Below are 122,931 nucleotides of genomic sequence, written 5' to 3'. Positions count from 1 at the left end.
ACTACTCATTTAAATTATAATTTTATTTTGACTTGTAATCAATCATATAATTTTTAAACCATAGCTTTATTACAAAATGTTCCATTTAGTGGACTTGAAATAACATTGTTTCCATCATTTTAACTAATTTTATGTCCTTAAATTTGATATTATGAAAAGCATTAAAAGTTAAAAATCAATTAGTCATTTATGAACGTTTGATTTTTTTCTAAATTTTATTATATTTTAGAATTAAAATAAATAAAAATTGGATAAGTCACTTTCGTGTATGTTCGAATAGATGGTGCATATTTTTTGGCAGTGCAGCGCCGTGCTTAGCAGTTAAACAGGGTAATTCGAATATGCACTCTAAATATGGCTCCAACGTTGATTTGAAATTTTGAATAGCATAGCCGTATGCGATGGTGAGTGTTGTGTTGGGTTTTGATTTGGATGATTAGAGTTAATGTTCGATTTTCAAGAGTCATTACTCACATCTTAAAGCAGCATGTGATTGATATTTGATGATGAGGCGATTCTTTTATTACTACTACTATTAACCCTTTTTTCAAAGTAAAATTTTGTAAAGACATGTTGAGATTCTTAATTTTCGTGTTGCTTGCATTTCAAACCCCTAAACTATGGACAATTTATTCCATAACCCCTTAAATTTCAATGTTTCCAACTTTACTTTGGCTTTTGTTAAAGCAGCATCAACTTTTACAATAATTTGGGTACATATATACTCAAAAAATAGTACTTTAGTGTGTTTGATCTTAATTTTAACTATTTGTAATTATGATTAGTGAGGTAATTTCATATAAATTTTGATATTTCACTTTATAAATGCACATTATGCACCTTTTGTTTAATGCGCTCAAGATTGAAATTTGAAAGTATGTCACTTTGTATGGAAGGCTACTTCATTGTTTGGTTGTAATTGATTTTAGTTCATAGGTGGAATTTGTGCAAACATTAAGTAATATTTATTGATTTTTTTGAGTATCAAATATTTGAATGATTTAATTTCTTAGTGAAACTCGTGAGTCGGATTCTGAAGTGCCAATAAATTAGTAGTACATCTTTTTGAAATCCTGATATATGAGATACTACTTGGTTTCATAAATCACCTCAAAAATCAAGATATATTACTAGTTTCATAACAAAGTATGTAATGCATCAATAACGTCATTTTATTTGTTAAGGAAGCATTTTATTCCTTATTAAAATATAACCTTTTTTATGAACCCACATTGTAGGATTTGAAGATAAAAAAAGAAAATAAAGAAAACTATTGATTAGTATAGTACTCCTATAATTTAAAAAATTGTGGAATTCGTTCACATCGATCACGGAAAGACATACATCCACAATAAAATTGGAATAATATTAATTAAATTTATTATGGGTTACATCCAAAACAGGCGACATATATATTAGACTGAGGAAAACTGTAAAGTGTATATATATAGAAATATATCTCTGTCTTTTACCCAAAAAAGGGAAGAAAAGAAAAAGAATCGAAATGAGAATCTAGAAAAGGCTCATCCATTGCCGCTTTCCCCTCATTTACTTCAAAATTCCTTAATGAGATGTTATGTTTTGGATCTGTCTGAGTGTAAACAAATAAATAATTCATGACCATACTTATTTGATACTAGTAGTACTATAATTTTATGAAAAGGAACCTGTGTCATGCTATCTTAATGAATCAATATCTACAAAACATTTTTTATATAGTGGAAATTAATGACATGATATATTTTGGTTGACTGTAAGCGTCGTCAATGACTTGATAGTGAAACCTTCCAAGTTCTCGGTTTTCCTATAAATTTGACATTGGACAACGAACACAGAACTATCAACATATTCTCTTTCTCATACTCCCTCCATTCCATGTTAATAAAGACATTCCTTTTTAGCACGAAGTTTAAGAATGATGTGTTAAATGGATGGTGAATAAAGTACGAGAGAATAAAGTACGAGAGAATAAAGTAAAGAGAGAGTTATTTTTTGCCAAAAATAGAAATGACTCAATTAACTTGGAACTTCCCAAAATAGAAAAATGACCCAATTAACATGGAACGGAGGGAGTAGTTCGCATCTCGTCTATCATTATTTTAGCATCTTATGAGCATTGTTTGCTCAATCTTGAAACTCTGTTAAATTTTTCGATGACTAGCAAGTTAAGGTGTCTCGAAACAAAATGTAATTTCAAGAGTGTTAATCGAAACGTAATTTATCTGGTAGAAAGATGGGTTTCCTCAATTGGTTCGTTTTACTATGTTCGCTCTATTTTGTTTTGTTTTGTTTTTCTTCTATTATAATAAATGGAATATTATACATGAATTTGGTTATATCAAGTGAAGTTAAGAGTGTCCACAATGGGGGAGTCGTGGCCCCCATTGCAGAGAGCCGAGAGGCGGGGCGCAGGGCCGAGAGCCGAGGGCGAGCCGCGGCCGCGGCCTTCACGCGGCTGAGCCGTGTGAGCCGCGGCTGAGCCGTGTGAGCCGCGGCCCTCCACTGCAGCGGGCCGCCATTGGCGGCTAGGCCGCGGAATTTAAATTTTTTTTTTAAAATTTCGAAAATTATTTATAAAATACTACACTTCCATTCCATTTTTCCAACTCCATTTTACTTCCATTTTCCTCCAATCTTTCCAATATTTCCTTCCAATTTCGATTCAACCTTGCAACTATGGATTCCGACGATGAACCTTCCAGGCTGATATGGTTGAAGAGGTCTGGAACCGTAGAAGGGGCACCGCAGAGTGATATGGGTTTTCGGGTTGTTGTTTTTAAATTAGAAAACTTTCGTTGTATAATTTTCCTATTTTAATATAATACAACGAAGTTCTTGTTACATTTTGGTTTTAGGTTGTGAATTTTTTTATTTACAATCCAAATTATTTTATTTTAATTAAATTTATAAATATCATAAATTTAAAGTCTAATAAAATTTAATATAGTTAAATTAAAAATGACATTAAAAAAAAATTAATTAATTTTTTTTATAGAGGGCCACATTTGGTGGCCCTTATTAATTTTGTTACTTTACCATTACGGAGGGTCACATGAGAGCCACAAATGGTGGCCGGACCACATTTGGTGGTCTTCAAGGGCCACCATTGTGGAAACTCTAAGAAACCAGGACTGAAAAACTGCGCTCTCTTAATGTAGTAGGAGTAAGTAATAAATATAATGCTTTATAGTAGTAGTAGTATTAATTTTTTTATTTTTGTACTAGCGATATTCTTGTTTTGCTCTCAATAGTAACAATATTATTTTTTTCCTAATATAACTATTATTTTTATTATTATTATTATTGTTATTATTATTAATATTCCTTGATGTGTGATTGTGCGGTTGAGATGGGGACCATAGGGGATTATGGTCAATTTTTATCCGTTTAAGATAATAACACTATTGGATGTGAAGTCTTATCTTAAAAATACGTACTCCATAAAACCATGGTCGTAGATACTGTAGTAGTACTATCATTACAATTATAATTTGGGCTTTCCCAAAAATGGGCCTGTAACTTTTGGGCCTCTAGGAATTGATTTGACTGAGTGAAGTCCTAATAATGGTGGCATTCATGGATTAGTAAGGCCACATTCGTTGAGTAACTTGAGTTAATATAGTTCTTTGTTGAATTATTTTCTCATTGGGTAGGATCAGAGTTGATAGTTAAAAAGTATAATTTTTATTTAATTTAAAATTTGTTGTTGATAGTTAAAAGCTATGATGCTATTTAAAATTTTAACTATCTACTTTTTTTATAACTGATCTATAATTGTTAAAATCGAAAATAATATTGTATGATAATAAAATGACATTGTTTTGTACACAATGGTGTTATTCTAGTTTGATTGTTGATTAAACACCATTAATTTATTCGAAACAATATGATTTTATGTCATGGTCTATTGATTTCAATTTTGACAATTTTGGGACAATTGTAGGAAAATTTTACCCCCTCTATATATCCATGAAATAATGTCTCAAATGTCATTTTGAGATATCCATTATTTAATGTTTTACTTACTTTTTCTTATTTAAATCATTACACTAACATTTCACTATAAAATTAATACTATTATTAACATATAAAAATAAGATATGTATTCCACTACTTTTTTTTATTCAATTAATACTATTATTAACATATAAAAATAAGATATGTATTCCACTACTTTTTTTATTCAATTTTCTTCACATTTCTTAAAATCTATGCTTAGACTAGCAAAGGAGGACGAAGAAAATATCATTTAAATGATAATTATCCTGTTAAAAATGCTCAATTAAGTTCATCAAAAACAGGTTATAACAATAATTACAAACAATTTATAAATATCCTCTGTGGATATGATTAATTTAAGCTTATAGGTAGGATTAGAATTGATATAGACGATTAAACACATAATAACACATGATTTGTAACAAAAGTTGCATACATGCATGAAGCTTAGCAACCAAAAAACCCCAAACCCTAATTCTGTGGCGGCGAATCGGGCTCCGAAGGGAAGAAAGGAAACGGCGGCGTAGTCGCAAACGGTATCGGATCACTGACCAGCGGCGGCGGGAAGAACCCCGGCAACTGAGGCAACGTACCCCCACCCTCCACCGGCATTTGCGGCGGCGTCAGAAACAAGTCCGGCGGGAATGAAAACGCGGGAGGATTGTCCGGCACCAGCGGTGGCGGGAAGACAATTCCAGGCAGCGGCGGAGTGTCTGTTCCCGTTGTGGGCGGCGTGAGCCATGGAAACAGCGGCGGCGGATTCTCTGCCGGCGGAGTCAGCCATGGGAAGAGCGGCGGCGGCGAGGAGGAAGGCAGCGGCGGCGGGTATATTATGGGCTCAATTGCTGGCGGCGGCGGTGGTGCGGGCGGCGGGGGAGACGGAACCAGCGGCGGTGGAGGCGATGCCGGCGCCGGCGCTGGTACTGGCGGCGGGGATGGAGATGTCGGCGGCGGCGCGGCGGCGGCGGGTGGGGGGGAGGATGGAGCGACTGGGGGAGGGAGGGGTATTAAGGGAGAGGGTGTTGCTGGTGGCGGATTTACCACTGGTGGAGAGGATGACACCGGCGGCGGCAGGGGGATTAGCGGCGATCGCGGCGGAGAGCGGCGGGGCAGAAAGGGATTGTTGGGGGAGTTGCGGCGGAACGGCCATTGGCCGCAGTTTCCGAATAGGTATGAATACAAAGGGTCACAATTTCTGCCTCTGCTCCGGCCGCCGCTTCTTCTCTGTTTTGCATCTTGGAATTTAGTGTTGTTTTGGGTGTGATTTGGGTTTGTGATGCTTCTTGATTCAGCAATTGCAATGAGGAGTACTATTACTACTACTACACAAGCTTTCATTTTTCCTTATTTTTCATCAATTATTCTTAGATGAGTATACACACCCACCTTAAATAGGGAGGGTGAACATTAATTATTACCGCTCTCTCCGTTCCATAGTAATAGAGACATTTCATTTTGTTCACTCATTTTGAAAAAATAATTATAAATAGTTAAAGTGGAGAAAAAGTAAAGTAAGAGAGAGAATATTATAGATAAGACTTTTCTCTACATTATTTTCTCTTACTTTACTCTCTCTACTTTAACTATTTAATATAAATTTTTCAAAACGAGTGCAGAAGATTAAATGTCTCTATTATTGTGGAACGGAGAGAGTATAACGGAATAAATTTGTGAAATTATATACTCAATAGAGTATATAATGTCTCTACTTAAACGACACATATGGGAGTACTATGGTAGTGACACCACTTTAGAAATGCATGCGACACATATGGGAGTTAATTTGAATGCAATAAAAAGGGTGCGAAAATCAATAGAATTAAATGTTAAGTTGAATTTGCAGAGAAACAGTTGGGAAGATGCATATGCCTAATTATACGTGCCATTTCTTCACCTCTATCCCACTGCATTTAACTCCCATGCTCATCACTTCATACATGAATTAAATTTCATGCAAATTCACTACTAAAATTTACTTTTATAATCTTATCGATCTACTTTACATCATTTATTGTCATATTTGATAGATTGGGTATTTGGTTGATAAGATAGTAAAAAAGCAAGCTCGGTATCGGTATTATATATAATCCATCCGTACTTAATGCTGGTCAATATATTGTTTCTTCATGTTTATGAATCCATTGGAGTGTCCATAAAAGGAGATCTAATGCTCAAGTCAGTAAATAGTTGAGGATAACGTTCATAATAAACATAAACTATTGGCAAAGTAACAAGTAATAGTGGTTAAATCATAGTAAATGAAATATTTATCGATCGAGTTGTTCTAGATCTAAATGGAACAAACACACGATAGATCGCGGTTGCTAGCTAAATTCAATATCTCTCTTGACTTAGTCACTTAGTCGCCGCATAGCCACCTTCTCGCTTGACGTGATGGAACCATGTATACCGTATGGACTGCTCGATCGAGTGGATCGGAAAGGACCCGTTGGACAGTATAATTTTAATTATTAGAAATTATTTGAAATAATAATTCCTCAAACAACAGCGATATTGGGCTCTAAATGTGGGTATGAGAGCATCTCCAATGCTGGCGGACGTCAAATAGCCGTCAAATAGCCTTCACACTGCCACATCATCAGCACTACAATTCTCCTGCCACATCAGCTTGCCACATCAACTGGACATCAAATAGCCATCAAATAGCCTTCACACTACCTATCCACATCACTAATAACAATTATATAATTTAATTTACAATTGTATCAACATACATAATTTAATTTACGAGACAAATACGGAAAATTCGAATAATAATATTAAAATTTAAAAAGTACATTACTTTTAAAAAAAAGTACAACAATTTAAAAAAATTACAAAAAGTAAAAAGTACATTAATTTAAAAAAGTAAAACAAAATCACTCATCGCCGCCGTCCTCGTCTCCGTCGTCGCCCAACGCTTCTTCACTGCCGTCGCCGCCGCCTCCGTCGCCACCTACGCCGCGGCTATTACCGCCGGTGTCCCTCCTCATCGCCTCCAGTTCTTCACGCTGGCTCTGGAGCAATACGCGAAGAAAATCCTTCACCTCGGGGTCCACCGCCGCTTGGAAGTCGGCTAAGGTCTTCACCATTTGAGCGCGCGTTTGTTGGCGCGCGAAGAATTTGAGCTCCTCGGTAGACCTGCCGAGGGGGGATGCCGAATGGACATCCTGGGAACTCGGTGTGCCCCCCCTCGCAACCTGCTGCGCCCGCCTTTGCCCAACCGGGCGAGGTCGGCGACCGAACGACCGAGGAGTCGGGACCTCCTGGGCCGTCTCGGGGAGGTCTGACGAACCACCGCTGCTGCCGCTATAATCTCCGGTATAGTTCAGTCTCTGCCTCTTCGGCCAGCCAGCGTCGACGCCTGCCCGGAATTTCTCCGACTCGTTGAGCACAACGTAGCAGTTCCAGTAGGTGAACTCATAGTACTTCTTATCCGGATCGGGGTAGGCTCTTTCCGCAATCCTCCTGCAGTCTTCCTCTGTTTGGCCACTGGTCTGCATGCGGAGGGCGTTGGCGTACAAACCCGAAAATCGAGAGACGCCAGCCCTGATTCGGTCCCAGCACTTCCGGACCTCCTCCCCGGTGCACGGTCTCCCTTCAGGGCAAAATGCCCTGTAGGCTGCAGCTATCTTCGCCCACAAGTTGACGATCCTCTGGTTGTTTGAAACGAGAGGATCGTCGCAAACACTCACCCACGCCTTGGCAACCGCAACGTTCTCCGCGTCCGTCCACTTCCTCCGGCCCCGGATTTCGGCGCGGGGCTGCGACGACTCGCCGACCTTCTTCGCCTTGCCCTTCTTCTTACCCCGCCCTACTCCCTGGCTTTGAATGAGAGTTTCAGAAACGTCGTTAATATCAAAACCCAAGTCCGCTAAGGAGAAGGTCTCCGAATACTGTGCATCCGTTGGGGTCGATGTGTGCGAAGAACCGGTGGAAAAATCAAAAGTCGGCCGATAGGCGTTGTCCCCCCCCGTGCGTCGCCTGCGACTGTGGAATCATATGTTGCGCCGGTGGCATCATCTGCTGCGCCGGTGGCTGCATGCCGGGTGCCCACCCCGGCATCATCTGCATAGGGGGCTGCATGCCGGGTGCCCACCCCGGAATCATCTGCTGCCACGGGTACACGTTGTAGTACCCGCTCATTGGAGGCCAACCACCTCCCCCAGGAGCCGGGGAAGTATGGGACCCTGCCCCGGGAGTCGGGGGCGTCTGAGACCCTACACCGGGAGCCGGGGGAGTCTGAGACCATCCCCCGGGATTAACTGGAGTACCTTCGTAGTTGTTCTCCATTGCTCGTTATTGATCTTGTACAGAAAGTAAGGTAGAGAGAGAGTACTCGTTAAAACAAGTGGTGCGAATGAAAATGAGGTTCAACGCGCGTATATATTGTGTTTTGCGAAAAAAAAAAAAATATTTAAATCCGACGCCGGTTTGGCGCCGATCCGGGAGCCACAATGGCGCCCGTGAGGATCGGCGTGGGAACCGGCGTCAGCGCGGGAATCGGCATGGCGACGCCGATTTTGACGCCGATTTCGCCCACGCCGGTTCCAATGGTTCGGCGTCAAACCGGCGTGGGCGAAAAATCGGCGCTCCGGTGGTGACGCCGACCATTGGAGATGCTCTGATTGTTGAAATTAGGGGGTTGCTGTAAAGCCCAGTTGATACATTTATTGGGCCTCGCATTTCTGCTCTCTGCTATTATCCTCTCTACTACAATGGTTGGAATCATATTTTAGTTATCAGTTTACACATAGTAAAAGGGTTGACAAAAATTAAATGGTTTTAGTTATGATTGGACTTCAATGACCTAATTAAGCTGAAATAATTGAATGCATAGTTATGATCGAGAAAATAATAAATTAATTAAAAGTTGCATTAAAATGATGATGATAAGTTTGAAATCCTAACATCAGCATTCCCAGCATTTAATATTCACGTCTTGCCCAATAAATTCGCTATTCATCACTTATTATATTCATTTAAAACTAAAATTATTATACTATAATGTTGGCTATGAAGCACATTATCGTTAACTTTTCATCCCTTAATCAATAGATTGAAGGTTCGAGGCATCATCCAACTATTCATCCTTCTCATATGCACAGCCTGGGAATTAATTTCTGTCTCTCTATTTCAAATTGAAGACTTTTAGTGAGGAAAATAAAATTCAATAAAAAGTAAGTGCACATGTATTTAATTTTTATTATATTGTGGTCTAATATTTTTTTTAGTATTTCATGATATATTTATTTACTTTTCCTTCTCGTATTGTGTGTTTATTGTCTCATTGTTTTATCGAATGAGTCAACTTCTACATCCATTTTTAATTATCCTATGTTAAATAGACAGATTAGTCATGATGATTCCATTAGGACAAGTACAGTTATGTTTGTATCATTTGTGATTTTGAAAAATATGAATATTAAAACAACATTTTGTCCATTATATTAAAAGTCAAGGTGGTGGTGTTGTCTTATTCTGACAGTGGGATAACACAAATCTTGTTTCTACGCATTTCACAAGAGAGGAAGATCTCTTCTTTGGCTCTTTTCATTTCTAATATATTTATCAAATTATTTCATCTTTTCCAAGTAAATTTGATTCTTTTAAAGAAAAGTACTAATGCCCCATAATTTGACTGTATGTATGTGTTTAATTATTTATAGGTTTCTCAATCATGCAGAAATTTATATATATGCAATAGCCATTATTACCTATCTTTTCCCATATTCTAATGGATCGACCCATGTTTCCAACTTAAAAAAAGTTTTCTTTTATCAACTTTTGAAGTGTGATAATAACAATCTCTTTTGCTTTTTTTCATATGTGCTTTTCACTTTTCCTAATTCCCTTGCATTCTAAAAAGCATCCATTAACATCACGCAAAAAAAGCTACTGGAGACTATTGATAATTAAAAGAAGTGCGAAGTGTTGATATAAATACTTATTTCCGATGATTAATGTGTTAATATCATGAAAATTGTTATTTATGTGATTAAATTTTGATTTTGCATGTAACATCATGAACGAATTGATGTGTTTGCATTTTGAATAATACTCAAAATTTATATTTTTGGAATAATCTTTGTCCTTTAGTGGAAACCAGTTGGACAATCTTATGGTGCATATTTTAATAATCCTTATGGTCAAAATCAATAATTACACTATGTTGTCGCTCACATTATTGACCTAAATACGTGGATTATACTCCCTCGGTCCCTTAAAAAGAGACCACATTTATCATTTTAGGATGTCCTTTAAAAATAAACCATTTCCATTTATAGAAATTTTTTTTCTTTTAAATGAGGTGGGTCACATTCTCAACTAGCAATACTCCAATCAATTTTCCTTTCTATCTCTCTCTTACTTTACTAATTGTGCATTAAAACTCGTGTCATTTCAAATGTTATCTATTTTTTAGGGACGGAGGGAGTATAAATTACGAGGGCAAGTACGAATATAAATTAGTGAATTATATAGCACAATGAAGTTGTCTATTTGTTGAATTAAAAAAGTAAGGTTTGTACGTAGAAAAACGGGTACCTAATTTATATATAACCAATAAAACATCAAATATGTATTAATTGTTGATTACAGTATTTTTTAGAAGAACTTGACGTATTTATATATATTTATTTCAAATTTTAGTTATTTTCAAAAAAGAATACTTGTATTGAAAAAAAGTAAAGTTAATTTATGGCCATATTCATGTGATTGTACCGTCTAAACAACCTGTATAAGGAAATTTGAGTGCCAAGATGTTTCAGTTTCAACCACTTCACACTTTATAAAAAAAAAGTTAGTACATATCCAGCAAAATCTTATTGTCGAGAGTTCAACCACATGTCCATTTATTTAGACCGTTGAAAACTCATTATTTTTTCAATAATATAGACAATTAATTTTAATCTGATAATAACAATATTTGATTTGAGACTAATCTTTAAATAACCTTGACTTTATTTTATAAAAGAGAAATCTTTGAGCACAAAAATAACGAGCAAGAGTGTGACTATATCAAAACACAAAACACATAAGATTAACAACTCAAAAAACAACATATCGTAACCAAGCAAAACAGATGAGAATAGAATACACAGAAAAATGAAGTACAATCTATAACCACCGAATAACAAGTATAAAAGGAGAAAGTATCCTAAACAGAAGAGAAGAAGGAGATCTCAACATCCAATCCAATCCAATCCAATCCTTGATATCACTCAAGATGGGGAAGTTTAGGTGTTCAAAAGAGAGGGGAATTTCGATCCGGATTCTATACTCTAATCCACATATCCAAACAACTTTCAACAACCATTGATAACACCATCAAACACAATACTCCCATGTGAGAACAAGTTTAAATTGCTCCCACAAATCCAACAAAATGAATCTTATGTGATCCAAGTAGGCATCAACTAATTAGATTTATTGTCACAAATGATATTGAAAATGACAGCATCAAGTGCTTGCCAAACATAAAATTGTTGAATGGCCATAATTTTTAGCCTTCTAATATGCTTAAATAATCTCAACAACTTAGCTTTTTACTCTATGTATGATTTTAACAACTTACCTTTTTATGCCTTTTCCACATATACGTCCAAATCTGCCTTATACTCCATATATGCTCCTAGATTGATATTCTTATAGATATCCAAATCTACCTATTGTAGTGCAAGTTGATTAATGATTTCATTGAAACTATTCAAAAATATATTATTGAAACTTCAGACACTGCACCATCTTTTAAATATAACCTTTGTCGAATCACATTATTTTCAGTCTTAAATAGATACTGTAAATTATTTTGATTGTAGTAATAGATAAATTTTGATAATTAACATTCACAAACATGTCTCTTACTATTTTCGTCTCTGATGTGACTTTTTCGTATCATTAAATGAAAAATATTTCAATTCCTCTGCCACTTTAAATGGTGTCGGTGCAATTAATTATTAATATGATCCATGCAAATTGGGTCGCCATGCCATACAAGTCATGTTATCTTTGTTCACACAAAAGAATAAAGCCCTATTTTTTTCAACTAATTTTGTTGGATAACCTGTCTTATTCCCAACTTGTGTAACGTTTTCTTTTCTTCATGTCATTTCATTATTATTTTTTTGAAGGATGTTTTTTTTTTCCGCAAATTTAACGTTAAAGTATCAATTTTGGTTCACAATATTTCAAAATATCTCTTGAGGTCCTTTAACTTCGATATAATAATGTTTGAGCTACTTTTTTACTATTTCAATCTTTTTTGGACGAAAATACTCTTAAGTCCATGAAGGGCATCTCAGTCTATTTATTCTATTTTTTTATAAAAATATTTAATTTATCTCTTAATTATTTATGCCCTTTTACTTAAAAAAGAAGGAAAAATAGAGAAGAGAAGGTAGATAGGGACAAACAAAAATTAAGAAAGATAAATTAATTATTTAATAAATAAAAGAGATTAAATAGACTGAAATGCCTTTTATGGGCTTGAGGATATTTTCGTCCAAAAAAAGTAGCTCAAACGATATTACATTGAAGTTAATGGACCTTAAAATATATTTTCAAATGTTACGGACCAAATTTGATACATTTGCAAAGTTTGCATACAAAAAAAAATGTTCCCTCTTATACTTTTAAGTTGCATTATAAAGTATATCAGAGATAAAGCTTTTAACCTAATTATTTTTTTATTGTTAAAATTTTAAAAATATAATTTGTCTTCAAAATAAATGTTAAGTATTCTTAAAAAGTGTTAAAACTTTGAAGTATATAACTCATTTTATTTTATTTTATTGTAGAATGTTCTTCTGTCATTTTTTTGAGAAATTTTGGAATATGGGTTTAAATTCGCTGACCTTTCGAGATAAGGGATTCAATTCGCTTACCTTTCGAAATAGGGTCCGAGACATGCAAATTTTTCGGAATAAGGGTTTTACACCTTTTTATATTTATTCTCTTCATTTTTCTTATTATTTCCCTTCCAATAATTATATATTTACTAAACTATCCTTTAACACATCTCTCAAAAATTTCATTTTACCTCCCTCCAAACTAGATTGATGTTAGATCATGTTAGTACTCTAAGATCAGGGACTCGTCAGTTATTGAAGGTTCTCAGTTACCACTTAAGTGGTCTGTTTGCATTACCACTTAAGTTTGCATGCTGCTGTATCATTACCACTTAAGTTTTATGGTAAATGATGAGGCTGATTGAGCTCTACTGCTCCTTTATTTTTTTCGGACGGTTGATATTGCTAAAGTTTGATTTAAAGAAATTTTGTGCTATCTGCTTTGTTAAATATTTCAACTCCGTGACATATGGAAGAAGGAAATGTATCGAGCAGTTTGACTTCTGCTGCAGCTTTTGTGGAAGGGGGAATTCAGGAAGCATGCGATGATGCTTGCAGTATATGTCTTAAAGCCTTTTGTGATAGTGACCCTTCTACGGTTCGTACAAACTACTGTCTATTAACGGTTGAGGATTGAAACTGACCTATACTTAATTGATTATTTTTCTCTGCTTCAGCTGACTACTTGCAAGCACGAGTTTCATCCTCAGTGCATTCTTGAGCTCTACCGTATCATAATGGAGTGGTCTGTTTGCATTCTCGGTTCTTGTCACATGGATTAAAGAACTGAGATTAAAGGATAGTTTAGTAAATCTATAATTATTGGAAGGAAAATAATAAGAAAAATGAAGAGAATAAATATAAAAAGGTGTAAAACCCTTATTCCGAAAAATTCGCATGTCTCAGACCCATATTTCGAAAGGTAGGCGAATTGAATCCCTTATCTCGAAAGGTCAGCGAATTTAAACCCATATTCTGAAATTTCTCATTTTTTTAGTAGCTACAAAAATAAATTTTAATTAAAAAGTAGATTCAATCTTATAAATCTTGATCCACATAGTGATCTCAACTTTTTTTTAATTAGTTAGCTATGAATGAATTTCATAATGTAATCATTGCAGCAAAAAAGATGATTTCGTCGCCTTGGCGGCCCCTTCACTTCGGCCCGACATCATGTGAGGGGGTTAAATCAGGGTACGCAGTGGCCCGTTAAGGGGGAGGCCTTAACCCACTGACTGTCAGAAGCCCATCTCACAAGGCCTCACACTTGTGCCTGAGAGATGGAAGCAACTACACGACAGCAATGGGATTTGAACCCAGGCTCATTGCAGTAAGATCTGTCCCTCCGTTGCCAACTGCGCTACGCCATAATGTAATCATAATTCAAAGTAATCAAGGCATAAAAGTGATCACTCTATGTGATTAGGTGAATTGATGAATGATCTTGTAGTTGAAAATGAAAGTGTAAATCATGTCAAAAAAAAGGTATGTGGAATGAATTATTACACTTTGCATCAATTGGTGGCAAACAAGAAAATAACCACTTTTTGCAACCTTCCTCTCAACAAATACTTAATAATGGAAAATTCGAAGCTGGTGGGTGTGGATTCATCAAACATTGTACTCTGTTTGAGTAATATTTTCATTACCCAATTCAACAATAGTGACAAAAGTTTAGATAATCTATATCCCAAATCAAGGAGGAATAAATAATGCAGGTAGGAATTACCTTAAAAAATTGTAATGCATATAAATTTTAAACTAACATAGATCTAGCTTTGTACTCTAGGTCAAAACTTTGACTAACCCAAACCTTTAATAATTGATATATTTATGTAGAATCTTTTTGTGAATATGGAGAAGCAAATATAGTTATTTATAAAGATAATAGTATTTAAATCACGAAATTTGGTCAAATTCTAGTTTATTCTATAAATTTTGAATATTAAATCATAAAGTTTCAATTTTTCTCAATTGTCTCATTCATGCACAAATCAAGATTCTTTTGTGATGTTAAAAACAATAATATTTCAATAAAATAAGAAGAGAAATAAGAAATAAAGGAATATAAAAGAAAAAATACTACTTATTTTAATTAAATATATTGTTTTAAATATCGTTAAAATATGATATTTGTGCATGGATAGGATAACTGAGAAACAAAGAAACTTTATGATTTAATATTTCAATTATAAAATTTGTAAGAGATACCAGAATTTGACTAAATTTCATGATTTAAATGACTATAACTTTTATGCTTAGTGATAAAAAAAAGTTTAGAACTTCCTCTCTCAACTCTTAACTTTATTTATGAAATTGAACTCTTCTTTTTTTCATAACTTTTTATTCAACTGCCCTCTCTTTACCTAAATAAAGTCATGTTTGAAACAATTAAACAAGAGGGAAAATAAATCTGGACCCCACTAACCCCTCTCTTTCTCTCTCACACACAAACACACACATCTTGCCTCCATTTTCTTTTCTTCGACACCCCAACGTGACCACCTTTAACTAGAGAGAGAGGAAGGGGAGGGGTTCACATCTTTAATTAACTGCCACATGATTTGTAGTGCAATTGGTTCTCTTTTCTGGGCAGCAAAAAAAAGGAACCTCATTGCTTTTTCCTGACTAATCTTGTTCCATCGTTTGTCCCTTCTCACATTTAAAGAATGCACTCTCAAACCATTTAAACACTTCCACCTTTAAAGCATTTCAAATTTGAATCCCCCTTTTTCTCTATCATTTCTTGCAAGAACAAGCCCAAAAAAGTAAAAAGAATGAATCTTTTGTTTCTGCTGCTGATACCAATTTGGGTTTTGAGTTCTCCTGCGCTTTCTGTTCCACTCGATGTGAAGCCCGACCCGCCTGCCTCCGACCCGGTTATTCCCACTGAAAAAGATCCGTTTTTTAAGAACTCTTCTGATCTGGGAGGACATTCTCCAGGTAGTCCTTTCCCCTGCTTTTTTGGAGTGTTTTTCTTTCTTTTGTTTGAGGAATTGTGCAGCTGAGTTTATGTTTGGAAGTTTGGAAAGCTAGAATAGGTAATCATGTTTACATCTGAAGACTATTTTTATGGTAATTTTGTGGCATTGTGCAGCTTTCCAAAAAGTTGTTATAAAGCTTAATTGCGGAGTAATTGGGATTTAATTTGATTAGTTTCCCCCTTTTTTTCTTTTTTCTTTTTTAAATAAAGCCTAATTTTTGGGCATATTTGGAGCTAGAGGGTGGTAGTGGTGGTTTTATATGATGTGTTTTTTGTTGTTGCTATTGTTATATATTTCTTGTTTGGTTCTATAATTCCTCTTTTCATGGGATCAGAAGTTGCAGAAATGAATCTAGTTCACCACCAGGATTTAAACAAGAAGATACTTGTTGCCCTTGTTGTCTCTTCATCTCTTCTTGGTGTGATTTTGCTACTGTTATCTTGTTTCTGGATCTTCAGACTAAGGAAGAAAGCCAATGCAAAAAGCCACAAAAAAGCAGGTTTGTTATCACTAGAATTGAAGTCCCATTAAGTTTATGTGAAGCTTTTATCATACAAGTTTTCTAACTATGCATTGACAGATGCTGCGAATGGCGTCTCATTTGGTCCGATTCTGGACAAGTTCCCTTCTATGAGAATCGGGGGCAAGAAGGGCTCCATTGCTGCAATAGAGTACCCGTTGTTAGTGACTGCTACTAACAACTTCGATGAAGCCAATATTCTAGGCGAAGGCGGGTTAGGCCGTGTGTACAAAGCTCATTTCAATGACCACTTCCATGCAGCTATCAAGAAAATATATGCTGGTGGGCTCGAAGCTGAAAGAGAATTTGAGGTAAACTTGTATCCTAGTGCTGTGCTGATAGACTTTTACGGAGTTTTGATATGATTGGAAGGTGTTTGTTGTGACTCATATATTGCCTTTTTATTACAGAATGAGGTTGAGTCACTGAGTAAAATTCAGCATCAGAACATAGTGTCTCTTTTAGGATATTGTATACATGGCGAAGCGCGTTTTTTGGTTTATGAAATGATGGAGAATGGATCTCTGGAACTCCACTTGCATGGTAATCTTTGTTTTCCAAAGTATGCTTTTAATGTGAAGCATCAGTTTGGTTTATATCCCGATTCACTTAATTGAAATGATCTTGAATATTGCCTCAGGACCTAATAAATCAAGATTGACTTGGCATCTGAGGATGAAAATTGCTTTGGATGTTGCTAGGTATTCATTTTGATTTTGCAAAATATTTGCTTTTCCTCTTCTGTCTTCTAATTCTAGCAAACTTTGTTATTTATCTAGAGGATTAGAGTACCTCCATGAGCGATGCAACCCTCCCGTGATCCACCGAGATCTCAAATCCTCTAATATTCTTCTGGATTCTAACTTCCATGCCAAGGTAACTTGATTTATGTAATGTGGTTTGGTTGTATGCTTACTCATACAGTGGAAGCTTATAATTCGTTAACTGATTCCCATTTTGGTCCAGCTTTCTGATTTTGGCCTTGCTGTTACGGGAGGGAATTCGAACAAGGCCAACATCAAGCTTTCTGGAACTTTGGGTTATGTAGCTCCTGAATACCTGCTGGATGGTAAGGACCATTTTCCGATTCTCTCAATCTGTATGGCTTAATATTAGTAAGGTTTGGTGTTCGTGTACCGTTTTAGTGCTGCTGTGATGTCCCCTACAAGACCATTGGAGCAACACTTAGTTGGAATGTTACTCCTACAACTGTTTCCCTTTCAATGTCAATATACCTTAAAAAGCATACTGCATACCAATAACTGCTGCGTTCTTATGCTTTAAATGAAAGGAAGAGAAAACACTCCTTTAGAAGAAGTCTCTAATGATGAGAGATGAAATTGGTTCAACCCTGAATAACATTTTGTTATGAACTGGTTATGTCGGGGTAGATTTCCATGTCGAAATAGTTTCTGCAAAGTTTGAATCTGTCGTATCGTTGTAAAATGTAAATGCATGAACAAGAAGTATGATATTTGATCATACATTATACCTAAAACTGACCTCTGCTTCGATTTCAAACTTCATGTTGCAATACTTAAAAAGCCTATACATTGTAAGCTTTTCTGGCACAATTTTTCCGTGAATGAAGTTTGAAATTTTGATGCTACAAAGTTCTTGCAACAATCTCTCAGGCAAGCTTACGGACAAGAGTGATGTGTACGCATTTGGTGTGGTTCTATTGGAGCTTTTGATAGGAAGAAGGCCGGTCGAGAGAATTGCTGAAGCTCAATGTCAATCAATAGTCACCTGGGTAAGTGTCTTCGTTAAATTTGCTACATATATGTTCATGACTCACTATTCTTATATATTCCACCTTGTTAAACGAGCAGGCGATGCCTCAGCTTACCGACAGACTGAAGCTCCCAAATATTGTTGATCCGGCCATAGTAAACACTATGGACTTGAAGCATTTATATCAAGTAAAGTAGTTACTAAGAATCAATCAATACCTCAAACTTTTTTGCCATCAATCCTAATTCTGGCTGTATACGCGTTGTTTTATCATTGCACGAGCAGGTGGCTGCCATAGCTGTGCTATGTGTGCAACCAGAACCGAGTTATAGACCACTGATAACGGACGTCCTGCATTCATTCATACCCCTCGTGCCTGTTGATCTCGGTGGATCACTGAGACTGACGGATTCTGCTGTCCCGACCTGTGCTTAGCTACATTTTTTTGTTCCACAGAGTTAAGTGAAGAAGCCTTGCTTCTCCAGAGTCAGGATCCGTGTCAGCAGGAAGGAGTTTTGGTTCGGCTTGTACAGCATGTAAAGACTGAAGAATTTCATTGCTCTATATATCACATCTCAAACGAGCAGCTCTGCAAGCTGAGCCGTGTAAGTTAATTGGCCTTTGTGTTTGTGTACGTATAGGGATTCTATTCATGGAGGCTCTAAAAACTGAGTTGCAGTTATCTTTTTTTGGGATCTTTCTATTATAGGTAAAGCTTCAAATTTGATTGTTGCAACATATATATTCTAAATTTGATTCAAGAGATTATGAAATTGGAGTTACAAATTTTGCATATTACCAACAAAGGTTGAACTTTGCATCTTGAACGGTTTGCGATTCTAATTTTTGGAATTGTAAACGGGCCATCTAGTTTTCACTTCTGGTTATGGCTCGACCGAAACTGCAGTAACAGTCTCGAACCGAAACTGCAGTAACAGTCTCGAACCGGCTGTCAACGGGCAATTCGCGGAACTATATTTGTTGAAGTAGGATATCTACCAGCAAAATGTACCTACCCTCCATATTTTGCGCGTCTCTAACTTCACATCAAAACTTAAAATAAAAATTGTTTACATTGAGCCACATAAAATGTTACCTAAATCAAACTCTACCTAAAAATCCATGAATTCCTGCCAAAACTTTGATGTTACCCCAATTTTCAAATTTATTAGCTGCACTATGAATATTACACCAAACAAAGGAACAATTTGCCGTTCCTTCCAAACATTAAAACACAAAATGTGATATTACCAAAGTCAATAAAAATAAGACCACCTGAATCTCAGCAATATAGCTAAATCCACAGCCACTAATCACTATAAAAACACTCCTACTTTGGAAGATGTAGATTTCACAAGCATCAAACTATGTACTATTTTATTTCTGGCTGGATTTGCACCAAAAGCAGCAAGAATATGTTCGTGAAGATAGTTCATCATGGCGGTCGTGTGGAGATACACGACCGGCCTATCCTAGCAGCGGAGCTCCTCAGCCGCAACCCCAAGTGCTGTGTGGCCCACCAGCCGTATGCTGTGGTTTCGCCTTCCACCACCCTTGCCCTCGGCAAGAAGTACTATGTCGTCCCGGTTCACACGATCACCAGGCTCCAGCTCAAGTCAAATGATCTGAAACAGAATGGACGGACGACACGATTGTCCCTTGCACATGTTGATCATTGGCAGCCTGGTTTGGAGAGCATTAAGGAGTAGAATTTGGAAATTTGTAGAGTGGTTGATCAACTTGTTTTCTAAAGAATTCTTGGTTAGAAAAACAATCACTCAACTTGAATCCTTACGCTTTTCTATTTGTCGAGACTTGAGATGGTCGCGTGTGTGGCGTGATGGTTCAGGGTTTGGGGCTTATGGTTTTATGCTTTTCCCAACTCGATGTGCTATCATGCCAAGTCTGGCTCATCCAACACGGCCTGTCCTAGTCGCGCTACACGGACATTGGGACGTTCTAATATTGTGGATGTTCTAATATTTATACCATGTTTTGTAAGAGTTACAAATTGAAATGTAGGAAGGTCGCAACTAAATGAGTAAATTTTTAACCCAATTACTTGATTGACGAATGCGTAGATACAAAATTTACAATATCGATCTCCAATTCAAACAATTAAACATCGAATAACTGTTTTCTTACATCACTTAAATATAAATATTTTATTACATATTCCCATTCGAGAAATTTCAGAATATGAGTTTAAATTTGCTGACCTTTCGAGATAAGAGATTCAATTCGCTTACTTTTCGAAATATGGGTCCAAGACATGCAAATTTTTCAGAATAAGGGTTTTACACCTTTTTATATTTATTCTCTTCATTTTTCTTATTATTTACCTTTCAATAATTATAGATTTACTAAACTATCCTTTAACTCATCTCTCAAAAATTTCATTTTACCTCCCTCCAAATTATTTGCACTCCACTCTTAAAAGTCAATCTTCTCTCTCAAATTCTCACGAGAGAATGATGATTCACTACACATAATTAAGAAGCATGAATTCCTATCAATATCCAGTAAATGGTCATAAAATATATTGACTTTAAGTTGCATTAACATTAACATTAACATTAGAGTCATATGGTATTTCATCACATTGTCAATACTATGTAACATTGTAAACTGATTTTTAAGTTGATTGAGAAAAGAAAGGGTTGTGATGGAATATAAAATACAACTTGTTCACATTAAGCAATACCATTTGGAATTTGAACAATCTATTCCTTTCTTCATTTAGACTAGTGAACTTGATTAATCCGGGCTAGTTTCCAGAAAATCTAGTAACACATAGAGATAAAATGAAATTTTTGAGAGATGGGTTAAAGGATAGCTTAGTAAATCTATAATTATTGGAAGGGAAATAATAAGAAAAATGAAGAGAATAAATATAAAAAGGTGTAAAACCCTTATTCCGAAAAATTCGCATGTCTTGGACCCATATTTCGAAAGGTACGCGAATTGAATCCCTTATCTCGAAAGGTAAGCGAATTTAAACTCATATTCCGAAATTTCTCCATTCATTGAGCTTATGGAAAATTGGTTATTTTGAACGAATCTACTATACTAGATTAATTTATTAATGTAATTAATTCCCACTCTAATAAACACCCCATGTATAAACAATAAAATTAGCTCTGATAATTTCTGACCAGAAAATTATTATCCCATTTTCTCAAAACTAGAATGCAGAGCCAAGAGTGCAGAAACCCTGGTCCCAATTTCTCCAATCCAACACCCATTTCTACTGTTTCGGCTAACTCAATCAATCAACCAGGTAAAGAATCATCATTTCCCCCTATTTATTTAATAATCAATTCGCTCTTCTTCACATTTAATCAACCGATGCCTGATTTAGGAGTGTGAAAAATACTGCTCTATTTTACTTGAATTCGCAAGTTCGTTTCAACTAGAGTGAGGAATTACTTATCCTGGGTTTAAATTGGAAGGATTTTGTGTTGAATTTTGCCAGATTTTGTAAAAGGGTCGGCCAAGGCGTATCTGCATCTCCTGTGTACTGCGAAACACTGGAAACAACCTCTCTTTGAATGCTGCAATGAGGAAGGTCCTCCTCACATCAAACAGTGAGTCAACAGTCAAGTATATTTATTTTTATTTTGTGACAGGTTGATTAATTTGAATAAATATATATAGCTGTAGTGTTGCTGGATATATTTTTTATTTGTAAATATTGAGTGTTTATTTTTGGTTATGATGTAAAGGTGTGAAAAGGTAGCCCTCCCTCGCTAATTGAAAAATAAAATTGAAATCTATTATGATTATTGATTGGTTTGTAGATACTACTATGATATGGAGTACCAGTACAAAATTATAAAAGGAATAGGAAAGAATTGTAAATAAAATGCTTAAACAAGTAGAATCCTTCAAATTATATATGAGTGAGGTTTGAAAATAATGAATTAAGGAATGAAATCATGAAGTCTAGGCATATTTTAGTGTGTGTTGGGAGTATTTGATCAAATTTTGATGTATAAATGCTTTGCAAATAGGTTCACCTTCAAGGTCAGTATTCTGTCTGAAGAAGGGTTTGTGATCCTTGAGAGTTATAGCCATGCTCTGATGACCAAGAAAGCCGCGGCAGAGGATGCGGCCGAGGGGGCGCTCTGGTGCTTGAAACATATGAGCATCTGATGAAGCAATCAATGTATGATTGTGGGATCCAAATCTTTAAAATCAACTACTCCATTGTGGTTTTAGTTAGAAATCCTATGCTATAACTGTAGTGTGTGATTGTAGGATCCCAAAAACTTGAATAATGGGCACATGTTCTTTGGATCATGTCTGAAACTGAGGTCCTTTTTAAGGGATTGAGCTGATTTTCATGCTAATTGTGTTTACTGTTGTTAGAAAATTAATTGTCTTATGCTACTTCTCTCCAGTCTCTTTATGATGTTTTGCAATTTTGCACAACTTGGTCTATATATGTTAGCATTCAAATGATATTGGTACAATGTTAATAATCTGTCTTTTTATCGATGTTATTTACACTTTAAAGTCCGTGGCATTTTTAGTAGTAGTACTCCACTAGCAAATGATTTTAGCATTTTTAGTACTACACAATTTAAATATAGGTACTATCTAAACAACAAATCTATTAGCTACACCAATGGAATTGTGTCGTTTGTCCAAGGCAGATTGGCAGAGATTGGTTTGAATGAATGCAATTTAATGGGATATTAGTTGGTTATAAGCTAATTCTTGAGATCAATTTTTTACTCAATTCCTTCTCCATAATAAAATAATAACTCAGCACGACAACACTTTTCTTTTAAGTTTTGCTAGTTCACTGTGGTTTGATAGAATTCATAAAAAGTGTAGTACATTTTCTTCTTATCAAATGAAATTAAAAAATTATTAGAGCATCTCCAATAAGCACGGACGTCAAATAGCCATCAAATAGCCTTCACACTGCCACATCATCAGCACTACAATTCTCCTGCCACATCAGCTTGCCACATCAACTGGACATCAAATAGCCCTCACATAGCCTTCACACTACCTATCCACATCACTAATAACAATTATATAATTTAATTTACACTTGTATCAACATACGGAATTTAATTTACGAGACAAATACGGAAAATTCGAATAATAATATTAAAATTTAAAAAGTACAATAATATAAAAAAAAGTACAAAAATTAAAAAGTACATTAATTTTAAAAAGTAAAACAAAATCACTCATCGCCGCCGTCCTCGTCTCCGTCGTCGCCCAGCGCTTCTTCACCGTCGTCGCCGCCGCCTCCGCCGCCGCCTCCATCGCCACCTACGCCGCGGCTATTCCCGCCGGTGTCCCTCTTCATCGCCTCCAATTCTTCACGCTGGCTCTGGAGCAATATACGAAGAAAATCCTTCACCTCGGGGTCCACCGCCGCTTGGAAGTCGGCTAAGGTCTTCACCATTTGAGCGCGCGTTTGTTGGCGCGCGAAGAATTTGAGCTCCTCGGTAGACCTGCCGAGGGGGGATGCCGAATGGACGTCCTGGGAACTCGGGGTGCCCCCCCTCGCAACCTGCTGCGCCCGCCTTTGCCCAACCGGGCGAGGTCGGCGACCGAACGACCGAGGAGTCGGGACCTCCTGGGCCGTCTCAGGGAGGTCTGACGAACCACCGCTGCTGCCGCTATAATCTCCGGTATAGTTCAGTCTCTGCCTCTTCGGCCAGCCAGCGTCGACGCCTGCCCGGAATTTCTCCGACTCGTTGAGCACAACGTAGCAGTTCCAGTAGGTGAACTCATAGTACTTCTTATCCGGATCGGGGTAGGCTCTCTCCGCAATCCTCCTGCAGTCTTCCTCTGTTTGGCCACTGGTCTGCATGCGGAGGGCGTTGGCGTACAAACCCGAAAATCGAGAGACGCCAGCCCTGATTCGGTCCCAGCACTTCCGGACCTCCTCCCCGGTGCACGGTCTCCCTTCAGGGCAAAATGCCCTTTAGGCTGCGGCTATCTTGGCCCACAAGTTGACGATCCTCTGGTTGTTCGAAACCAGAGGATCGTCGCAGACACTCACCCACGCCTTGGCAACCGCAACGTTCTCCGCGTCTGTCCACTTCCTCCGGCCCCGGATTTCGGCTTGGGGCTGCGACGACTCGCCGACCTTCTTCGCCTTGCCCTTCTTCTTACCCCGCCCTACTCCCTGGCTTTGAATGAGAGTTTCCGAAACCTCGTTAATATCAAAACCCAAGTCCGCTAAGGAGAAGGTCTCCGTATACTGTGCATCCGTTGGGGTCGATGTGTGCGAAGAACCGGTGGAAAAATCAAAAGTCGGCCGATAGGCGTTATCCCCCCCGTGCGTCCCCTGCGCCGGGGGAATCATCTGTTGCGCCGGTGGCATCATCTGCTGCGCCGGTGGCTGCATGCCGGGTGCCCACCCCGGCATCATCTGCATAGGGGGCTGCATGCCGGGTGCCCACCCCGGAATCATATGCTGCCACGGGTACATGTTTTAGTACCCGCTCATCGGAGGCCAACCACCTCCCCCAGGAGCCGGGGAAGTATGGGACCCTGCCCCGGGAGTCGGGGGCGTCTGAGACCCTACACCGGGAGGCGGGGGAGTCTGAGACCATCCCTCGGGATTAACTGGAGTACCTTCGTAGTTGTTCTCCATTGCTCGTTATTGATCTTGTACAGAAAGTAAGGTAGAGAGAGAGTACTCGTTAAAACAAGTGGTGCGAATGAAAATGAGGTTCAACGCGCGTATATATAGTGTTTTCGGAAAAAAAAAAATTTTAATCCGACGCCGGTTTGGCGCCGATCCGGGACGCACAATGGCGCCCGTGAGGATCGGCGTCGGAACCGGCGTCAGCGCGGGAATCGGCATGGCGACGCCGATTTTGACGCCGATTCCGCCCACGCCGGTTCCAATGGTTCGGCGTCAAACCGGCGTGGGCGAAAAATCGGCGTCGCGGTGGTGACGCCGGTTATTGGAGATGCTCTTAGTCTCCAAACAGAAGCCCATTTATAAAATAAACAGAAGCCCATTTATAAAATAATTGAACTGATACTTGTAATCTATTGTATGCTAAAAAGTTCTTTTTGGAATATTGTTTTAGTATAATTAGTTCATGCCATCCAAAATATGTCTCGACTTGGGCGATTGGGCCTTTTTGCTATCTAAATTTATCACATTTCTGATTATAGCCCCAAACAATAAATAATAATACTACTACCACACTCCCGCAAATGCATTGGTTAATGCATGATAGTGATTGATTTAATTTCAAATACATTAATCCATTGGTTGAAGACTCATTACCACAGCTTAATTTTCTGGTCAAAATATTGAATACTATAATCCAACATACAAGTAACTAATGACAGATTAGTGTCCAAATTAATTCTAGATTTTAAACAAATGATGAAGGGGAAATATGTGAAGATACTGCAAATTAGAATATCACAAGCTTGCTCACTAAAACATGATAGTACTACTTAATTGGGAGCTTGGAAGAACTTTGAGGTAGCTATTTTTTTATTACTAAAAGTGCCTAAATTTAAAGTTTTCGTATAAAATTCATGGTTTGTACTTCCTATTTTACAAAAGATTCTTATATACTATATCTATAAATTTATATGGGAATTACATATCATTATGTAACCTTATAGACATAGTATTTCTTATTGATTATTCTAATTCCATATCTACCATGATACCATCACAATAGTTGGTCCTACAAATTTTTTACGATCAATGAATTTCTTCATCCGGACATCTTGGGCCCTATATTTTTCTACAAGGATTCCCAAATCTCTTCACTTGTCTTCACCTCATAATAAACATGAGAACCATTTTCTAACTCGATGGGGACAGTTCTTGCACAAGAAGTTGCCTCGGACCCATCACCCCTACACGATAAGTTGCTTTGTTCGGTGAAACCGTCTAACATGTTAAAATTCATACTAATATAGATCGATAATCGACCCAAACACGGTATATCACGAACAAAATTATAGATATACCATTAATAAAAGTTCGAATATATACGAATATTCGACCCAAATTTATATGACGATCAGTGTGACGCCCCGTAATTTTGTTCCTTTCTTTCGAGATAAACCGGGTTTATTAGCTTAATTTAATTGTCGTTTAGAAGGCGTGTGGACGTAGAACTTCCATTGTAATTTCCGAGTTTGGAATAAATTAAACATTTAAGTTGGGAGAATTAAAGTGCAAAGAAATTATTTTTGAAAGGATAAAAGTGAATGAAATACTTTTATTAGAGAAATGTGGGATATACATGTGTATAGTAAAGTACAAAACGAGCTATACAAATTGGATGCATGGAGCTACACGTAAGATTCCCATCAAGCATGGGAGACCCTTCTCAAAAGAGGAATGAAGTGGTAGCTAGTTCTACTCTATGGAATTGTAGTAGCTAGAATTGAGATAAAAGTTGAGATTTCTTTAGCCAAGGAAGTTGCAGTAGAAGATCTCCTATCCTTCCTCTTCTCCCCTTCATCTTTCTCGAAATTGGCACCATAAGACTCCAATTTTTTTTGGCAGCTAAGTACCTGCAAGAAAGGTTCAAAGACAAGGAAAAAGGTACTAGAAGTAGGCTTCACAAAGACTCAAGGTGGGAGGCTTCTTCAAAATAGTAAGTATGTAAATCTATACAATACATCATCAATCTTCCAAGAAAAAAAAAAGAACAAGAATGAGCAAGGAGTGAGCTCATCCCTAAGGCCTTTTTAGAGGCAACGACATATTCTCCTTCCCCATCAACCGAGGCTAAGATAACAGCCAAGAGAGGCAGCCCCAAAACTTACACCAATTTAGTATGATCAACATAATTATAAAGCTCAAAACGGAGCTAAGCTTGTAGCCAAAAATAGGAACCCCAAAATTCTGCCACAAGAAGCCAAGGAATTGGCCTATAAATACAGCCATCACCCCCTTCCCTCCACATACTCATTCAGCCCCAAGATTCTCAGGCGTGGAGTGCGACGGAGGGAGGAACGGGCAGCGCGAGGCAGTGGCAGCAAGGAGGGCAGCCACAAACCGAGAGGGTTCACCGAACTGAGGTAATCCCCTCAACACCCTCTCCATCGCATCATATAGAACAACCACATGAACAAGAACTTAGAATCATAGGAATAACATCAACAACCAAAGGCATGATCTTTAGAACATATAGCTAGCACGAGAACATAGAGTTAAGTGCCACGGCTACTGACAAAGTTTCACAATAGGAAGCTTCTACCATAAACCCCAAAGAGCAAGATACAATAACCAAGTTATCACAAGATTAAGAATTCGATCACAACCATAGTCAATGCTTTTAAATCACATGGTTGCTGCCAGAAATCAAAAGAAATTGAGTGGAAGGGGAAAGGGGAGAAGACTTAGCTTAGGGAATGGGCTGTCCGACGGAGTAGCGACAGGGATCTCGACGAAGGCAGCCGACGCGGGTCACCGGCGTCGGTGTGACTGCCTCGCGGAGGGAACGACAGCGGTGCTCCGGCAGCAATGCTGAACCGCCGTGGAAGGGAGCGAGAAAGCCGAAGACGTCGCGTGCAGCAGCGCTTCCCGCCGGCGATGTTCACATCGTCGCAGAGAGAGCGAGAGAGGCGATGCCTCCTCCATAGCGGTCACTCCGTCGGAGATTGCAGGAGCACCACCGGGAAAGGAGAGGACCGGCGGTGAGCTCGGTGGCGAGTGAATTTCAGAAAGAGAAACCGCCGGAAGAAGGAGGGAGGCGCTGCCTCTAGGCCTCCTCGATCTGGGAGTTGGCGAAATTGAAACATAGAAGGGAGCCGGCGAGCTCCAGCGACACGGAGCAGGGTCGAATTCGCCGGAGAGAGGAAGTAGACGCCGCTGTTTCATTCTTAATTTAGGGATTTTAATTTTGAGAAGAAAGAGGGGTTGAGAGAGAAATCAAATTGGGAATGTGAAATTAGGGCGTGTTCAATATTTTAGAAATAGGGAGAAATGGGCCCATTTCCAGCGAATTATGGGCATTCAGTGTTTTTGGGTTATTTCAATTGAGCCCGACCAGAAAGAGACGGCCCGCACTGTTCATCTCAGTTTTTGCCAAAAATCATTTCTTACAAAGACGGTAAGATTTGATCTTGCATCGGGAAGCACTCCCAGAATTGAGCAAACTTTTACTGAATCGCCCCTCTCATTTTTTTCACTTCCCCCCTTTTTCTCTCTCTCTTTCGATCGCATTTTTCACTTCCCCCCTTTCCGCTGCGGGAACCCTAGAGGGAATACTCTCCCATTTTTGGAGTAGATCGTCAGCACCTGCTCCGATTTGGTGGTAAAATTTGGGGGTGTCGATGATGAATTATTTCCTATGTGTGCAGGGTTGAAAGCAATGAAAACGTTGTTGCGTGTGAATTATTTCTACCCATAAAGATTATTTCTACCCATAAAAAGATATGGATTGCATCTGCGTTGGTTTGAGTAGAACTCTGTTGAATCACTTCAATTCAGTAAAAATGCTATTACTACTACTGACATTTATTATTAAACAGAAAGAAAAAAAAGGGTGGCGTATCTTTGAACTATCATTTTATCCTCTCAAACTATCATTTTATGATGCAAAAGTATCATTTTATTATCCAAAAAATCTAAAACTATCATTTTAAAACAAAAGTATCATTTTATCATTTGAAACTATCATTTTATCCCCTCAAACTATCATTTTATGATGCAAAAGTATCATTTTATCATCCAAAAAATCTAAAACTATCATTATTAAACAAAAGTATCATTTTATCATTTGAAACTATCATTTTATCCCCTCAAACTATCATTTTATCTGGCAAAAAATCTAAAACTATCATTATTAAACAAAAGTATCATTTTATCCCCTCAAACTATCATTTTATGATACAAAAGTATCATTTTATCATCCAAAAAATCTAAAACTATCACTATTAAACAAAAGTATCATTTTATCATTTGAAACTATCATTTTATCCCCTCAAACTATCATTTTATCATCCAACAGTATCATTTTATCTGGCAAAAAATCTAAAACTATCATTATTAAACAAAAGTATCATTTTATCCCCTCAAACTATCATTTTATGATACAAAAGTATCATTTTATCATCCAAAAAATCTAAAACTATCACTATTAAACAAAAGTATCATTTTATCATTTGAAACTATCATTTTATCTCCTCAAACTATCATTTTATGATACAAAAGTATCATTGTATCATCCAAAAAATCTAAAACTATCACTATTAAACAAAAGTATCATTTTATCCCCGCAAACTATCATTTTATGATATAAAAGTATCATTGTATCATCCAAAAAATCTAAAACTATCACTATTAAACAAAAGTATCATTTTATCATTTGAAACTATCATTTTAAGAACATCTATGTGAAGATACCCACTCTGCCGCGCTAATTTTGATTCAGCCGCGTAAATTCAATTTTTTCACACTTTTAGGGGGCAGATCCGTCTTTATCTAATTACATTTTAAAAAATGCCAAATTTGTGATGGTAAATGTCGGCCCATATCTAAAACACTGAATTACAGCATATGTCCACCAATTTGGTGGGTCCTACAATATCAATTCTAAAGCAGATTTATGTAGGACATCCCATTTAAAATACACTGAACAAGTCCTTAGGGAGAAAGTCACGATGGAGGAGGTGAGTAAATGGGTCACTGCTTTGGGCCTAAGGCAAATAAAGTTGCTGGACCAGTTTTATTATTGGGCTAAGTCCCCATTTGAATTAATTAAGAGTATATTTTATGATGGGCTACTTTAAATTGGGCCAAGTAATTAAATTGAAAGTTTGGGCCAGTGAGCTAATGAAGAATTTGGGGCGAAAATTATTTAGCATGACGGACGGACTTGATTAATTAAGATGGCCTACAAATTAATAGTTGGGCCGAGAATTTTCTGTTGGACCAAGATTTATTTTATGCTTGGTTTGGAATTAAATAGTGGACTAAGTTTGGGCCTACTAATTAAATTACTTTGAGCTAGAATGAGCTTGGAGCTCGAAGGTTGATGAATAAGTTACTAAGTTCCGAAGATGGAAAATATTGAAGTTGGGGAAGAGAATGGGCCAACCGGCGTCGCCCCGCGACGCCATGGGCGACCTTAAGAAAAATCCAAAGAAAAGGAGTTTAAGAAGGGATTTTCCAAGAATCCATATTTTATTAAATAAGTGCCAAAATATTTATTTTAGAGAGAATAGAATTTCTCCAAAGTAGTAAAGTGAATAATTAAACTCTGCAGAGCAGTGAAGCCCGAGGTAGGATTTTGAAAAAAAATCCTATAAGCCGAGACTAAGATGTATGTACTATCATGTAGGATGCATGCATTCTTTTATTAGGAAAAATAGTCCAAGTACTAATTAGCGTGCTACGCTATTTTTAAAGGATAAATTATTCAAGGGCAAGTGAGGCCAGATGAGAGTTGTTATTTGGAGATAAGCGTATAAGGTGGGCTTTCTATTAATATCCAGCACATTAGTGCGGATATAAATCAAATACTTGCGAAAGTATGAAGTATCATATTTTCTCAAAATGAAGCTGTGATTATTTTCAAGTTGTTGTCATGCATAAAATGTTTGTTTTTTAGGCCTATCTGTTGGGGCTATATGCCAAGGGTTTTGGCGACGCCAAAGCTATGTAACGAATTCGGTTCCCAATAGGACCGCAAATCCTATTCGGAATATTGTGCACAAGGGCCGTGAGCCATCCAATAGGGTTGGCCGGCAATGGTGTCCGTGAAGGTGGCCACCTTCACGGTACACGATTCTCAGATATGGTATGAATTTGAAGAACTTAGACTGCAGTCGGACCTTTAAGATCACAAAAGAATTTAGTAAGCTCTAACCTTTTAAGAAAAACTCCGTGTGATACTGTTGATGGATGACAACTATATAATGTATGTTTTGTTTTTGGAACGTGCCCACTGAGTACTCATGTACTCAGCCCTGCATGTATTTATAAATGTGCAGGTTGAACGTCAAGAGAAAGGAGCAATGATCGGAGTCGATGTTAGTAATTATTCAAGTGGATCTCTCGACGGTTCGTGTCGTCATACACGAAGTCGTTTAGTAAGGACTTATTCCGTTGTGCTTTTGTTAAAGTGAGAATTTCAAGTCTCACCATCGAACTCTGATTTAGTTGATGAAATGATTATTTTGAGACCATGTAATTGAATACTTGGCTTCTATCTTATGGTATTAATCGATTTGGCCTTTTCGGCAAGTTTCTTGAGTTCTACCCTCTTTTCTTTCCCCACTTCGTTAATCCCTCTTATTAGTCGCGGATTACCCGTTTTCGCTATCTTTAGTAAAATAGGGTCATGACAATCAGTATATTGTTTGCTTCTAGAATGTTCTAGTAGATTTAGTAATTTGTTTCGAAAGTGTTGTCTATTTGTCTATAAACCACTAAAAATATTCGAGAACCTAAATAAATAAAAAAGGTTGAGTAAAAGAGAGATAAAATCTAAAGAAAGAAGAAATATTTTTAATTATTTTGGATGATCTTAGCAATATACGTCCAAGATAGAACAAGTCGAAGGTCTTAAATAGTGTTACTGCCGAAATCAAGCAAACTCACATGCGTTCATGTTACTTCACCGACCTTTATATCAATAGCCCACACATTCTTTTATGTGTTTGTTTTTTTATATTTTGGATAATGTCATAACTACTTCAACTGGTCACTTTCTCATATTCATTTCTTATTTTGTGATTACTGGTTTTAAGACAACAAAAAAATGCAATGATCGAGTAGGAGTTTGGCTAAGTTTAGTTTGGACATTTATCAACTCCAATCAATGTTTTATAAGATGCATGTTTTAACTTTTAAGAGACAGAGGGTTAGATTATAAGTAGTCAAAATATTTGGATATTTGTGTGTACAAATTAGGAAGAGAAAGGTGAGCTAGAGAAGAAGAGAAAATTGAGAAGAGATTAAATAAATATCAAAACTCAATATATTATTTTGATTCATAATTAACCTATAATATCATGAGCGTGTACATTGATCATGCTTTGTGTGGTGATCTAGGTTGATTTAGAAACAAATCAAATTTTGAACCTCTTGCAGTACCAAGTGGTTCGGGGACAAACCAAGTTGAAGTTGGTAGGTATGTAGTAATGTTCGGGGGCAAAAGTAAGGAGTGATCGTCAGTGTATACATATGGACAATGAGCGACTCATACTTCTACAGCGGAGGAAGACATAAAATGAACAGAAACACACCAGAGAGAATGGATTTTCGAGAGTATGCATGCATGGCACTGTATGGTCCAGGACAACTTCTCATATTTGATAGATCTTACTGGTAAGTTGCATCTTCTTTTATGTCGTCCTTATAAGAAAAACTCCAAGAGAAGCGTGCATAGCAGCATGTGAGTCTGTGACACTTCTAAGAAGGTGACCCCTGCGAAGTATCTCTTGGAACGCGTAAATGAGAACAAAACACACTGAAAATATTTGTATTGGTATGTGGGGACAATCGTCAAGTTGAAATCCGGGTCGTTATGTATACAATCCAATTCCGCGTAAAGAGCAAAAATCAAACTAAATTAAATAACATGATCATCTCATTATGAAGATGTGAGAGTTGGAAGTGTCTACATGATTTCAATCGCATGTGGTAATATAACTAGAAATCCGAAAGACCGTTGGTTAGTTGAGAGCTATAAGTAGGGAGATATAGTTGTTCAAGTATCTTTGTCTATTGGCCTTTTAATTTATTGTAATAAATTTAAAATAAAAGATTAGATCCATGTGCATGCAATCGTGCACAAAATGGAGCCCCATTTCATGGCCAATAAAATCCAAAACTGTGTGGGAAAGTCTACGAGTAACATGGTTTTGCACCCTCAAATATATGCTATCACATGTCATACACAAAGGACGAAGCAATGGGTATTTTGCTTGAAAATAACATAAACATGCCTTATGCAATGAATTTTTCGATTTCGTAGGGGTTTACTGATTTTGAATTGAGTCTTGATTTTTCTTTATGTCTTGCATAAAGACAAAATAAGACATAATCCATTTACTACATGTAACTCAAATTTTCGACCGTTGATTAGAATGAAGCGTCTAAGCGTCTTACTAAGTAAATTGCATTTTATCACCTTCATTAATTATAGTATAACTTTGTTACTCTATTTATGTACTCAATAAGTATTTTAAATAGTAGACATGAGTAATATGTTAAGTACACCATACACTTTGGATGATAGAAAGGTAGTGATAAAATGTAAACTCTAAATATTGTACAAATTCCAAACTATGATCCGGACCTTCAGAAAATGTCAACCGATGATAAAATAACAACAACAAAAAATGTCTACATAGTTTCAACACAATGTCAACACAACATCAACTGTTGACACAGTGTTGACATTTTTTGTTGCTATTATTTTATCATCTGTTGACATTTTCTAACGGTCAAGATCATAGTTTGGAGTTCGTACAATATTTTAGAGTTTGCATTTGATTACACCCATCGGAGGTTATATATATTTTGTATATGTAACTTGATGAAATAAAGGATCTCGAATTTTGTTGAATCATATATTTAATCTTTCAAATATTTAATTTATATACTGCAAATATATATATATATATATAAGTTATAATTCAAAACTCCCCCAAATCATAGGATGGCCTCACTAGTAACATGCATAAATCATAGGAGTAAAAATAATATACACTATAGGGTTCTAAAGTAAACTGTCACCTACTCCAAGTAAACACATAAATATACTATTTATTTTAATGAGTAATAATACTTCATTAATTAATTAGTTTTAAATTTTTTATACAGGTGACCAAGGATCCCTTTCCAATTTAGGACATAGTATTTTTTTGCAATCCAAGTGGTATTGGCATGTCTCTGGTGAGGACAATATTAAATTATTAATAAAGCGCCCACCAATAAATAAATACATTGTAGTAGTAGTACCTAGTAATTGCTTCATGTTCAATTTGGACGTATTGTACACTTTAAATTTAAAATGTAGTCCATTTATTATGTACTCACGATTTTAAATTCAACTTAGTCCAATCAAGTTGGCAATATGCTTCTGGGGGAGAATATTACTTTTTATAAAATTAAAATTATTATTATATATTGTATATAATAATAAATATATATATTTATATACTACTCATTACGAAAATTTGACAGTTGAAAACATAGTATAACAATAAGTCGTATTGTACACCATGCTTAACTAATGAATAGTAGCACTAATTAAAACCAGCTAAAACTAAAACCAGTAAAAAATCCTAAAATTGCGGCTATATATCATCTTTAGTCAAAATCATTGTTGTAAAAGTCAAGCTCCCTGTATCTATTTTGGTGAAAATTTCAAGGTGGTAAGCTGGAGTTGTGATATATATTGATGGGAAGAATAAAAAAGTCTACGTGAAGTCCCAATTTATATTACAGAAAATAGCGTGTGAGAAATAAATCATTGAAAATAGTGCTATCATGTGAAAAGATATCGAGGTTTGAATTAGTAATTATGGTATAATAACAGTTGTAGATTTGATGAATGTTTCTCTAGAGGCTTTTGTTTATTTATTATCGTAGATCTTCTGATCTTGTTATTTATGATTATCCTACTTTTCTTCGGTTGCTTGGGTTTAGATGATTGTTTTGTTTATTGTGTGAACATTGTTTGGATTTTGAATATTTATGTACAAGTAAAGTAATTAAGTTAGTCAGTTGCAGGAGCAAATGGAAGCCTCAAGGGTCTCAGCCTTTATATTTTATAAAATTATCGTGCAAAAAATCCTGTTACCGAAATAAAATAATAAATCATGAAAATTCTTCTTTGGACATTTTAAATACTACTACCAAATTATAAAAAAAAAAACTCTGTGGTGTTGAGAGAATTAGGGATCATTGATGAGACATAAACTTGAAATTAATGGTGAGGTAAAGCAAAAACGAAGTTATATGGATTAAAAATAGTCAAAATGAATTATGAATGCGCGTGATTAAGGTTCCACCTTATTTGGCTTTTGCGACAATATCAAACCTAGATATAATATATTGTCTCATTTTGGAAAAACACAAAGGTTTAGATCCATAATAATATTGCCGTCTCGTCTCTGTGTAAGAGTCAAAAAGTGAGAAAAATAAACTAGTAAAGCATTGATAGTGAGGAGCAGCTGTTTTCAGGTGTTATTACACATGCATTCAGTCATAAGTAGGACTTCACAAAGTGTATATCATAACATATATAATTAATTTATAATTGCTGTTTAATTATTATCATAACAATATCATTAAATTTGGAATGTCATCGATTAGTAGTCAACCCAAAGAGGAGAAAATGACATTAATTTCTTGCTCCGTTTTAACTTGACATGACATTTTCTAGTGTCATTCACGTGAAAGAAAACTACCACTATAGTTGGATGTTTTTTTTATTTAGATGGTCATTGTAGTATTACTATTATGTAGAGGGCAATGTTGAGTATTAAAAACACAGCACTCACCTATTTTGAATAGTACTAACAATTCTTGAGTATACTAAAGTTGAATGTGTATATGATTAAAGAATTTGTAAAGTGAGAGAAAAATTGAATGAAAAAAATGGTTTGAAGTTTATTAGAGCAGATTGTGGCTCGCTTTAATATAAATCGGAACTTACGAAATAGAAAGGTAATAATTTTTCTGAACGACTAAATTGGAAAATAAGATTGAAATAAAAAATATAGTTAGTATTATTAAAAAACGAAAGAAATAAAATAATGTAAAACTGAGGACTCTGATTGGGTAAAGGAGTGTCATGCTCTTACTCACTGTGTTGGGTTACAAACCCATCCCACATCGGATGAGAGAGGGAAGTTGGAAGGTGTATATAATTCCTGTCCAACCCCAATTAGTTTGAGGCCTTTTGGGAGTGACCCAAAAATAAATCCGTGCGGGCTTGACCCAAAGCGGACATTATCAAACTAATGTTGCAGTCGACGATCCTAACACACTGCAGGATGAGAGCTCAACAACCCGCAACGCCATGCTTCAGTCATCGAGCATGCATGTCGGTAAGTGCTCAAGAGAGTGCTTAGATAAAATAATTTTATTGCTAACATTTTGGGGCCCATCTAATTACATAGAGCCATGTCGGCTTGAACAACAACAAGTGACAGCCAAGAAATATGTGGAAGTAAATAACATAGAAAAAAAAGAAAAACTAAAATTACAATTAATGTAACGCAATTAGCTGTCCATAACAGAGGATAACTCAATCGAGCTATAATCAAGCAGCTCTTGAATCATCTGCTCAATCTGATCATCTTCAACGGTCTTGATCATCATCTGCTGCCGTCCATTCTCATCTAACCCATTCTGCGCCGTCCGATTGTGGGGCTGCTGCTGATGTTGCTCTGTTTTGCTGCTAACCGCTTTGTTGCTAGACATCTTGAGTGACGTCAGGTGGCACTTCTGCAGCTTCGCCATCAGCGTCGCCGACAGCAGCTTCGAGTACGGCTCGCTAGGGCCATACTCGAAGTTCGTGCGGGCCCGCGGCCCGCACATCATCCTGGCTGCGGCGTCGTACGCCCTCGCCGCGTCCTCCGCCGTCTCGAACGTGCCTAGCCATATTCTAGTCTTTCTGAAATAAATATTTTATTTTTTGCATGGTCAGTGACGTCGTAAATGGAAGGATGCATATTGACCAGAAGTTGACGAAAAGTTGATTTAAATGACAATTTGTCCTTCTGTATATGTATATTTAATAAATGTTGCATGCATTTCTAACTCTGTCCACACTCAATAGTTCTGTTTTACACTATATTTGAGTTTTTCTTATTATTTTAATTTTATATTAAAACCCGTACCGTTAATCAAAATTATTAGAAGTGGACTGAGGTAGTAAGGAAATGGGGAGAAATGAGAGCTTACAGCAATGGGTGGCGGATTTCGGAGACCCAAGATCCCCAGTGGCGCTGCCGGACGCCGCGGAAGCGCTGCTGCGGTCGAGCCATGGCGGCGGCGGGCTTAGTTGAGCAAGAGGTGGTGGAGTGTTGGGAGAGAGAGAGGAGCAGAGGTGAAGGGGAGGCAAGGGGAAGAGTGTGTATGGTGTGGTTTTGTAGGGAAACTTTGCGGCCTTCAGAGAGAAATAAATAGGGGAATGGGGCCTACAAGACTTTCCACACTCTTCAATCTTCATCTTTCATTTTTCCAATGGAATATAGCTACACAATTATTCTGAATCTTTAATTTGTTTTAGTATACTTCATGTTGTGGAAATCCCACGTCTTTCTCGGATATAGAGGATTCTAGTTAAATAATGTTTGCTAGTCTGGTGTCTAGTAAAACCTAATTTTTGCGTATCATATGTTGAATGACACGAGATGATATGTTGAATCACACGAGATTTTGGGAAGTTGCTTTAATATTTAGTGTGTTCAAACTTAAATAGAAAGTGAAAATATAGTTGAACCGTCAATCTTTTATAGAAGTGTCAATTTTTTCGAAAATGACGACATGACCAGTGTTGAGGAGGCAAATTGGAGTGTGTAACATTGAATATACTCCATAATTAGGAAGATAATTCATTTAGTAGGTGACATGCATATCACAATGATTTTCAATGAAGATTAGATGAAATGTATTTTTTCCTAACTAACATTAACATGGGGGGAATGGCCTTTCCATTTGTATATGGAACAAAATAGTTAAATAAGTGAGATATTTAGTGTATATAGAAAAAAGTGAAGACAATCCATATGTGATAGATCACATCAAAAATGCTAAACATAGGAAAGGGCTTGCCCATGTGCCTCTCTCTCTCTAGAAATCACAGAATGGTGTCCTCATGGGTTTGTTGGGTTATGGCTGCTATTTTTGACCGTTATTTCGATGTTAGATTGCACAAAATCCAAGAGTGCTACAAAATATACATATACATATATATATTGATTCTTCGCCCACCCTTCATTCACTCCTAAGATTATGTCACCCTAACATGTTTCCTATATATATCTAATTCAAAATATTGAATTTCGTAGATAATTTGTATCTAGTCATATATGATCACAGATTCATAAACATAACTCGTAATATTGGACACAATTGAAGAAGAATGTCACTGGCCTGAAGTCTAAAGTGGTGCGACAACAGTCTATGATAATGGATAATAGATGAAGAATGAAACTGAATCCTAATCCGAAACTGGCTAATTATGGAGTATTATATGTGCAATCATTAGGGTTAATATTTCTTCCTATATGTCTATCAATACATATAGTATCATTCAAAATGCATGTGAGTATATATAGTTTGCTTTTGGGTTAGGTTTTTATAGGTACCGATCGAGTTGGGATCATCGAGAGTGACACATGCCTAGATGAGTCTAAGTCCACCACAAGTTACGACGGGCTCAGTGCAAGTTTACGATCGAGCACCAGACCAAATTGGGACAAGGTACTTCGTATTATATCTATATTAAAAGGACTAAAATTACGACAAGGCTAACAACTTTCTTGACGAACTAAGGTGATGGTCGGTGTAATACATTTGATAAGATTGAATGTTATGAATGTTGTTCGATCAAATAAATATGACCCTAAAATTAATCTCGGGGCCATGTATTGTAAAATTGGTCATCCTTTAATAAAATTCATTTCCTGGCTTTTTTTTCTAAAATTATGTATTTCTTATAATTCATTTTAAAATCGGTAAACCGGTTGTTTTCACTAATTAACTGGCCATACTTGCGAATAATTATAAGTTAATTTATTCTATTGCGCGGTTTATTTTCAAAAAAGGGCTAGCAATCGTGTATCTTTAATGTAGATCATGTAATTAATTGTTTTTCGTTCTATGTAAATGATTGTTCATCAGTAAATACGTGACGAGATTCGTGCAAAATAATTTGTTCATTTATTTTTTCGTGTTATAATTATTAAAGCACCAGAATACCCCACCACAACGAAATTATTTGTTACTTAATTATTAATAAATGTTGTACTATTATATACGTTACTCTAGATTAGTATAACATAATGCAAATAACCATATTAGTAAATAGTAATGCTACAACAAATAATTTGACTGGTGTGTGAATTGTGATATATTGTTATATTTTTACAAGTATTTTTTAATAATTACTGACCCATGTCAAATACAGCTGAACTGACTCTTGTGAATAAAACTGATTCCTTTTATGAATAAAAATCATGATCGATTTGTCTTTAACACTTACTGTGATTACAAGTACTTGTTGCAAAATGATTATTGTTCTTAATAAAAGTCAATATTTTAAAAAAACAGAATCAAGATAGAACCCGATCAGACCGGATCCGATTCAACCGTGCACACTGTGCGTGAGCTCGCACGGGAGCACGGCTCAAGAAATTATATGCATGCGACATAAAACGATGATTGCGCGTGCGAGGCAAATTACAAAGATAAGATGAATAAATAAATGTGTTCCCTTATTCCATATTTACTCAATTTGAAGAGGGCCTATTGATATCATTAGATCTTCAACATCTTTATTTTTGTTCGAACAGATGGAAATCCAATATTTTCCAAATATGGCTTTCATCATTTACTGAACTTCACCATATAATAAAAAATTGCGATATTGGCCCATAATATCATGGAACTTTTAAAAAGTTTGATTTGTCCCACGAACTTTCAATTTGCCAAATAATATTACGAACTTTATCTGAGTTTGTTATTTTCCACCTACGAAAAAATTCCGGCAAATAATATCATGATACAGATTTTTTTCCGTAATTTCTCGACAACTACTTTGAGAGTTTCAAGTTCTTCAATCTTTGTGTATAGTTTTTCTCTAAGCACACTCTCCAAAGTTGTTCTTCAACCCATTAATATAGCTGAATTCTTTCGCTGGTGAGAAATAACAAATTCGGATAAATATTATTTTTCCAAGTTAAAAGTTTGTGGGAAAAATACAACCTTTTGAAAGTTCCATAATATTAGGGGCCAATAACCCTAAAAAATTCGACCCGACCAAATTGATATCCATTAAAATAATTTAAATTGCATTAATAATATATTATAGGAATATTATATTCAATTATTTAATCTTTCTTCCTTCTTTTACTAGTTTTTTATTTTTCCTTAAGCTTTCTTCTATCTTCATTATTTCACCATTCCTAAGCATGTAGCCTCCCTCCGTTCACAAGCATGAGTCATCTTTTCTTGATATAGATTAAAAAATGCGAAAAAATATGAACTGAACGCGTTAATAGAATATGAGTATTATTTTGATGTATTAATTTTATAATGAATGTGGTAATTAGTTAGTAAATTGTGAGATGTACTTCCAATTTATAACAAAAAATGAAATGAGATTCATTTGGCGGATGAACTGAAATGACAAAAATGAGTGGGAGTAATATTTATATGTTATTCAGGATTAAGAATTGAAGTTGTAATATTTTCATTATAAATTCTATGTTTGAGTCTATATTTTAAGAGGTAAAATTTGCTCATGCTACTATTAATTACGTATAATAATTTCCAATATCTATAGTTTAGGGCCATTTTCCTTAAAAGGCCCAAGGCCCATAAATCCTCTGCTAGGTGGCCCAATATTTTGAAGGCCGTTAGAATTAAATAAATTATCAAATAGAAGTACTTCAAAAAGAGTAAGAAATAAAGTCCAATCAAATTATATTTGGAAAGAGAGAAAGAAAAAGACAGAAAAAAATTGGGTAAAAACGTTTCCATGGAATCTGCAGGAGAAATTCACAACCTAAACCGCGCCTTTACTGTCAAAAAACTCCAAAACTAAAACCCTCTTTTCCCATTTCCGCTCCCGCCCAGTGAGATAGTTGCTCACTGCTATTTTTCTGCACTTTGCTTAATCACATCTCCAGTTCAAATCGGTAGGTTCTCTTCAATTTCAACTCTTAGACACAGCTCCGGTATTTTATGCTGATTTTTCTTCTTTTCATTTTGTTATTGCTGGCAATGTGTGTTGTGAATTTATAAAAGCATGAATGCTATTGTTGGTGATCTAATTTTAGGGTTTTCCGGAAAAGGTCTCCGATTTCTTAATTGGGGTTTGTAGATTGACTTCTTGATTTGAATATGTTGTTGTGTGATGAATTATTCTTGAATCGAAAGTTCGTATCAATAGATTTTCAAGTTGTTTCTGTCAATTGAACTTCTTTGTTCTATATTAGCTTGTGTGGAGTATAGGCGTTTCTTTACTATGTTGATCGTATGTTCATCTTGCTAACTTGACTAGTATGTGCTGTAACCAGTGGCTTGGAGCACAGTTTCAAGGATTGCAGCTCCGCTGCTGAATTTCTTTTGAGCTTAAATATGGAAGTTAATTTAGCTGTGCTAAAGCCTACTTCGATTCATGAGTCTCAGTACAAAAGAAGAAGAGTTTCTTTGAATGGTGTAGATACTTCTCTTTCCTGTCAGGTCTTACATGATGCTGAAAATTCTTTACCAACCCTCCGTTGTTCTGATTACTACACAAAACCGTGCTTAAGTGAGTTGGCTATTCGTGAGCTCTCAAACCCTGGTTATTGTAGTAGAGTTGAAGATTTTGTCATTGGAAGGATTGGCTGTGGATGTGTTAAGTTTATCGGGGAAACAGATGTTAGACGCTTGGATTTGGACTCCATTGTCAAATTCAGAAACTGCGAGATTGTTATATATGAAGATGACAGTTCTAAGCCGTTGGTTGGGCATGGTCTTAACAAGCCAGCTGAAGTAACTCTACTACTTCAAACAAAACCATTGAGTAATCTAAATGAGGCGCAGTTAGCAAAAATTGTGGAAAAATTGAAGTGCAAGACAGAAAGTCAAGGGGCACAATTCATTTCATTTAATCCAGATAACTGTGAATGGAAATTTTTGGTACAACATTTTAGCAGATTTGGCCTGGTTGAGGAAGATGAAGATGAAGATGATGTTCCAATGGATGATGTGTCCCCTGGAGCTCAAGATCCCGAAGGTATGAATGGTAATGAGGTATCAGATGATGAGGACAATGCTTCACCAGACATGAGTCTTCTTTCACATTCTCTTCCTGCTCATCTTGGTCTTGATCCTGTCAGGATGCAAGACATGAGGATGTTGTGGTTTCCTGCCAAGGAAGATGAGGTAGAGGCTCTTACTAGCAAACATCCATATGATAATCCACCTTTTGCTAAAGATTCCTCAAGATCTCCTTTGCATCATTCATCTAGGAAGACAGTTCACAATTCAAATACCCCTTCCATTCGCAAGACTCCATTAGCTTTAAAAGAGTTTAACCCTGGTGGTTTTAGCTCTGCCTCCTCCGGAGCCATTTTATTGTCCCAACAAAATAAAGGTTTGCACCTAACCACGAGAAAATCTGAAGGCTTCGAGCTCGAGCTTACAAAGAAAACACCAGTAACTGGCAGTTATTCTTGTAATATAGTTGATGCAGCACTATTTATGGGAAGATCCTTTCGAGTAGGTTGGGGCCCAAATGGCATACTTGTGCATTCTGGTATGCCTGTTGGTAGTGATAATTCCCGAGCTGTATTATCCTCTGTAATAAATATTGAAAAGGTTGCACTTGACAAAGTGACAAGAAATGACAGCAACAAAGTTAAGGAGGAACTTGCTGACTTTTGTTTCAGCTCCCCCCTCAATATTCACAAGGAATTGAGTCGTGAAACAAAAAAAGTTGAACTAGGAACCTATAATCTCAAACTTCAAAAGCTTATTTGCGACCGCTTGACTCTTCCAGATATTTGTAGGAGTTACATAGACATCATAGAGAAGCAACTAGAGGTGCCAAGCTTATCGTCTGACACTCGCGTCCTACTGATGCACCAAGTGTTGGTTTGGGAATTAATTAAAGTGCTCTTTTCAACAAGGAAAATGGGTGGGCAATTGAAGCTCATTGAAGAGGAGGAGGAGGATATGATTTCAGATGCAAGGGAAAGTTATCCAGATGTTGACCAGGAAGCACTTCCACTTATTAGACGAGCTGCTTTCAGCTATTGGCTGCAAGAGAGTGTTCACCACCGTGTACAAGAAGATATCAGTTCGCTAAATGAGTTGAGTGGTCTAGAACACATATTTTTGCTTCTTTCTGGCAGACAGATGGACGCTGCCGTAGAGCTTGCTGCTTCTAGAGGGGATGTACGACTATCTTGTCTCTTAAGCCAGGCTGGTGGGTCCACAACCAATCGTGCTGATATTGCTCATCAGCTTGATCTTTGGAGGAAGAATGGACTGGATTTTAGTTTTATCGAGGATGATAGGGTGAGGCTTCTTGAATTGCTCGCTGGCAACATTCATCGGGCCTTACATGGTGTAAAAATTGACTGGAAAAGGTTCCTAGGACTGTTGATGTGGTATAAACTTCCACCCGACATTTCGTTACCTGTTGTTTTTAACACTTACCAGAAGCTTCTGAATGAGGGAGATGCTCCATACCCTGTTCCAGTTTACATAGATGAAGGACCTATAGAAGATGTGAGCAAATGGGTTTTGAATAATCGTTTTGACCTTGCTTATTATCTTATGCTTCTTCACGCCCGGGAAGAAAATGATTTTGGTGCTTTAAAGACCATGTTCAGTGCCTCCGCTTCAACATATGACCCTCTTGACTATCACATGATTTGGCATCAGCGTGCTGTTTTAGAGGCCATTGGCACTTTCAGTTCAAATGATCTACATGTCCTTGACATGGCATATGTTTCTCAGTTGCTCTGCCTTGGGCAATGTCATTGGGCCATCTATGTGGTACTTCATATGCCTCACCGTGAAGATTATCCTTATCTTCAAGCTACAGTTATAAGAGAAATCCTCTTTCAATATTGTGAAGTTTGGAGTACTAGTGACTCACAATGGGAATTCATTGAAAGTCTAGGCATTCCTTTAGCATGGTTGCATGAAGCTTTGGTGAGTTTTCCCTCCATTAAACCTGTTATTTTTGCACATATTGATCATTCATGTTTGGCCTTTGCCTTATCTCTCTATGATCCTGTTCTGGAATTTTTATCTCACATGTTTTCTAGTACCTTATGAGACTGTATGTCTCCATTAGATCATGGTTTCTGTAGGCTGTGGGAAGTTAATTGTGAGAAAAACTGCAGTAGCTCTATATAGCTTCTCTTGATGTTATAGCAACTCTGAGTTTCTTTCTTTCTCACTGCTCATATCCTCTTCACTTCTCTTCATACAGGCAATATTTCACAGTTACACTGGGGACCTTCCAAAGGCTCTAGGTCACTTTCTTGCATGTGCAAGCTGGCAGAAAGCACACTCTATTTTCTTAACTTCAGTTGCTCCGTCTTTGTTTTTGTCAGGTAAGATTGTTTTTGGGTGTATTAATCTGATTGAATCCATTTAAATTTGGTTTAATTAATATGTATGTTTTCTGCGTGAGACTCTCTTTCTGGGCTTGTTTGTTTAGGAGAATTTGAGATTGCAGCTCTGCAATTGTCTTCCAGAATTTCTAGCTTCAAACATGTATTTGACCAAAAATCACCTGCACCCTTGGATCAAGCATCCTGTTGTTTACACAAACAATGAAACAACTATCCTGACTCCTGAGCATTGCTTTTGTTAACAAAGTGATTCTTCCATTCTTCCTTTTGCCATAAGTAGTAAATTTTATTATTTTGATGCAGCAAAGCATACAGAAATATGGGAGCTAGCAACATCCATGGAGGACTACAAGTCGGAGATTGAAGATTGGGACCTCGGGGCAGGAATTTATATTTCATTCTATATATTGAAGAATTCCATGCAGGAAGACAATAGCACCATGACTGAACTGGTAATGTCCATGTCTATGACTGCAGGGCTGCATGCATTGTTTTCAAAAATCGAATTGACCTAGTATTAAAACGTGAACTGGTTAAACTGGGCATCCCAGTTTAACAAGACTGATCAATTATTTAGATCTGGTTTGACCAGTATTTACTCTACTTCTCATTTCATTTCTTCCATTTTGTTTAATGGAAGTTTAAAATGACATTTTATTATATTTAACTTTGTGTTAGAGTTGGACTTTATTTGGTTTATTACTTTTCTTTTTCTCCGACATTCAAGATCTAGGTTATAGTAAGTGGCCAGTTAGTAGCTACATATCACTTAAGATGATAAGAGATATAAACAGTTTTTTGCTGCACTAGTTGAATGACTATTAGAAAGACTGGCTTGATCACTGGTCCAGTTATGGAACTGCGCAATAATTGTTATACTTAATCTGCCTGATTAATTTGTCGTAATACTGATTGAGCTTGGAATGGATGTTCCTTAGTTCTGCATTGTTCAAAGAGCACTTGCATTATTCAAAGAGCTGGTTGACTTTCCTGCAATTGTTAGCTGCACTTCCCAAACATGCTCAAAGTGCTAGTTTTTACTACTCTTTGTTTGTGATATCAGCGAACAGCATGTAGAAGGTGACTAATAGGTGTTATGTGAAGTTTCTTGAAATTATATACGAGGCGCTGTTGTGGTGTGGCCAGACTTGGAGGGCACTCCTTGATGCATAAAATGGATTCTTATGCTTCTTAAACTATTGAAAAATGTAAACGGGCTTTCTTTGTTCTCTTTTTCTATTTTCTTCGTCTTGTTCCTTTTGTTTTTCCAATTTGTGGCTCCCAACAAAATGACATTTCTTTGTTTGAGAAACTGTATAGGTGACCAAAGAATGAAGGGTCACATATATCTATTCCGATATTCAGTAGACATTGTTTCTATTACAATCATATTGATGGATCATTTGGCAGGACACTCTTAAGAACAAGAATGATGCATGTGCTGACTTTATTAGCCGTTTGAACAAGTCTCTGGCAGTTCGGGGCAACAGATTATCAGTCGAAGCAAGGTACTGTTGTCTTCTTAACTTTTCTGTTTTTTATTTCTACATCTGAATTTCACCATTAGCATGAACTTTTGGTTTTGACTTTTGAGTTTGTTCTACATATATCAATATAAGTTGTTATGCTCAACAGTGTTTCTTATTTTAGCTTACTACACCGACCATTGTTTCTTTGTTGTAGCATATGTGATTATTTTACTGTTTAGATTATGAGAACCATATTAGTAAAGTCTTGCTGTATTTTCAAATTCTAGCATACATGTTTCCTAAGGCCTGAATTTTCCTATGGTTTTATCTTGCAGAGTCGTATTCTCAAAGATGGCGGAAGAGATCTCCAGTCTGCTTCTTTCTGATAGCAACGAGGGTTCCACAGGCGAGGATCAGCTGATCTGCTTCGAAACTGTTTTTCGGGCACCCATGCCGGAAGACCTCCGCTCATATCATTTACAGGATGCTGTTTCACTTTTCACTTGTCATCTCTCTGAACTGGCACAATAATTTCCCCCCAATGGAAGCATAACTTCTGCAACTCGACGATTTTAAGTTCTTCAAGCTTCAGCGTATGTTCTTGCTTTTACTCTGGCCATCTGTGTTGTTTTCTTTGTTTTCCAGAATCCTTGGTTTATAGCTTTGACATGACAATTGAAGTATCCTGTTTGTAGATTAGCCTCTTCAGTTTTATTTTTTTGAACTTTTCTGACAGAATTCATGTTTGAAATTATTGAAAACTTCAAATTTGAAATTATATAGTGGTGTAATAAACTGGTTATGTGTTATGTGTCTTTCTTGGAAATGAAATCAACCATTTTTCATCATAAAAAGAAAAAAGTTGTTGCTTTTGAATAGGGGTTATAATAAGTTGTATCTTAGCAAGAAGAGGAATGATGGGCAATGTTACAAAGCTGCAAGAAAGGTAAAAGGTGACTTTATAAATTTTCCCTTTAACAATGAGTACCATTTCGTTTTTTATGGACTGTTTCAGAATAAAACTTTTTTTTTATCTTTTGCTTTGTGAATAGAGGGGGAAGTTATTAGTACATCAAATTAGTAGTTATTTAACTAAAATAGATAGATAATATAGGTGGTGCAGACCGCCGCACAAAAAGGCTACATCATTATTTTATGGGTGGAGTTTAATCATTAAACACTAATTACAAATTCTTAGTCGAATTCAAATACAATGACAGACGACATAAATAAATCAAAATTTCGGAAAGTGTTTAAGTTGTTGAAAGTGAAAGGAGAATGACAAACTGAAATAATTAATCATACAAATTATAAAATCATATAGACAACTTTCTCAATATAAAAACAAAATCAACGTTTGTAATTGGTATTTATCATATTGTGAAAAACCTTATTGTCACTACATGAATAGATAGATGTGCAAGAAGGCGTATATAATCCAAGAATATATCTTTATTGATGGTAATTGGACAACTAAATTTATATTCAAATCCGACACTTGAAATACACATCTCTGAATGTCGCTTGATCTAAGACAAGTTTGTTGATTGGATAAGATCTAAGCAGAGTTGAAGGCACTCCCACTTGCCACGTTCTTCTTATTTTTGTTTTCTTCAAAATAGTCAGTCGTGTACTTGATTTGTAATATCCGAGATTTTATAAAGTATTGTTTGTGAATTATGTGATAGTGTTTTCATTTTACTAAAACACTTCTATTTAAACGGGACGTTCTTCAAAGGAAGAATAAAAAAGATGAATGTGAAATGAAATATTTTTTCATTGAAAATTTAGTATGTTTAACAATAAATTCTACTCTCCTTTTCAAAGAATTCCTAACTTACTATATTACTCCCCCGTCTCACTTTAGAAGTCGCATTTGAGTTTGACACGAGTTATAAGAAAACTAAAAGAAAGTTGGTAAAAAAAATATAGTGGAATGTGAGTCCTACTATATTAGTTTTATGATAAAATCTGAGTGGAAAAATGTTAGTGGAATGTGGACCTATTACCATTTATAAAATATTTCAACCGAGACTCCTAAAATGAGACACCCAAAAAAGATAAACTGAAACTTTTAAAGTGGGACGGAGGGAGTAATAGGTACTATGAGAGAATAAAGCTACGCAACCATATTGTTGCTAGGTGTTTTTATAAATTTTAATGCAAAAAATAATATAACAAATTAATGATTTTATTCAATAGTTAAAATTTCTTTATATTTATGACCATTTCAATTTATTCTAAACCATCAACAAATAAATCAAATTTTGATTAAGATCAAATCATAGCAAACCACGTTATAATCTAATAACATTACTCAACTGAATAATCCTACTCTTTCTACATATAAAAAATTAATGAGTTAGCATTGAATATTTGGGTGATTGTGTAGCTACTGTAGCAGCAATAATTATCCCCACAATTTTCCCAATATATGTTGATTTCACCACAAGCAAAGTTAAATTTTACAGAGATCTGGTGAAAGTGGTGGATGGGCTATAATTGTCGAGTGGGCCCGATTGCAGGTATTTCTTGGACTTTAATGTTGTAAAGAATAATACTTTGCTAAATAAATAATAATCCGATAAATAAAGCCATTCTGGTTGGTAAAAGCTATAAAGTTGCTCAGCACAACATGCTTTAAAGAACATATTCTCTAATCATGATTCTTCTGCCTACATTTTTAATCTACAAATATATTATTAAACCTATAGATTTTGTAATTCACTTCATATGTTCTTATTCAGATCAACTAGATTCTTGAATATAGCATTGTTTCAGGTGTTTAAATTAAGTGTAAACCAAAAATTAAATTTAAAAAGAAATTAAGGAATATAGTAGCTAATTAATGTCACTATCACTTTGATGGGTTCGTTAGTTGTTACTTCAATTTGTATAGATTGTCTTCAACTAAAAAAGTCTTGACTCCACTTTCTAATGTTTGATTCCGAACAATATCAGGATTTGTTCATTTAAACAATAGAAGGATTATTATTTGGGGAAAATTAATAATTTAGCCGCATTTCACGGGATTAATATAGACTAGAAATTGGAAAACATTCTTATACCATCTACTCCCTGTCCTATAAAAATAGAAACTTTGGAAGAGTTATATATTTTAATATAAAATTTGATAAAATAAAAGAAAGATAGAGAAAAATGTGTTAATGGATGAGTCACACTTCAATATGAAAAAAGAAATTTCCTAAAATTAAAAGTTAGTTAGTATTTAATTGAGGAATAGAAATGATTGACATTTTGACATGACATGACCGTCGGTTCCCACTTTCATCTACCATTGATTTTTGTCACAGCTATCTCAAGACTATCCCCCATAATTATGTTAATGCTTATTCCCTAATTTTTGCAATCAAATTTAAATAAAAAATTAATCTATAATAGGTATTGGACATCATAAAAAAGGGAAGTGAAAAAAGAAGTCACATGTTATCTGTGCGAATGTTCATGTGCATGTTCTCACACCAAGGCTATATTAACGTTTATAAGATTACACAAGAAAATCAAAAGAAATAAATTGAAGAAATTTCAAATGTCAAAAATAAGATATTTTAAAACATCTAGTTTGGAAATGAATGAATAATCGACGGCCCAGGCAAAGAGCTTCTGCCCCGGCCTCCAATGGTCGTCGCTAGGGGAGGGGAAGACGAAGACGAAGACGAAGAATTCGAGGAGGAGTTAGAGAAGCAATTCGACCGGCTCCTTAGCTTCTTCTTCTCCATATCACACGCTTTATCTTCAACTTTATGGTGTCCCACTTTAGTCGTGTTGAAGTTACTTGGAATAATACAATGACAAAGCGAACCTAAATAAAATAATTAGTAGTAGTAGTAGTACATAGTATTTGTTTGGGATTACGTGGAAATCAGAAATGATACCTAGGCGGGCGAGGCGATTGACCCAGCTGGGGATGGGGGAGCCGGTGAGGCGAAGACAAGCGTCGTTGCAAAAATGGTTGCAATTCATGGAGATGAGATTGTAAGCATTGCCTTTGTATTTGGAAGAGAAATCTTCCATGAGTGATCTCACCTCCCCATTACTCATCTTAGTGTAACCTATCAAAATAGATTTCCTAAATGTGAAGCCTTCACATTGCTTTGGCTCTCCTTCAAATATCCCAGTTGTTGGATATTCATGAGCTCCAAATGCATACTCCACTCCATCAACTGCCACAATTTTATACTACTACTACTACTATCAAAATGCTTAATTAATTAACTAACTAATTTTATGTAAATTTATAGTAATAAATGAACTGACCTTGAACACCAGAATGGTACACCCCAAGTCCAAGCCAATAGGCATAGCCATTCATTGAGGTTAGATCATATACATTTAGATTCACAGCCACCGATCCACTCCTACTTTTCACTGAACTTTTCCGGCATAACATTGCCAGACACACAGAGAGATGATGGAATTAATTCAAATTTGAAAGAGTTGAAAATGGAGAAAGAGAGAGAGAATCAAAATTTGGTGGATCAAGGGAGCATATAAATCAAATGTGTGGGGGAAAATATGTGAAAAGCTAAGTGAGGTTTCATACACAATTAATAGTCTTGTTTTTCGACTTTATATCGTCTTAGTTATTAAGTGTTTTTTTTTATATCTGATCCTTCATTAACAAAATCATCGATCACTTTTTTTACATATATCTTTCTTTTTTATTGTCAATTTTTGTATTAGAAGGCATGCCGTTCATTATTAAGATTATTGGCAGCGGATGGACGGAGTATTTTATTTTGATTTTTTGGCAAAGAATTGGGAGAGAATTTGTATTATGGGAGAAAGGAATAATAGTAAAAGCTCATGATGAGGTGAAGTGGGTGTGTTTATTGGTATAATAGAATGCATTTTTTTAATATATGGTACAATTATATTGCTTCTTTTGTGCATAGCATAACTTTATGGTATAGTGTGTTGGAGCCTGTGATTCTGATGGACCACTTTAATTATTAAGTTGATTAAAATAGTGTCTCATGGAATAATGATCTGTGATTAGGTTGAAAAAGAGGGATGAATATTGCTAGGGCATTGTTATTTGGTGGACCTAATCTCTCTATTTATCTTAATTTTCATATTTTAAAAATTATTAACCTAAAAATAAATTTAACGAATTGCTACTATATAAGCATGTGACATAGTTTTCTTAATCATAAGTATTTGTTTTGGTTTTGAAGGAAAGAGTAACTATTACCCTTTTCTTAATTATCTGGCCCACGAGAATTTATGCTGGCCCACGAGAATTTATGAAGTGGGCCTCAACCGAGAAGTTATTATAATAAAAAATTCATTGAAATATAACAAATTTTTAACATGCAAATAATTTACATTTTCTAATAAACTTGATTCGTAATTAAGCATCATTCTAATATTATTAGTAATTTTATTTATTTATTTAATTTAATTTTGATATTTTAAAATTAATTTTCATGTTATAAATTTTATAAATTAATCGATTTATTTTAAAATAACACGAACTTTCATTTTTACATTCATGCTATCTTGTCCTAATAACTAATTATAGAAACAATATTTAGTATTCCATATTCAAGTGGTTGTTGAACACAAATCAATACACAAGTATTTAGGTTATCATAAAAATATTGTTAACTGTCAGAAAACAATGTTAAAAATAGCAGTTTAGATCGAACTCAGAAGAAGAAAATTTGAATAAATAGTATAGTACCTAAACTATATGTAGTAAAAGCAGAGTATAAAACTAAATAAACTAAAACAATTAATGGGAAATTCATATTTTTATTGTTAACTGTCAGAAAACAATGTTAAAAATAGCAGTTTAGATCGAACTCAGAAGAATAAAATTTGAATAAATAGCATAGTACCTAAACTATATATGTAGTAAAAGCAGAGTATAAAACTAAATAAACTAAAACAATTAATGAGAAATTCTAATGCGACAAAAATAAGTACAGTACTAAGGCCATCCGCAACGCATCCCTTAGCCGTCTCTTATCTCGTCCCGGAGAGGAGAGACGAGACGGATATGAGACGGCGTTGCAGCCTTCCGTCTCCATCCCGTCTCGGAGGGACAGCTCGCGAGACGTCTCGCCACGTGCGTTGGCGACGTGGCGAGCTCCGGTTCGTCCGAGACGCCCACTCGCCGGCCCGCGAGTGGGCGTCGTTTTTATCCGAAAAACTATTTTTTTTTGTTTTTTTTAAAAATTCAGGAAAAATTCAAAAATTTAAGAAAAATCCCAAAAAATATACTAGCCGTTTATAGGCTTTTTTTTTGCAAATTTTTAATTTTTTTAAGCCTCCAATCACTTCTATAAATATCAAATCATTCCCACAAATTAATCCACCATAAAAAATATGTTATTTATTTAAATTATGTATTTTTATTTTTTTAGGATTTTATTAATGAGGTCTTTAATTTTTTTAGAATTTTAAGTTGTAATTTTATTTTATTTAATGAAGTGTGTTTTTATTAATTGAATTTGTTGGAAATAAAAATAAAAAATGAAATTGAATGAATAGTTAAGGGATGAGATGGTTAAGAGACGGATAAAAGATGGAGGGTTGCAAGTGCTGTCTCTTAGTTAAGAGATGGAGTAAAAAGTACAGTGGAGTCCATAAATAGTTAAGAGATGAGACGATTAAGAGACGGATAAGAGATAGCGTTGCGGATGGCTTAATAATTTTTGAAAGATGTGAATACACGTGATTTAACTAAACCCGAGGCTACACTAGAATTAGCAAAAAAATATTGCTAAGCTTGCTTTTTTATACATATGCATGTTTTTATTGAGTAATCGAATGTTATTTTTCAAGCATATTGTTTACAAATCTTTAAAGCTAGAGATATTTAATCTCATTCTATCATAATATGTTGTCAAATATAGTATATAACGCTCCATTGACTATCATAAAAAACATAATCTTGATCATGTGGTCTCAGGAACGGATCCAGGAAATTATAGTAGGAGGGGCAAAAATATTAATATACAAATAAATAAATATAAAAATATAATAAAATATAGTATATTATAATAACAAGGACAAAAGTTTATCGACCGTTAACTAAGGTTACCTAACAGTTACTGTCACGCCCGCCCACCCCAGGGGTGTTACAAACGAGGCGATCGTGACCAAGGGACAAACATTAAGAATAGCATTTAAGGATAACAGTTCATAAGAAAGGCTCAATTAGCTTAAAAGAATAATATATATCAGAGTGTATGATACACAGAGTGCAAACTCGACTTTAGCTCCAAACAAATGGGAAAAGCTCGAATAAAATCAGAGTGTCTTTTCAACAATCAGCAACTCGAGATAAAATTATCTCAACAATACTTGGCGGAAGCATTCGAGAGTAGAATACTATTATGTATGTAGACATAATATATTCAGAAAGTTTTATTTACAATCTTCTTCACTTTCATGCTCAACACCCACCGCGCTGGTCACCGCTCAACCTGCACATAGAGAAAACATATGCAGGGCTGAGTACTTGGTGTACTCAGTGGACACGTGCCAAAATATATTTTATAAAAACAGATTTTGTCAAGCCACTCATTGAATGAACTTGGGATTTTAGGAAAAGTCCGAGAACACTAAACATTTTTCTTTTCCTTTTTCAAAAGCGATCTTTCGATCTATTTTCCTGGAACATATGCCGTATCTGACAAACCCGATTTCACTATCTCTTGTTCATTCATCATTCCATTCATCATTCATCGTTCCTTTCATCATTCCTTTCATCATTCATCATATCTTAACATTCAAGTGCCGGGGAAGTGGTTACCTCCCACGGTCTCCCATCAATCCATTCCATTCATCGTTGCAGTCAGATAGGCATAGTTCTAAAACAAAATATGGCTTGACATAATCTTTTCAACTTTATTTTCCTCAAAACGTTTTTGAAACATAAATCATTTTTCTCCGTCAAGATCGAGCATCATCTCATATCACATCAACAAGTCGAGCAAATCACAAATCACTCGATAAATCAACACATATATCACATAACATCCGCAACAAAAATTGGCAATCATACTTAGAAAGCAATTCATCACTTAACGAGATGCTCAATCCGGATATAATAAATCGTAAGCTCTTGAAAACACTTTAGTTCGAAAGCCCACAAAAATCACATAGATAGAAAGCCCACGTAAAATACTTTTCGTAAAAACTGTAACCTTAACAGAAAGCCCACGAAATACTTTTCGTAAAAACTGTAACTTAAACAGAAAGCCTACGAAAAACTTAGTTAGAAAGCCCTACCTCGTTCGTTTAAAGCCTTCACGCCGTGCTCCTCTCGGTCGAAGGTAAGGCTGCACTTCCCTCGATCAAAACGCAGCGCCGCCACCGCTGCAGGTCCGCCGTCGTCGCGGATCCGCCTCAGCCATCGTCGCCGAGGATCTCCCCCAGCCGCCGACGCCGTTCCCGACAGGTAGGTGGTCGGAAATTCGTTCCTCCTTCCCCTCTCTCTTCTCTCTCTCGGATTTCTCAATTCTTTGGTAGTGAAGTAAAGGATTTGAAGTGGAGGGAGGTTGTATTTATAGAAAAAATTTTCATTAAAGACAAAAATTCACGTCTTTTCATTTTGATGCGACGAGTAATTAATGCGGCCGTCGTTGGAAAACGTGCCTGATGCGACGTGATTCTTATCCAACTTTTCGTCTTGATGTGACGCGGTTCTTATCCAACTTTTCGTCTTGATTTGTTGTCGAAAGTGTATTTGATACGTGGTCTATTCTTTCGTGTAAGTATCATTTTGGGCTCGTAACAATTGGGTTTCAAATTGGGCTAGGAAAGAATAATTGTTTGGCCCCAAAAGTAAAATACTTCTCTCGATAAAAGAAACAAGGTCGAAATTTTTTTTCAAGTGCACAAACGACGGTCATTTCAAGAACTCAATAAAAAGGTAGAAAAATTCGGGGTGTTACAGTTACAACTGTTCTTGACGGGGTCTCATAACCTGAAAACTATTCAAAATTCTTTCATGATCAATCTTACAAAATATGTCTTTCTCAATGTAGGTAATCAAACAATCATTCATCAAAGAGTCTCCCATCTTATTGCGAAGGCGAGTTTTCACAATTTCATAGCTAAAAAAATTCTCTCCACTGATGCCGTTGCGACCGGTAATACCAACGCCAACTTCACGAGCAAATAAACAAATGGATATACAATATGTTTTCTTGTAGCAACCAACTTCTGAGAAAATTCTCCGATACTTTTGAGACTTGAGAACTCTTTATGTGAACTTAAATCACGAATGTAAGTCTCAAGTTGTTTACCAAGCAACCGAAGATCAATCTCTGTGAACTCCGATGGATAACAACGGGCAAGCTCTATCAATTTGGACTTATCAAAAGCAGCAAAAGAATCTGTTGGGCTTAAACAAGCCACACATAGAAGCAAATGTGTATTTACCTCGTTGAAGCGATTGTTGAGCTCTTGAAGTTGTCAATTGATAATGCTATTGAAAAGCTCAAACCGGAAGTAATTCAAATTTGTCAAAACTTCACCTTTCCTTTGAGGTCGTACCAGAGTCACATATATGTCATCCATATTTATGATATCAATATCATTTTTCATGGAAAATGCAGATACTTCGCTCAAGAGAGACTCCCATCCTTCATCCTGCATATCTTGTAAATGTTGTTTTGCCACCCTAACTAAATCCATGGCATTCACAATATCTTGATCTTTCCTTTGCAATGCTAAAGATAACTAATTAGTGATTCCCAAGATAGTCATCATCAAGTGCAAAATGAATGCAAATTAATAAGTAGGTATAACACTTAATATGGAAAATGCTTCACCTCTCTGTCTAGGATTAACACCATCTTCTTGAATAATTTGGAGAACCTCAATAACCAAAGAGAACATAATCGACAAATTTGTCAATGACCTATAATGAGAACCCCATCATGTATCACCTGCTCTTTGAAGACTTTTCTCTTGATTGAAACCCTTTCCAACTAAGAGTTCACCACTTTCAAGTGCTTCTTGAAGTTTGTTAAGTTGTTTCTCTTGGAGTAGATCTCTGCGTTTGCACGAAGCTCCAACCACAATAGTAATATTATTCACTATGTTAAAAAAAAGCAGCAACTTGTGGTTTTTTCTTAGCCACGGCAACGAGAGCTAATTGGAGCCGGTGAGCAAAACAATGAACATAATAAGCAGAAGAGTTCTCTTGCAATATTAGTGTCTTCAGTCCATTAAACTCACCTCGCATGTTACTTGCCCCATCATAGCCTTGCCCTCGTACTTTAGACAAACTCAAATTATGCTTCAAGAATAAACCTTCTAAAGCCACTTTTAATAAGGAAGCCGTGGTGTCTCTCACATGAACAATACCAATAAATCTTTCTACAACGCATCCTTGGGAATTGACAAATCTAAGAGCAACTGCCATCTGTTCCTTCACTGAAATATCCTGAGATTCATCAAGCAATATCACAAAGAATCCATCACCTACCTCACGAAGAATAGCATTAGTAGTCTCCATAGCACAAGCACGAACAAAGATCTTTCTGGATACTAGGAGCTATCATTTTATGGTTTCCCAGTGCATTACTCAAGATAACCTTCTTTATATACTCATTGTGATCGCCAAGAAAGTATAGAAGCTCAAGAAAGTTTCCATGATTTTCAGACTCTTCAGATTCATCATCGCCACGGAATGCTAGACCTTGACATAAAAGAAATCGGATGCAATCAAGTGAAGCAGTCAAGCGAGTGCGATAATCATTTCGTGCTTGTGTTGATTGCTTCATAAAAATAGATCGGATATGTTGTTGTTGATTCATCAAATCCTTACAATTTCTCCATGCTTTGTTATGTGCACTATCTGAACCTCCAACATGCTCTTTGAGCTTCTCTTTTTTCTTCCAATTAGTATAACCCTCTGATACAAATACATCACCACCCGCTTGTGCTCCAATATCATGACTATAAAGATAGCAACACAAACAAAATGCAACATCGTTCTCAATGCTACACTCCAACCAATTTCCATGCTCCTCAAACCATTTTGGAACAAATCATCGATATATGTTGCTAATTTTTTTCTGAGGAAAATCATGTCCCTTCTATTGACATGGACCTTGTTGCAAATAGTGTCTTCTAATTCTATCACGATCATTAGGATGATAACTGAAAATTCTCCCTCTGAGCCCAGGATCAGAAGGTAGAGCATCCAAATTGATTTCCACATGTTGTCTTTTTGAAAGATCATCACTTGCTCTATTTCCAACTGAAGATGTTCCTTCTACCGTTAATTTTCTTTTTAGAAATTTCTCCATCTTCTACTAACAATTCAAAATATTTAATTTATTTAGTGAGTCAGTTATTCAATCAAACAAATAAAAAAATTTAGATGAGTGCAATAAATAAGACTATAACTATAGTCTATAAGAATTAACAGAGTTACAGAGAACAACCGAACAAACATATTCCATATAAGAACAATTGAACAAGAATGAACAATTAATACCATTATACCAATTACCAAATACATCAAATTTTGGTAATAAGAGTTACCTTTACAGTTTGGACTACTCTTTCTCTATTTTTTTAAGTTCCAGTTCCAGTAATCCTCCAACTCCAAAGTTACCTTCAACCAATGGCGGCTGTTGACAAACACAGGTTTTGCATGTTTTTAAGGACTAGATTTGACTTGTTTTAAATGTCAATCATGCAAATTATGTTCTTAAATTTCATATGTTATACATTTGGTATTTTTGACGTGTTTGTTGATAAATGATAGAAAAAGATAGAAAAAGGTGAAAAAAGGCCAAAGTGCAGCAGCCTCTGTTCGAGCCCATTCTGCCAGCGATTTTGAAGTTCAGTCAGTGCTTACTATATGCCATTCTCTTCATCTTCGAAAGAGCTTCGCGTGGATATCTTGCATGTTTCAATCGGAGTTCTGTGGAGAAAGTTATGACAATTCTACGAACATTGCGTAGTGCAGTCAAAGCTGACGGGAATTTATGCGGAAATTAACGAAAGAAAAGAAATTATTATAGTGTGAAGCCAAATCTCTCATATTTCTAGTAGGGCACGAAATTTATCAAAAATAAACATTTTTCCAGCCTATAAATACCTCTGAACCTAATTCATAATCTTTATCTCAGAGCCTTCAATCCTTCTCCCTCTCTACCCTTCTTCCATTCCATATTCCACCCTTAAATTCATCCATCTTCCATTGGAGCGGAGTTCTGCAGATCCAGGCAAAAGAAGACTGAAGATTGAAGATTCAACCTTGGGTTTTATCAATTTCTTTCATGTCTCGTACTTTATTTGTAGTTTTTACTTGTCTATGAGTTAAACATCAATTGTGGAATTTTTGGTGAAGATATTCGATTGATTTTCCTTGTTAGCTCTTGTAGTTATTTGATTTATCCTTGCGCTTTCTATATTCAATTGATTAGCTACCTCTTGAATACATGTTTGAGTTGATTAGAGTACTCGGGAGACGAAATAGTTGACTTGGAAAATGGATAATTCACACTTTAATTCAATAGAACTCGGGAGAGTTGAGGTTTCACGTGAGGTCATTGGTCTTAACGATCTTTTAGGAGTTAGATGTTAGAGATTGAAATGGGACTTTGATTTCAACACCTAATCTACGGATTTCTCTCCCCGGGAGAGGGTTTAATCCAGTTAAGTGACCGACTTAATAACTCTAGAGACCGTAATTCAAGAAAGTCGATTGTGTTTTGGATCATAATATTCTACATTCCTATGTCTGCTTTGTATCATTGTTTATATGCTTTCTTTTTATTTGTTTATTTATTTTTCAGTCTAGTTTAATAAAATCAAACAAAAAAAAATATCTGTGTCTTTAAATAGTATATGACGCTTAGTATATGATAGCCAGTTGCAATCTTATTCCCTGTGTTCGATATCCCGGTACTGACCTTTAGCTATACTAGATCTACCCTGTAAACTTGCATGTATTTTTAGTGCTAATAAATAGTGCATCCGTTGTCTTCAAAAAGTTCAAATAAAGACAAATTAGGTCTTTTTCTAATTTATAAGGCTTTGTGTAAAATGTTTGTGTATTTTAATTTAGGGAAATGGAAAAGAAATATTTTATTGTAGTAAGAAAGTGGCGTGACTTTTTGGGAGAAGGGGCAAATGACTTTTTTTAATAAAGGGGGGCAAATTAATGTAAAAATATATATTATAATAATATTATATATATATATATAGGGGTGCATTATTCTCCTTTTCATCCCTAAGATCCTTTCTTCTTCTTAATATGAGTCGTTAGATTATCTTAATAAACGGTCCAGATTGACGCCTCATTTTAATCTCCGCGTTGCATTATAGTGGTTATCTTAATGCATTATGAGGGTATTATGGACAAAGACCAAAAAATGAACCGCAATAATTTTGGTAGTTCCGAAATTTGGGAGATTTGGAGATTTCAAATCAGGAGACGGTTCATTCTCACACATTCAATACTCTGTATTTCCTCTCCACTCTCTCCACTCGCTACCTTATCGAAACCCTAGTGTAGGCCGCCGTTTTGCTCTCATAGTGAGACCGCGAAAATCTTGACATCAATCGTCCAAGATCCCGTCTCCCACCTCCACCGGTGCTAAAGTCGAAGCCAAACCGCCACGAACTCTCCTTTTGTATCCATCAAATCGCCCAGGTATGTTCAGAAAGGGCTTTTTGGAATTCGCATTCAAGATTTTGTAGATACGAAAAGTAAAAATTTGAACTTCCACTATGTCGCGGCTTTTGAAATTCAGAATAATAACTTGAAAAATCCGTGTGTTATCTGTATCCGTAGAGTATTCTGTTTAAAATCGTGGATTCTGCTATCTTATATCTGTTTGTTTTGACAGATTTAAAATGCGTAAACGAGGTCGTCCGCGCTCCCAACCTTCACAAGCTGCAGGTATATTTGTGTCGCTACTTGTGCAATTCAAAATCATATGTGTTGAGTGTGTGGAAGGGTAATTGCATGTCTGTTTAGTGCGCATTAGGCCATATTAACACCGCATTGCAGATGCAATGGGTGCATTATTGGAAAAAAATTTGATTAATGTACAAGGATTTGTTGTTGTTGTGCGAAAAAGTGGTTCCTGAATGAATTTTATATGCAGTATTTTGATTTGTAAGTGCATTATTTTGTTTATGAAGTGCATTATGAACATGTTTTTTGTCATAATCTGCAGTATATCATGCATTTTAGGGGTATTGTGTGTATTGTTTACGTAACTCAGTCAAGAGTACATGTATATATTATTTGGTTTGAGTAGTGCATTATGTATATATTAAAATTGTCATTATGTCCAGTAAATTATGCAATATGTAGGGTATTGTGTGTTTTAGTGACTAATCACATGAAAGATTATATATGTGCATTACTTAGTTTAGACTGTGCATTATATACAATGATTTATGCATTATGTTGAGTATATTATGCATTAATAAGGGTACTGGCTGTGTTGGTTAAGCAACTCAGTCAAGATTGAATATGTTTATTATTTGGTGTGGGCAGTGCGGTATGGATCTGTAATTATGCATTTGTTGGAGTATATTGTACATTTCGAGTGATATTCTTTATATGGGTTAATAACCTTTGTATGTAATACATTTGAATTTTTGGGTTTAGACATTGCATTATGTACCATGATATTTACATTAACAAAGTAAATTAAACATTAACAAAGATAATTTGTATCTGTAATTACATTGTGAAGCAGGTAGTGTATATATCAAATGTGCATTACTTGCCTTGTCGGATGCATTATGAGTCATTTTTAATTCATAATTTTGTATGATTTACGCATTATTTGATATGATATATGCATTAATCCTTAAAAAGCTAATAGCATTATGTATTCTGATTAATTGATAATTTTCTGATGTATTATTTTGTTTGTTCCATATCAGAGAAACAGCTTAGATTATACATATACGATGCTGTGGACGACGTTATTCCCGTTGCGCTGGCAAAAAAGTTTAGGTATAGGTTGGCAGTGGGAGGCCCTAGTACGTCTGGAGATGATGGTGAGCAGACACAGACTAAAGGACGAAAGGGTGATCGACGGTACTGTCGACGGACCCCGTCGGAGTAGTTTATGGATAGTTTTGGTACTTTTGCACTTCAGAGATTAGCCATGACTTTGCAATATTTATGTTCTGTGATACATTGTTTGTCAAAATTGGATGTAGCTAAGGGATATGGAAATGTGCATTATTTGAATTAAACCTTTCATTATTCTTCGAGAAATTATCATTATTCAGCAATATACATTGTGCATTACGTTTTTTTAGCTCTGCATTATGTGTAATTAAATTGTCATTATTTGCAATATATTATGCATTATAGGAAGTATGGTATATATGGGTGAATTGGTTTAATATTAATTATCATGCGTGTGTTTTTGTATTGTTTCTTAAGTACTTTTGGTAATTGGGATATTAAAGTAGTTAACTACCATTGTGGGCATCAGTCAAACAAACGTGTACATTATTTATGTTCAGGGATGCATGGTATATTAAAAGTGGATGTAAATTCATCAGTAGACAGATAAGTGCATTATTTGACTAAAACGTTGCATTATATACCGAAAAATTATCATTATTTAAATTGTTGCTTACACTATACTACACCCTAGCCCCCGGAATTGGGCAACCCTACGGGAATGAATGAACCCTAAACCCCACATTATCAAAAACTACAATCATGTTTCAATACATTAAAGTTAACATATCATGCATTATATATTCAATAACATGCAGTATCTATTAATAATTGGTGCATTATGTGTATCGGCTTAAACTACTACCATAGCCACGCCAAAATCTAAGCCCTTAACGACGGACTAATACGCGCTGTCTTTCGTAGAGTTTGTGTTGCTGATAATAGACTACACCCTAGCCCTGGAATTGGGCAACCCTAGGGGAATGAATGAACCATAAACCTCAAATAATCAAAACCAGACAAAACGACTAAGAAGATCAATACATTGCAGTTAACATATCATGCATTATATATTCAATAACATGCATTATCTAGTAACTGTTGGTGCATTATGTGTATCGGCTAAAACTACTACCCTAGCCACGCCAAAATCTAAACCCTTAAGGACGGACTAATACTCGCGGTCTTTCGTAGAGGTTGTGTTGCTTACACTATACTACACCCTAGCCCCCGGAATTGGGCAACCCTACGGGAATGAATGAACCCTAAACCCCACATTATCAAAAACTGACAATCATGTTTCAATACATTGCAGTTAACATATCATGCATTATATATTCAATAACATGCATTATCTATTCATAATTGGTACATTATGTGTATCGGCTTAAACTACTACCCCAGCTACGCCAAAATCTAAGCCCTTAACGACGGACTAATACGCGCTGTCTTTCGTAGAGGTTGTGTTGCTTACAATATACTACACCCTAGCCCCTGGAATTGGGCACCCTAGGGAAATGAATGAACCATAAACCTCAAATAATCAAAACCAGACAAAAACGACTAAGAAGATCAATACATTGCAGTTAACATATCATGCATTATATATTCAGTAACATGCATTATACATTAACAGTTGGTGCATTACGTGTATCGGCTAAAACTACTACCCTAGCCACGCCAAAATATAAACCCTTAAGGACGGACTAATACTCGCGGTCTTTCGTAGAGGTTGTGTTGCTTACACTATACTACACCCTAGCCCCCGGAATTGGGCAACCCTAGGGGAATGAATGAACCCTAAACCCCACATTATCAAAAACTGGCAATCATGTTTCAATACATTGCAGTCAACATATCATGCATTATATATTCAATAACATGCATTATCTATTAATAATTGGTACATTATGTGTATCGGCTTAAACTACTACCCTAGCCACGCCAAAATCTAAGCCCTTAACGACGGACTAATACGCGCGGTCTTTCGTAGAGGTTGTGTTGCTTACAATATACTACACCCTAGACCCTGGAATTGGGCAACCCTAGGAGAATGAATGAACCATAAACCTTAAATAATTAAAACCAGACAAAAACGACTAAGAAGATCAATACATTGCAGTTAACATATTGTGCATTATATATTCAGTAACATGCATTATATATTAACAGTTGGTGCATTATGTGTATCGGCATGGGGTAATGGGTGATCGAAACAGGGCATAAGTTAAATTAAACGGGTTAAGATAAATGTTCATTACATACCACATATAATGCATTATAGAAACAAAAATAAGCATTATACTATACAATATGTGGATTATGTATATCAGTTAAACAAACTCCAACGAATTAAACTCCAACGCGATTGACGATCTCCACAAACTCGTTCATAATTACTCATCGTCGATTGGCCACTACAATCCGGCGATCACGCCGAATCTGGTGGCAGATTATACGTTGCCCAGGTTGTTTGGAATGCCCGCGGCAGCGAGCGTAGCAGTGGCAGCAGCAGCGCAGCGCGATTGGGCAGCCATGAAAGCCATGGTGATTCCCGCAGTGGCGTATTCGGATCAATTGTGGGAGTGTGGTGCGATATCAGAATCGGAGGCGGGGAAGGAATTGAGCAATCTGTTCAATCTGTGAAAAGCAAATAAATCGCACGATGGAATACTGCAAAAAATTGCGTCTGGAAGGCGTGAAGAAGATGAAAAAAATGGAAGATTTCATGGGAGGATTTCATGGAACTTTCCATAACCACCAACATCTTGATTCCCTATTAAGCCCTTCGTCTAATTAAATTTGATTAAAAAGTAATATTTAAGTGCAATATTTTCGGCCTTTAGATGATGAAAATAAACGGTTAAGATTAAGAAGGAAAAAGGAGGAAATATGAGAAAAGGAAATGAATACATCTATATATATATATATATATCAATAAAAAATTGAGTTGGGCATATTGCCCCTTCTCACTCTACATTACATCCGTGGTCTTCAATTTATAAACAATGCTGAATTTTTTTTATATGTTTCGTTTTGGAGTAGTTTGATTGGATAGATTCAAACTATTATAGTAATAGCTTTTATAGTGCAAAGACAAAGGTTACATAAAAATTTTGCTTTCAATATTATCAGCTGAAACCAATATCTGCATTAAATATGGTGAGTTATTAAGATAAACTATCAAAGAAATATATGATTTAAATGGATTTGGAAGCATTAAATGAAATATAACACTAACATATGGCTAATGGCTAATGCGATGGATTTTATACGAATCATTACTAACGAGTATATAACAAGATAATAACTTAATCTTTAAATAAACGAGTAAGTCAATGCATATAAAGCATGGGATATTTAGTAATTTTTGTCAAGTTCAGGTTCTTCATACCTGCAGCTCTAATATGGCTTAATATAAACATAATTCAACAAATAAAATTATATAATTTAGTACTCCATGGTGCTACGTAAGTAAGTTATCCCTCTGCGTTAGTGTTGAAATCTTGATTGGTGGCAAAATCAGAATAAAGCAATAATTTCATAATGCATTGACGGATTTTAAAGCTGGTATGCGAAAATCCAAATTTGACAAAAAATTTAGATTTTAGAGGTGAATTATACGCATAAAACATTTATTTCTTAGATGGTTTGTTCTAGTAAGAAATCATATTTAATGCATGCATAAGTTTCAATTCAATTTATAATATTGAATGCAATATTCTCATGTAACCTTCATCTATGTACTATAAAACTTCCAATAGTTTGTTGTATCTATCTCAACAAACAATTCCAGAAAAAAGTATGATTTCAAAATCCAAGAGACCATGATTTTCTAAAATTATATTTTTTTGTGGTAGTCAATGCAATATTATTTCTCAATTCGAGTGGAGAAGGACAAATGTTATAGAAATGTGACAAAAGAGTGTCAAAACGAAGCTTTCGAAGCTCTATGTGAGGATATATGTGCTCCAATTAGGGAGGGCTAGCAACGATTGTTGTGATCAACTCTTCTTTGAAGCTGAAAGGTTTTGTTTGGGTGGAAAAGGAACTGTGAATGATGAAGCTGTGAGTCAGTATTAAATATTATTACTTTTTTTACATTTCTGTCTTGAGCTTGAGAGTGTTAAATAAATCCAAGTTGAAAGTCACACTTATTTATACGAGTATACAAATTTGTTTATACGAATATGAAATTATTAAGAGAGTAAATATTTAACAAAGTAAATTAATAAAAATACTCCCTCCGCTGTGATTAAATGTCCCATATTTGATCGGCACCGATTTTAAGAAATTGTTTAACTTTGTGTAATGTAGGTAGAAAAGTTAGTGAAATGTGAAGCTTATTTTTATATATTAGTTTTATAATAAAATGTGAGTGTAATAAATTAGTGGAATGTAGAGTCTACCTACTAAATATAATAAAAATGAAATGAAACATTTATTGACGGACGGATGAAAAAGGAAAAATGGGTCGCGGAGACCGAGGGAGTATTTGTTTGCTTTGATTTTGTTGGCGAGATGGATAGAGTTAGGCATGCACAAGGGTCGTAAACCGCCGGTTCCGGGCCCGAACCGGCGGTTCAAGGGTCGAGAAAATGCCGAACCTGAACCGGCCCGCCTAGCTCCCGGCGGTTCCGGTTCAGGTTAAAAAAACCGGCGGGTTACGCGGCGGTTCAAAACCGCCGGTTTTTGGCTTGAACCGCCGGTTCCGGGCCGGTTCGGCGGTTCGACGAATTTTTTTTTTAATTTTTTTTTTTGCATTTTTCAACTTTTCAATTTTAATCAAATTAATTTACACTTTTCAAGTTTGTTTTTGTATGCAATGTGAGTAAATAAAATTGAAAAAAATACGGCTAAAGTTGCAATTTTATTGAAATTGCATGTTTACAAATTACACGTGACAAGTTACAACAATTACAAATTGAAAACATATGGCGGTCTTGAAGTCTTAAACAAAATTTAAATACAAATGAGACTACTAGTGAAGAACTAATTACAAATGACAAGAAATGACGTTGAAGTTCTTAAACGTATAAGTGTATTATATATATACTCTTAACCGGCGAAGAAGATCTTTCTACATAACTAAATTAAGGACACCTTTAGCAATTCAACTTTAAATGTTGAGTTTCGTCTAACAATCAACAATTATAGTAGAATTGTCAAAAGTTTCCCTCATTTAGCCGTATAGAGAAATATACTTCATCGACTAGAGTATATACAAATACAATTATGTAATTGTATTTGCATATTTTTAAAGTAGGAATTAATGGGAAAAAAAAGAAATAAAAGAAAAAGGACTTGAGCTCAACTTAAATAAAAAAATTTAAGTTGAGGTGCCTACGTATCCCAATTGCTCATTTGCATTAGGGAATCAAAGTCCACGTAGTTCTCTTACCTTACTTACCTATTTGGCTTGGCCGGCGGCGGTTGACGGTTGGCCTAATCTTCATCCCCGGTGAATTCATCTTGTGATCCCTCTTGACGATCATTCCAATGATTTTCTTGTTCTCGGACGTCAGCTTTGGCCCAATCATCAAGTAACATCACGGCTTCCATATTTTTCGCCGAGAGCTTACTTCGTGATTCATCCAAAACGCGCGAGCCAACACTAAAAGCGGACTCGACGGCGACGGTGGAAGCCGGAACAGAAAAAATCTCCTTGGCCATTGAAGCAAGGATGGGAAAATCTTTGTCGTGGGTTCCCCACCAATCGAGGACGTCGATTTGGGCGGGAGGAGTAGGACCTTCATCACCAAAGGAAAAGAGTGATTCAAAATATAAATCTAATTCACTGACCATACCTGAGGACCTTCCGCCGGTGCTGTAGTTGTATAGGTCGGCTAGTTGGGATTGCGCGTCGGGGTCATCATAATCGGCTTGAAATGCAAAGCCATAGTTATGTTGTGGAGGAGGTGGTCTTCTGACTTGGTGAGTGGTGTTATACTTGGTTTCAACCACAAAACCGGCGGTTTTTCCACAAAACCGGCGGGTTGGTCCACGGTTTTCCGACACAAACCGCCGGTTTCTGACCTCACCTAGCCCCTACGCCTGAAAAGCTTCCGGAACCGGCGGAAACCAGTCGGAACCGCCGGTTCAAACCGGCAGTTTTCGCCAAAAACCGGCGAACCGCCGGTTCATACCAATCCCTACTTTGAACCCCTACGAACCCCTACGAACCCTATGCCGTTCGACCCTTTGAACCGGCGGTTCGAACCGCCGAACCGCCGGTTTTGAACCGCCGGTTTTGAACCGCCGGTTCAGGTTCAATATATTGCCGAACCTGAACCGGCCCTTCCGACCCTGCGACCCTTCTGCCGGTTCAACCCGCCGGTTCCGGACCCGGTTCCGGTTCATGAACCGGCGATTCCGAACCGCCGGTTAACCGCCGGGCTGGGTCGGTTTGTGCATGCCTAGATAGAGTCATATTTTGGGATGGACAGTTTGATTTTTCAAATTTTGATAAAAAAAATGTAGTAGAAATATGGGAGAAAAATAAGAGATGAAAACCAAAACCCTCCATAAGCCCTAGAGGAATTTGCAGTTCGCATCTTCTGCATCAATCTATACGAAAATGGCTCATCGCATTGTTCGCGGATTGCGAGGGGCCGTGAGAACTCTTGTCTTTCACCAATTCCCAAAACCCCTCAACCAATTTCTCACATCTTCAACCAGAAATTACGCCACCGATATGCGAAAATCGGCGTTCGAGGGCAACATAGTTCGCCTCATTCGGAACGAAATCCAGTACGAGCTTGATCACTCCCCGCCCTCTGAGGTAGTATGGTGAAATTCTACTCTGTTTCATGTTCATTGGCGAGTACTGTTTACATATATGAGTTGATTACTACTATTCGAGAGTATTGGGAGTGTTACATTTTTTAAGCTGTAAATTTGCAATCTTGTTAATTTTTCTGGGATAAACCTGCCTTGGATTCAGGGATGAGTTGCAGTAGTTTTTGTTCTGTTAATGACTGCTCATTTCGGTTTATGCCCCTTTTTGCTCTGAATTCGTGAAGCGGAATACAATTCCATCTGTTTGTAATAGCGTTTGCCCATACATTGATGGTTGTGTTTAGCCATAAACAAAAGACAAATTACATGATTCTATGTGTGAACTCCACTGTATTTTGTGAATTGCACCTTGAGAGTTGGAGTGCGTACAAATGCCTTCCTGCTTTACGGTTCGTCTGTTAATTAAACTAACAGTGAAAATGTATCATCATTTCCAAGTTGAGGAGCATTTTCTTGATTGATTGTCATCTTCTTACAAGTCTGTACTTTTATGTTCTGTTACAACTGGTGTTTAACTTTGTTAAGTAGTGGTATCGTGTGACTCATGTCAACACTAGTAGGGTTAGGAGACTAGAGAGAGTAGAAGAAAGATTGTATTGTTATTTTGAAGGAGCTGGATAAGAGCTGCAAAGTAAACTCTCCACTAAGATACAAATCATTTCCACGGTTCCACCAACCTAAGCTAATATCACAGAGATATAAATAACTACTCCCTCCGTTTCTACATAGTTGGGTCATTTTTCCATTTTGAGAAGTTTCCTCAAAGTTGAGTCATTTCTCTATATAGTAACTTTTTTCTCTCTCTTACTTTACCCTCTCTTACTTTATTCTCTCTTACTTTATTTTCTCTACTTTATTCACTTTCTACTTTATTCTCTCTACTTTTTTCCCTCTCTTACTTTTCTATCTATTTATTTAACACATTCAACATCCATTTCTTAAATTCCCTGCCGAAAAGTTTTGTCTCAACTATGAAGAAACAGAGGGAGTACTTATCACCCTTGTGACGTGGAGGGAGGCGCCTTCTGGATTGATTTGACTATCCCGGGTTTGGTTCCTTTTGTATCTTTATCGTCATGATCTACCAGAAACTAGTGTTGTCGACAAGACTAGAAAATATAGAAAATTGACCTTTGAAGTTTGAAAGATCATGCCCTGTTAATCCTCTCATTTGGATGTCCTCACTACTCCACTATCATTTGATGCTTTACTAGGACTTCCGTAGTTGTATTTCTTTGTTAGCTGTGTCATCCAATGAACCGACCAGGAGGAGCTCTATTCTGTCATAGTAGTAGTAAAGGATATTGATATTTTAGAATGTTCATATGGCTTATATAGCATAAACTGCATAACCCTTGCAAGCCCTCCGATGTCATCAGAGCCATGGATCCTAGAATGTTTCATTTTTTGGTCCTTGAAATCAGCTGAATTGTCCATGGCTGACTATTATTTGTTTGTCATCACTTATGTTTGCCTTTATGGCGCCAATACTTGCCTACAATATTTGTTTACCCATAGGTCAGGGTCGGTTGATACTGATAGAGCTAGTTTTAATAATTTGAAAGAGTTGAACAAACCACAAAAGCCATGAATGATCTCAAACAAGATGCAAATCTTGTCCCTCAGCCTAAGCTGACAACCATACAGCTATAAATCGCTGCCATTTTTGCATAAATGTAATAAGGTAGGAAAATTATTTTGCTAGCCAGCCAGACACACATAGTTTATGCCATTAGGCTTCCTAATTGTTCTCCTATTGTATTGACTACTTTCAGTTCTTACCACTTAGGATAATATTGCATTTTGAGTAAACTGATCAGCATTTTATTTCCATTGTTTATGTCAATTATTATAGTGCGAATTATCTAAAATTTGTAGGTGAAGTGCTTCTTCGTGGCATTATTACCTTGGATGTCAATAATAATCACAAAAGTCTCATCTCCATCATAGTATTTAAGATGATCCTATATTTCGTTTAGGTTTATGAAGAAGCTTCTTGTCTCGTCTTGTTGAACAGTTAATTTGTTTTCTTGAATGTGGATGATAGGAATAACAAAATAAAAAAGAAAGATACTAAAGCAATGATTAACCTGACAATCTTCATGCATACAGCCTATACCAGAATTCAATTCGTTCAAGGTTGACGAACGATCAGGGGAGCAGTGGATTCGATTAAGCAGAAAATTCGGTGAGGATGAGGAGATCAAAATAGAGGTGACTATGTTTGATGGATCTGTTCCCATGAAAATGCATGATGATAAGGAGGACATGAAGCTTCATGTTACTTTGATAGTTGATATCGCGAAGGGGAAAGATGGCAACATATTGGAGTTTGTTTGCTCTGGATGGCCAGATGGTATAGAGATACGCAATGTATTCACCCGTGGGCACGATAGAATAAAAAATCAGCCTTACATGGGCCCCAAATTCAAGTACGTTGTGCATTCCTCCTCACTTACTGATCACATTCCTTCAAAAAAGCGGTGAGAATGTTTCCTGATCTTTTAGTTTCGATTTGCAGGGAATTGGACGATGAGCTTCAGGATTCACTCTACGATTTCTTGGAGGCAAGGGGTATAGACGACAAGCTGGCTGAGTTCTTGCATGCCTATATGAGGTACAAAGATAAAAATGAGTACTTACGCTGGATGGAAAGCATGAAAACTTATATTCAGAAGAAATAGATAAAAAAAAGGAGTCGTTTCTTTTCAGTATCAACAAAGTCTCTGTCTTATATCGATGCCCTGATGCCTTGTGATTGTACTACTAAGTTGTAAAACTGACAGTTGATGGAGAGATTTTTGCACAGTATTGTTTAGGATACTAGCTCTTTGCTTTCTGTTGATCAATGTTAGATAAGTACATCTTTTGGCCCCAGTTTAGATTGTTTGATCACTCATTAATGGCATCGTTTAATGTTAGATGAAGCTAAGTAAGAAACATTTTTTTTAAAGATGATCAATTATGGTTTTTCATTTACCCCTAAAAATGAAACGAGGAGGTTCTGAAAACTAGGTTTTTTGTTGTTTAAATTCAACTGCTGCAATGTTTATTTGGATTAATTGTTCAAAAGTGTGATTGCTATTATCCAAGTCGAAAGACTAATACAGATTGATACTTTTGCTTCAAAGTATCATGTTTTATATTTATGATTATTTTTCTTAATTGTAGTAACATTGATGCATCATTATTATGGTGGTTGTACAACATTTTTTTAATGTCTTCATTCAGGTAGGTTTACCTATATTAATATTCATTTACTCCATGGCTAAATACTTATGGCACCCTTTAATAATGTTATTAAAAACGCATCCTACATTTTTCGGGTCAATTATAGGTTATCAGAAAATGATCTAAAAGGAGTAAGTATATATCTTTAAAGTGAGTGTGACAATATATTACTCCTATTAGTGTGACCCGCGGATCCAAGGAACGCAACTCTGGGTAGGTTGACCTTTTGATTCCACCTAGATCGGCTATTGAGTAGTAGGCCCCCACTCTTCTTACACTGCACTTGCTCATTTAAATTTCATACTCCATCTTGCATTTTTCTATTTCGGCTTGTCCCAAACTACGTACACAATTTCTAGGAGTATATATTAGTGACGTTGTTACTCTAATCATATCTCTCCACCTTTTATACTAACCCTAAATCAAATCAGTGTTCAACACGTGGTGAATAACACCAGACATGAAGTTTGATCTTTATAAGAATTGGACCATTTTTCTTAAAATTTTGGCTGTTGTTTTCTTGAAAAATGGTACTCCTACTACTACTATTGATTGTTGTTTGCATTTATGAATTCATATTTAAATAATGGAGTACCTAGATTGATTCTAAAAAATATTTTTTTTCTTATCCTTCATGATTTCAGGTAGGTAGATTTCATATAATTTATTTTTTTCATTTTTTCTTTAAAATTAGTAGTATATTTTAATTTATTTTATACACTAAAATTCTCAATCACAAAAAAGTGATTCAGAATAGCCAAAATATGCTTTCATTTTTGGTATTTTGTACTCAATTTCAGATATAGGATTTGAATTCCTTGATAATTGTCCCATGGGTTAATATTTTAGAATAATATCTGTTGGTATATACTCTCTCCGTCCACAAAATATAGTCTCATTTGTGACCATCACAGGTTTTAATGAGAAATTTGGTAAAGTAAGAGAGAAAAAAGTAGATAAATTAAGAGAGATACGAAGAGAAAGTAGGTAAAGTATGCCAGAGAAGAGAAAAAGTGGATAAAGTATGATAGAGAGACTTTTCATTTATAGAAATAAGACTATTTTTATGGATATCCAAAATGACAAAATAAAACTATTTTTCGTGGACGGGAAAGTATTACACATTAATTATATTTGGGATCAAATTAACCATCCACGTTATGCATATCTATCAAGGATCTATAACACATGATTTTATTACACATGCACCTACTATTGTCTGTATATGTACTATGTACTGGTTGAAAACTTACTGCAGAGTTACGATAAACGTGACAAATGTTTGCAGATACTAAATTAAATAAAATAATTTGAATAGATCTTCACATCCCTAGCAAGTATCTACCTGACAACTTGTACTTATTTTCATTTATACCTAAACCTACTTCTCCAATTACTAATCATTTTCTTCTCATTCCTACACTAACCTAATCCACAATTTCTTATGGCATCATATACATATTCGGAACAATTTATGGAACGATTTTGCAATGCCAATTAATTGATGCTCATTTACCAAATTTAATTCTAAACATAGTGACAAAATGTTGGTTATTAAGAAGATTGTGAGGGAGAAGACAAAAAAACAAATTCAAACATGATCCTAATAAATTCAGTAATGGAAAAGAATTGAACATCCTTACTAGGAAACTAACTTATCGAATAATCGATAACCAGCTGGTTTCGGTTCGATTACTGGTTAATCAATAACCAATGTACAGAAATTGAACAGAAACCGATTAATTAAAGTTTAAGAGACAAATCCAAGTATTTCAACTCTTCTTGATTGCCGGTCTTTAGCTGGGGCGCGGCCGCCCATCGGCGGCCGAGCCAAGCTGCAGCGCTGCCCTTGGCCGCGACAGCGAGAGGCCTCCGCCCAAATTTGAACCTAATCGGTGGGGCCACAACGGTATGGAGAGGGAGAGGGGAGTAGCGGTCGTGGAGGCCGAGGCGGCGCTCGCGTTTGTGGGCGTTCTGGTGGCCGCCGAGGGCCTGCGAGCTGTAGAACTTCCTGGTGCAGTAGTTGCATGAGAAGACTCGATTGCTTTGTGGCTCTAAATCTTTGCTTGAGAGGCTTAGATCCAACACCAGATTCAACTTCTCTTGTTTTTCCATATTTTTTGGTGAGTTTTTTGATGGATTGGGGGTTAGGGTTTGAGGATCAATTGGTGACTCCATGTGTATGGAGGGTTTTTAACTTAAGTTGATTTTTTGAAAGTAGTATAGTTGATGAAATGTGGGGTTTTTGAGATAGCCATTGGACTCAACAAAGTTTGTAGTAATATAAATACTGTGGTACTATGTAAGGAACGAGGATTTACAGTTACAAAGACCAAATCATTGAAAAGACATAGGCACTAGCTAGGGTATGATGGGATGGGTATTTTTGCAATTATTTGTGAAGGAAAAAAAATTAGTAGAACATGCATGGATTACATTTTTATAATATTAGTTTTAAAATAGAATATGAATGATTTAGTGTGAGGCGTTATCAAAAATGGAATGTAAATTAGTCTTTAAGTTGTGGACGTTCCAAATAGTAAAACGAGTCATTATTTTGTGGTATGAGGGAACATTTCTTTTTCGGCAATAAATTTTTTATAATGTTGTTTAGTTTGTTGAGTAATGAGAGAGTAGAGTGGAGAATATACAGTATTTTCATTCTTAAAAATGTTTCACTTTGAGTTAGATATTTCGAAAAGAAAAATATAGATCACTTTGAGTAGAATGAATGAAACATGTATTCAATTATTCAAAAAATGTTAGTATTTTGTTTCATATTTTAGTTTTTACACACTAATAAAGAGTCAATCAATTAACAGTCAATTATTCACAAAATGTTAGTAGTATGTTTTATTTTACTAAAACATTTTTTTTATTCGCGCCTACTAGTAATTAGTTGGTGTAGTAGCCAGGGGCTCAAGAAATTGTTCATTTTGAAAAAATCTGGAATTTTCAATATTAATTATTTCAATATATTATATATGTGTGACAGGTATATAATATCAGTAATATATTTTGTGTATATCAATGATGTTGAAATATGAGATGTACATGGGGTAAAAAAGGGTGTTGTGGTGTGTATATATATGCCAACCAAAGTTCTTAGAGTTAAATCTCATGAACAAAAGGAAATATTCTTTTATTGCTATATAGACTCCTTTTTTTGTAATGTTTGCACTACTAATTTTCTTTTGTAGTGTCACGACATGTCATTTTTATCATGTCTTGTCCTGCGAGTTTTACCCTTTTTGGAGAAATACTCATGGTAATTATGTTGTCTTGTTATCTACAGTGTGAAAATGGGTAAAACTCACTAGCAAGGGCCATATGGGAAAGTAACTTTACAGGCTAGCTATCTGATCATATATTAAATAAATGGGCAAAACTCACTAGCAAGGGCCATATGGAATAATATAATAGCCTATATTAAAAATATTCTTGCACAAATTGAAAAGATTCTAATTTGATTGATTGTATACTAATGCCATTAATTGTCTTATTTGGAGTCGACACATGAAAAAAGAATGTCATTGGAGGAATATGTGAATAGAATGCGTTAGTAGAGTATGAATTAGTATCAAACATTTAATGGTAGATTGATGAAATAATTAAGAGTATGAGCATGCGCAGCGGTGGACGGATGGACTAATTCATACATTTAATGATAGATTGATGAAATAATTAAGAGTAAGAGCATGCGCAGCGGTGGACGGACGATGTCCGTCCCTCCGTGCCAGCCGCGTTAGTTGAGTATGAATTAGTATCAAACATTTAATGGTATTGATGAAATAATTAAGAGTAAGAGCATGCGCAGCGGTGGATGGACGGCGTCCGTCCGTCCGTGCCGCTGGCACAGACAAGCTCCACCGCCGCTGGCACGGCGCTGCTCGCTGCGAAGAGCACGTCCGTGCCAGCGAGTAGGCGACGTGGCGACACGCGATTGGGCAACGACATAGCCGTTGCCTTTAAAAAAAAATTTATTAAAAATTCGGTATTTAATTTTTAAAAATGATAAAAAATAAAAAAAATATTTTCCAAATCCCAAAAATATGGCCATTTTTTTGCCCGTTTTTCTGAATTGTTTTGATTTTTTTTTATTTTCCCCCCCCAAAATCATCTATAAATACACGCATTCATCATCCATTTATCATCTCTCATTCATCTCTCATTCATCTCTCATTCATAATTCTCATACAAATTATCTACACTTTCATCTCTCACTCAAAACCTCAAATGGATTTCACCCATCTTATGGCGGAAGCGGAACGCGAAGAACAAGAATACTACGAACAACATCGTGCTACTTACGACGCATATGTCGCGGCGAATACCCCGCTCCTCCTCCTCAACGAACTAGATCAATTCGCCGCTACATCCATCGTGACCGGGAGGGAGCCCACGAAAGGCTCGTTGCCGACTATTTTGCCGACCAGCCGCGGTTTCCGGCAGATTACATAGCCGACGAAGGACCGAGGTGGCTAGCTTCTACGACGAGGATGAAGCCGGAAGCTCAACCGCGAGGTCTCCCCCACGCCGAGGTGTGCATACGATGGTGGGCCAGAGGATCGAGACAAGGCACACAATGCGCGATACCCGAACCCACATTGAGCTACAAGAAGACCTAATCAAACACATGTGGGCGAAATTCGGCAACGCGTAGTGGTTTTTTTAATTTTAGGATTTTAATTATGTAATTTTTAATTTTTAGGATTTTAATTATGTAATTTTAAATTTTTAGGCTTTTAATTATATTTTTTTTAATTCATTTGTAATTTGTAATGTTATTTCGGTTTTTTAATGAATTTTCATATTATGGAAATGTTTTTGTTTAATTGAATTTTAAATTGAATTGTGCTTGTCCTTGCGGAAGAGCACAGCTGTGGGTGTTGTACTCTTGCTAGAGAGCAGACAGAAAAAGTGGGGCCGGGCTCACAACCGTGCCGCTGGCAAGAGGACGGTTGTGGATGCTCTAAGAACACTTAATTATACTAGATCATTATATATGATAGGATGTGAATATGAATACAATGAAACTGTGAATTATATTATGATTTGCCACATAATATTATTTTATTTTAATATATGTTTAAAAAAACTAATGAATTATTATTTTTTAATTAATGTTCAGATATATTTGCATCCTAGTACTACCATTTTTCATTAATTATAAAGAGGAATTAAAACTAACAATTTATTTTCTTGCATTCTTCCCATCATAAACACATGTAAAAAGTTAATTATTATTGTCTTGTTCTATTTAATAGTAGTAATAGTTTACATTTAAATTTTATTTTACAAATTTGAAAAGTAAAAAAAAATATTGTAATAATTTTCTTTTATATTTTATCAACGTGTTGACAGGCAATATGCCTACGACTGTTTAGAATGTGATGTGGGCTGAGGAGGTCTGAATCAAAATGGGTAGCTGATTGTGTGTGATTATTTGGCCAGGCAGGCACTTCCTACAAGTATTAAAAATAGAGTTGAATATTATTGATTTGTTTGTTGATGTTTGGTGTTTGGATGTAAATTTAAATCTTATTTGATCCATATGTACATTGGTGAGTAAGTAGAGAGAGGCCACATTGAGCATCTTGTTACATGTAAACTCATACATATGTGTGTAGTCTTAATTCATCTCCTGAAACTATGTTCTCCCAACGGCTTGTCGCCTCCTTCATCAGGCAGCTTCACAGCCGTATAAACACCGGCCCCAGCCAGAGCTCCCAAGATTGGTGCAGTTAGGTACACCCAAATGGCTCTGTAGTTGTTTGCAGCAATCGCCGGCCCTAGAGTTCTAACCGGATTCATCGATGCTCCCGTACTTTCCCTGCATCACAATAACATTTATGTTGTCAAATTCATTATTGCTTTTGGATCAAAATTGTGTCCAAACTTTGAATGGTTATGGTCTGAGCCTTTGACCAACCACACACCTATGCTTATTGCCCCATTATATTTCACATTATTTGAAATGGAAGAGTATTTACAATATGAAGGTTGTTTATAAATGAAAAAATGTTTGTTCTGCAACTCTTTCATCCTTTCCTATCTCAACTGTAATTAGACAAACAAACTTAAGTGTTCTTCTATGAATTCCCACCAAATCTTTGGATGTGGATATTTAGGGATATTTAAGCCCATTTTTTTTACTTATTCTCCTTTCTTTCTCTTCAATGTAATTTATGTGAAATGTAACTTCTCGGTTCAAATATCAAATGGCCTCTTAACCACATGGGAAAAGCCTATTAGTTTTAAACCACATGTAAAAAAGTATTGAAATGTTGTACAGTAAGTACTTAATTTGTTAAAAATAAAAATAAAAATAAAAAAAGAAATTATTGGTGAGAGAAAGTTGATAATATTACCCGGCTATGAGTATATTGAGCATGACAGTAGCTCCAACCGCAATCCCCGCAAGCTCTCCCACCTGTTTTGTCCCAAATTTATTTTTAAACTATCACAATAAATCCAACTCTTTGAGTTATAAGTCAAAATAAAAAATACTCCAAACTCAACTCATTTTGGTAATAATTTAACTAACCTCCCATCTTAGTTTTATGGGATCTGAGATCCCACTAGATTTCATATACTAATTTCATTTATTGTTGCCAGAATAGAAAGTGACCATCACCAGTAGCACTGGGCTCTTTGTCTAGGAAATTAATATTGTTTGTCTCTTCAATTAATGGTGCTCTAACTAGAAATGTAGTAGTAGCAACTAATAAATGCATCCCAAAAAATGGTGTTCTCACAGCTCTTGTATCAGTAGCAACTGCAGTGACAACAAACATAAGATTGAAGGTGATGATGAACTCCAATGCAAATGCTTGAGCATATCCCACTGTGGGACCAGGCACAGTCACCCCTCCTCCCATCATTGGCTCATAAATAGCCTTTAGCATAAATGAAGCACATAGTGATGCACTAATTTGTGCACCTATGTACACCGGCACCTTCAATTTAAACACTCTATTATTTATTAGGATTTCGCTAATTAAATAATAATAATAATAATATGAAGATTATCAGCTCACGTGTTTCCATGGGAAATGGCGGAGAGCCGCGAAGGCGAATGTGACTGACGGATTGAGATGGGCCCCGGAGATGTGTCCCGTGGAGAGTATGACTATCATGACTGCCAGCCCTGACGACGCAGCCAGCCCGAGGAGCGTCTCTGCCCCTCCGGTCCTCTGGTTGACTATCGGCGTCGCGGCCCCGGCAAATATTAGGATTAGTGTGCCTATAAACTCTGCTCCCACCTATTTTATAACATATAGTTTCATTAGGGGGAAAAGGACAAAAAAGGACTCGAACGCGAGATCTTTGGTGAACAGACCTTTCTTGCAAGGGAGATGGGAGGGGAAGGGAATGAGCATGAGAGAGAGGGCAAGGGCCCATCTTCCAATGACCATGATTCAACATTGAAGCATTTGCAACTACTCCTAAGGAGGGAAGGTTGTCTCCTATTCCCATTCCTGAAGCCGCCGAAGAGAGGGGCGCCTGGCGTGCCAGGCGTCACGGGAGTGGAAGGCGCGGACGCCCCGTCTTCGCCTTCCATATGTTAGATGAAGTAAGCTGGATGTGGAGAAGCAAGGAAGGTGAAAAAAGAGTGTGTGTGTGTGTGTGTTATTGCATGTGGTTATGTTTTAATAATGTGGGCTTGGGCCATTTTTATAGTAGGTGCAATAAAGTTGACTTGGGGAATCCCAATCAATGGATCCAAGAAAAAGTTGGAGAAATGAGTATTTGGTGGATGATATTGGAGTGAGGGAAGGAGAGAGGATGGTGTGACAGATTCCCTTTTACATGAAGAATATAATAACATTTGAGAGATTGGGACATAAGTCATTGGGGATATGCTGTCACAATTTTGTATTGTGAATCAGTCTGTATCTGGACTCTATTATGGAGTCAACCATTGTCTGCACCTCCTTACACTGGTACAAAGCAGAGCATGGAGAGAGAGATAGAGAGAAGGTGCATACATTCATTTTAGAGGGAATCCTTTTAAGTCGACAAACTTTGTCAAAGTATCATTTTAGGTCCGTTAACTACAAGTTAATATAATTTGAAGTATTTTGAACTTTTTCCGGACGAAAATGCCCTTAAGTCCTTCAAAGGGCAATTTGAACAATTCTTTCGCCACTCATCTTGCGTCAAACACCTAGAGTCCAACATTTTTTTTACTACTATTTAATTCAATTACCATCCAAATTGAATTTAAATATAATTGAAATTTGCCGTAAAAAATAGTACTATGTGTTAATTTTTCAATTATTAGAAGACCAATTATATAGGGATAGTGAATTGGGACTTGGTACTTTATTTTATTTTTTCAATCTAAACTGCATTTAAGAACTTACTATAGGTGATTTGTGAATTATATTTAGTTTATTTGTCTTGAAATTAGATAGTTATTAATTTGGATGGTCATTCGAAGTATTATTTATATGAATTTCAGAATGAAGATCAATTATCATCCAAATTGAATTTAATTATAAAAATTTGCCGTTAAAAATTGTTGGACTATAGGCTTCTGGCGCAAGATGAGTGGCGAAAGAATTGTCCAAATTGTCATTTGAAGGCCTTAGGGGCATTTTCGTCCAGAAAAAGTTCAAAATACCTCAAATGATATTAACTTGTAATTGACGGACCTAAAGTGATATTTTCAAAGTTCACGGACCTAAAATGATACTTTGACAAAGTTCGTGGACCTAAAAAAATGTTCCCTCTTCATATTATTAATGGACTATATATTACTATCAAACAATAGTTTAAAACATTGGGATCTGACTTCTTTGAACTTCATTTTGGAGTTTTGCAAAAAACTAGTCACATTACATTTGGAATCACATGGAGTAATGTAGGGGTGCGGCTAAATAGCTAGCTAAGCTAACAATCTTGATTTTTTTGACACATGCGTCAAATTCAGATGAAAATAGTGGTTTCAATTGAAATGAATATGGACCCAATTTTTTATGTAAAATCAAACCGATGTCGATTTGATGCTAAAGATGTAGTGAAGTTTGAACCCCTTTAACTTTAGAGAAGGAGTAGTAGTATTTTTTAAGAATTTTGGATTCCTTTTTATTTTTGAATTTGATTACCTTGCCAATTATTGTTTAGTTCATCTGATCTACAGTTCTGGGATTTTTTATTTTATTTTAAAACGATTTTGGGAAATAATATAGTTACTATTAAGTAATTTACTGAAAGTGAAGAATATTAGTGTCTGTGGAATTGTAATGAAGATTATTACACAGGTGATCATAATATGTATAGGGGACAGCGAGCATAAGTTTTTTTTTTCTTCTTTAATTTGTTTTTAATATCATGAGATTAAACTTTTAGTTGTATGAAAATATAATGATGTGCATAAATAAACCCGGTGCAATATTTTTTCTTTTAATTTTGGTTCCTAGACTATAATTATGCATGGTTTATATATCGATTTTGAACAATAAGAATATTTTATTTAATAATGATAATTCAATAGTATTATTTTGGGACATTATCATTTTACACCTCATCGTTTCCATGTGCTCAACATATGAAAATCATAGACTATCAATTTTCGAAATCATATGATCTCGGCAGCACAAATTCAATTTTGTAATTTGTGTTCCCATTTATTGGTTAGTTGTCGATTTTATTGTTGTGCAATTGTTGGAGCTGTATTGTGGACGTTGTCGACAATGGCAGCCATATGGTTAAAATTGGCATGGTGTGACACGCCGAAATTCACAAGTGACATTGGAAGTGCGGTGATTGCATCCTCTATTGTGGACATGTAAGAGCATCTCCAGTAAGACTGGACGTCAAATAGCTCTCACATAGCCTTCACACTGCCACATCATCAGCACTACAATTCTCCTGCCACATCAGCTTGCCACATCAACTGGACATCAAATAGCTCTTACATAGCCTTCACACTACCTATCCACATCACTAATAACAATTATATAATTTAATTTACACTCGTATCAACATACGGAATTTAATTTACGAGACAAATACGGAAAATTCGAATAATAATATTAAAACTTAAAAAGTACATTAATTTTAAAAAAAAGTACAATAATTTAAAAAAAAGTACAAAAATTAAAAAGTACATTAATTTTAAAAAGTAAAACAAAATCACTCCTCGCCGCCGTCCTCGTCTCCGTCGTCGCCCAGTGCTTCTTCACCGTCGTCGCCGCCGCCTCCGTCGCCACCTACGCCGATGCTATTCCCGCCGGTGTCCCTCCTCATCGCCTCCAATTCTTCACGCTGGCTCTGGAGCAATACACGAAGAAAATCCTTCACCTCGGGGTCCACCGCCGCTTGGAAGTCGGCTAAGGTCTTCACCATTTGAGCGCGCGTTTGTTGGCGCGCGAAGAATTTGAGCTCCTCGGTAGACCTGCCGAGGGGGGATGTCGAATGGACCCCCTGGGAACTCGGGGTGCCCCCCCTCGCAACCTGTTGCGCCCGCTTTTGGCCAACCCGGCGAGGTCGGCGACCGAACGAACGAGGAGTCGGGACCTCCTGGGCCGTCTCGGGGAGGTCTGTCGAACCACCGCTGCTGCCGCTATAATCTCCGGTATAGTTCAGTTTCTGCCTCTTCGGCCAGCCAGCGTCGACGCCTGCCCGGAATTTCTCCGACTCGTTGAGCACAACGTAGCAGTTCCAGTAGGTGAACTCATAGTACTTCTTCTGCGGATCGGGGTAGGCTCTCTCCGCAATCCTCCTGCAGTCTTCCCAGCACTTCCGGACCTCCTCCCCGGTGCACGGTCTCCCTTCAGGGCAAAATGCCCTGTAGGCTGCGGCTATCTTGGCCCACAAGTTGACGATCCTCTGGTTGTTCGAAACGAGAGGATCGTCGCAGACACTCACCCACGCCTTGGCAACCGCAACGTTCTCCGCGTCCGTCCACTTCCTCCGGCCCCGGATTTCGGCTTGGGGCTGCGACGACTCGCCGACCTTCTTCGCCTTGCCCTTCTTCTTACCCCGCCCTACTCCCTGGCTTTGAATGAGAGTTTCCGAAACCTCGTTAATATCAAAACCCAAGTCCGCTAAGGAGAAGGTCTCCGTATACTGTGCATCCGTTGGGGTCGATGTGTGTGAAGAACCGATGGAAAAATCAAAAGTCGGCCGATAGGCATTGTCCCCCCCGTGCGTCCCCTGCGCCGGGGGAATCATCTGCTGTGCCGGTGGCTGCATCCCGGGTGCCCACCCCGGCATCATCTGCATAGGGGGCTACATGTCGGGTGCCCACCCCGGCATCATCTGCTGCAACGGGTACATGTTGTAGTACCCGGTCATCGGAGGCCAACCACCTCCCCCAGGAGCCGGGGAAGTATGGGACCCTACCCCGGGAGTCGGGGGCGTCTGAGACCCTACACCGGGAGGCGGGGGAGTCTGAGACCATCCCCCGGGAGTCACTGGAGTACCTTCGTAGTTGTTCTCCATTGCTCGTTATTGATCTTGAACAGAAAGTAAGGTAGAGAGAGTACTCGTTAAAACAAGTGGTGCGAATGAAAATGACGTTCAAAGCGCGTATATATAGTGTTTTCAAAAGAAAAAATAAATAAATAAAATCTGACGCCGGTTTGACGCCGATCCGGGACCCACAATGGCGCCGTGAGGATCGGCGTCGGAACCGGCGTCATCGCGCGAATCGGCATGGCCACGCCGATTTTGACGCCGATTTCACCGACGCCGGTTCCAATGGTTCGGCGTCAGAACCGGCGTCGGCGAAAAATCGGCGTCGCGATTTTGACGCCGGCATTGGATATGCTCTAAGAATTGTCACTAGATACCAATTTAGTGCAAAGCAAAAAATATTGGGACATAAACATGAATTTTTTGAGACGTTGGTTTCTTCATTTTTTTCAGTTATGCTTACGCTAATGAAGATATATCTATTGAGTTGTGGAGTCAAGATTTTGATGTTGATATATAGCCTAAACCACTATAAACAACCGTGGATTTTTTAGTATCGACGTCAATGAAAGCAACTATTACATCGGCAATACAGGACGTGTGCGGGAAGATGGATAGTGAGAGAGAAATCTGTTGGTTTCTGGGGATTACAAGAGATAAAAGCCGGGCGTAATACAACCCAAAAGAAGGAATACAAAAGAGGAAACTGAACTAGAAGGAGATTACAAATGTAAAAACGAAACAGTAACCGTGAATAATGTTTGAGCCGAGTCGAGGAGGCCTCTTCCCGCAAGATGAGATACGCCCGGTAGTGCTCTTCGATTTGGCGTGTCGTCCCCAAAGGTAAAACGGCTACGTCTCTATTGATGCAGCACCGCAATCAGTAGAGCTCCGGCGAACTGGATGTAGGAGAGGGCAGAGCTTCGACAGAAAGACAATGCAGAGAGGGAGAGAGCTTATGCTGTAATACTGGTGAATGATGTAGTGTAATGCATGGAGTGGCTAGCCTATTTATAGGCTCAGTCCACTGCTGTGGGTCAACAGACATGAAGGCTCATCATGGCAGATTTGTAACCGCCGACGGTTACGAGCGTGTGGCAGGAGTGTGCCATCCGTGTGTGGAGCGTGTGGATTTCTCACGTGGCAGCCGTGACTGTGCCTCGCTTGACAACGTGTCAAGCCACTTGGATTGCTGACTCGGCGGTGGTCCAAAAAGAATAGTTTGGGCCAAGCCCCAAGCCCAAAGACCACCCAAAGACCAATTGCCAAGATCCAAGTCCAAGTCCAAGATCAAGATCGAGATCGAGATCGGGATCGGGATCGGGACGGTTACGAGCGTGTGGCAGGAGTGTGCCATCCGTATGTGGAGCGTGTGGATTTCTCACGTGGCAACCGTGACTGTGCCTCGCTTGACAACGTGTCAAGCCACTTGGATTGCTGACTCGGCGGTGGTCCAAAAAGAATAGTTTGGGCCAAGTCCAAGTCCAAGTCCAAGTCCAAGTCCAAGATCGAGATCGGGATCGAGGCCCGAGGCCCGCGGCCCGTGCACGGGCTCGGGCTCGGGCGGGCGGCGGCGGCGCGCGCGTGTGGGCTCTTCACCCATCTTGGTCCACTATAATTATTAAGTAACATAAAGTCACTTAATTTATACACATTAAAAGATGCGTTAATCCTCCAATGTGGGATAATTAACACTAGTTAATTATTCCCTAAGCTCCAACTCTAAGCTTTAATTAAAAGCTAATTATGCCCAACTTTAATCCACTATTTCTCACTCACCGGAAATCGGATTTGAGAAAGTGAATATACTACATTTATCTACGTAAAATGTAGATCGACGCTATGTCATTTAATTTTACAAAATTAAATGTCTCGTCATATTTATTATTTGGTCAAAATCCATTGACCGGGCATATTTAATACCATGATTTCTACAAAATCGTCAAAGAATTAGTAGTAGAAAGTAGAGATACATACGATAGCTATCGTTAAAAGTAGTATGGACGTCGAAAGAACCGACACTGTTGAGAAAACAACATAGTAGTGTAAAAACCATTAATAATACTCTTCTGATCTTCCTTGAATAAGTATTCGGTCAATTATATGTATACATTTATTTTTTTTATGAATAACTAACATGAATAATGAGTAATAGTACTATAAATAAGTAATCAATGAGGAGTATAACCTTCTCTCTATAAAAAAAATGAACAATTCAAATCATAATAAATCTATGGTTGGCAAAAAAAAAGTGAAGTTCTTTACAAATTTTCAATCAATTCAAATATTCGAAATCCCTCAATGTTGTCTACCACTCAATATTTAGGTGTAGCCGTGTAGGTAAGAACAATAGACCAGTGTTTTTGAACATATAATAGACATCATCATATATACTTCGAAAAATCATCCTTGTTTTATTTGAAAATAAGATGCTGTATTGCTGTAGGTCTAAGTTGAAAAAACTATTCCAACCTATATATTTAAGAGTATCATCATGTAGGAGTACATAATTATGCTAACTTTGATTTGTAGACAACAACAATTATCCCAACCTATACTATTTAGTTATAATTTGCAATAGTGTCTAATATTTATATATCCTCACATGTGAATAATCAGATGATACAAATTTCATTAAAATTAAAATAATTACATACTTAAAAACAACTACATTTACATTAAGAGAATCCCAATTTAGTCTCGAGACTTTTCAGAAAGCGAAGGTGCATTCGCAATTTCTCCTCATTCATTTGAGACGTATTTTTGTTGTAAGCTTTGTAATACAAACTCAACAAAATTGCCTCGCTAAAATTTTCAAGTGCCGACTGAAAACCCTTCATATCGTCCGCTGCCGCACTGCTCGTGGCTATCGCCTCCCCCTTCGTCTTCGTCTTGCGTTTACCCGTCTTTTGTCCAATCACAGGGCTACTCGGCTCCACATCAAAGTCGCTCGGAACAGGGTTGGCTTCGCCGTTGTTGAAGAACTGCCCACCGGAGCTGTACTTCGCTCTCTTCGGTGAAGCTTCTCCATTGCCCGCCCATTTTTTGCAATGGCGAACCTTCTCCCAAGTCTTTACGTGTTTGAAAGGCTTCTTATTCTCCTCCTGATAAGTGGTCATCGCCTCGGTTAAAATATCCACCTCATTTGCCTCGCTCCTCCCTTGCGACTCCAGATTATTGTAGATGATGCAGAACTTTTTGATTTCTGGGTTCGCCCTATCGAAATGGGCCCGAAGCATACGAGATGTGCGCTGCGGGGCACCTCCCGGGCGCACCTCGTTATACCTCTCCGCAACTTTCTCCCAAAAAGTCCTTGCTTTTAGTCGGTTGGCGATGATTGGATCTCCGGTGATGTCCACGTAGGCTTGGAAAATTCGCAGGGTCTCCTCCGCAGTGTATGAAGTTCGTACATCCCGCATGGGAATGTCTACTTCGCCGAAATGGTGGGTGTTGTCGAGACCGTGAGGAGACGACGAGTCTTGGAAGGGAGACGAGGACTGTGCCGGTTGAGAAGGCATTTCAAATGATGGTAGAGTGCTTGGATCATATGGTATAAGCCCCTATATAATGAAATTTGGAAGAAAAAAAAAACTGAGAATAATAGGAGAATTTGGAAGAAAATGGAAGAACAGAAAATTGGTTTTACCTTCTCTACTACTTCCTTCTTCTTTTGATTACTAGCCATTTCCATCTGAAGAAAACCAACAGTAATCTCAGCAAAAAAAAGCCCAAATTTAGTAATCATCAATGTGTTTCCAACAATTTGCTAACTTTAATCGGCAAGCTAGAATCTCAAGGAATTGCATTGAAACTCAACAATTTGATAGCCTTGGAAATCAAATACAGTGATCTCTGTGAATTACAATGAATAATTCATAGCTAAATATAAATTCATAAAAATTCAACTCAGGCTGCTCAATCGGAAACCTACCGTATGAATTTTTATAAATTTACGCAGATGCATAATTAGTAAAATTCAGCGAAGCAGTATTTTCCGCTACTTTAATGTTCAAAGAAGCATAAAAATCAATTAATCAATTCAAAAAATCAAAGAAGCTCCTTTAATTCTCAGCTCAAAACAGTGCAAAAGCAGAGGCGGAATCTAATACCTCGTCGTATTCATTATTCTCGGTCTTAGGTTGATTCAGCAGCTTCGCTTTATCTCCTGTTCAAATTCATAAAAGAGATTAGTGAAGAGAGCTAAATTCAACAATGGCGAAGAAAATTCAAGATAATTAAGAAATGATTGATCACCTTGATTGTCAGACATGGTCGAATTCTAGGGCTTTGGCTCGCGAAATAGGAATTTGGTAAAGCTGAAGAAGCTGTGTGTTTATAGTGCTTGAAAATGTGAACCCACGTTATTCCTACATTCACTATTTATGGGATTTTAAATCTAGACAGTTTTTTTGATATTTGCCAAATGTCAAATGCTAGTATAAAATTGTATCATCACATTCCTATAAATTTATTTTAGAAACAATTTTATTTTTCTAACAACTAAAAAAGTCACATTAGTAAAGAAGCTAACAATCAAAATTAGGCAAATGCAATAACATAATTATTTCACGAACGCATTGTTTGAGCAATTCCAGACAATGCCCAACAGCTGATGAAACAGTTTCTTGGTCTTTCAGCATTAGGAAACAATGCAAATTAGATTTAGGATCATAATAACTACAACTCAGATAATAAACAGCCTCAGAAAAGAAGTGAAAAATGAAGATCTTGGGTTTGTTTCCCAGATTGAAATGGGCTGTTTGAAATCCTCAGTGATTGAGATCTTGTTAGGTTCTCTTGCGCTTGAGCGTCTTCAGTTGATTGAAAATGTATGCAATGACTTCCTTCAGAGTGGCCTTCCTGTTTTCTTTGAAGTTCCACAGCTCCGGAACCACATAGCACCCACTCGGGTTGTATTCTTGGATTTCCTTCAAGGCTGTAGCAACAGCGTCATAGATTTCTTCTCCCCATTCTTCTTTGAGGTCTACTAGCAATTCGTCGTCCTCTTTCAACACGTGCTGCATAAGATTTAAGGGGAAGTTCTAAAGATGGCAAGTGTTGTACGGATATAGTATGAAATAAAATGTCAACCATGATAGGCAAAAACTGATTAAAGTCATTTGAAGTTACCTGAGCATTCCCCTTGCTATCTTCAACGACTCGGAATGGGTGCCATTCAGGATTCTTTAGCTTTTCTTGCCACAGGGAGCAGAGTTCAAGAGCCTTGATATCAGCTTCTTCGGGTGGGTATCTTTGCTTGCATGCATTTTTGAAGCTTTTCTCATCGAGTTCGCCCATTCTCTTTATCCCTATATTAACACGGCTGCTGCTCAACATATCAGTTAAACCCTGAAAACAAATTAGAGCAAAAATGCTTTAAATACAAGAATAAAAGGCGAGCTCCTTCAAACAGAGCCAAAAAGAGAAATGAATAGACGAAACTGTATCTACGACAATCTTTCTTTACTGCTTTTAGCATATTATTAATTACTATGTGTGGAAACCACAAATTTTATACCCCCATTAGTTCCTTGCGAGCCTCTTGCAGCTCATCATTGCTTTGGCGCTCTTTAGCTAGCAATTGCTGGTTTAGATCTTCTAGACCATCCAAATTCTCTTTCTTCTCCTGCAGCTGCTCGTTCATCTGATTTATCTTCTTCTGAACAGCTGCATCGTCATCACCTCCCATGTGTTTCATTACCTCCAACTTTCCTTTGAGTTCTTCTATTTCCATTTCAAGCTTTTGCTTCTCGTCCAAATTTCTTTCTAACTCGAGAACTTTCTTCAGCGCCTCTTCCTTCTCTCTCTGCGCATTGCAATAGATGTTATGATATGAAAAGCAATAGAAACAATTAACTGGATACTTTATATATGTAGAGAGTAGAGTTATAACGTGCATGCTATAAATGGAGGAAGAGCTGTTAAATTGCAGGTCATACTTTTTGTTCTTCAACCAGCCTCAGCACATTCTCGTCAGCTTTCCTTTGCTCCTCAGAAGCCAATTGAAGTGCACTGTTTCTTATGTCATTCTGCCGTAAAATATTAAAGTAGTACACCACCAATTTAGTTTCATTGTAACATGTAATCAAAGATGAGAAGTATAAATTACACCAAATAGTTTCTCATATCATTCTGACAGAAAATATGAAAGCAGTACACATTACCAGCAATTTAGTTTTGCTCCATTATAATAACCAAAGATGAATACTACTATAAGAAGATTGGGAGGAAGATAATAAATTTGAGTACACACACACTCCAGATAATTTGAAGCTGAAAATTCTATTGTAACATGAAAGGCATAAGAACTTTTGCCTAAATCATAACATTCATATACCAACCTGATAGAAATTATATACTACTACTTACTAGAATATTATGCCAAAACAGTAAATCTGAGTCAACATTTAGAATGATAAAAAATTCTTTCTAATTAGTATCGGAAGAGAATAGCTTTGGCACACTAGTGAAGCTCATGTTTAGATATAAGAAATCAAGGCAGAAGTGCAACTTCATTTTTGGATATACATTCATATAGACTGATACATGCTATGGAAAAGACTTGCCTTTTTCTTCTCTTCTTCAAGTTTTTGTCTCTCACGCTCAGTTAATGCCTCGCGGCTTTTCAGCTCTTTGCTCCAGGAATCAAGCCTCTTCTTTTTACTCTCCAATTCTATGTTCAGCATTTCTTGTTCATCCAAAACCCTCTTTATGTGTTCACGAGCAATGCGTTGAAGTTTTTTAGTTTCTGAAAACAAACCAGACTCAGAAAAACCATGCTTATGTCACAACAAAAGATTTTGCTAAATGAACCATTAGAATATAGTTATAACTTTGATTATAAACTGCAAAAATATATTGTGAACTAAGCTCAGCAACAGCCAACTAAAGTTGTGAAGGTAGATCATGTTATGGAGTTGGATATCTAGAGTATGAGCAAGGTTTTGCAGGACTCAGGAAAGCAAATGTTCGGAGCAATGATAGGGAACATAAGATTTGTTTATTGGAGACATGCATACAAACACTCATTTATCAATCAGAATCTGACACGAACATGTGGGAAAATGAGACAATCCAAAAAAGCATACCTTCATAGAAGGATCGGTGAAGTTCATCTTTCTCTTCAAGCATCCTACTCAATGACAACGTCTTCTCGTTGTATTTAATCTGCAACTGATCCAAATTTTCATTCTTCAAATCAATTTCATTGACCAAATTGCCAACAATCTTGTTCCTATCCTTGGTCGCTTCTTGCACAAGGTCAGCGATCGTCTTTAGCTCCCCTTTCCTCCGAAGATAGTCTCCCACACTCCCTCCTGAATTATAATCTTCTTCACGGGCAAACCAGCCATACAGATTAGGCCTTGGAGAAGTTCTTCGTTCATCCCATCCTTTCTTGCTTCGACCATCAGCTTCAAAGGACTTCTCAAATTCCATTGCATTCTTGAATCCAAACCAATCATGATCAAATATTAGAACGGCTTGTGCATTGTGCTGATGGTCATCCCAGAACATCTCAATTTGGATAGGCTTGTATTTGGAGAATTTCTTTAACCAGTAAGCACCACGATCAACAGAACCACTATTCTTTGGCTCATCTTGTATATTGGAAACTATCCCCACCCATGGCCAACAATACAGCTCACTCTTCTCAGGTTTAGGAGCGGGTATAGAAATGGTAGGTTGAGGCATTGGCTCGGCCTCACCAGCCATGTCTTTTTCTAGGAAAGTTGCCAGAGCTAGATGGTTAGCCTTCTGTTTTGCACTTCGGCTGGCAGCGCCTTTAGCCACTCCAATAGCATGTTGAAAAAGATGATTATACTGATAATCTTGTTTCTTTTTACCAGCACAGAAAGGACATCTAAGAGAACCTTTTGGGCCCTTTACTTTGTAAGTACCCGCCTTAAGTAGCTCATAAGGCTTCTCCTTATATTCATTTATTTCTGAGTCACTGAAATCTGACTCTTCATCTGAGCTGCTGCTTCCCATCTGAATGACAATCATTTAACATTCAATAAACACTAAGAACACAACACGAAAAATATTGAAAGAATGATGAAGAAGTTAACCAGACCATAAAAGATCACCAAATATTGAGAAGCGGGCAATAACAGCATTAATTATCAACGTATTTGGGGAAAAAATGTAAGTTGTCAAGCTTGCATGCTGCAGTGTTATAATGTACAGGTCAATGAAAATTTGTTGATGAGCTGGTCATTTAATAAAACAAAATGGAATCAGACCAATGTAGTCGGTGAAGTAAGTAAAAAAATTTGCAATATCAATAGGAACCATTGGAATGGACTTTAGAGGCTGAACCTAGGAGCGCTTGTTCAGATAACTAAGCACAAACAATCATGTCAATTGTCAAGGGTATGTAGAAAGAGACGGGCCTAACATTTGCTGAGACGAGCGTACACAACCAAGTGAGAACAAAACACGATTCACAAAGTCAGCACTAAAATAAACTGGTTCTGATCCTGCATTCCAAACAAATAGTAGATCATGTCTTCTCAAGTGTAAAACGTTTAGGAGGATAGGAAACTGGAAAAAAGTACTAGTATCAATTATTAGTAGCTCGTACAACAACAAGTACTATGATACTAGAAAACTTGAGAACAAAAAAAGGACTCTGAAATTTTGAGACCTCTGGCATGAGATTAGAACAGCAACAGAGAAGATTTACGCAAACCAGATACTAAGGACTCATTCTTCCCTTCCTATTGAATAGAATCAGAAATGCGAAACAATGTTACCTTGTGAGAGAAGAGGGGGTGCTCCGGCGGATCGAGTGAGGTGCTCCGGTGAAGAATTCCGCCGGGGATTGAAGTGAGAGAAGGGGCAGGGAATGGAATTAGGGGGAAATAAGTGAGAAATTATGAGTGGCAGCTTTAGTTTTTAGGCTCTAAGAAAAATGGAGATAGGGAAATAGGAGTAGCTGGTAAAAATGAGGCGGCCCCACATTTTTCAGTTCCAACGTCCTATCTCCGAATTCACAGACCGCCAACGCCGTGACCGTTTCATAAACGACAAATGATCAAGGACGCCCGACTCTCGATTATAACGTTAAAATAGTATTGTCCCTAATTTTATACTACTAGTAATACAAAAATAATAATAATAATAATAATAATAATAAATTAATTAAAATAGTAGTAGTAGCAATACAACAACAACTACTATATCCTCGGAGCGGATCACCAATAAATGAGTACATTGCACAACCGTTTTGGTATGTTAACAAACTGTTATTTTATTCTATTTTAAATAGTAGTAGTAATTATTTCCCAAACATCTCTGCTCTCAAAATTATCTTATTACTATTATCAATAAGCAAAAACAAAAATACATAAATTTGTATTTTTGCATCATATATTTAATCAGGGGTGTCAAAGCAGGAATCCGGGTACCCACACCCGATTTTGTGGGTACACAAACACAAAAAACACAATATTATACTATTAGGGTATCCGGGTACCCACACCTGATTTTGTGGGTACACGGACACGGACACGAAAAACACAATATTATACTACTAGTCAATCCCAACATGTATTATGAAATGGGTATCTGAACCCACAGTTGCTGGTACCCAAATCCGCTGGAGGTGTGCTTAATGAAACGAGCAACTACAATATTTATAAATATTGTGGTCAAGTCCTATCACCGATGACTGATCACTGATGTGGTATATTATTTTTTCAATCTTGAAATACAAATTGAGTTATAAGAGGGGGACTGACATATAAATATTGAAAGTTGCGTGCATTTCTTTAAATCCACTAAATTACACATTAATATTTAATTTAATTATATACTGCTATATTATTAAAGTTAGCTTTACTTATTTTCTTAATTAAATATCAATATATGGAAAAATAATGTTGTTAACTTTATTTTTAGCACTATACCTCCAGTAATAATAGTACAAAATTCCGTCCGCCTCGGGGCGGACGTCCTCCACACTATAGCAAGGCGCGGCGGCGGCGGGAAGGGGGCGGCCGGCGCGCCGCCCCTATGTTGGGATCCTTCTTACTGGAATTACAAGAGATAAACAATACCGGGCGTAATACAACCCAAGAAGGAAGAACTAAAACTGAAAAATTACAATGAAATCGAAACTGTAAACTGGAAATAAAACTTAGCCGAGTCGAGGAGGCCTCTTTCCGCAAGATGAGATACGCCCCGGTAGTGCTCTCGGTTTGGCGTGTCGTCCTCAAAGATAAAACGGTTATGTCTCTGGTGAAGCAGCACCACAATCAACAGAGCTCCGACGAACTGGAAGATGAGAGAGCATAGCTTTCGACAGAAAAACAATGCAGGAGAGGAAGAGAGCTTATGATGCTATATGCTTTGTGAATGATCTCACATAGATGCATGGAATGACTAGCCTATTTATAGGCCTAGTCCACTGCAGGGGTCAACTCAGCCTTGATGGCTGTCATCATGGCGGGCTTGTAACCGCCGGCCGTTACGAGTTTGAAAGCTGGAGTGGTCGACGTTGAATCTAGACGTTGTACACGCCCTAGTTCAACCGTCACATGTGGACTTCGTGAAGCGACTTGATCAAGACACTGATCAAGGCATCGTTCAAGGCGTAGCAGGCTGAGTTGATCAGGGTGCTGATCAAGGCGCAGCATGTCGAGTTGATCAGGCTGCTGCCAAAAACTGAGGTGGTCCAAAACATTAAGTCTGGATCCAGGGACATCCACTAGGACTTTCCAAAAATACCTTCTGCCACGTCACTAGGACTTCCCATCCCACTGCCACGTCACTAGGACATCCCATTCACAATCCGCCCTTCCCATCGCCCTTCCCACTAGGACTTCCCGCAATTAAAAAAATCACAAATTCACAAATAAAGCAATTTACGTTTACGGAAATAAAATTTCAACACGAATATGAACGGGAAAAATTAACAACTTCATTTAAAAAAAACATACATGATTTGAAAAAAAAAATTACATAGTAATAAAACAAAAAAAAGTACAAACATCAACGTCAACCCTTCCGCGTCCAAACCTCTTCGATAATATCATTCTGAAGTCGAACATGGGCATCTGTTTGCCGCATGTCGGCAAATGCAGTTCAACGAGCCGTATATATAGAGTTTTAAAAAAAAATTTAATATACTGGACGTCCGACCCACGCCACAATGGCGGACGTCCGCCCGCCCATCGCCCGCACGTCCGAGGACATCCGACGTCCTTACGGGGCGTCCGTATCCGAGTTGAAACGCCACAATGGCGGACGTCCCGGTCGCCCGTCGCGGATGTCCGACCGGACGTCCGCCATTGGAGATGCTCTTATCAATTAATGTTACTCCCTTCATCCCCGAAAAGTATGAATATTAGTTTTAACACGTGTTTTAATGCATAATTGGTAAAGTAAAAGAGAGATAGAAAGAATTTTTTTTAATTAGTGTTAGTGAAGAATGGATCTCACATCATTAGAGAAAATTGAATTTTCAAAACTAGAAACTTCATATTTTTCAAAGACGGACTAAAAAGAAAAGAATTTATACTCTCCCCGTCCCATAAATATATGTGCACTTTCCATTTTCGTCCGTCTCACAAAAGTTTGTGCATTCCATTTTTGGAAAGTTATATCAATTTAATAATGTAGGTCACACTATCCACTAACACTACTTTAACTACCATTATCATCATCTCTCTTACTTTACTATACCATTCTCTTTCTCTCTCTTACTTTACAAATTTTGTATTAATTTCCGTGTCATACTCATTGCCCATATTTTTATGAGATGAAGGGAGTAATTTCCGTGTCATACTCAATTCAATAAAATGGGTTGGTTGATTCCAGCTGACGTCTACTCACTGACGATGCATTTGATCACTACAAGTCGAACTATCTTCAATAATATATCCATCCGTCTCATGTTACTTGCACTCTTCCATTTCGACTCGTCACAAACTACTTACACTATTTATAGTTTAAGTTAAATTAATATATTTAATTAATATATTAGATTAAGTTAAGAGTTCCTTTATTAAGTGATATCTCATTACACTTAAAATTCTAATTTAATTACATTAAAAATTAATCTCAAATTTACAGTCTAAAATGAAAAAGTGCGAGTAACATGGGACGGATGGAATATATGGGAAACTAAATTGGGGTTAACAGTAGTATGAGTAATATAATATTGATACGATGAAATAAATACAGACATATCAAATCAAATATACATAAATTTTATATACTTGTATCAGATATCTCTATTTTATTACAGTATAAGTTAAAGTTTATAAGTCTAATTAAATATTTATATTTTCACAAAATATGTACTACAAATTTACAATTTCTTATATTCACAAAGTTAAAGTGTATAAATCTAATACTATAAATAAATTAATATATTTAAAAATATTTGCAAAATTATAATTTTTTATATTTTAAATAAATAACAGTGCCAAAGAATTGTGGAAAAGAAAACTTTAGTTTATGTTTGAAATATTGTGAATTGGAAAAAGTATATATGGGAAGATAAAGATAAATAGTGAAAATCAAAAGTAAAAAAAATCAAAACATTTAAATGAACAACTACTCATATGCTAATGTCAATGACATTCACTTTTTATGGAAGTCGATTGAAGTCTGGTTATGGAAGAGGAAAAAATGAAATTATTTTCCTATTATTTTTAATGAGGATGGTTTTTGTGTTTCGTAGATGTTCATCAATGTATGCAGTCGTAGCTCAATCCTTAAATTTCTTGATGCGTATAGGATCAAATACATAAAATTATAGATTAAAAAATTAGGCACATAGTAGTTTTTTTTATTAATTAGAGACATTTTTACTAATGTCTCTAGATTGGCATCCAATATTGCACCTGATTTAGGTACTAAATATTGTTAATATCACGACAATGATAATTGCAGATATTTTATCATTACAATATACTAGCTCACGGAAAAAAAATATTATTATATGCCCTAACTAATGGTTGCTTCTTGAATTTGAGCATAATTTAAGCATCGAAGGAAGTTGAAGCAATATTAAAATCAGGATCTATTAATAGCATAATAGACTTTCTCGTTGTTAATATTTTTGCTCACTCCAATCGTGAGATTTTTGTGTCGAGTACTCATGGATATTCAAATTCTCACGCCTGTATGTTAGAATACTCTATATAAAGAGTTGGATGTATTAGAGTTGATTAACAAGAAACATAATACAACAATGTAGTCTTTACAATTATCTCATTCTTTTATTTTCTGCTTTAGTTTTCTATTTTCTACTCCCTCCATCTCATGTTACTTGCACTGTTGCTTTTCGGCTCGTCACAAACTCCTTACACTATTTATAGTTTAAGTTAGAATTAATGCATTTAATTAATATGTTAGATTAATTTTAGAGCTCATTTATTAAGTGATGTCTCATTACACTTAAAATTCTAATTTAATTATACTAAAAAATAAATCCCAAATTTACGGCCTAAAATGAAAAGTGCGAGTAACATGAGACGGATGAAGTATTATGGTACAAGAGCAATTAACAATCTATGAATAATCGTTAGTTCGTTGATTATAATACCTAAGTTATGATCCAGTACACTTCAAATTGAAGTGACTAACTTGTGGATACGAGCAAAACTATTTGATTAGTTGCCCACGGGTCAAAACTCTCAAATGAAAATTGCAATACTCATTGACACTAGTCAATTGATGGGCCGTCACTGCTATTGGGCTTGTTTAGTACGTATCCCAAGCACAAAGAAAGCACATACCTCTAGGACCGAACTAGACACAAGACTGACTGACCGGACTGTCTCTTACAAATGGAACTTCTTGAGGTTGGAAATGTGCCATGTTCGGGGTACTTGTTCTCCTGACATGTGAGTCAATTTGTAAGACCCTTTGCCGAGGACTTCTGACACCCGATATGGACCTTCCCATGTGGGTTCGAGTTTGCCCAGCTTTTCTGCTCGGCTTACTTCGTTGTTTCTCAAGACGAGATCTCCCACTTGAAATTGCAGCTTTTTCACCCTTTGGTTATAATACCGGGCTACTTGCTCCTTGTACTTGGCTGCTTTTATGCAGGCAAATTCTCTTCTTTCTTCGGCCAGATCTAGTTCGGCTCTCAGTCCGTCATCATTCATTTCTGAGGAGAAATTTAGAGTTCGGGGACTGGGTACGCCGATCTCAACCGGAATCACGGCTTCAGTGCCGTACACTAGACTGTACGGAGTTTCACCGTTGGAGGCTTTGGGTGTAGTTCGGTAGGACCATAGGACTTGAGGGAGATTTTCTACCCATTGTCCTTTGGCTTGTTCTAACCGAGCTTTTAACCCTTTCATCAAGATACGGTTTGTTACCTCCGTTTGTCCGTTTGCTTGTGGATGGGAGACCGAAGTGAACCGCTGTTGAATATTCAGCTCTTGGCACCAATTCTTGAATGTCTTGTCGGTGAACTGAGTCCCATTATCCGAAATGAGGATGTGGGGTATGCCAAATCGGCACACTATGTTCTTCCAGACGAAATCCAATGCCTTCGAGCTCGTTATCGTAGCTAATGGTTCAGCCTCTACCCACTTTGTAAAGTAATCCACGGCAACGATAAGGAATTTCATTTGCCGAGGAGCTTGTGGTAGTGGCCCTACTATGTCTATGCCCCATTGCATAAAAGGCCAAGGGCTTTGCATAGCGTATAGATCGGTCTGCGGCATCCTTGGGATATTTGCATGAATTTGGCACTTCGTACATGTTTTGACGAGCTGCACTGCTTCTTGTACCAAAGTTGGCCAATAATACCCCCATCTCAGAACTTTTGTAGCTAAAGCTCTAGCTCCGATGTGGCTACCGCAAGATCCTTCATGAACTTCTCTAAGGATGTAGTCCGTCTCTTCTGGCCCTACACATCGCAATAACGGCTGAAGGTAGGACTTTCTGTATAGGACTCCTCCATGAAGTTCGTACCGAAGTGCTCGGCATGTGATTTTCCGAGCTTCTCTCTTATCCTCGGGCAGTTGTCCTTGATCTAGATACTGTAAGATCGGCGTCATCCAGTTCGGCGAGCTGGCTACTGAATGTACCTCAGCTTCATCAATGCTTCGGTGCATCAATTCCTCCACCTTTGAACTTGGATATGAGGCTAACTTACTTAAAGTATCTGCTCGGCTGTTTTCCGCTCTGGGAATGCGGATTATCCGAAAATAAGAGAAACTTCGGCTAATGCTTTGCGCTTTGTCCAAGTATTTCCTCATCCTCTCATCACGGGCTTCACTTGTACCCAACATGTGATTCACTATGACTTGTGAATCACAATGGATTTTGAGAGACTTGATAAATAGACTTTGCGCTAGCTGGAGTCCGGCAAGGAGAGCTTCGTATTCGGCTTCGTTATTAGTGGTTGGGAATAAGAACCGAAGTGAATAAGTTACCTCGTGTCCGTCGGGAGCGATAAGTAGAATACCAGCTCCACTTCCCGTTTTATTCGAAGCTCCATCTACGAATCCGCTCCAGCAATCTGGTGGCTCTACTTCGGATTCCAGGGGCTGTGCTAGTTCGGCATTGGCAGAATTTTTCTGTTCGGCAATGACAGGGATTGCTTGATCGAACTTTGCCTCTGCAAGAAAATCTGCCAAGGCTTGTCCCTTGATGGCTTTCCGAGGTAGGTATTCGATTGAGTGTTCTCCCAACTCTATGGCCCATTTGGCGATTCTGCCTGATGCTTCTGGCTTGGTCAAAACTTGCCGAAGTGGAAGATCGGTTAAGACGCATACCTTGTGAGCATAGAAATATGGCCGCAGTCTCCTTGCTGCATTTACTAATGCCAGAGCAATTTTTTCCAGAGGTTGATACCTTGTTTCTGGACCTCTTAATGCTCGGCTTGTAAAGTAGATGGGAAGCTGCTTTAGGCCTTCTTCTCGTACAAGCACCGCGCTAATGGTCTGATCCGATGCCGATAAGTATAAGAATATCACTTCGGCATCTGTTGGAGCAGAGAGAATAGGAAGCTCGGCTAAATAACTTTTGAGCTCGTCAAAAGCCTTTTTCTGCTCGACTCCCCACTCAAACTTTGGTGCCTTTTTCAACACATTGAAGAATGGCATTTGCTTTTCGGCTGCTTGGGAAAGGAATCTATTCAGTGCGGCTAGACATCCAGTTAGCCTTTGCACATCATGTATGGACTTCGGTATTGCCATGTTCTGAACAACTTGAACTTTTAGCGGATTTGCCCTGAGTCCTTCCTTTGAAACCCAACAACCTAGAAACTTTCCCGAATCTACCAAAAAGGTACATTTTTGGGGGTTGAGTTTGAGGTTGGCTTTTCGGAGCACGTCGAGAGTGGACTTGAGATTGTCTTCGTACTCCGAAGTGCTTCTGCTTTTAACGACTATGTCGTCAACATACACTTCAACCTCTTTTCCGATCAAATGCCGAAAAAGCTTATCTACCATCCTTTGATATGTGGCTCCGGCATTCTTTAAACCGAACGGCATCTTTTTATAAGCAAAGATGCCGAAGTCAGTAATGAAAGCCGTTTTTTGGAGCATCATTCTCATCCATTAAGACTTGGTGGTAGCCTTTGTATAAATCAAGAAAACAGAAAATTTCGAAGCCGATCAAAGCTTCTACTTTTTTATCTATGTTCGGAAGGGGATAGCAATCTTTAGGACAGTGCTTGTTTAGATCGGTAAAATCTATGCACATCCGCCATCCTCCTTCTTTTTTCTTGATCATCACAGGATTGGCCACCCAAGAGGGATATTTCACCTCGAATAATACATCCGCTTTCAGTAATTGGCGGACTTCGTCATGGATGACTTGATTTCTTTCTGCCGCAAAGAGTCTTTGCTTCTGTTTTATAGGCCGGACTGAAGGATCAATATTTAACCGATGAGTGATTACCTCAGGGGGCACTCCGGTCATATCCAACGGAGACCATGCAAAGACATCTTTGTACTCCTTGAGGAGCTGGATGGTCTTTTCCCGGAGTAGAGGCGTTCCCGCGAAACCGATCTTGACCGTTCTGGATGGATCATCTTCGTATAACTGAACGGTCATTGAGTTCGGCTCTGGTGTGACTTCGGTCATTTCGCTTGCCTCTGACTCCGGCTGCTGTGATTGCTATGCTTGATGATGCCGATCTGATTGCTCGGCACTTTTAAGCGCAATCTGCAGACACTCTTTTGCTCTCTTTTGATCACCTCGGATGACCGCTATCCCCCCTTTAGTGGGGATCTTGATGGTGAGGTGATAAGTAGAGCAAACGGCCCGAACTGCGTTGAGCCAGTCTCTTCCCAGGATGATGTTGTACGGGGACCGAGCTTTTACCACAAAGAATTCGATCATCGTACTGGAGCTTGTAGGCGCTTTTCCCACCGTGATCGGAAGGCTGATAATACCTTCAGGGTGGGTATCCTCCTGGGCGAAACTTTTCAGAGGAAGTGGAGCCGGACTGAGCCGAGCGGGATCCACTTCTAGTTTATCGAAACATTCTTTAAAAAGAATGCTGACTGACGCTCCTGTATCCACAAACACTCTGTGGATCAGTTTGTTTGCCACTCCGGCTTGGATGACAATAGCGTCTTGATGAGGAGAGATGACCGGGACGGGATCTGCATCTGAAAATGTAATCACTTCGTCCTGCTTTAGTCTTTTATGCGTTGGCTCCTCTCGATTGAAGCCTCTGCGCTCTGACTTCAGGGACGATTTAGTCTTCCCGGCTGGGAGAGCGTCAATAGTCAGGATTACTCCATCATATTGCGGCTCGTCATCGTCTTCGGGATCCTGTTGCCTTTTCGGATCCTGAGGAGCGCAGTTCGCACCTCTCTGTTTCTTGTTCTTTTTCGGCTGCTTGCTTTGGTATTTTTTTAACGTCCCTGCTTTCACAAGAACATCAATACCTGCAGCCAAATGTCGGCACTCCTCGGTATCGTGACCGTGGTCTTGATGGAAGGAGCAATATTGATCCTGAGGTCGACGCGCGGCCGATTTCGTCATCCGCTTTGGTTTTTCGAACATATCGGAATGCAGTTCGAAAATTTCCGCTCTCGACTTGTTCAATGGTACGAACTGAGCGGGCGGCTTCTCAGGATTGAGACGTGGCCCCAATCGGTCTTGCACCGGAGTCCTTTGAATCCTTTCAAAAGGAGTTCGGCGAGGATGTCCCTGATCGCAAAAAGGAGTTCGGCGAGGATGTCCCTGATCGCTATGATCGGGCTTCCTCCTGTCTCCTCGGGATGAGCTGTCTAAAGACCGTTTGCGACGGTCTGCCTCATCGGCACGGGAGAACTGGTCCGCAATGTCCCACATCTCTTGAGCTGTTTGCGGACTGCATTCCACGAGCTTTCTGTAGAGAGCTCCGGGCAGGATTCCATTTTGGAATGCCGAAATGACAAGTATATCATTGAGATCATCTACTTGTAGGCATTCCTTGTGGAATCTCGTCATAAAGTCGCTGATCTTTTCGTCGCGACCCTGACGTATAGAAAGCAGCTGAGCCGAAGTGATTCGGGCTTCCGCTTTCTGAAAGAACCTCCTGTGGAAAGCATCCATTAGATCTCGGTAAGATCTAATGCTGCCTTGGGGGAGGCTATCGAACCACCTTCTTGCGTTCCCGATAAGCAGCTCGGGAAACAGCTTGCACATATGGACCTCATTGAGACCCTGGTTCGCCATGTTATACTGATAGCGTCCCAGGAAGTCATGAGGATTCTCTAACCCGTCATAAGTCATCGACGGAGTTCGGTAGTTCTGTGGCAAGGGAGTTCGGGTGATATCGTCCGAGAACGGAGTCTTCAATGCTCCGTACATGGCGAACCCGACATCTCTTCGGTATGGAGGAGATGGAGTTCTCCTGTGATTCCGGTACCGAGGAGGAACAGGAACATGTCGGGGTTGAGGATTCTTCTTCCTGGAAGACACGGCACTACTGCGGTAGTGACTTTCATGTCTGGATGAGGAGGGAGAATCCACTGTTTTCGTCTCCGGCTTTTGGCCTGTTTGCAGGAATGTTAAGAATTCATCCTGCTTCTCGGCCAAAAACAACTTGACAGCCTCGTTCAAATCGGGCTGCTGGGAAGACTCGGTGCGACGGCTTCTGGAGTGGCTTGTTCCTTCACCGTGAGGACTGGAGACAGATTTCTCACGAGGCTGCTTTCCAGGCCTACGGGCTGCTGGACTAGCTTCCTCACATTCCTCACGGACGGAAGTATGGGTATTACGCGATCTGGTATGCATTTTTTTTTGGTGGAAGAGGATCAAAAACTCGCTTTTATCACAGTTTTGGTTCTCTGTTTCCCACAGACGGCGCCAGTGATGGATCGGGCGAGTTTTTGATGGTGATGAATGCTGGTAAATATAGATCACGACACGAGGAATTACGTGGTTCGATTTACTGAGGTAAATCTACGTCCACGGGAAGAAAGGAGGGCAAGATTGTATTGCTTGATCTGGTTTTCCAGCTTACAATACAGACTTGCTATCTGATATTTGATCTCTAGAGAACTTGACCCCTGTCTATCTGATCTAAGTTCTATTTATACATTGAACTAAGATCGTGGCTTGCATCACCACTAATGATGGTTGTGGATGTCGTGGAGGTCATGGAGATCCTGCATGGGTCCACTATCTCTTTGTTTGGTCCACTATCCTGCATGAGATCCTGCATGAGTCCACTATCTCTCTGTTTGGTCCACTATCCTGCATGAGTTGACTATCTCCCAGTTCGGTCGAATACTGAGACCGAACTGCTGAACTATTGCCGAGCAGCTTTTGCCGATCTGAGAGTAGAGCTTGATTGGTCGGCTTTTACCGAGCTGTAGGCTGGGGCCGAACTCTTTGGTAATGCCGAACTGGTACTCTTCCTTGGGCTTTGGGCTGATGGGCCGTCACTGCTATTGGGCTTGTTTAGTACGTATTCCATCATCAATATCACTGAAAGCTAACAACCTCCTTATATAACCCTAAACTATTAATGGATTTGTAAAAGCTCCTTGAAATGAGCCAAAACTTTCAAGAAAGAATAAGAACCTCCATGCAAGAATAAACTATCAACGAAAATTAAAGAACTCTTGAACATGATTATAAATTATTTATCAAACTAAAGATAGTAGTAAGTTAAGTATAAAAAATTTGATACTATACTTATGGGGAGTGTTGGAAATTTGGAATGAAGAGGATACATGTAATTGAATGAAATAATCAAATGCTAGAGCTTATTTAGGAATTGATGAAATCAAATTAGATCCATCATAGATAATCGAGTAATAAAGGAGTACAAGATTATTTATTCCGTATTCTATTTTCTATCAAACAGCCTAAAAAACTTAAATTATTGGGTGGAGGTTGTGCATGAAGCTAAGCCTAAGAGTATCCATAATAAGGACACCTTGGTGGACAAGTCACTTTTATTTGTCCACAGTAATAAAAAAAAGTGTCCACAACAATAGTGGACACTTTTTATTTGAACACTTTTTATTTTTCAATTTCATTGTATATTTTAATTCAATGTGAATAAATGTTATTGGAAATAAAATAAATTGGAAAATGAATTTTAAAAAAATACAAATTTGGGCCCAAATATTCATTGTATTATAGAGTCAAGAAAATTATACAACGAACATTTTATAAAAAAAATAATATAAAAACACCGCCACCGTCTAGGGGGTGGCGTCATCGGAATCCGCTGCTTGTTCTCCATCTTCCTCGCTGCCCGCTGCCGTAGCCCGAGTCTCCGGTGCCGGGGGAATCACTATCTCCACCGTGCATATTAACTGAAAATTAGAGTGAAATATAGAGAGTGAAAAATGAATAGAATGTGAAATTGAGGGTGAAAATGAAGTGGGAGGGAGTATTTATACAAAACAAACGAAAAAAAATCCGAAGTGGGCGGGCGCCGCGGCCCACCGCCTCTGCAATAGCCTGCCGCGTCTAGGCCGACTAGTCGTCCGTCTCTTGTCCACCGACCCCCACCGATTTTCAAGTGGCCTCCACTATAGGGAGGCGCGGCGCTGCCGCGGAGTCGGCGGCCGCCGTGTCCTTCCTATTGTGGTTACTCTAAGTTAGCCAATTAGACATAAAATATAAATGGTATTATAACTCATGAAATTATTATTTTTAATAACAAATAATTTAAATAGTGAAATTTCATGAAATTGTCAAGCATGACTAATATCCATAAAATCAAATGGTATCTAATTTTATGCGATCAATGTAAAATGCTGACGACCCAACCGGCCACCAAAAATCCGTTGGGTTAAGATTAGATTCAGAAAATTTTAGTCAAAATGAAAAAAACTCAATTGCTCCGAATTGAAATTAGCTTGAAATTGAATCGGCTTATCGAGAAACAGAGTGGATTTCCCCAATGAACACCACTAAATAAATAAATGAAAATATAAAAAAAATAAAAACAAACCACTTAATATTGTGCCTTTTCATGATAGATTAGACATTTCATATCGTCGATAGTTTATTTTCATCTCAGGCTAAGCCTGCTTGTTTTATAAAAAAAAATAAAAAATAAACTCACCATTTGCAAATATATGAAACAAACTTTGGGCCAAGTACAAATATGTGAGTAGGGCTTACCGTGGTCCAGTGATGTGTTTTCTAGGCACAAATTGGGCCTTGATATTTTAATATTAGAGTCACCTAATGATCTCTAAATTTGCATCTGGAAAAAAATTTGTGTTTACAAATTCTTAATTATTTCAATTTGTTGACCATTTTTTCTAAATTTGGAATCTCATTTAGCTTATGAATGAATCGTTTCTACTCATATGCTAAATGCAAAAAAAATATTTTTTTTTGTTATTATCCGTTAGTTGAGAGAGATCTAAAAGTAGAAAATAAACACCTTGATTGAGACAAAAAGAAGGAAAATATGATCATTTTGAATGGAATGAAGAGAGTATGAAAATAGTATTCCCTCCGTTCCATGTTAATAAAGTTATTTTTCTAATAAATATCGGTAAAATAGTAATTTGAGATATTAAATCATTAAATGTGACACATAGATTGCTATCTTTGGCTTATGTTGAATCGAGATAGCATTTTTTTGTGTGTTAATGATGCTATAACACAGAGTGAATAAATAATCAAACTCTGATCAAGAGTACTTAAAAGTTAAAACAAAAGATTTTACATGTCTATGGAATTAAATTGGAACAAATAATAATTTCATATTGTATATTAGCACTAAAATACTTCGTAATAGTAGTAAACAATAAAGGAGAAATAAGAATTTCATAAAAAAAAAACTTTCTTCGCTTATTGACTTTTTTTCACAGTGGAAGACCTCAACTAGCTCTCTTGGGATCCGCGCATTTTCTCTCTCTTGATCTCAGTATCCAACTGCTTGTTTCTCGACTCACTCAATCTTCGCAGATCTTACACTCCGATCCCAAGGCTTTCCCAATTGTCAACAGATTCTGTGAAAATGGTGATTTTCTCTGCTACTATCTGAATTCTATTGTTTATTCGCATTAGCCACTTGTCTGCCAGATCTGCCATCCTTTTCGAATTGGTGCTAGTTAACTTGTTTTCCAATTGATCGTGCTTGTAATTCCGGGAATGAGACTCCACATGGCAATTTGTGGGGATTTATTATCGGTTTGGTAAAGATCTGAGGTAATGTTATTGTTTACTGACTCATTTTTTGTTGTTTTCTTCCTCTTCCTCTGGAATTTGGTGCAGCCGCTCAGATTGGAAATCAAGGTACCAATGCCGTTTAAATTATAATTGTGCGAGTGATTTTAATTTTCTGCATCGGATAAGAGTGTTTGGCTGACTTTTTTTTTTTTTATATATTTCCTTCTAATTAATTCATCAGAGGAAACTCGTACAACGATCAGAAAGAGTAAAATCAGTGGATCTGCATCCAACAGAGCCATGGTATGTTCCTGCGGAATCAACTAAAGCGTTATAGTAGTTGCGTTTGCATCTTAATTTGCAATATGGATATAATTCCTTATGAAAGGTTAGTTTTTTATGGAAGAGGAATTGTTAGTTTTGGACTTTTGGTTCAGTTAAGCGCTTCAAAAGCTTTTTTCTAATAAATTTAAGATATCAACACATACAAATCATGTTCCCTGCTGTTACTTTGTTAATCAACTTCGAGGTATTGTTATACTTGTCAGTTTACTGCATCCTAGCAATGTTTGTGCTGTTTGTGTTTCTGAGATAGATTATACATTGACTTGCTTATATAAGGGATGAAGTATACTGATCTATTTCTTCAGCTCTCCACATTGATCACCCCTAAATTGTAAGCATTCATGTTTCTTGTGTTTTTACAGGATATTGGCAAGTTTGTATTCTGGGACTGTTTGCATTTGGAATTACCAGACTCAGGTATGTGAATGCACAAATGATGTAATGATATACCATTCAATGATTGGTCTTCTCTGTCTACTCCAGAATAATATAAGGTTGTAGAGTTTAAACTACTTGTCAGATTGCATGGGATCTCCAACCCATTCGAAGAATTAGTTTTATAGACATCTGCTAATAATGGGGTGACTCTATTTCTGTTGTCTAAAATTTTCAAATTGTTAAAAAATGCTGCTCCTTATTGTTGTATCATATGAAACCTAACTCCCGGGCATATGCTTTCCTGGTGTATGTGTTTGCATGCGAGGTAGATTTTGTCCACAGCTTGCCTTACCAAAGATATAAAATTTGACTTTAGGTTAGTTTCTCTAAGAACAGTGAACTTAATCGACATCAACATGCTTACATTATAATATGATAGCAAAGACGTGCATTATCAGGAAGAATTATTTGAAAAGGGATGTTAAGTTCCTTGACACTTCTGTAACTAGCTTTGAAATAATCTCTTATTCACAGTCTAAGCTAATATTCTGAAACTTAAATTCTACTGCTACAGATAATGGTTAAATCTTTTGAGGCTACAGATTTACCAGGTACATGATTAAAATCAAATTTTGAATTCCTTGGAGACTAGAATATTTAACATGATGAGAAATATGTTTATATTAGTTCCTACCACATCATCTTGCAGTTAGATCGGCAAAATTTATCGCACGAAAGCAGTGGGTTGTTGCTGGTGCTGATGATATGTTCATTCGCGTGTACAATTACAATACAATGGATAAGGTAACAGTGTTTGAGGCACATACAGATTATATCAGGTGTGTGGCTGTTCATCCCACTCTTCCCTACGTGCTGTCATCCTCTGATGATATGCTAATAAAGCTTTGGGACTGGGAGAAGGGATGGCTGTGCACTCAAATTTTTGAGGGTCATTCTCACTATATTATGCAAGTGACTTTTAATCCGAAAGATACCAATACTTTTGCCAGTGCTTCACTTGACCGCACTATTAAGGTATGGATGGAATCACCCACTGATTTTTTTTTTCCTGTTCACTTGACATTGCATAAGCTTGCAACATTGCTTGCATAGATCTGGAATCTTGGCTCTCCTGATCCAAACTTTACCTTGGATGCTCACCTGAAAGGAGTCAATTGTGTTGATTATTTCACGGGTGGTGATAAACCATATCTCATTACTGGTTCTGATGATCACACTGCTAAGGTTTGTCTCTTGTTCTGCCTTTAGCCTTATGGAGAGTGACGCTCAGATACAATAATTTAAAATTTCTGTAAAACTTGCAAATAGGTGTGGGATTACCAGACAAAGAGCTGTGTGCAGACATTAGAAGGCCACACACACAATGTGTCTGCAGTTTGCTTCCATCCTGAACTTCCAATTATCATAACTGGTTCTGAGGATGGTACTGTCCGCATTTGGCATGCAACCACTTACAGGTAACCTATATGCCAAAGTGTGTTAGTAGTATATAGTATATACTTACACTTGCCGTATTTGTTCAATTGTTCCTTTAGAATATGTTACACATCCCTCTTTGTTGTATATATTCAGTAACCATTGTGGGTGCAGTGTCCCATTTTTCTCTTTCCATGTTCTGTGGATGAGATGTCTCACCTTTTTATCAATTTGCAGACTTGAAAACACATTGAATTATGGCCTTGAAAGAGTTTGGGCAGTTGGCCACATTAAAGGTTCGAGAAGGTAGCTCCCATCACCTATCTATGATGGTTTTATTTCTGAAAGTCCTAACTTTCATATTGTTTCACTATATTGACTTTAAATTTAAAAGTTGTTTCTAGGAAAGTAATATTAGTAACTGTATACTTTATTTTTGAACCTTATTGCTGAAGAAGCTTATGACATGAAGTGCATTAGTTTTACCCGAGGAATCTGACTAAGTTAGCTTACTTGGTTTTGAACTATAGAGAATCCTCCAAAGAACTAAATTGTTTGCATGTGTGCGCCTCTTTTATTTGGATAGCACATCTGAATCACTCAATGCTCAGGGTCGTAATCGGTTATGATGAGGGCACGATCATGGTAAAGCTTGGTCGTGAGGTACCTGTTGCTAGTATGGACAATGGGGGGAAAATAATTTGGGCCAAGCATAATGAAATTCTGACTGTCAACATCAAGGCTGTTGGGGCAGATAATGAGGTATGGAGTTTTCTTCAAATTAACTCCAGAATTAAAAGCCACATGCTGTTCTGTGATTAACTCATCTCAGGTTGCTGATGGAGAGAGACTACCCATGGCAGTAAAGGAACTGGGAAATTGTGATCTGTATCCACAGGTATTTTTCTACTTATTTGAACATGTTGCTTTAAGTATCCTAAGTCTTATTGTGTATAAGAATATGGATGGTTATCTTTTCTGCCTCCACTTTTTCCATCTTCTTTTTTCCTTATTTTTAAAAAAATAACACCTCATGCACAATTAAAATACTGAATATAATTCTCATTGCATATTTTTAGAGGACATTTAGTGTATTAAAACTGAGAATATTTTGATTCTTTAGTATTAGACTTTTGTTGCATTAAGCTGAAATAAGCGAGCTCAACTGTTTACTTTCCAGGTTGTCATATTATTAACTTTCCTCTCTCATCGTTCTTATCTGACAGAGCTTAAAGCACAATCCCAATGGTAGGTTTGTTGTTGTATGTGGAGATGGTGAATACATAATATACACAGCTTTGGCATGGCGAAACAGATCATTTGGCTCGGCATTGGAATTTGTTTGGTCAACTGAAGGAGAATATGCTGTTAGAGAAAGCACATCTACGATTAAGATTTTCTCCAAAAATTTCCAGGTCGCTTTTTTAAAATCCTTTTTGTATTATCATTTCTGTTCAAGTAGGATATTAATTTAAACTAGACTACAGTCTTACTATCTTGCTTTGTCAATGCTCTTTCTTAAGTTCTGCATTCAGTTTATTCTAGTTCTGGTTCTAGTTTTGCTACATTGCATTTACACAGATATGCTGTACAGTTACTTATGTATGGTTGTTCTTGATAATGAAATAGATTACATTTGTGTAGTGTTCATAAATAAAACTTGTCAGCAATCTATATTGAGTTTTTAGTTCATCATTTGACTATTACTCTATTAGAATGACAATGCAGTGGTTTTGTTTCAGGAGAAGAAAAGCATCCGGCCCACTTTTTCTGCCGAGCATATATATGGGGGCAATTTATTGGCAATGTGTTCAAATGATTTTATTTGTTTCTATGATTGGGCTGATTGCAGGTTGATACGGAGAATTGATGTCACTGTTAAAGTAAGAAAATTGCAGATTAAGATATTTGTTACGAATCTTACTGTGTCAGCCATATAGGTTATGTTTTTTAATCTGTTTCTTGGTGATATATTCCAGAATCTCTACTGGGCTGACAGCGGTGATTTGGTGACCATAGCCAGTGATACATCATTCTACATACTTAAATACAATGTAAGGCGTGTATTCATAATATATCTCATGAATGTACACCAGGGTTCCATTTGATGGAGTGTTTGTAATTGAATCGGCCTTTATATGTTGCAGCGTGATGTTGTTTCGGCTCATCTAGATAGTGGAAGATCAGTAGATGAACAAGGTGTGGAAGATGCTTTTGAGCTTCTTTACGAAATTAATGAAAGATTACGAACTGGACTTTGGGTTGGGGATTGTTTTATTTACAATAACTCTTCCTGGAGACTCAATTACTGCGTGGGTGGTGAGGTAGGACTTACATAACCATATGTACTTTTATCATAAATCTTATTTTTTGTAAAATGTTATTTCCAGAATGTATGATAGAAATGTTGTGTTATGTGATGTTTTAGGTGACAACAATGTTTCATTTAGACCGACCAATGTACCTGCTTGGGTATCTTGCTAATCAAAGTCGTGTTTATCTCCTTGACAAAGAATTTAAGTGAGTTATTCATGATTTCTCTTGGAAACATAGCCTGTGTAGTTTATTTGACTACTAGAATTGAATAGTTTGTACAATCTTTACCCAGTAAAGAAATTATTTTGTCACTTCTTTCTTCTTGATGTGAGGGGAAGGGGCTCTTCTTGTTTAATTTTAGTTACTCCAAAGATGACCTTTATATGTATCTTGCAGTGTTATTGGATACACATTGCTACTCAGCTTGATTGAATACAAGACTCTTGTAATGCGTGGTGACTTGGAAAGGGCAAATGAGGTCTTACCATCAATTCCAAAGGAACATCTGAACAGGTTTGTTAATATAGAAACATCTTAGTTAGTTACTTAAAGTTCTCCAAAATAAATATGCATGATAAACTAAGTCAACTTGCTATTGAAATTAATTTTCATGTGTAGCATCAATGAAAATAATCCTGCTTTATCTCAAATTTTGAGGAGTCAAATATCAACTTATTTAACAAACTAATTGTGCACATCAATTTGGTTTTCTTTTGTTCTTGCTTGCTCTGAAGTCCTTCCATTTATGATACAAGCACTCATTTGTACACAAAAAAAAAACACCTTGGATTTCTTTATCTTTCTAAACATGAAGTCTATAGCTGTTAACGTATATACGTCAGATTTAACATTCTCAGATTGGCTTTTCTTGACTGCTGAATGACTGATTTTAGTTCCTTACTAAAGTTAAATAGTGAAGATTCTGAGTGCAAGAGAAAATTTTCTTAATACCCTGTTCTGAGTTCTAACCCCCTTCTCTCTCTCTCTCTCTGGTTGGCTCACTTGCGCACTCTCACTATCACTACATATACACATTCAATCTGATTCTGACACATAAATTCCTGCATCCATTATTAATTTGATTAATATGAAAAATCATACTCCATGTAGTGTCGCTCGTTTCTTGGAATCACGAGGTATGATAGAAGACGCACTTGAAGTTGCTACAGATCCTGATTATAGATTTGAGTTGGCCATACAGCTAGGAAAACTAGCAATTGCTAAGGTAAATGGTGAATTTTTTTTTTTTCTGGAGCTCTCTATTCAAAATTCTTTGTTCTAACACTTTTAATTTGTTGTGGCTGCTTACTCTGAAAGAATATCTTTTGTGTTATACTCTGAATTCTTGTCTTTGTATTGAATATGTAGTTCTTATTGCTTCATTTATGGTTTTCACTGCAGGAAATTGCAACAGTAGCACAGAGCGAGTCTAAGTGGAAGCAGTTGGGTGAATTAGCCTTGTCTACTGGAATGGTAGCCTTCTGACTATAAGTCTATAAGCTAAAATGATGGCTTTTGTTACAAGACTTTAATGTTTAACTGCTAAATCCTTTAGCCAATTCTTTCTAGATTATTTTAATTTGGGTGCTAAATAGCACATTTATCCTCATACATGCTTCAGATAACTGATTTGTATGGATACTTAGATTGGTCCAGACGTGGCTTCCTTTCTAATAGTTTATGCTTATTTATTGTGGTTCAGTTGGAGATGGCAGAGGAGTGCTTGAAGCAAGCAAATGACATGAGTGGTTTGTTGCTACTCTACTCTTCCTTAGGCAATGCTGAGGGAATTTCTGCACTTGCTTCTCTTGCCAAAGAACATGGGAAAAATAATGTTTCATTCCTTTGTTTATTTATGTTGGGTAAATTGGAGGACTGCCTTCAGTTGTTGATTGATAGGTATTCTCGTTACTTCATATAGTTGGTCTACTGTATAGTTATAATAACTCTTAGTCTCTTACTGTATAAGTTATAACTTGTGAGTCCTTTGCAGCAATCGGATACCTGAGGCTGCATTGATGGCACGGTCATACCTCCCAAGTAAAGTGTCAGAGATTGTTTCTCTTTGGAGAAAGGACCTCAGCAAGGTCCTTATCTTGCTACTATTTATGTCTACTTTCTTAATTGTAGGAGTCATGCTTAAGGATACTGTACAGATGTATTCTATTGAAACAAAAGAAAACCAAGGTTGAATGCCTTTTACGGTATTCTTTTTGTTATTAAATTTTTGTTCCATTGCTATTGGCAGATTAATCAGAAAGCTGCCGAGTCACTTGCTGATCCAGAAGAGTATCCTAATATGTTTGATGATTGGCAAATTGCTTTTGCTGTTGAAGCCAAAGCTGCAGAGACAAGGTCTTCTATTTGGATAATTTGTGCATCATTATTATTTGACCAAGCATATTTATGTATGTAAATTACCCATCAGTTGTAGGTTTGTCCTTTGTCCAGCCTGCTTTCCACATTGAATATTGCAGAATCGTATTAAATATTAATGTACATTTCAAATTAGTTAGCTATGGCACTAAGATATCTGTTTCCATTTCTTTGTAGGGGCAAATATCCTCCAGCATCTGAATATGTGCAGAATGTTGATAGATCAACCGTAAGTCTTGTAGAAACTTTTAGAAGCATGCAAATGGAAGACAGAGACTTGGATTATGAGGTATTGATTAATTATTGTCCTAGTAAGCCTATCTAATGGTGTTATCATTCTGGAACTTATGTCTGTGTTATCATGCTATGAACATTTCTCTTTCATATTTTCAATTAATTTTATTAAGTATGCTGAGCAGAATGGACATGAAGCACAAGAACCACAACATGACGAACAAGTAGAAGGGCATGACGATGGCCAGGAAGAGCCTGTTGTGGTGGATGCTGACTCAACTGATGGTGCTGTACTTGTTAACGGAGATGAGGCCGAGGAAGAGTGGGGTACGAATAATGAAGGAAAACTGTCAGCCTAAAAGCAATTGGTTGGGCCGGTGTGATATTCCTAATTTTGTTGCTGGTGATTAATTGATTTCTTCTAGTTGCTGTGTTGCCCAGTTTTTGTAGTCCCTCTATTTAGCTCTACATAATTCACTATGTGCTTTTGGTGCATCTTTTCTTTCTATGCATAGATTTCTATAATGTGTTGATCCACATTTTGAAGCAGTTATTATTATCCAAGTTTTCTCCTCCTAAGTTTGCTTGGATTAGACCTTTGCCCTATTTTTTAGAAAAAATATGAAATTTCAAATCAATTCGCATATTTACGTTGACTTCAAAGCATCCTCACATGCTGCTTCAATTTGTACATGACGCCTTAGCCTTGTCAAAACTTGTATGAAGTCTTGTTTCTAGTGGGTTTACTAGTCATGCTACCATCTTACGAAGCAGTTCTTTCAATGGCCGGTCCTTATTTTCTTCTCCCCTTTTGGTTATATCCAGTGCTTACGCCTCGTCACTAAGGCCAGAGAAGACAGACGGTTCCAGCGTTATTCAGTTTCTCTCGTGGTAAGACTCTTTTAACTTCTTTTAATATTGAGTTAATTTTTAAATGTTATGAGATCTGCATGGTTTGTCTGGATCTCTGTTGGTAAAATTTTTGTTTGCTCGACTCTAAATTCGATTCTCATATGCCCAGCATCTATATAGGCAGCCCGGAAGAGGCGATCAGGGGGCCGAGTGTCTTGAGATAAGCACAATTATTTTTGTTACATATTAAACTGCTGTAGACTTATGGAGTTCCTTTTTTTTTCCTAGTTTAGTTTCGTTTTAATCACTCTCTCCCTGTCTCTCTATGCTAATTTTACCTCTTGTCATGCGGCGTTGTGAATTGTAGATACATAGTAGTGTTGTATAGAGTTTACTCATCATCTATTGTATGCAGAATTTTGTCAAACTTAGATGAATTAATATCCTGACTATAATATTGTATCCTTAATCATGCCATCTAGAGTTTTAATTAATCATTAAAAGTGAGTGAATTTTGTAATTTCAATTAATATTGTACATAATTATTTATTTTATTTTAAAAAGTTCATATTTTCCCTAATCTTCTGTGTTGTGATTGTGTGTGGTCTTGTTAGAAATTGGCTTGCAGGTCTATTGTTAAACAGCCACATGGCCACCCACGCTATTTAAAATAAAATTTAAAATTTTAGATATTTTAGTTTTTTTTTTCGATCCCAAATTTGTAAAAAATTTAATTTAAAATTTAGATTTCAACTATTAATAAATTATCAAAATAGAACAATTTAATATATTCGAATATTAATTACAATGGTTAAAATAAGTTCATGTGCCACTCATAAGATAAGAGCATTGTTAACGGAGAGGCGATTTGGAATCGGACGTAGAGTGGCGTTGCTGAAGGTGTGCAGCCGCAAGCGACACCTTGGATGGGAGGCCAAACCAGGCGCAAGGCGTGGTCTGGTGCCCCCGCGCAACTGGATTCGCCTAATTAGCAACGCAAGACTCAATCAACCCAATACCTAGTACTTACCACGCTACTGTATTATACTCTTATTCTTATTCATCACATATGCCAAAAGAAATGCCCCTAAATTAGCAGCTTCATCCTTAAAAACATTTAATTTGTTGAATTCTAAAATTACCATTATTTTATTTTGTTGTGAGTGTGGAATAGAAAATGGAGTAGGGTTTTGGAGTAGGTGATCCGCATGGCCATTATCCTATGTTTAAATAATTTCTCTTTGTTATAGTACTACAAGAAAAAAAAAAGTAGATATGGCATTCCAATCCTACAAATTTTCAGCGTGATCCCATCTGCAATAATATTCCTTTTTAATTTTTATCTCCTATTTCAGCGTGATCCCATCTGCGATAATATTCTTTTTTATCTATCAAACACTTTTCAACTAGTATATTTCATGTCCTCTTTCGAAAAGAAAGGAAAATTATATTTAATGCCTAAGAAAGAAACTACAAAAGTATTTTTAATTTGAGATTATCCGCAATAATTTTCCTTTTTTTAAATAAATGTTTATTTATAAGTATGTTATTTTAATTTACATAACAAATGGCTAAAATAGGTCAAAGTACTTTTAATGGAAATTATAATGTATTAAAAATATTAGTTAACATATAATGTGGGTTGATGGGAAGTTAGTAAAAATTTATAATCGAATCTATAAAATCATAAAATCAACTATATAAGAAACCTCGATAATGCTAAAAAAATTATTGCCATATATAGGATCACTTTACAAAATATATAAAAATTTCACTATTCGTTAAATAAGAAAATTATTGCCATATTTCTTTTTTTTGCAATAATGAAAAAATGAAATTTTCAGAATAATTGCTATTTGCCGATTCCAAAAAAGACGGTTAAAAGATTATGCTTGTCTTCTCAAAGAAATCTAAAGGTAGTATATTTTTCAACTATATATATCTCGCCTCACACAACCTAATATCCAACACGGCGGATCCAGATCCCGGAAGTGACGGCAGTGGAATTTAATATTTTAAATATTAATAAATTTAATATTTAAATATTAAACATTAAATATTAAATTTAATATTATTTTTAATAATAAAATCAATAATATTATATTAACATTTAAGTAGCACTAGCTTCATTAATAAAATATAAAGATGTACTCCATTAGCTTGCAAATATATTCATATTAAAATATAAAATTATTGTAATTATTATATACATTCAAAATTATCGTAAATATTATATATATACAAAAGTGATATAAGTAGAGTAATAAATATTTAGATTTCAAAAATATTTAAAATTTTTATTTTGTTACATAAAGAATAAGATACATGGATCACAAATTATAAGTACTTTAGGACAAAAAAACTTTAACATAAGATTAAGAATGATTTTAACTAAAGAATAAATATAACAACATAATAGAGTTGTGATCAATGTCGAACCAATTTTAAAGACCGAACTAGAGACCAAAACTTATCCACCCATTAATCACATCTAATGGATATTAATAATTACAAACTATCTGATATTTTTATTAACAAAATGGTAATTTTGGAATATCTAATATTATGCCGTTACTGTATATGCACCTCTTCCTATCTTCCCAAACCCAACCCACTTCTCTCTCTCTCTCTACAATTCTCACTCATCCCCCACGCCAACTACCTCCTGCGCGCGGTCTCCCTCATCCCACCGCATCGGAGTCGAGGAAGAAGCAACACTATGCAGAGTGGATCTCCGATCTGGTGGAGATGGAGAAGCTCTCCGATTAACTGTAGTGGGAGCAGTGGCGGAGCCAGAGATTTCATAATGGGGGTCCAAAATTAAACTTAAAAAAAAATTACATAAATTAAATTATAAGGTTCAAAATGTAAAAGTCAAATGCAATCACATCATAACATTTGTCTTCTATTCTTCATCTTCTGAAACCGCTGCATAATAGTTTCATTGGTAACTTTAACAAACACATCCTTTTCGATGTAAGGAACTAAGCAATCATTCAATAGTTGGTCTCCCATGCTATTACGTAGAGAAGTCTTGATGATCTTCATTGCTGAAAAGGCTCTTTCTACTGATGCAGTGACAACTGGTAAGATCAATGACAACTTAACTAATGAATAACCATTGGAAAAACTTCATGTTTCCTTGTAGAAACCATCTTTTGAGCAAGACCACTGATTCCTGATATTTGTGAAAACTTTTCATCTATGCGCACATCGAAAATAAAGTTCTCAAGTTGACTTTTAAGCTCGGACAAAGCAACTTCAGAAAGTTCAGAAGGATAATACCGTGCAAGACGAAGCAGCTTCTCCAAATCAAATGCAGAAAATAAATCCCTAGGATCAAAACATGACATGCATAAAACTAAGTCTGTGTTGACTTCATCAAAACGTTGATTCAACTCTTGAGCTTGCAAGTCAATAACAGAACAAAAGAGCTCAACTCGATAATAGTGGAGATTCTTCATTTTCTCAGCTCTACGTCTTCCTTTTTTTCGAGCTACAAACTCATCTTCCATGTCAAGCACATCCAGTTCATATTTGCTACAAAACTTAAAAACATCAGCAAGCAATACATCCCAATCTTTTTCCCTCATTATTTGCAGACGTGATTTTGCTACCTTGACAAGATTCATCGCATTAACAATGTCTTGATCTTTCTTTTGTAGCACTTGGGAGAGTTCATGTGTGATTCCCAAGATTTGCTTCATAAGATGTAACACAAAGACAAACTCAAAACTATTTATAATTTATAGCACATCATCAGCTTCAGCCCTTATTGAATCGTCATGACCATTCTCCCCAACATACTCAAGAACATCAACAATAGAAGAATATAAATGTATCAAGTTGACAAGAGTACCGTAATGTGAACTCCAACGAGTATCTCCAGGTCGCTTCAATGACATTTCTTGATTTAGTCCTCTTCCTGTGCTTATTTCATCACTTGCAATCTCTTTAATAATATTCTATCTCTGTTTCTCCCGAAGTATATCTCTGCGCTTACAAGAACCTCCAACAATATTACACAAACGAGAGATAGAATTATAAAAAGATCCGACAATTTTATGTTTTTTAGCAACAGCAACAATCGTGAGCTGAAGCTGATGAGCAAAGCAATGTACATAATAAGCACTGGAATTTCTCTTGAATATCAAACTCTTCAACCCATTGAATTCTCCTCTCATGTTGCTTGCGCCATCATATCCTTGACCTCTCAAACTAGATATACTTAAATCATAAGTAGATAACAAATAATCAAGTGCTTTCTCAAGTGAGGTTGCAATTGTATCACTAACATGAACAACACCAAGAAAACGTTCTATAACATATCCATTCTTGTCCACATATCGCACCACAACACCCATTTGCTCTTTGACAGATACATCTCGACACTCATCAACTAATATGGAGAAAAATTCACTTCTCATATCATGTACAATAGCTTTCGTTGTCTCAACAGCAAATGCATTTATAATATCTCTCTGAATATCTGGTGATGTAAGTTTGAGATTGTCTGGAGCATTTTTTAGCACAACACTAGCTATCTCTTCATTGCAAGAAGAAATAACTTTCAAGAACTCAAGAAAATTACCTTGATTTAATGATTCTTCTGACTCATCATGACCGCGGAAAGGCAATCCTTGCATTATAAGATAACGAAGAGAAATAATCGTTGTATTTAATCGCAGGCGGTAGTCAAGCTTAGACTGTGTTGACTGTTTTGCCAAAGAGACCTCAATGTGTTGGGCTTGATTCATCAAATCCTCACATACTAATCTACACCTGTTATGAGCACTTTTATGGTTTCCAACATGATCTCTTAATCTTTCTTTCTTGCGCCAGACCGTAAATCCCCCTGATACAAAAGCATCTTGTCCATTTCCGTGGAGTCTTGAAAAAAGATAGCAATATAAACAAAAAGTTGCTTCCTTTGTAACACTATATTCCAACCAATCCTTAAATTCATCAAACCAATGTGAGACAAATTTACGTTTTCGATTTCCATCTACTGTAGGACGAAAATCATGATTACGTGGTTGACACGGACCTTTAAGTAAGTAAGCTCTGCGAACTTGTTCTATTAAATTTGGTGGATAACTCATTATATCAGGTCGTTCTCCTGGATCACTTGGAAGATTCTCTAAATCAACCTTACTTTTATCTTCATTCGATAATTCTTGAGGTTGAAGAAGTGAAGGTTCAACTGATGAAGAATCAACGGAAGAAAGTTTCTTGAAATAACGATCCATATACCTACAAAAATAGTCAACACTAATTAAGTTCAAAATATTTGATATTTTCTGTATGCAAAACTATTAACACACACATCAAATAAAGAATTGGAGTTATAAAATTCCAACTACAGAACCACCGTAGTCCGTAGCCATTGAATTACATAAGCTATCTTCTTTCTCCCCCTTTGAATTATTATTGCAGCCACACAAAAAAACAACATATGTAGAAAAATTAATTGAATTATATTTGAGTTTTGAATATACCTAGTTCTAGTTTACCAGATTTCAGAGTTGGAATGACAGAATGAATACGCTAAATTCAGACTTGGATTGAAACGGCAGAATGAATACGCTAAATTAAGAGGAACGATTCATATATATTTTGCTGAAACCTATCTCTAATATTATATTTATTATAAATTATAATTATTGTGAAATTACTAAAATACCCCTAAGTTTTTTAAGAATTAGTGGGGGGACCATGGGCCCCCTGGCCCCACCCTCCCTCCGCCCCTGAGTGGGAGGCTTGGTATCCGATGGCTTAGGCTCGGTGGCGACGGCTCTCACCACGTAATTCTGCCTAATCCTCGGGGAAAAATGGTGATTCGTGGACTGTAATTTCAGCCGGTAGCGGAAGAATACGACCAGGCTCGATGGAGATGATTGGTTACACAGTGGGCGAGTTGTGCAGCCGCATCCATGGCGGAAACTTTGACAGCTGCAATTCAAACCGTGGAGCAATGAAAACAAGAATTGGACATATGTTGGAGCAGAGGATGAGCAATTTTGAATGGGTGTTGTGCGTTTATTAGGTGAATTGCTGAAAGTGTGAGTAGTTAAATCAGCAAGTGGGGAAATACGTGGTGGAATCACAACGTGCCTGCTTTTATTTTATTCAACTTGTACTGTTATTGGCTATGAATTTGGAGAAGAAAAAGTATAAAAATCATCGTTATTTAGATTTCTATATTACTCCAGTCAACTGGACTATTATTTCAATCAGTTACATTATTACTTCATTCACCTAGATTATTACCTCATTCAACCTGGAATGAAGTAAATAACTATTGGAATGAAGTAATAAATATACTGGATGAAGTAATAAAATATAAATGTAATTTGACAAAAATACCCTCGGTTGAAGTAATTTGGCTACCTAATGAAGAGCGAAAATTTTCACTACATCATCTCATTTCATCCATTAAAAACTAGATCTAAGGGCTCTAATTTGGTCTCTAGTTCGGCATTAAGAAATGGATTTGTGAATAATGGGACTCCAACATAATATATGCAAATTAGTAAAAGTTTAGATTTCATAAAGTATTTAAAGGTTTTATTTTGATAATAAGAAGAAATATGAATTGGTAAAATAAAAAAGTAAAGAATGCAAAACATATGTTCTTTTTGACAATTGAACCCTAGACATCTTAGTTAAAAACCCAACAACAAAACCTTTAGGCTACTACATCTTATACAACATCTATTGAAAATAAATACATTTCTACACTCCGGGGGGATATGCTATTTTCGGCTTGATTCAAAGGAAAGTTTAGGCTCTCCGAACGGCCGGGAGGCCCCCCAGATCCGCCAGTGCCAACACCTAAACATTTTAATTTATATATATAGTTTTTTCAAAAGAAGAAAATAAAAAATGAAATCTGTTTTTGTTGTATTTATGATTGCCATGATGATTGTTTCAATTCATGGTATCGTCGAAAGAATCGAAACTAAAGAGCAATGCTATAGACGTTGCATTGATGATTGTGGAATTGCAGGAGCCGATTGCGTCAATATTTGTGTAATTAAAGATGACTGAGATAGCAAACCCGCCGCCGCCGTTGCCGAGTCTCGGCCGTCGTCGTCCTCAGACGTTGCTCATTCACTGCCATAGAAGTAATGTTCTAATGTTTAGCATACATCTTCTCAATATAACTAATAATGTAAAAGTGGATGTTTGGCTAAGTTATTGTTTTTGTGATGAATTATTGTTTTCGTCATTTGCAAAATTGGATTATCGGAGATTTCATTAATTGTTTTCATATTACATTTTAGAAGGGTCCATTTACTAATCGAGTTAATTACTAATCGAGTTAATTGAGAAAATAAAGATAATTAATAGACTTTGAAAATAAGGATAATTAAGAAGTCGTTGTAACATTTAGATTTTTATTATTATTTTTTTTATTAATTCTTGCTATTTTTATTTCATTTATTTTAAGAGTGACAAGAGTTTAAATTTGGAGGTTAAATGAACCACTCAATATAATTACTCAAAAGCAAACTAAAAAATTAATAAGAAGGAATTTTTTAAATAAACCATTTAACTGTTAGAATTAAAATCAAAAATCAAAATTCATATAGCTATAAAAAAGAGAGAATAAAAAAACGAGAGTGAATAAAAAAGAGAGTAAAGGTTTTGCCAAATAAGAAAATAACTCAACTACCCTGGGATATCCTAAAAGGAATACGACTCAAGTATCTTTGGACGGAGATAGTATATTCTTAATCAAGTGAGGAATATTAGTAGTACTACATGCTCATTAATAATAAAGAACACTATATCGTCCCTTATATAATCATCATTCTATTATATCTTAACTCTTCTTCAGATAATTACAAACATGAATACCTCAAAGAATTGGGTTTTTTGTTGCTATGTTGATGATGCTAATTATTTTTGTCAGTTATTCAGCTGATCAAGATTATGCCCCATGTTTCGGTTCCGGCGATCACCCTTTCGGCTCCCACGGTTGGAATCCCGATTGGTTAGGTTTACAACCATTTTCTAGTCCGGAAACGGAATATTCGGCCCCTCCTCAAATCCAAGGTTCGCAAGTTCCAGGTGGCTACCGACCTTACCCGATCGACGATCAAGATGCCCCCGAAGGGCAATACGGGTGGACACCCGAGCCATCCGTGCCTAGAGCAGGAGAGAGCGGCCCCTCTCAAACTCCTCCTATTCCTACTCGCGGTGTCCGCACCCCGTACACTCCGGGGGAGATGGAGCAATTATTCAAAGCGTTCTTGTCAATCTCCGAAGATCCGGAGGTTGACACGAACCAATCTGGTGACCATTATTGGTGGCACATCTGTCGCTGGTACAATCAAAACCGGCTGGCTGGAACAATCGAGCGCAACGAGAGTGTGGTGCGCAATGCCATATACAGAGCCAACGAAGAAATCCAAAAGTTCCAGTGGTATAACCTCCAGGAAGAGCGGTCGGCAGGGAGCGGCCGAAGCGAGGTCGACATCATCAGTCCCGCGTTGGCGACCTACCAATCCATCAACTATAAGCCGATCAAGTACCTCAAGCCGATCAAGCCCGATCAGGAACCGGGCTGCTGACTTCCTTGCAGGTAGGGGGTTCAGACCCCTGCCCTTACTTACTATGATCCAATCTCTGCGCCTCGGTATCTGAAGGCGCTGGTTAGGATGGACCAGCTGGGATATTCTAACTTCCGTTTCCGACGTAGAGATGTGGGTTGATCTAGCTTTTTGGTGGTTGGTTTTGATAATTTTCGGTTCTTCTTATTATGTATTTAGTTATCTGTTTCCATTTGATAACACGGAGGATCTCGTCTTGTGGGACCTCTACTTTGCATCCTCGTGTTCTTGTTTAGATCTTAGTCACTTTTGGGCTAAGATCATGTTTTTGGAACATTACATTTTGATATTATTTACGGGTTGGAGGTCTGCCTAAACCTCCCACTCACAAAGGTCGTTTAAAAAAAAGTACCTCAATATTTGGCAGGAGACGCGGTCGCACCCGAAGTATAGGGGAGGCGTATCATCCTCCTCTAGCTCCTCCTCCAAACGGTCGAGGTCGGTATCTCTATCCGACACCGGCTCCGAAGATGTGGTTAGCCAACTTGCCCGAGCTAACTTGGGTAGCCCCGACGCCGGCCCGAGCGGTTCCTAATGCCGGCCGCAAGGAAGGAAGAAGGCGGCGGCCAACCGCCGTCGCGCCGCGACTCCATCTGCCCCCGCTCCCTATGTGCCACCTCAACCCCCCACCAACTCGTTGTGGGGGATTTTGGCCCAACTCAATTTGGCCGATAGGTCAAATATGACACCCGAGCAACTTCGATCGCATGTGGCAATGATACGGGGTCTCCAAAGAACATTGGGGGTAGAGCCGGATGAATAGTCTTCCACGGGGGTATTTTTAGGCTTAATTATGTAATTTTTATTTTTTAGGAGTTTAATTATGTAAGTTTTAATTTTTAGGATTTTAATTATGTAATTTTTAATTTTTATGATTTTAATTATGTAATTTTTATTTTTTTATAATTTGTAATAATATTTCGGGTAATTTTCATGTATTTTAATTTTGTGGAAACATTTTTATTTAAATTGAATAATAGAATAGTGGGACCCTTGTGTTTGTCCTCGCGGAAGAGCACGAATGTGGGTGTTGTGCTCTTACCTAAGAGCAGAGAATAAAAGTGGGGCCGGGCCCACATCCGTGCTCGTTGGCAAGAGCACAGATGTGGATGCTCTTACTAGTATCAACATGAATTAATATATAAATAAAAATTTAACATGCATTTGCTCTGTCTTAACTACTTAAATATCTTTATGCTTGACTAAACTCTTTGCAATTTGGATTATGAGTTAATTTTGATTTAATTTCCATTACTTCTTTTTCCCAAATTATAAATTAGAATAGTATAGGATTTTGGGCCATAATAATGTTTACAAATATTAGGCTTTTTTTCTTAAGTAAATTTAAATCAAGCCGTTTCACTACTATAGTAAATAGACATAGTCCCATACATGATACACACTTTTCCTTTATGAATTTTCTTGAATATTGTTAGGTTTAATGTGTGACTGGAAATGTTATAATATTATGATCCATTACTTATGCTATGTCACAATCCCGCAGATCAAATACCCAATTAAATCGCATCCAACAAGTGAGCAAAGAAATTAAGAGAAACATAAAA

General features: G+C 37.0%; 13 protein-coding genes and 1 pseudogene across 23 annotated transcripts; 5 read left to right on the top strand and 9 right to left on the bottom strand.

Moving 5' to 3' along the window:
- Positions 1-15,303: 15,303 nt before the first annotated feature.
- On the top strand, positions 15,304-18,868 carry LOC121797178 (probable receptor-like protein kinase At1g80640). Its single transcript, XM_042195919.1, has 10 exons — positions 15,304-15,791; positions 16,167-16,331; positions 16,413-16,663; positions 16,763-16,895; positions 16,993-17,053; positions 17,132-17,228; positions 17,319-17,421; positions 17,987-18,105; positions 18,185-18,274; positions 18,372-18,868. The coding sequence occupies exons 1-10, from the start codon at positions 15,626-15,628 to the stop codon at positions 18,519-18,521; spliced, it is 1,335 nt and encodes a 444-aa protein (XP_042051853.1). The 5' UTR covers positions 15,304-15,625; the 3' UTR covers positions 18,522-18,868.
- Positions 18,869-21,207: 2,339 nt separating this feature from the next.
- LOC121793852 (ribonuclease 3-like protein 1) lies at positions 21,208-22,438 on the top strand. Its single transcript, XM_042191882.1, has 3 exons — positions 21,208-21,366; positions 21,562-21,673; positions 22,100-22,438. Exons 1-3 carry the CDS (start codon positions 21,276-21,278, stop codon positions 22,239-22,241), a joined length of 345 nt encoding a protein of 114 aa, XP_042047816.1. The 5' UTR covers positions 21,208-21,275; the 3' UTR covers positions 22,242-22,438.
- A 13,701-nt stretch (positions 22,439-36,139) lies between these two features.
- Positions 36,140-37,204, bottom strand: LOC121793909 (ethylene-responsive transcription factor ERF003-like). The gene is made up of 2 exons (XM_042191934.1): positions 36,979-37,204; positions 36,140-36,688 (listed from the first exon to the last, which is right to left on the bottom strand). Exons 1-2 carry the CDS (start codon positions 37,059-37,061, stop codon positions 36,295-36,297), a joined length of 477 nt encoding a protein of 158 aa, XP_042047868.1. The 5' UTR covers positions 37,062-37,204; the 3' UTR covers positions 36,140-36,294.
- Positions 37,205-40,750: 3,546 nt separating this feature from the next.
- LOC121795012 (nuclear pore complex protein NUP96-like) lies at positions 40,751-46,665 on the top strand. 3 transcript variants are annotated; one of them, XM_042193437.1, is made up of 6 exons: positions 40,751-40,940; positions 41,322-43,953; positions 44,237-44,360; positions 44,685-44,833; positions 45,804-45,889; positions 46,186-46,665. In XM_042193437.1, the coding sequence occupies exons 2-6, from the start codon at positions 41,383-41,385 to the stop codon at positions 46,379-46,381; spliced, it is 3,126 nt and encodes a 1,041-aa protein (XP_042049371.1). In that variant the 5' UTR covers positions 40,751-40,940; positions 41,322-41,382; the 3' UTR covers positions 46,382-46,665. The 3 variants fall into 3 exon arrangements, with proteins under 3 accessions (XP_042049371.1, XP_042049369.1, XP_042049370.1); XM_042193435.1 differs by having other exon boundaries at positions 45,792-45,889; XM_042193436.1 differs by lacking the exon at positions 40,751-40,940 and having other exon boundaries at positions 41,309-43,953; positions 45,792-45,889.
- Positions 46,666-49,278: 2,613 nt separating this feature from the next.
- On the bottom strand, positions 49,279-50,429 carry LOC121793735 (deSI-like protein At4g17486). Of its 2 annotated transcripts, none has more exons than XM_042191770.1 (3): positions 50,129-50,429; positions 49,747-50,034; positions 49,279-49,673 (listed from the first exon to the last, which is right to left on the bottom strand). In XM_042191770.1, exons 1-3 carry the CDS (start codon positions 50,259-50,261, stop codon positions 49,429-49,431), a joined length of 666 nt encoding a protein of 221 aa, XP_042047704.1. In that variant the 5' UTR covers positions 50,262-50,429; the 3' UTR covers positions 49,279-49,428. The 2 variants fall into 2 exon arrangements, with proteins under 2 accessions (XP_042047704.1, XP_042047705.1); XM_042191771.1 differs by having other exon boundaries at positions 49,747-50,050; positions 50,129-50,266.
- Positions 50,430-55,934: 5,505 nt separating this feature from the next.
- On the bottom strand, positions 55,935-57,147 carry LOC121796592 (annotated as a pseudogene).
- Positions 57,148-67,266: 10,119 nt separating this feature from the next.
- On the top strand, positions 67,267-70,466 carry LOC121793627 (uncharacterized protein At2g39795, mitochondrial-like). The gene is made up of 3 exons (XM_042191660.1): positions 67,267-67,572; positions 69,702-70,021; positions 70,111-70,466. The coding sequence occupies exons 1-3, from the start codon at positions 67,369-67,371 to the stop codon at positions 70,271-70,273; spliced, it is 687 nt and encodes a 228-aa protein (XP_042047594.1). The 5' UTR covers positions 67,267-67,368; the 3' UTR covers positions 70,274-70,466.
- Positions 70,467-72,563: 2,097 nt separating this feature from the next.
- Positions 72,564-72,998, bottom strand: LOC121796591 (zinc finger protein 2-like). The gene has a single exon (XM_042195412.1). The coding sequence runs from the start codon at positions 72,996-72,998 to the stop codon at positions 72,564-72,566; it is 435 nt and encodes a 144-aa protein (XP_042051346.1).
- A 3,292-nt stretch (positions 72,999-76,290) lies between these two features.
- On the bottom strand, positions 76,291-78,450 carry LOC121793672 (aquaporin NIP6-1). Of its 3 annotated transcripts, none has more exons than XM_042191710.1 (5): positions 78,163-78,450; positions 77,861-78,085; positions 77,579-77,779; positions 77,192-77,253; positions 76,291-76,653 (listed from the first exon to the last, which is right to left on the bottom strand). In XM_042191710.1, exons 1-5 carry the CDS (start codon positions 78,382-78,384, stop codon positions 76,458-76,460), a joined length of 906 nt encoding a protein of 301 aa, XP_042047644.1. In that variant the 5' UTR covers positions 78,385-78,450; the 3' UTR covers positions 76,291-76,457. The 3 variants fall into 3 exon arrangements, 2 of the variants coding, with proteins under 2 accessions (XP_042047644.1, XP_042047645.1); XM_042191711.1 differs by having other exon boundaries at positions 77,861-78,075; positions 78,163-78,385; XR_006049139.1 differs by having other exon boundaries at positions 76,606-76,653; positions 77,368-77,779.
- Positions 78,451-84,855: 6,405 nt separating this feature from the next.
- On the bottom strand, positions 84,856-86,652 carry LOC121795011 (glutathione S-transferase T3-like). Of its 2 annotated transcripts, none has more exons than XM_042193433.1 (4): positions 86,502-86,652; positions 86,357-86,412; positions 85,894-85,959; positions 84,856-85,807 (listed from the first exon to the last, which is right to left on the bottom strand). In XM_042193433.1, the coding sequence occupies exons 1-4, from the start codon at positions 86,515-86,517 to the stop codon at positions 84,926-84,928; spliced, it is 1,020 nt and encodes a 339-aa protein (XP_042049367.1). In that variant the 5' UTR covers positions 86,518-86,652; the 3' UTR covers positions 84,856-84,925. The 2 variants fall into 2 exon arrangements, with proteins under 2 accessions (XP_042049367.1, XP_042049368.1); XM_042193434.1 differs by having other exon boundaries at positions 85,894-85,938; positions 86,502-86,643.
- Positions 86,653-86,786: 134 nt separating this feature from the next.
- LOC121795010 (factor of DNA methylation 1-like) lies at positions 86,787-91,165 on the bottom strand. Of its 2 annotated transcripts, XM_042193430.1 has the most exons (8): positions 91,004-91,165; positions 90,322-90,413; positions 89,336-90,236; positions 88,814-88,995; positions 88,187-88,276; positions 87,766-88,053; positions 87,378-87,596; positions 86,787-87,265 (listed from the first exon to the last, which is right to left on the bottom strand). In XM_042193430.1, exons 2-8 carry the CDS (start codon positions 90,322-90,324, stop codon positions 87,035-87,037), a joined length of 1,914 nt encoding a protein of 637 aa, XP_042049364.1. In that variant the 5' UTR covers positions 90,325-90,413; positions 91,004-91,165; the 3' UTR covers positions 86,787-87,034. The 2 variants fall into 2 exon arrangements, with proteins under 2 accessions (XP_042049364.1, XP_042049366.1); XM_042193432.1 differs by lacking the exon at positions 90,322-90,413.
- Positions 91,166-104,500: 13,335 nt separating this feature from the next.
- LOC121795009 (coatomer subunit beta'-1-like) lies at positions 104,501-113,217 on the top strand. 4 transcript variants are annotated; one of them, XR_006049393.1, is made up of 26 exons: positions 104,501-104,661; positions 104,916-104,936; positions 105,052-105,113; positions 105,518-105,572; positions 106,108-106,144; positions 106,243-106,568; positions 106,647-106,778; positions 106,863-107,011; positions 107,208-107,276; positions 107,582-107,732; positions 107,803-107,868; positions 108,197-108,385; positions 108,713-108,853; positions 108,950-109,024; positions 109,118-109,294; positions 109,399-109,490; positions 109,683-109,799; positions 110,397-110,511; positions 110,688-110,759; positions 110,989-111,185; positions 111,280-111,373; positions 111,535-111,641; positions 111,840-111,951; positions 112,082-112,273; positions 112,722-112,787; positions 112,918-113,217. XR_006049393.1 is itself a non-coding variant. In XM_042193429.1 (26 exons), the coding sequence occupies exons 1-25, from the start codon at positions 104,659-104,661 to the stop codon at positions 112,739-112,741; spliced, it is 2,721 nt and encodes a 906-aa protein (XP_042049363.1). In that variant the 5' UTR covers positions 104,501-104,658; the 3' UTR covers positions 112,742-112,787; positions 112,918-113,217. The 4 variants fall into 4 exon arrangements, 1 of the variants encoding a protein (XP_042049363.1); XM_042193429.1 differs by having other exon boundaries at positions 112,082-112,223; XR_006049392.1 differs by having other exon boundaries at positions 104,502-104,661; positions 112,082-112,299.
- Positions 113,218-115,855: 2,638 nt separating this feature from the next.
- LOC121796590 lies at positions 115,856-116,653 on the bottom strand. Its single transcript, XM_042195411.1, has 2 exons — positions 116,504-116,653; positions 115,856-116,449 (listed from the first exon to the last, which is right to left on the bottom strand). The coding sequence occupies exons 1-2, from the start codon at positions 116,651-116,653 to the stop codon at positions 115,856-115,858; spliced, it is 744 nt and encodes a 247-aa protein (XP_042051345.1).
- Positions 116,654-116,713: 60 nt separating this feature from the next.
- Positions 116,714-117,394, bottom strand: LOC121796589 (zinc finger MYM-type protein 1-like). Its single transcript, XM_042195410.1, has one exon. The coding sequence runs from the start codon at positions 117,392-117,394 to the stop codon at positions 116,714-116,716; it is 681 nt and encodes a 226-aa protein (XP_042051344.1).
- Between the last annotated feature and the right edge of the window lie 5,537 nt (positions 117,395-122,931).

This window comes from Salvia splendens, chromosome 3 (assembly GCF_004379255.2).
Source record: "Salvia splendens isolate huo1 chromosome 3, SspV2, whole genome shotgun sequence".
Taxonomy (NCBI): Eukaryota; Viridiplantae; Streptophyta; class Magnoliopsida; order Lamiales; family Lamiaceae; genus Salvia; species Salvia splendens.
Note: the sequence above shows the minus strand (reverse complement) of the source record. Positions and strands in the feature narration are given on the sequence as shown.

Bases quoted from the DNA above. Each gene is read 5' to 3' on its own strand.
- LOC121795009 (XM_042193429.1), top strand. The intron at 110,512-110,687 runs GTAAATGGTGAA...TTTTCACTGCAG, and splicing joins GAAAACTAGCAATTGCTAAG to GAAATTGCAACAGTAGCACA. The intron at 112,224-112,721 runs GTACGAATAATG...GGTTATATCCAG, and splicing joins TGAGGCCGAGGAAGAGTGGG to TGCTTACGCCTCGTCACTAA.
- LOC121796590 (XM_042195411.1), bottom strand. From the start codon at position 116,653: ATGTCATTGAAGCGACCTGGAGATACTCGTTGGAGTTCACATTACGGT. The intron at 116,450-116,503 runs GTGCTATAAATT...CATCTTATGAAG, and splicing joins TAAGGGCTGAAGCTGATGAT to CAAATCTTGGGAATCACACA.
- LOC121795011 (XM_042193433.1), bottom strand. The intron at 85,960-86,356 runs GTATTAGATTCC...TTTTTTGCTGAG, and splicing joins AGAATAATGAATACGACGAG to ATTACTGTTGGTTTTCTTCA. The intron at 85,808-85,893 runs GTAAAACCAATT...TTCATTATATAG, and splicing joins AGAAGGAAGTAGTAGAGAAG to GGGCTTATACCATATGATCC.
- LOC121793852 (XM_042191882.1), top strand. From the start codon at position 21,276: ATGCAGAGCCAAGAGTGCAGAAACCCTGGTCCCAATTTCTCCAATCCA. The intron at 21,367-21,561 runs GTAAAGAATCAT...GAATTTTGCCAG, and splicing joins TAACTCAATCAATCAACCAG to ATTTTGTAAAAGGGTCGGCC. The intron at 21,674-22,099 runs GTGAGTCAACAG...CTTTGCAAATAG, and splicing joins GGTCCTCCTCACATCAAACA to GTTCACCTTCAAGGTCAGTA.
- LOC121793735 (XM_042191770.1), bottom strand. From the start codon at position 50,261: ATGTTATGCCGGAAAAGTTCAGTGAAAAGTAGGAGTGGATCGGTGGCT. The intron at 50,035-50,128 runs GTCAGTTCATTT...AAATTGTGGCAG, and splicing joins GTACCATTCTGGTGTTCAAG to TTGATGGAGTGGAGTATGCA. The intron at 49,674-49,746 runs GTATCATTTCTG...TATTTTATTTAG, and splicing joins CAATCGCCTCGCCCGCCTAG to GTTCGCTTTGTCATTGTATT.
- LOC121793627 (XM_042191660.1), top strand. From the start codon at position 67,369: ATGGCTCATCGCATTGTTCGCGGATTGCGAGGGGCCGTGAGAACTCTT. The intron at 67,573-69,701 runs GTAGTATGGTGA...TCATGCATACAG, and splicing joins ATCACTCCCCGCCCTCTGAG to CCTATACCAGAATTCAATTC. The intron at 70,022-70,110 runs GTACGTTGTGCA...TTCGATTTGCAG, and splicing joins TACATGGGCCCCAAATTCAA to GGAATTGGACGATGAGCTTC.
- LOC121797178 (XM_042195919.1), top strand. From the start codon at position 15,626: ATGAATCTTTTGTTTCTGCTGCTGATACCAATTTGGGTTTTGAGTTCT. The intron at 18,106-18,184 runs GTAAGTGTCTTC...TTAAACGAGCAG, and splicing joins GTCAATCAATAGTCACCTGG to GCGATGCCTCAGCTTACCGA. The intron at 18,275-18,371 runs GTAAAGTAGTTA...TTGCACGAGCAG, and splicing joins ACTTGAAGCATTTATATCAA to GTGGCTGCCATAGCTGTGCT.
- LOC121793672 (XM_042191710.1), bottom strand. From the start codon at position 78,384: ATGGAAGGCGAAGACGGGGCGTCCGCGCCTTCCACTCCCGTGACGCCT. The intron at 77,254-77,578 runs GTGAGAACACCA...GGGACAAAACAG, and splicing joins TTGCTACTGATACAAGAGCT to GTGGGAGAGCTTGCGGGGAT. The intron at 76,654-77,191 runs GTAATATTATCA...ATTGTGATGCAG, and splicing joins CTCAATATACTCATAGCCGG to GGAAAGTACGGGAGCATCGA.
- LOC121795010 (XM_042193430.1), bottom strand. The intron at 88,054-88,186 runs GTATGACCTGCA...TGCAATGCGCAG, and splicing joins GGCTGGTTGAAGAACAAAAA to AGAGAGAAGGAAGAGGCGCT. The intron at 87,597-87,765 runs GTATAAAATTTG...ATTTGTTTTCAG, and splicing joins CTCGCAAGGAACTAATGGGG to GGTTTAACTGATATGTTGAG.
- LOC121796591 (XM_042195412.1), bottom strand. From the start codon at position 72,998: ATGGAGTCACCAATTGATCCTCAAACCCTAACCCCCAATCCATCAAAA.
- LOC121795012 (XM_042193435.1), top strand. From the start codon at position 41,383: ATGGAAGTTAATTTAGCTGTGCTAAAGCCTACTTCGATTCATGAGTCT. The intron at 44,361-44,684 runs GTAAGATTGTTT...ATTTTGATGCAG, and splicing joins TCCGTCTTTGTTTTTGTCAG to CAAAGCATACAGAAATATGG. The intron at 45,890-46,185 runs GTACTGTTGTCT...TTTATCTTGCAG, and splicing joins AGATTATCAGTCGAAGCAAG to AGTCGTATTCTCAAAGATGG.
- LOC121793909 (XM_042191934.1), bottom strand. From the start codon at position 37,061: ATGGCTCGACCGCAGCAGCGCTTCCGCGGCGTCCGGCAGCGCCACTGG. The intron at 36,689-36,978 runs GTAAGCTCTCAT...TATTTATTTCAG, and splicing joins GAAATCCGCCACCCATTGCT to AAAGACTAGAATATGGCTAG.
- LOC121796589 (XM_042195410.1), bottom strand. From the start codon at position 117,394: ATGCAAGGATTGCCTTTCCGCGGTCATGATGAGTCAGAAGAATCATTA.